The sequence below is a fragment of the Lonchura striata genome, chromosome 7 (genome assembly GCF_046129695.1).
Source record: "Lonchura striata isolate bLonStr1 chromosome 7, bLonStr1.mat, whole genome shotgun sequence".
Classification (NCBI taxonomy): Eukaryota; Metazoa; Chordata; class Aves; order Passeriformes; family Estrildidae; genus Lonchura; species Lonchura striata.
Genome location: NC_134609.1, coordinates 15308637 through 15452815, shown reverse-complemented (window position 1 = coordinate 15452815; position 144179 = coordinate 15308637). Strand labels below are relative to the sequence as shown.

The 144179-nt window shown below is 41.1% G+C and overlaps 3 protein-coding genes across 4 annotated transcripts; all 3 read left to right on the top strand.

The window, feature by feature from the left end:
• The first annotated feature begins 64283 nt into the window (after positions 1 to 64283).
• On the top strand, positions 64284 to 108429 carry ERCC6 (ERCC excision repair 6, chromatin remodeling factor). 2 transcript variants are annotated; one of them, XM_021539296.2, is made up of 21 exons: positions 64284 to 64410; positions 65177 to 65610; positions 67574 to 67694; positions 69630 to 69738; positions 71392 to 72118; positions 78948 to 79073; positions 82798 to 82956; positions 86874 to 87009; positions 93614 to 93784; positions 94219 to 94395; positions 95731 to 95847; positions 97331 to 97426; positions 99204 to 99422; positions 100137 to 100247; positions 100683 to 100802; positions 101818 to 101912; positions 103446 to 103591; positions 103677 to 104375; positions 105005 to 105206; positions 105528 to 105606; positions 106040 to 108429. In XM_021539296.2, exons 2-21 carry the CDS (start codon positions 65180 to 65182, stop codon positions 106466 to 106468), a joined length of 4470 nt encoding a protein of 1489 aa, XP_021394971.2. In that variant the 5' UTR covers positions 64284 to 64410; positions 65177 to 65179; the 3' UTR covers positions 106469 to 108429. The 2 variants fall into 2 exon arrangements, with proteins under 2 accessions (XP_021394971.2, XP_021394962.2); XM_021539287.2 differs by lacking the exon at positions 64284 to 64410 and having other exon boundaries at positions 65026 to 65610.
• A 5661-nt stretch (positions 108430 to 114090) lies between these two features.
• LOC110475579 (bone morphogenetic protein 7) lies at positions 114091 to 118025 on the top strand. The gene is made up of 5 exons (XM_021539849.1): positions 114091 to 114379; positions 114482 to 114621; positions 115343 to 115459; positions 116603 to 116804; positions 117580 to 118025. Exons 1-5 carry the CDS (start codon positions 114091 to 114093, stop codon positions 118023 to 118025), a joined length of 1194 nt encoding a protein of 397 aa, XP_021395524.1.
• Positions 118026 to 127991: 9966 nt separating this feature from the next.
• Positions 127992 to 143591, top strand: DRGX (dorsal root ganglia homeobox). The gene is made up of 6 exons (XM_021540073.1): positions 127992 to 128025; positions 130622 to 130719; positions 130962 to 131063; positions 133500 to 133672; positions 133982 to 134094; positions 143326 to 143591. The coding sequence occupies exons 1-6, from the start codon at positions 127992 to 127994 to the stop codon at positions 143589 to 143591; spliced, it is 786 nt and encodes a 261-aa protein (XP_021395748.1).
• Positions 143592 to 144179: the final 588 nt, after the last annotated feature.

Here is a 144179-nt window from a genome sequence, read left to right as displayed (position 1 = left end):
AATTTAAGACACAACCAAGATGCCAACTTTCAGAAAGTGCTGAGAAGTGATGCCCCAGAAATCAGTCTCATTGCAGTTTTCCCATTCAGAAACTCAAACACCAAGGCATTCAAAATCACCACCACATGGATTCCTTGCAGTCCTAAAAACTCAATGCCTAATTAGGCTGATGCACAAAAAAACTGGTCATTTTTTGCTATTTTTAGAAACCATTTTCTAAATACTAATTCAATTAATCACCTAACCAGGTAGTGAGAAATCACTTTCCTCTTAGTTAGTCATCTAAAACACTGATAAAAACAACTGTACAGGAACTTGTCTCAGTCATTCTGGGAACTTTCAACACTATTTCATGGAAATCAGCCCCAGTGCTACCACCTTCACCCTGCATCATATATGCAAGTGTGTGCGTGTATTCATGCACAGACATATACACATACATGGTGCTTCAAAGAGCCAAAATATGCCAAAATGCCATGCTGGCATTACAAAAGGTCTTAGAGGTGTATGAAATAACTGCAAAACAGGAGAATTTTTCCTCCCAGCATATCTCAGTACCTATATCTGCACTTGAATTCTATTTCAAGCACTGACGATGCCTGTTTGTGTGTGCATATATTGTGCTTTGTTTTCTTTTCTGTCTTGATCATTAACTGAAGTAAGTCAGCTCATGTGCAAAACATCTGTTTTTCAGTAAAGTCCTGCTTTTCCTCAGCTCAACAGCTGCATTGATTGAAGCATAAAGCTGTTGCTGAATTGATCACAAGTGGTGTGACACAGGCAGAACAACAACCTAGGCTCCTTCCTTAGTTGCTTTATTTCTGATGCCAACTCTGAAAAATTAGCATTATGAATGATTGATAGCATACAATCAACAGCTTCCAGAACTATTACCATCTCTAATTTTCAGTGAGGGAGGAGGTGACTTAGTCTTGTTTATACTGTTGGAATCTGGCTGGAGGGCTTTGGCCATGCTGTGAAGGCTCAGTTCAGTTCATCTGGGGATTTATGTCAGCATTTCACACATTCAGGGAAACTTCACTCACCCTATATACAGTGCCTCTAGCTCTAGAAGTTAACCTGGGCCGTAGAGGATCTGTAACAACCATATCATTATCCAAGGTGGCTTCCATCTCCACTCTAGTTAATGACTGGTGTTTATTATTTCTAGTGCACATAGGGGTGCACAGCATGTTTTGTGCACAGCATGTTTTATGTACAGCATAGAACCTAGGGCCCAACTCCTGCACTCAGGTCCACTGTTAGGAGCTCTAGTGGCCACGCTTTGGCTGGAAGGCTCTGATGGAGAATCAGCATGTGGCCTGTGCATCCAGAAGCAGGACAGGGAGAGCACTGATGGGGATACACAGAGAAGTGTGGCTCACAGTACAGGGAGATGTGAAATCCTGGAGCACAAAACACCTTGGTTACAGATAGTGCCAGATATTATTCTTCACTCTATTAGGTTCTAGTTGCACTAGTGCCATTTGGGTCAACTAACATATAGACTAATTTTGTTTATAACTGTCTCCCACCATGAATGGAAAAAAAGACATGAGGCAATATAGATCCTAATTTCAGTGTCTCAGTCAAGTGTCTTTATTTGGGCTGAATGGATGTGGAATGTAGTATTGAGAAGCCTGGAAAAGACTAGTTTCCTTTGAGAAAGATCAGTACAATTACAAATGACCCCAGTGCAAATAGAAAGATAGGGTCTGGCACAGACAGGGAACTCCCAGGACCTGTATCATACAGAGATGTCATCACACCAGTATTTATTCTTGCCATTCAGTCAACTCACATCAACCAAACCTGGCCACTGCAATCAAGGGCTTCTTGATGCAATGACATTATTGCAGAGGATTTTTGCTCAGCTGAATCAGACTAACCAGCATCTCTGCTTAGGATGAATTTAAACCACACTGTTCCCCTCAATGCAAATACGAGCTAGCTGTCCTCTAACAGCAGAGCCTTTAACCTTTCAGGAAGTGTGAGGAAGCTGCCATCTGGCTGGCCATCTGTCTTTCCAAAGGTGAGGAAGCAGGAAGGCTGAGTGACGTATGACAATGCTGAATTCCCAAAGTATTGGTGACCTCAGTGCTTTACAGTCTGGTTTTGCCCCACATGGATTCTGTCACTCTCCCTTGCTCATGGGGTTAGCAGCCACAAACACAATTACTGCTGGGCTGGGGGTCCTCCCCTGCTTCCTTTGACATTAATGAAATTGCAAGCAGCTATGACTGTACTCGCTGCCCTGCTTTGGCAATGTTTACAAAGCTGTTACCTTGCTGGGCTGCCCTTTCAGTGCCAAGTGCAAGAAAAGCATTCGAGGTTGCATCTACTATTTTACCTCCTTGGATGTTGTTATGTCTTCTGGCTGGGAGCTGGATACCAGTGCAGACAGAACCAATTATCCAAGCCCCTCCACATCTGGCACACAAGTATCTGCATGCTGCCATAGCTAAATGGCATTTGACCTGGGAGCCTGATCTACCATAGACAGCAACTTTATTAACAACAGCTCAAGGAAATCCCCCATCCCCTCCGCCCTAATCTGTGCTGTGCTAAATTGCCCTCTGCTCAGTCACTCCTGAAAAATACTGGTTTGCTTACGAGGCCTTGGGGCACACACACAGAGCCACTACAATGGATTTTACTGGCACACCCAGCCTCCTCTGCTGCTGCCTATTGCCATCTTTCATCACAGTGTCGTGGAATGTTTGCGTAGAGGGCTTAAATATTCATTTCTCTGGAGGTTCATTTGCACTGTAGCATCTCAGACTTGGACTCTACCTTTTTTAATAGAGTCTGTGGGACTTGCACTGTAAAAACCAACACAGAGTGGTTTATGAGAACTTTGCTCCAGCAGCATGTACAGCCAAAGTTTCTTGGACCATGGGAGTTTGTGCATAGGGTGCGAGTTTTGCTTCTTGAAGAGGTTTTTGTTGTTCATAGACTCCTTGGCTCAGATGTACATGGCATTTTACACCTGAGTGAAATGAAATGTCCAAGATGAAACAAGACAGTTTTGTGGGGGGAGGAAAAATCCAACTATGTAGTTTTGATGTAATTGCTAAGCATGACTTTAGCAGAAGCCTCAGGAACTACACATCCAATTCCTGTTTAAAAATACCTAAATACACTTGACTGTGCTCTTAAGGATTAACTACTGTCATCTTCTCAGCCAAGACACCTTTCCAGATTACCCAGCCATAAATGGCACACAGAAAACATGATCTTTTAAGAGATACCCATTCTAATCACTTATAAAGCTCTACTGTAACACATGGAAGTCTATCATGTTATAACTCCCAGTCTGTTCTGCTCAGATGACAAGCGCGAACTGGGACATATGAAAAGAAAAATGATGCAGCCAAAGCCTCCCAGATTATTCAGGACAGAAGATTGAACTTCAAGGCTTGAAGCACTGTTCTAGCCTCCTTTGCACTGCAATGGATGTTGTCTCAAGAAGCTCTACCTGCAGATAAGGGCATGCATTATCTCTCTTTAACAGATGATAGGTTTGCTGTACCACAATAAAGAACAAGAGAGACACTGTTAAAAGTCACTTGAGGCTGGATGCTAAAGGATTCAAGATCTGGTGCTAAATCTCAACTGCAAGGCCTGAAGTGAAAAGCCACCTGTCTTTTATATGTTGCTTGGTCTACTAGGCTGCTCCAATCCAATCAGTCACCCATTTCCCAGCCCATCTTTGTCTGCAAGTTCATGTAATTCTCCCTACAAAAAGTGAATTCGCTTTCTAAGAAGACAGGAGAAGGTGTACCATCCTCCAAACAATCCTGTTTCAGTTTTTTCCTTCTGTGGGTAGACTAACTTAGAAATACAGCAGTAAGAACTATTCATCATGAACAGTCATGCAGCTGAAGTAAAGATTCATGATTTATATCAAATTTCTCAGTTTGTGGGCATTTCCAAGGGATGCCCCCCTCCTCCAAACCAGAGCTGAGTAAAACTGGATCAATTTATTGCTCCAGGTGAGAACCAGAAGCAATTCTTTCTTTTTACCTCAAAGCAGTTGATTTTGTGTGCACTTAACTCTCAGACCATGGATATGCAGATCAAAACCAAAGAAAGGCCTTACAACAGAAACCCTCTCACCATGAATCTGCATAGCTTTCCTTGGGAACTGAAGGAAAGAAAGCTGCTGTTCCTTAAGCTTTGAAGTAAGAGCACAAATTGGTTGAGATCAACAGTGTTAGAGGAGCAGGGTGATGCAGTGGTTTATTAATCACCCTGGGATCCCAGACATGTGCCTTCACTTCCCACTTGTAGAACTAAACAATGGGATTTTCAAATAGCTCTTTAGATAAAACAGAGATTATAAGAGTGGTGTACTCAGGATACAAAATTTGCTACTGGTGAAGGGACATTTTAACTTTGCTTAAAATCTGTAAGTGCTACAAGAGCAGAAATGGAAACAAGAAAAAAGGGACAAGAATAATACATGAAAGTGTCATAAACTGTGTCTTCATTCTTTCAAATTTTTCAATTTAGAATAGTAAATCTAGGAAAAAAAAAAAAGAAGATGCAGAGGCTAATAAAAAGACTAAGGATACATATCTGATGCCCAGAAGAAAGACAATCACAGCATACAGGTGTTTTTTCCACACATTTATATGACTTTGACTGTGTTTTGTACTCTGTTGTCTGTTGCTAATTGATTACAATATTTACATCAGCTAGAAATTCAAAATGCAGGTACATTTACTGAGCTCACATTTCAGCGAGATATAAAAATAACAAAATTAAACTGTCAGAGAAGCAGCAGCATCCAGAGACATCCAGACATCCACCTTGGGGTTACTCTAATCTTACCTGGCATTGTCTGCTCTGGTTCAGGGCAGAGAGGACTGAGAGAGGGGCTCAGGCATCATTTTGACAGTCGCCTTTGGAATTCAAGTCACACACATGTCCCAGTATTAATTTCCCAGGACTTTAAAGTTCCCAGGACATTTAGAATCTAATATTCAAGAGAATATGACCCTAAGTCACAACAAAAAACATCATTATGAAGGTTTTCTGCCTTCAGACCTAAGAACCATAACTCCTGGGAATCTTTGTCCCACCAGGTTTTCAGCAGCTCTCAGAAGCCTAGGAACAGAAGATCTCTCTAGCCACCACCCCAGACAGAAAGATCTTCTCCTTTCAAGCCTACAGCTTCCATGTGAGAGAAATAGTTTGAAGTGGGACCCACAACTTGAAGAAGCCTCAACCTTCCAGACAGCCCTTTTAGGTCAATAGAAACATGGATGCAAGCAGTGGGAACCTGACCCTGTGTCATGGGAGCATCCTGTTATCCCTGGCAACACTGGTAGAGAAATCAGGCTACCCTGGGTATCTGACAGCCCACAGAGGGAGCCTGCTTACTTTGTGGGCTGCCTAACATCCTCTGAAAACCCAGTACCTGTGGTCCTAAGAATCAGCCTTCCATCCAGCCTCTGCTGTGTGGGAGAGAAGTCACCTCCAGATCTTGTACCCCTGACAGACTAAACAAAGGGAGATGGAAGACTCAATAGGTTTGAATATATTTTTAATAAAATTAAAAACAAAACCAAAACCAAAAAACAACCAAGCTACAAAATTCAAGTGTTGGATTTGAAAAGTAGGTAAACTCTATTTTACCCAATCCAGAACTATATGAAACCTTTGGCAGCTTCTTTAAAAGGAGAGAGGCTATTCACTGGCATTTCCTGCAATTTCTGCACCTAGGAAATAGGAAAGGATCATTGGGCTTCTCTACCTATCCAGCTTCCTTTGAGCTGTAAGAGAAATATAAGAACTAAGCTCTTTCTCTTCCTGAAAACCACGTATTTATCTGTGCTTTGTAACTGACACTGGCTAAACGACTGGGAATGATGAAATATTGAGTGGGTTAAATCTGTTTCCCCAGCTTGATTGAAAGGGCATTATTTTAAATGTTAATGACTGCAGGAAAACAACCTGGCTTGATTAGCTCTGATTGGGCAGAAAGGTCAGCTGGGTCTTCTGACTGGTGGATACAAATTCTGCATATGCTGATTATTCATGGAGAGCAATATATTCATTTGCAGGTGGTTCACACAAGCCGATGCCAGTGAAAATTGTCCGATTAAAAGCTCCTTGAAAGCTGAAAGCACCCAGCTGCTATCAGATGTCAAGCAGAATTTAGCAAAAGCCTGTAAAATGACTGGTACAATCAACATCCCAAACAATTGCCTAGCAGCATCCAGTTTGGAGAAGAGCCACTCATGCCAAGCATGCTCAATACAGTGCAAAAAGAAACAGTTCCTGACTCAGAAATATTATCTTCAGTTGTGCTTCCAGTCTTCCTCTTACCCTGCTGTGGCTCTTAAACTTCCTTGATTGAAAGAGCTGATTGAATTCTGTTTCTCAGTGAAAAAGCTAGTTTTGGATGGAAAATTTAAGAGACATTGCTCTTCCTTTTCTTTTTTTCATAACTGGACACCATTCAGAATCACAGTGTTAACATACAAAGACTTAAATATTCAAACCCAGTGTGGTTTCTGTGGGAACACCATAACATTTGTGTGGTATTTCCCATAAAATATTGCTTGAAAATGTGGGATCAAAAAGCTGAGTTAAAAATCAGGCAAGATGTCTGAGAATGATGGCAAAATGTCTCCTCCAAATCACACTTTTTGGCCACTTTGCCCCAGTGTTGTATCACCCCCATAGCTCCACACCTGTAAAATCCACCATCACAGACAGCTCAGTTGTCACTGAAGTCAGCAGGGTCTTCTACAGCCCCTCAGAGCCAGGATGTGCCCATCACCCATCCCTCCCTGCCCTCCACCAGGTGCACCATGCAGGGCACCCCTTGAAGTGAACAGTTTTGCCAAATTAAGATCTGCAGGTTCAAGCCCTGCATGCTGTAAATAATTAGCCTTAAAAACATCCCCACAAAAAAATTCCCTGCCTGAGGACTTGTAAATGCACACAGTAAAAACAATTCCCTTGCTGTCTGTAAAATGTGTTCCTTATTAGAGATCACTCCTGACCCCAAGAGTGCCCACACTGTATTTCTCCCTCTGCCTCTCACTCTTACACGCATGTGTGCATGTAAGCATGCACTCTGTTCTTTTCTAAAGCTGGAAGCTGTAGCAGCAACAGCAGTTGTAGACATTTTGAGTATTTATTCATCCCCCATATGTTGGGAAAGCCTTTGGGGATTCAAAATAAGATCCTTTGCCCTCGTAGAAAGAAGAACAAATATATTGAAAAGAATGTTACAAATTTGGCAAACATCACATCTCAACATCAATCCAGACCCTCATCAGAGTGAAGCAAATAACAATGTGCAGATTTTATTAAAAGCACAAGAATGAAAAATCTGTTTCCCACAACTGAGGAACTTGAAGTCAAAAATAAGCAAGCCTGGGTTCTAGCTCAGTAATGAGCTGTTCCTCCCCCAGTGGAGTGCAGAAGAGTGTTTGCATCACCCTGCACTGCACTCCTTTCTCTGAGAGTTGTCAGTTGAAAAACAGATTGTGCTGAACAAAAAAGAAAACATTTCCTTCAGTAGCCAAGAATCCTGAACCTCCTTCTGCCCTGGCTTTACATGTTCTCTAAAGAAAAACAACGTTTTTCTGGATGAATGCTTTTCCATGCAAGGTGCCTTCTGTTCAGTTTCCCACCACACAATGGCTGCTCAGTCTCCACGAAGATGCAACATCACTTGATTGTAATGATTCCTGATCAGAACTAAAGGCAATTTATCAGCACAATTGGACACATAACAAACATATGTAAGGGACCACATTCTGGGTGCAGTGAAAACCACAGCCATCAGCACCACAACTCAAAGCATTTTTTGAGGGCAAAGCAAATTGATTTTGGTGTCATTGGGATTGTAATCACTGAGATCAGGCATAAGAGGGAGACGTGGTCACGTAACAGAGCAATCCAGAGTTTAGTTCAATTATTTCTGCTCTTAAATTTCTCCAAATGAAAATATGGAGTAACTACTGGTTCCACTGAGGATGCTCTGATTTATGCCGAAGGAAACAAAACACTGTCTGGCCTTAGGGGCTTTAACTTTTAAAAGGGGCTTATTAGAATTCAGCCACAAGAGATAAAAAACATAGAGTCAAATTCCCTGCTCTTCCAAAACCAAGAAATTCTTTGATTGGAACTGAATGCACAGCATGAACATTAAGACTGAAAGAGTCATATTAGGTGACAACAGTGATTCCTTCTCATCTTAAAACATCTAACATATATGACAAAAGTAGAGAAACCAAGGGAAACATTTTAGAAATTATCTTTTCCATAGTTCCTATGTATTCCTTTCTATTTTCTATTGGTTCACTTCATCACTGCTATACTTTGAATGGAATTAAATGTTCTGCAGCTCATGAAATAAATGTCACTGAAGTATGGCTCTTGCTAATAATTACCAACAGAACCCCTAGGTATACTATGTTTATTTATTGAATTTGACATTGATTTGCATTTTCAACACTTGCAGTAATCTGATCTATGCAGAAACTGGCACCTCTGCATTATCTTTGGAGATGGAGAGTGTTTAGAATCATTCTTCAGACCCTATAAACCAATATCCTTATCCCACAAGAGAATTTCACACAGAACTTTGACTGCATATTTGAATCAGTTATGTTAAATCTGAACAATTTTCAAGCAGTCAGACAAGTTTAAATTCCAGTGGAGCCAAAACATTTTCAGCCATATAACAACCAGGTTTTAGTGCTAATAAATGTCCTTTCCTCCTGTCTACAGGATGTAGAAATGAAACTGCTCCTAAAGAATGTTAACAGAGACACACAATACATCTTACCTCCTTGGACTCCTACAGCTGTGCAGCAAGGGTAATTCAGGGCTACAGGGCTACATTCCAGTCCCTGGTGCTTATAAAGTAATTTTCTTTTGTCCTGAAGACCACACTTTTCTCTAATGAGGTCAAAGACATGACCAGGATGGAGGGACTTACGAGAGCAGATCTCATTTCCACCATAGATGGAACTAGTAATTCTAGGCAGGTTTTGTCTCCTGAGGGCCAAAATCAAAGTGAGAGTAGCAACTATATTGCACAGCTTCTTTCAGCCCTTTCTGTCATTCCGAGCACAGTTCCTCCAACTTTGTTTAAACTTGGGCACAATTCCTGCCATGGAAACACAATTCACCTTTACAGAAGGTTGTTTGCTAGCACCCTTTCCCCTACTTGTGTGTCTGGGCTCCCACAAACCAACAGCTCACACAACTCACAGGGCAAAATCCAAGATGATGTAGAAAGTTGCAAATTAGGAGGCCTATTCAGATCAATTTGCACCAAAGTAGATTTTCATCTGTATTTGCTGGGGATAAACAGATGTACAAACAGGAAACTAAACCAGAACCTGTCACTTACCTACCAAATGTAGCCAAAATTTATTTCCCCGTTTATTGCCTGTAGCCTGATGTAGTAAGAGAATATTACCTCAGAGTGAATTAATTAGTTTGGCTGAGCTTAGTTTGGTGTGCTGTCAAGAGTGTTGCCCCAGACGTATTACTCTTTGTAACCCTACATATGGAGAGTAAACAGAGTAATTGTATTGTCTCATAACAAGGCTCTAAATGCAAATGAAAAATCTCCTTGCACCCACCAAAAGCAAGCAAATTCTACTGATAAGACTATATAAACTTCCATGTGTAAATTCCTACTAAACTATGCCACAGGTTCTGTAACATTAATTTTAATGACTGAAATCTTTCAGACTCAGTCATTTTCCCAAAATGATTTGAAAGTTTGACCAAAATGGTTAAGCTTCTTCTAGAGCAATAGGATAATAAAAACTTTATGCAAAGGTATTTTCATTATTGAAATAGGGGAAGAAGAGAAGATTTTTTTTTAATTAAATCCAAATGCAGTAAAAATTTGCATCAAAATAACAAATGGAAATAATTAAAACTCTTCATTGGACATGTGTGTTACAGATCCTACATTTGTTGTAATCTCTTACAGTCAGGCCTTGAGACACATGGGAAAAACAAAGTTAAAACAGTCATATTAATAAAGCTATGAAGTATAATTGTTTATACTTATAATTGTTTATAAGCATGTAACCAATGTCCACCTGCCATAACCCGAACTACACTATGCCCCCAGATAAGAATGTGAACCTTGATCAAGTCCAATGAAGGTCACAGACAGCTTTGGGGGAAAAAGGAAATCCAGCATTTTTCCTCCTGTTTGAATCTTCAAATTAAATAAAACCATAAACTAGAAGGGTGGCTCTTTTCTCTGGCAGTGAAAGGGATTGCTGAGGTCACTGTGGAATTCATGACCATGTGAGGGTAACAGATAGCATGAACAATCCTGGGACTCTGGCTGCATGCAGATCCCTCAGCAAAGATGGTCCACAGAGCCTAGAAGCAGCAGGGAAGAAGAGGAAGCAATATAAATAGATTACAAAACACTCAGACATTCTACATACTTAGCCAGAGGATGGAAGTTATATTAACCCTGATACCATGAAGTTCTAATTAGCTGTTTTGTGTGTCTCAGTAAGAGCTGGAGATTCAGGCAGACACATGTTCTCAGCAATAGTTTTTTTACTCATTTTATGATTTTGCTCTCAGCAGGAAAAGAACTTGACAGTAACTTCAGGCTCAGAATTTAGAGTGCTTGCATACGTAACAGGAAGCTGCCTTTGTGTCAGCCCCTGTTGTATCACCTTGCTGCTGATGGGGGAAGCTCCTTTTAGGAACCACAACAGCCATACTAAGACACAGGCAAGAGTTAAGATGAACATGTGCTGGGAGCAATTAGACAGTGCAGTCAAAAGTGGTTCTTAAAGGTGGTCCATGGGCCATTTTAGCCCTTGACCAAAAACTTCTAAGTATGCAGAAGTCTCAGACCATTTCCTACTGAATTTATATATCAGATTTCTCCAAGTGCTTTAATGGTCTTGCTGTTGACACTTAAGTAGGCAGAGGCTAAAATTCCAGTTCAGATTTATAACATGTGAAATGTGAGTTTTGCAACACAGACACAGAAAGATCTTCAATTCAAGAGTTCTGCATCCTAGTCCCCTAAAGTTGTCTTGTTTTCTTTCTAACATTCCCTTAAGGAAGAGAGCTCTAAACAAGTATAGCACAACAGCTCTTACTGTAGGTTACTTACATAAAAATTTTTTTCTTGGAAGTCAAACAATATTTTTAGAAAATGTTTATATTTTAATTTTTTTTTCTTCAAAACTTTGTAATTTAAAAAATTTAAAGTATTTGCCAAAATATATTGTTTGAAGAAGTTGGTAGAAAGTGGCATGTATGAGGGAAGCACATAGTAATTTACTAATGTCTAGGGGAAGGGATCTGTCTTCCTGCCAAAAACTGTTTAACTTCCAGAAACAAAGGCACTCCAGGTTGTCAGAGTTTGAGACAGATTTCTGAAAGCAAAGGTTTCCATGTTGGGAAAGAGACATAATTTTTTTACTAGATGCACAGGATTCACCATTCAGTTGTGTGTTACATGAACCAGCAGCCTGAAGTTCACTGTGCTATTAGTTAGCCAGAGTAAGGGGGGAAGGCTGACCTAAACAAAACAGCAACTTGTATAACAATATATTTATGAAGGCCAAACACTGTATATGGGCAGGGTGTAATAGCAGAAGGAAAGGTCACTGAGAAGTGATCTTCCGCTTGGCAGAATAACAAGGTGTTATCAGACAGACCTCATGGCAGTGGATTGGGTAGACAGGTAACTCACCAGAAGCTCATGCAGCACCCACACAAGCCAGTCAATCCTGCCAACAGTCTGCACAACCATTAGCTCAGGGGCAGCCCCTGAAGTCACTTTGCCTGCTTACAGGCAGAGCTGGACAGAGTGGACAGTATCTCTGAGCCTGCTGAAATCACCCCAGTGTTATCCAAAGTACGTCCCCATTCTTGGAAGCACCTAACTTTTCCTCTCTTCCCTTTTTGTCAAGGTGAAAAACCTTCCTTAACACATTCTGATCCCTTGAATAAACAAGCAGCTAATACAAGCATGTTTGACTGAAATTCTTGCTGGTCCATTTTGAGTCAGTTGAATGAAAGAATTGCAGTGGGAAAAGGTTCCTTAGTCAGGTCTGGAATTAAATATATCCTAAGAGAAGATGGGATCCAGAATGTTAATCTGAATCTCTGACATCCTACAAACAAAACTCTATTCTCTAGGAAAAAGATAATTTCCAAGAAAATTTCATTCCAGATTTCCCCGTCAAGAAATAATGGCTTCCCTGTAGGAAAATTAGAAAAAAATATGGGCACAGGCAGGGGAAGGATGAGAAAACAAAGACTTGCTTTGTTCCCCATCCTCTAACTGTCCTTAAACTCTAGTCAGTTGGAAACCAGATAATTTTTTTATTCTAACTTTGCCAGTTGGAACAAAGCGGTGGAACTATGTGCAAGCATTCATTACTTTCTAAGCAGAAGTAACACTTCAACATGGAAATGAAATTATTTTTTAAAGAGCTGTTTGAGAGAAACAAAACCTGCAATTACACCCTATTTCATTCTGGTGAAAAATATTCATTTTTGACAGAAAGCTTTTACTTTCTTTTAAAAGGTTTTCTAACCAGCTCTGCCTACAGAAGATAATTTAAAGATCTGTTTCACAAATCAGCATGAGCCTTTCTAGGGCCCATCAGTGAGGCACACATTATTTTGTCCAAAGCTATTACCCTTGTCCAAAGCGATTATCCTTATCCAGAGCTTTCTGCCTCAGCTCTCAAGCTGATCAGCTTGCAACTGCCTCATTTTATACTTGAATGCCTCATTTACACCAACGAAAACATGTGAGAGCCATTTGTGTTGGCTCGCATCATATTCTGCTCAGCACAAAAGAACCAAGGGCAATTTCACTACAGGCACAACAATGGCCACTGTGCCTGTGAACCCCATGGCAGCTCCAGCCTGCTTTATTTACAGCCCCACACACACTCCACCACTGCTCTGGCAGGGAAAACCAGCCCTTCCCAGTGGGGCTGTTTGGGTCTCTCCAGCAGGAGAGCAGCAGCAAAGCAAACACACAGGATCCTCAGCTAAAGAGAGAAAGGGCGGCAATCACCACAAAGTCACTCTTCTGCTATGTCTGGGGTGGGAAATAGGCTCGGGATATTTTCTCTGCAGTTATAAAAAGTCGCAAACACAAGACATAAGGATATAAATGGAGCAGTTCATGTGACAGCAGACAGAGTTTAAGTGACAAATTCCCAGGGCAGCAAAAATATCAGTTTTTTACTTCCCTAGCCTAAGACCAGATGCCACCCAAAGAAAGTAATGGCAGCCCTCTAGCAGTGTAAATCTGGCCCCAAAGTGTTAAATGTGTTAACTACCTTGGAGTCAATAGCACGGCGGGGAGGTCCTGCCTTCCATCCCTGAATTAATCCACCTATACCCACAGGCTACGCAAAAAGCTCAGCTTTAAAGATCTCAGTTTCAAGCCATGTTGGAGAAGAGCCATGGGCTGGAAGCAGGGGATAGGAAGAATGTGAAAGCAGATGGAGTTTCCTAGGAATAGCTGCTGTTCATATCTCTGCTTGAACGGATGGATCAATAGATTTTTTTTTCAGCTAAAAAAAATTGTTCCTCAGCCAAGATGAGGATTGTAAACTTTAGTTAATTTGGCTCCTGCACAAGGTCATGCAACAATTCACCACTTCCCTACTCTCTCTGCTCTGATATTTGCAAGCCCTCAAGCCTTCCTCTGTGGCAGGGCTAGAAAGGAGGACACTACACTGTAGCCTGAAACAGCTCCACACACCAGGCTTTGTCCTTCTTGGTTTGCTCTTTGGTACAAAATGTCATGTTACAAATGTCTTCTAGTTGTGAGAAATACACAGGAAACACCTAAGGGAAATATCTGATTCTTTTCTTTCTTTTCTTTTCTTTTCTTTTCTTTTCTTTTCTTTTCTTTTCTTTTCTTTTCTTTTCTTTTCTTTTCTTTTCTTTTTTTTCTTTCTTCCCTTCCCTTCCCTTCCCTTCCCTTCCCTTCCCTTCCCTTCCCTTCCCTTCCCTTCCCTTCCCTTCCCTTCCCTTCCCTTCCCTTCCCTTCCCTTCCCTTCCCTTCCCTTCCCTTCCCTTCCCTTCCCTTCCCTTCCCTTCCCTTCCCTTCCCTTCCCTTCCCTTCCCTTCCCTTCCCTTCCCTTCCCTTCCCTTCCCTTCCCTTCCCTTCCCTTCCCTTCCCTTCCCTTCCCTTCCCTTCCCTTCCCTTCCCTTCCCTTCCCTTCCCTTCCCTTCCCTTCCCTTCCCTTCCCTTCCCTTCCCTTCCCTTCCCCTTTTCTTTCTTTTCCTGAGGGGTGCAAGGAGGAGGAGGATTATGAAATTGGCCATTTGCAATGAATACTTTCTGAAATGTTTTATCTATAATGTACCTCCTTTCATAGCTGATCTGCCAAGAAACTCTCACAGGAATGCACATTCCTGAGCTCAAGAATCTGCAGTTGATACCTGTGTTGAGACTTATTTTTGGAGGAAACTAAATGGCAGGAACATCCTGGATGGATGCACCAGTGACCTGATTTCATTTCTTCCCAGTGGTGTAAATCTCATTACTAAACACATCATTACCCTCTGGAACTAATTTCCACAGGAGCCTCAGGAGTGGAAGTCAGGAGCTCACTACACACACACGCAAATGATGGGAGCCACCACAGTCAGACTAGTTGGAAATCACTTCAAAATGCAGAAAATATATGACTGACACTATCTTGGGGAATTAGTCAAGCACCATGTAATAGAAATTAGGATAATGATGTATCCTCTGGTAAAAAAGATCATTTTTAAGACAGGAATCCATATGTACAGAGGAATGCAATGAACAGCATATCAGCTGATTTCAGAGCTGATGTAGAAAGGGATGTCATCTTTGGGGGGCTGCTGAGGAGGCAAAGACAAGCAAGATCTCTGTTTGGTGTTTGACAGGAGTCAGGAAAAGTTAGAAGAGCAAAGGCTGTCTCCACAGAGGGAAGATAGTGGTGACATCCAATTGAACTGAGCATTTACACTCATGCCTGAATCAAACCTCCAGATCTAAATATTGCCAAGTTTTACAGGGTATCTCACAAAATCTGTGCTTCTCAAACACGCAGTCTTAAGATGGCAAACCAAAACTTAGATCTGACTTTCCCATGCTATGTGGTGGTCATATAGAAATGCCAGACTCAGATTCTAAGCTTGATCCTTTTACACAGATTAGATCCCTTAGGGAAAACCAAAGTTTCAGCTTTGTTGCTTACTTTGCACAGAGACCTAGAAATAACAGCAAGCTTGGCTCCCCCTTGGCACTGCAAGATTTCTGCTCGAGCTAACACTGGAACACACCCAGAAATGGCCACAAACAAAAACCACTAAAGGGCTGCCACAAGTCTCACAAACCCTGGGTCTGCACTGAGCTAATAGCATCAACATCGCTAAAGTTATGCATGATTTGTAGTCTGTAAGTGAGAACAGAAGCTGGCTGTCTGCACAGAGAAGCTAAATCCCCTTAATTATTAAAACATATCCTACTGCTGTTGAAAATCCCATTGCCATTGGAGAAAATACACTAGTAATATGCTATACATCAAAGGCCTCTTTTGTAAACACAGTATTCAATTTTTTTTCATTTTTCTAAAAAAAAAAAATTGGCCTAGGGACCAAATTAATGTTCGATATGTTATCTTAGAAACATTTTGGAGTGGCAGATTTATCTGCTGTTTACATTTTTCCTCCTAATACAGCAATGAATAATTCCTGTTGATAATGGGAAATTGTTTAATATAAATGGTTGAAGAGTCCTCTTCTGAAACCAGTGGGAAATTTGTCTGGGCAGGAAAGACATCATTGGAGAGGAGAGCAGAAAAACTCAGACAGTCATTCATGCAGTCCCAAATGTATTTGAGAGTGTGCCCATGCAAATTGCACCATCCTGGTCCTCAGAGGTGATATTTCCAACATGTGCAGCCTTCTGGTTGTAAAACAGCAAATGTGCAGTTAATTCTTACAAATATATGTTAGGAATTCCTGGCTCATTTCCAAAGGAGCCAATGTCCCATACCAGGATAAACACCAGAGCTAAGAATTTGCTCTTACTCTGGTGAAAACGTGCCTTGGCTTCGATCTGCACAGAGGACTAGGCACAGGCAGCTGGGGTTCCCAGCTCCCTCCCAGCCAGTCATGTAGGCAGCATTTCTGGCACACAAATCACAGCCACCTCTCCTGGCCCCAAAGTCCAGTTTGGTCTGCTGGATGGACACAATTTGGCTGCAGAGACTGAAGAGTTGGTGAGTCTGCAGCAGTAGGGCTATTGCCTTCCAAACGGCACAAATAATCTGGACTGAAGGGGAAACACGATAAGAAAGGTGCCACTTTCATGAGCTGTGTCTGTCTTACCATGCCCTTGAAATCCTCTGCAGGCATCAGGCAGGCAGGTTTTGTCCCCATGTTCCACCATGGATTTGCACACTCCATGCCATCGCTTCCTCTGCTGAAAGCAGGCTCCATTCCTGCACTGCCCATTCTACTCAGGGCTGCTGGCACAGCAGGATGGAGCCACTGGCACGACCCACAGCCCCTGCTGCCTCTGTGTGCTGCACCTCCCCACTCCATCCCTGCAGCCCCAGGCACAGAGCCAGGGTCCCACTTTCCCATCTGCACCTCACCACGGAGCCCTGGCTAGTGCTGCTTTCGTGTAATGCTCCATAAGAAAGGCTGTCTAAATAAGCAGTGTGAGCACAACATCTGCTACCCAGCCCTACCCTTTGTTTTCATTGTTTTCAATCAGCAGTTCCCTCCACCCAAATTCAAATTAATGCAATGATATTGAGTGCACATTTCTGCTTGGACTATGTTTTACACTGCAAAGTTGCAGGGCAGAAATTACAGACAAGCAGGAGTAGAGGAGAAATATGTTCTTGGACATCCCTCAGGCCTTAAGCTCTGCCCCTCCTTGCTGGCTTCCAGCCCATCCAGCTCCTCTCAGCACATGTGACATGGCCTTTTTCCAGAGGGTCCAAAGGGAAAATGCCATCCTCTTCCACCCTCCCAAACCAGTGATGATACTCCAGGGCACCAGGGACTTCTAGACTGCTGTGAGTTTTAATCACATGTACTCTGCTCCCTCTACACTTGTAGGACATGTCCATGATGCATTTTTTCAGCAAGGTTTACAAGGAAGATCTCTAGCCATCATAAAATGCTTGGCTGTGTCCTTGTCTGCTCCATCCCTTTGCCATGCTAGACTGGCACCAAGGGTCAGAGAACTCACCCCCAGTTTGAGTATTGCCTGACCCTCACCCCACCTGAGATGGATGAACTTGAAAAAACTATGTGTGTGAACTGTGTGACCACATAGCCTATAAAAAACCATGGAGAAATGATAAATTAATTCTCCAAATGGTACATCTCCCATCTAGGTCCATCAGGCAGTGATGTAGCTTTAAGGTAGGGCAGGAATTCTCCTTAAGTAAGACACTCAAAACCAAAATATCATACCTGAAACATGTATCAAGGGTCTTCAAGATTCAGAGGAGGGCACTAATGCTTCCTCTGCAGTCTATGCAGATAATTGATAGCTGGACACCTCTGACAGGATCTTTCTGAAGGTGCTGGTCTCACAGACTTAATGACTGCTTTAGATTGGATGTCAGCACCAATGTTGGGGGGAAAAAAAGGAAACAAATATTGCAGCATGAGCCTTGCTAAACAAAGCTACCAGCTGCAGAGAGGAGAAACCTGCAAAGAAAACCTGTATCAGGTTTCAGGCATCATGAAATCATATTCCTTCAAACCAATATCCCTCCAGCTATAAATGTTGCCCACTCAGGCTTTTCCACTTCACACTACACTTGTTACTCACAAAAATCTACTACTCCCTGCCTGATCAGATCTGCAGATGAGGAAACCCTCCTATGTGTCTTTGCCAAGTGTTTGTACAGTTCCTGTCCCTGAATTTCCAAGTCATTCAGGCAACTCTTAAATCAATCTATAATAAATCCAGTTTTGGTTGGTGGGGCTTTGAAAGTACTCTGCAAGCTTTCCTGATACTCATGGGGCTGAACTGAAAGAAACCCCACAATCTGAGGAGAAGAAACAAATTCAGAGATTGCTTTTGGGTAGCTGAGAGAGCAGGATCTATTTTGGGAGTAACTCAATGAGAAATTTGTTTATGAGACCCTGGGGAGGAATAGAAGCTATGTGTTATAAACCAAAATAGGTCCTTTACCCTCTTCCTAAATACAGAGTACTTGAAGACGGCTTTAGGTTGGAAAGACATGCAATCTTTGAAGGATTGGGACAAACCACAGGAATGAGAGCACAAAGAAAAACAGAGCTCTGCCCACCCACCCCTGTAGCAATGTCCCTCTGTGGATTCCTGGTGGCACAGGGCAATGGTTAGAAGATTGCCCAAAGAGACTTTGGGTGAGGGAAGGACCTTGGCAGTGCAGATACTGCTGTGGGTTGAAATTCAGACCTACAGGGTGAAGATCCAAGCAGAGGCAGTTGGGGCCCTTGCTCCCAGCTTCCGTGACTCGGTGGTGGCTGGGGCCAGCTGCTCCCAGCCCTCCAAGAGATGTGTGCAGGGACAGGACAGCTGCAGATCCACCTCCGCCCCAGCAGGCTCTGAGCCATTTTGGCAGGCAGGCTCTGCCAGATTTATGATGCCAAATATTCACCACAGAGAATACAGTGAGGTCTTTGTGAGAGAACCACTGGCTGAAAGTTTCACGGTGGTTTCCACAACTCCTGGGTCCTTAGCTTTGTTATTGCATTTGAAGCCTTGCACAAAGCAACAAACTGGGAATCCAGTATTCTACCACACGGGGTCTGTACACATTTACATATTCTGCTTCATATTATTGAGAGTAAAGAGACTTCAATGCTAAACTCTTTTGTTATAGGCCAGGCCATATCCTTAAAGGAGCTTCACAGATACTGGAAAGTAGGTTGGACCCAGAAAAAGTTAATGTTTTCTTTAAATATTCTAATGATGATGTTTAAAATTAACATTTAATGTTGACTGTTTTAATTATATTCAGGTCAGAGTTTGTTTTCAAAATGGAAATTTTCATTTAAAATAACCTACACTTGTAATTAAATAAAAAGGTGAAAATGTTTTCATATGGGCAAATTAAGTCAAGAGCAATTCTGTTGCAGATAGATCTAAATTTTGATGTAATTAAAATATATTCTTTTTTTTCCCCCAATGTGTCTATTTACTACACTCAATAACTGCTTAGCTAAGTAATGGCATCAAAAAAACCACTTGCTGCTCCAGCCCTAGGGGATATTAATCCTGCAGCTTCATTCTCTAAAGAAGTCACAGATGCTTCACAGAGTGAGGTCACAGCAGGGCCTTGTGAAGACCTGAGGATGTCCCAGCTCACTGCTCTCACAATATACTGTACAAAAACTCTGTTTTTTCCACCCCTGCTTTCCCCAAGGGTAAGCACAGCTATGGAAGGAAAATACTGTAGATATGCAGAATACTGTGAAGGCCCTGATGGAATACTGGAATGGCCCCCAGTTGTACCAAGGTTTCCTTTCCATTGCACTAGTTATATCAATGACTCCAGCTCAGGAAGAGCAGGAGCTGGACACTCTCCAAGTCTGCTGAACAGAGCACCAAGATGCTGATTACAGTGGAAAGGGCTCCTCATGGCCTCTCCTTCAGCAGGACAGAGGCATCTGTGTGAAGGATCACACAGAAGGGTCTTACAGTCCCAGAAATGGATGAGTTTGCACTCTGAGGTCCCTCTTCAGGCCCATCAATTACCCTTCATTAAAGGGGTGATGATTCTCCACAAAATCCAATCTGCCTCTCAGGAAAAGCAGAGCTGCAGCAGTTCTCTCCAGAATGCATTTTTACTCTGCTGTTTCATTTAGCCCTACACAACCAAACATGTAAAATTAAGGATTTAGCTAGCCCAGTAGCAAGGAATCTGGAGACTGTTCTGCCTAGGCACTGGTACATCTGTCTGTTTAGATGAAGGCACTCATCTTGATCCTCAGGTTCCAGCTGGATTCATAGGGCAGGTAGGCATCTTCCCAGTAAGGGGGATTCATGTGCATTTGGCTTTCTGTGCAGTAGTAACCAAGGCACAGTTTCGCTATGTCATTTTTCAAAGCAGAACCACACTTAACCAGCAGATATTCAAGTGTGGGAGCAGGAAAGTAACTGAAAGCAGCCCTGATATCCTAATTATGGCTGCTGGCTTTCCCAGTTGGAGTAGCCACAAAGGCCCTGCAGGGAGAGCAGGCACCCCACACACAGGGAGCTTGTCAGAAAGGGCCAGCTGGTCCCGGGCCTGCCAGTCCTGCTGTCATTCCTCGGCTCTGTTACAGAAGGCACTCTCTGTCTGCTCCTCTGTGCACGCTCTGTGCCGGGCTTCTGGCAAGTTACCAGTTGAAGTCATGGTGGGAAAGCCTGAAATTCTTCCTTTCCATCTACATTTCCTTTTCACTTTCTCATGCTCTCCAGACAGTCACTCCTACAGCTTTCCTTCCCTCTTGCCCCGACCTGCTCAACACCCCGGCGAGGTGGTGACGGCGTTCTGCCAGATATGCTGAACCTGAGAGCGTCCCCATCTTGCCCAGTAATCACCCGGGGAGGGAAGCAGCATTTATCACCACTCCATCGTCTGCTGCCAGACACTCTTGCTATTAAGATGTCAAAACAGGTTTCTCTCTGGAAATGCAGCAGCCCTGCAGACTTACCCTTGCCAGCAGCAGCCCCAGTTGGACATCTGTTCCCTTTCAACCTCACACGTGCACTTAAAATGCCGGTACTGTCCACTTCTTTGGAGGATTAGGCTCCTATTAAAGCTGCGTTCCACATGATTCATTGCTATCTCCTCGTGTTGATCTGATTTATGGATTGGCCTGTGTTAATTAAGGTCATAAAATTGGGAGTGGGAAAAGGCTTCCAGCAACTGTGATGCTGTTTAATGTTGGGTCATTTTCCAGTGCCTATGTTATTTTTCAGGAGATGGGAGAGAGTACTTCTGATGTCCTGTGGTCAGAAATGAGATTTTACTGGGATGAGCCTTTGCTGTTCTCTCAGTTTTGGGAGAGGAGACAAGTCAGTGGAAGGGTGAAAGCACCTCTGTTCAGCACTGATTCACAGACTCCAATGAACTCATAGTCCAGGCTGTTATTACCCAGATGAGGTTTGTGTCTACAGCCCCATCTGAGCCCCATTCTGCTAGGCACAACACAGCATTTTGTAAAGACATCCCTGACCCACGAAATCTTGCTGAGAACTCTGCCATGGGCACATGGCACTCTTCTCTGTGGCTTCAGCTAAACAAAGACAGACCTGAGCCCACCTTGTTCAGCTCAGGAATCACCAGCAACATAACTCTGGCCAAACACTGCTCTCTGCAGGTTGTTGCTGTCTCCCAGGTCACTCAGAGCTCCAAGCCACTGTGGCAGGTCTGTGACTCCTTTGTGAGCCACACGGGCTCAAGCTGGCTCTAGCACCTAAGTCAGTGTATGGATCAGAAGATTCTCTGCCACCAAAGCAGCACCTTTTGTGCAGAACTGGCCAGCTTGTCTGAGGTCACACCATGAGTTGACAGAAAAGCCAGAACCCAGGTGGCTGCAGCCACCATGGTCCTCCAGGCTTTGGCCACCTCCCTCAGGGAGCTGCAGCTCAAGGGGTGTTGTCCTGTCATTTCAACCTACAACATCTTTTCACATATAATGCTGGGGGTTTTGTTTGGGATTAGGTTTTTGGGTTTGGAGAGTTTTGCTGACAAAATCTTCAAAGTCCAGAGACTGTTGTCAGTATAAAAATTACTGATGAGAATTATCTCTGATACAGTAGTCCAGACCTGGTCGATGCACATTTGGCCTCATGCTATAAAACAGGTAGATAAACAAACACAAAACCAGTGCTACACATTTATCTTTGCAAGTCGCTACGCTTTTTTCAGGAATTTGTTACAACTTGTGATTTTGTAGTTCCACAACCTTTACTTATTTTACAACACCCTTACACCCATTGGTAGTGGAAGATTTACCTTTTGCATGTGAACCTGACTTGTCCAGAAAGGACAATTTCTTTCTTTGCTTCACTTTCCTTTTCCAGCCAATTGCATTACAAGATTCCCACAAATTGGCGCAGTAATTCACTTCTTGTAGCCATTTTAACAATCAAGGACTTTATAAGTATATGCTTATTACACATTTATTTTAACATCAGTGTTGGTCACTGTAAATCTGCTATGGCTCCACCATCAACAACAGCAAAAAAGTTTTTGCTTGATGCAAACATGATGATATATTTTTTTTTTTTTCAGTGCTAGTCAAAAATATTTTATGTCCTATAAATAAAAGTAAGAGACAGGGCTAAATATTTCTATCTGAAAGTTTAATTTAAATTTAAAATATCAAAAGCAACATAAAAATAAACTTAGTTACTCTGTTAAGAATTTGCAGACTTTAGTATTATGCAAGTAGGAAAAAACTAAACATCATAAATTCTTCATCACAGAAAGTCCTTGCTTAAAGACTGCATATCTTTAAGGTCTTTTAAAAAAGGAAGAAAAGGTACAATTTATAGCCTGGTTGAAGGAATTTCTGGGCGAGCTTCTGTGACCTTTATTACGTATGAGGTCAGATCAATTATCATAATGGTCCCTTCTGGCAATGAGCTATGAATCTGTTAATTTTAGCTCAATATCCTCTTTCTCTAGGGGAGTAAGCTAACTGAAATTGTATCACATTTTCCACTTAGGACTAAAGACACACACACAGTCCCTGCAGTTGAGCTGGCACATACTGCTGTGCCATCACACACTAACTTCTGTGTGCATGTGAACATTCATTCACACAGTTGATAAGCCACATTGTTCTCCTTGGATCATGAATTATTACTGATATCCCCATGATCAAAATCAGACTGAGATAGCCTTTCTGCTCCACCCTCCAAAAACTGGAACATTTTAAAACAATTCCAATATTCATCTTCCTTCTGACACAAATGTTTAAGTTCCTGTTTTGGAGTTCCCCTTGTATATTTTATATGTTATCATGGCTCATTTACGTGTTTTAAGAGGACCTGAAATTCTCTCAGTCCCCCCATTCCCAGAGGTGGGACTTTACACCAGAGGAAACAGATCTTGTGATACTTTGCCGTGATGCAAAGAGCTCTGCAGTTGTAGGTTATCAGAAGACAAAATGAGCAATTTCACAGTTAAGCAAGCCCGTGTGTTTTATAGCACCAAGGTTTCTTGGTGGCCAAGGAAAAGCCACAAATTTCATTTCCAGATCCAGCTGTTCACATGATACAATGTTTTAAAAAGGTTCTTTTTCAACATCGATAATCCACCCACAGTTAACTGAGAGCTGACTATTCCACTTTGGGCTGCTTAAATTGAAATGAAAACATTTTGTCCTGGCCAGCTGAGCAGCACCATTCTGCTCCAGGTCAGTTCAGTGCTCCTTTGCCCTTGGCCCTGGTGCCTCCCAGCCACTGCAGAAAGTGTGCAGAAAGCACACCTAAATGATTTGCAGAGTGCACCCGTCATCTGCTTTGAAACTTTTCATTCCACATTTTTCCTAACATTCTATGGAAAACAAATTAGTTATCTGGTCTCTTTCTCCCAGCTTGGAATAAAAACTAATAGTGATATATTCAGATTTCCCTTGAGAAAAAACATCCAATTTTTACACAGTGTCTATCCAAGATGTTGAACTTGGATAGAGGAAAGTTTTGGTGAAAGCAGAGAGGAGGTTTTTAGCCCAGGAAAAATTAAAATTATATAATATTTTATCCTGAACAGTTCTCCAATCCACTCCTCCATGGGGACATCCAAATGGCACTGTTGGTACAGGAAAGGGAGAAGGAAGAAATATTTGGGACAGAAAACAGTGGCACACAGCCAGAGCAACTTAATCCAGCTCTCAGGAAACTACAGCCTCAGAAAGGAAAGGTCAAAATGGGGTTTACAGCAGAAATGCAGACACAATATGATGATGGGGAGACAATCTGCTCTCCATAATATTCCTGTTATCCTAAGCAAACAGTAGAGGAGAATGAAAAGTACCACGGGGCTGTTCTGTTGTGTTTGTGTAAGAATGCCATTTTAATTCATTTTCAGCAGTGCCTCTAAGTCAATACTTCTTTAGAGCTACATTCTCACGTGAAATCTATATCCCAGCAATTGGAATCAAGATTGCCCCAGGTCAGACACCTGTAAAGCTGAACTGCAACAGGAAAAAGTGGCACTTTGTATTAATAGGCAAAAGACAATCCAGAGTCATAGTTTTCCTACTGGACCTTCAGAAGGCAGAAAGACTCATCATAGGATCACAAATGCCCTCATTATTACAGTTTCTCTTGAACCTTGCCCCTCCACTTATCTTCATACCCGCTTGTAGAGAGGCAACTCAAGGAGCCAGATTCCAGGGAAAATGGGAATACAACAGATCCATGCCAAATCTGCCTGCAAACAAACACTTCCATAGATTTAGTTAGTTTTTAAAGACTTGGACCTCAGATTCTTTACCTCTCCCAGACTTTGGTCTCCTGGATTTGTCGAGTGAGATTCTTGTGACTTAGTCATTGAACTCTACACTCAGACAGGAGATTGGGAGAAAGAGAAAGCCTGATCATTGCAGTTTATGCTAATATAGAACCTGTAGATGTCCTCAACTACAAGTAAAACTTGTAAATAAAAAAATACACAGCTGTTGTTTTTTGAAATGCAAATTATGCTGTGAGTACCTAACCCCCTTCATCCCAGCCCAGCAATAAACCCTTAGAGGATGCTTTTCTATGTACCCACAATCCCTGGATGCTTTGCCAGCTGAAGATAAAAGTGCAGAGAATACTAAACTTCGTGAGGTGTCTGTAAATTCTCCACCACCCTGATGCCTGTGGTGAGAGCTGGAAGACTCAGAAGCAACTGCTCATGGGTTGGGCTGACTTATTTTGTCCTCACCTCTCCCTTCACTGTTCTCTCAGAGGCTGCTGCCACTGCAGCCTGGGTGGCTTAACTCCTTGTAAAACTGTGCCTGCCTGGTGTCTTAAAGGCTTCACCAGATGTGCTGGAAACAGCCTCCAAGAGAGGGCTGACACAAACAGCTGCATCCATGGGTGCCTGGGACTCAACACCCTCAAGCTCTTCAGCTTTGCTCAGAAGCCACGGTGTCCCAGCAGACAGCTCAGCAGTGTGTGACTTGGAAGAAAATCCAGCACCAGCAGGCCAGGCCTCAAGAATGCCTTCAGGAAGGGCAGCCCAGGGACGTGCCAGGGACACCCTCCTTGTCCTGTAGGCTCCAGCAAACAGCTAATTCTGTGCAGGAGGCAGCTGCAGGGGAAGGACATGTTGATGCTCTGTATGTCTCTGCTGCTGCTGCAGCCTTGAGGGTGTCTTCTCCTGCAGCCAGCCACTAGGAATTTTCAAGCAATTCTGCTCTGATTTACAAGAGACCTACTAATTGTCTGGAAATGCTAAAGAATTATAGATCCTGAAGCGTAAAATATCTACCGACCTTAACTCAAACAAAATTGCTGTATATTAAATAAACTGAAGATCTATTATTTTCCTCATTCTAAGTGCCTCTTAATTGAAATCCCTGATTGTTTTTTCCAGGCCCTTGTCCAGCCCATGACCCAAAGATTAGTGATGCATGTAGGAAAGTGTTGTTAACATGAAACGTTGTGTGGTAGGGAATGCCCATGATTATTTCACCAATTGCCTCTGTGGTCTGGTCTTTTTATTGAAGCAAAAGGGTCTTGCCAGACTTAGTTGAAGTTAAATAAGATGAAATTTTTCCAGGGGCCTTTCTCCACAAATTAGAAATCATATATATGACACTCAATTTTGCAGCCCATAATCACATTAGCAATGCCACTGAAGTGAACAGAACTCCTTGGGTGAGTAAGAGTCACTTGCACAAAAACTTATTTGAGATATGGTTACAGCCTAAATTGGATTCACTCCAAACTGGAAGTTTCATATGCCCTAGTCTTGTTCATGATTTTGGGGCAAAGTTCATCCTTTTAAGAAATAATGCCAACTGCACATCAGATGAGTATGGGGTTTTCTATTTAAGGAGTGGAGTGTTTCTAAAGTTTAATTCCACTGATGCTTTATGACTATAATCCCAGATACTGCTCTTGCAGCTGGCTGCTTAGAAGTGAAATAAACCCAAAGCACCATTAACAGTAAGCATTTTAAGGTGCACTGAATGGCAGGAGGGCACACCTCTGTAAAACACTCCAGGAGACATATATGCTGAAGAGGACAGGACAGAGCCAGTCTGGCATCAAATCCTATTTAATGTAGTTCAAATACATAGAAATGACTGTAATAGGATGTTCAAGGTGAGCAGAAAGTTGAGTACCTTGTTTCCAATGCAAATTTTGGAAAGCAGTGTGTCTTAGGACCACAGGTGAAAAGCTTCAAGCAGAAGCTGTACCTCCTGTTGGCAGGACAGAGCCCGTGGCACACTTTGGGTGACACAGAGGGGCCATTCACACCCCCAGCAGACAAGGCACAGCATTTCAGTTGCTCATGGATGAACTCGTGGGCTCTGCTGATCTGCTGAGCTCCTCTCAGGCTCTGGCAGCCCCAGCAGCCCCAGCAGCCCCAGCAGCCTCACCACTGCACAGTCACACAAGCAGGGCTCCACTGGGAGCCATCAACCAGTTTCCTTGGGGTCCTTTTGTTCCCAGACAATGCTGAAATCACTTCAGCCATTGTGGCCAATACCAGTGACTGTATAGCTCTCCAGAAACAAACCCACAAGGTTTCAGACTGACTTGAGCCACAGAGCTGCACAATGAATGTCTGCACCACACATATCCACAACACGTCAGAGCTACAGGGCTCCCAGAGACACATAAAGCTGTCCCCTCATCACACAGACATTTGACTTTTGATCTTAATTCACATTCTCCTGGGATGGAGCTGATTGCTCTCTGAGGGAGAACCCCAGCACCAGCACTCTGAACCAGGCTCCCATAGTGTGGTCTCTTTCAGCATGAATTACACGTTATGCTACAATTTTGAAATTCCCAGTTGTTTTTCCATGACATTTTATCTGGGGTGCCCTGGCTTCAAAAGAAAAGGGCTTTCTCCACTACAGAGGTGTCCAAAATGGTTAGGTGGAGCTTCCAGAAAATGTACTACCAGCAATGTCTTTCCCACACCCCAAATACCCTCCATAATACTGCAGGCAATAAGTAAAAGTTTGCTTCCTATGAAAGATCTTTGAAACTCCTCTGGGACTACAGTACAGATCAGGACAATATAAGTCTTTAGGATCACAAGGGCAGGAAACAATGAAACAATGTTATATTTTTTTATTATTTTTAATAAAATGTATTCCATATTGTATTTCAATACTTCTATGAGACTTCTCTTCAGTCACTCATGGCCCTTAGAACACCCCTCACCTTCCCTGGGGCCACCTGACATTTTTAACATCAGCAAATTTGAATGTGATTTATACAGCTTCTTAAATATAGCCCTTACCTAGTTATAAAATGGTGCCCCAATTCTTTTATATACAATAACCATTGTGCTTACAATGACTTAAGCCATGTGTATTATTTTTTAAAAGAATTATATTTACATGGAATGTTTAAGAAAAGAATTTTCCAGATTCCGGAAGTAGAACCTCCTTCAGAACAGGAAGGAAATAATTAATTTTTACCTTAAAACTCAACCAGTGTAATGGTTCGTTATCCAGTGGGAAAAGTGTGAGAGAGTTTCTTTTCAGCTTAATGAGGTGGATGTTTATATTAAGAGATTGTTCTGAAACTCTGGTGCCACCAGCAAGTGAATAACAATACTCAGATCATACTCCAATCTCAAAACATTTTAGAGATGAAGTCATTAACATTTTGGGACAGGGACATGAGGCACAATGAAAGACAGGTGACTTGCCCAGAGGTCTGTAACAAAGCTGATCTCTGAGCACTGAACTCCCGTCCCTCTCTTCTGTTGGTCTCCATGACTCCTTCTTTACTTCTAAAGCCTCAGCCTCAAAGTCTTTTTCTGTACTGGTTAGTTCCTCTTCAGCAGGCAGGACCTTAGGGAGGCACTATGCCACACTGTCAAGTTCTAGAATGCCCTGTCTTGGATTTTCCAGCTCAATACAAGGAGATTTGAGAATTGACAATAAAAAAATCTGCAGCTTTGCTGGATCGGGCACTGCATATTCACATCTATTCATGTCTTCCACATGACTCCATTTCTGGAAATATCCAACATGGATGTGCAGGGATTTGAAGAGATCTGAGCAGCAAGTGTGTTTTCTCAAATAATTTCTGAATAACTCTCCTTGCAAAGCTAAAATGCCCCAACTCTATCACAAACCAACAGCAAAACCCCATTCCTCTTCAAATCTATAGGGTCCTGCTTAACATTTGGGGATTTGTACCTCCTCAAGCATCTTCTTTGGACAATAAAGTCTTAAGTACTTATTTTGACACATGCAAGTAGCATGACACCAACACTGATATCCTGGTCATGTAATGATTAGGGAAGTGCTGTCTAGTCCATTCCACATCCCTGCTGGTGATTCAGTTCCCTTTGTACCCTGCTTTGCTGCACAACCTTGATAATAAATAGGCTGCCCTGCTGTGTCCCAGTGGTGGGGCTGCCTTTCAACAATAAAAGTAATGTGAAAGTAATTCCTGAACATAACAGTTTTCTGTTATTTTCAGGCTTCAAAGCACTTTGAGATCCCTCAGAAGCTGGGGAGATATTACTACTTCTATAGAATATTACTCCTCCTACGGATATGCATGTACCCCTAGGACCCAAAGGCAAACACGGGGGAACTTAAGTCCTCGAGCTAAACTCCAGCTGCATTCATCAACTCATGTGTAATTTGATGGACTTTTGCCAGTGGGCATTGTCAACAGGAAAAAAAAATAGAGGGAGAAAAACCTGAACAACTTTCCACCTAGTATTTTAAGGCTGTGAGTAACACACTATTTCCAAGAAAGGAGAAATATAGATATTTTGAGCACATGTTCTGTCTTTAATGGCTATGGGGAAAGTATGCTACTGTATGACTGGTCTTCCAGGATGAGCATTGCATTAATAAATCAGGACAGCTGGGAGAGGGGAGAGCTGCAGCCACTTGAGCCACCTCTTCGCCTTTGACAAATCCACCATTCATAAGAATACAGGAAAAAGATAACTAGTAGGAGAGAAGATTTGATATTGGGGTCTTCATCACATCCACCGGTCAATGACTTCAGAGGATCTCCTGATAACCTGTGAGTGAAAGCAAGCTCCATGCTGGCAGTGACCCAGCCCTGTGGGGCACTGTGTGTGCCTCCACTAACCCCCATTCACCTTGCAGAAATGGTCTGCACAGCCCTGGTCCCTAATTTCAACTCTCATACGTCACTTTTAGCAAAGTCTCTCCTTGTCTTAAGAGCAAAACTACCACTAAAACCCAAACACATTCCTGAATGCTTGTATTCATTAAAACAGCACCTTCTCAACCTTTTCTATCCCTCACTTGCTTTATTTGCTCACACTTTGTCCCTCCATGACAGGGAACATTTGTGTTGAATCTGGTGGCTGGCAATGTGTGTATGCAGTGAGGCACAGTTAGGTGCATATATCCTGATCTGCAAGAGATCAGGACTGCAAAACTGTGTGTCTGGGACCTTCTGGACCTCAAAGGATGTATAAGGCCTTGGGATTTGTACTTCTGAAGGAAATACATTTATTTTTCTGGTTTCTGTAAAATAAGATGTCGGTACTGGGTGTGTAGCCAAATTAGATACTGGAAGGCCATATCCTTGTTACAATTCCTCTGTGGAATAACAGCACTCAGACCTGGACCCCAGCATGCCACAGGCCAGCAGCTGTGGAGGTTAGCTAACCTGTATCCTGCATACTTCTAACATCTGTCATTCAGTGCCCAGAAGGAACAGACAGAATTTGCACATTCACCAATGCTTACTGTTGGGCTTCAAGAGGCAAAGCACTTCCAGCATTTGCTCCTTGAAAGACCAGAGCTGCAGATCCTCTTGCAGTGATTCAGAGCAATTTCAACCATCTCAGCCTGAAGCTCTGCAAAACATTAGCACAAGACATACCAGTGCATGACTGGACACTGATTCAGAGTTTTTGTCTGATCTCATTGTTAATTCTTAGGAAAAAGGAGGAAAGGGGGAAGAGAGAGTTGGATTCAAGTCAAAGTCATTAATATCCTTCTACTTGAAGAATGAGCCCAGGGAGAAGAAGCAAGGTCAAATGTACATTGAAGTAGTGAGATACAATAGCCACCAGGCACAGCTCAAATCACAGAGCAATACTTTTGCCTTCTTTTCCCCCCCTCTGAACTCAAAAATTCTTGCCTAAGCAAAATTAAATATCGGGGCAGAAACAAATCCATATTCATGATCCTTGATTCTGAGGCAGAATGAAGCAAAATGCAGTGTGGAACTGGCTGAAAAAGAGCTGTTCTGGGCCTCAGAGATGTCATCAATCCTGTGCCACAGAGTGTGTGCACTCTGTTAGAGCTCCATGAGTGCTGCTGCAGGTGTGGTCACCTCTGGGCAACTTGTGAGTTGCAGAGCATCCTTAAGCAGTAGAAAGTGAGATGTTCAAGATCGCTGAAGCTTGTGGTACTTGTACCAAATTTGGGAGAGAGGGTGCTTGATAAATGGAGATGGTTCAAAAGGAGGAATTCTCCTAAAAGCTGCTCCTTATAACCCGTTACTAAACCACAAACCCCTTTCCCATACCATTGTTTAGATCTGACTTGTTGTGAAACCACTGGGAAGAATGTCTGCACTTCCCCTGGCAGGTCCTTGGGAAACCAGTGTGAAATGTATTTTCATGAACACCTGCATTTTCCCAGATCCGGGAAGGACATCTCCATCTGGTGGCCAGGCCAGGGAAGAGAGGCTTACAGACCATACCCGGCTTCTCCAGATCTGAGCACGCCTGCTCTGCTTCAGGGCCTTTGGCTTCTCCAGCTGCGCATCAATACAGCAACATTTCCCAAACTTCCAGGGGGTCCTGTTATGTCAGAGAAAGGCCTGGAGATTCTTGGCTGGACACTCTGCTGTGAGCTACAGCCCAGATTCCACCCACTCAGCTCAACCAGAGCAGGAGGGGATCAAATTGTCATCTCAACATCTGGTTTGAATCCAGCAAGAGAGATGCTGTGGTGTCACACACACGCACACACAGACACACACACTCAAGGGCTTACAAGTATCAGGTTGTGGTGACATCCCAGTGGTTTCAGAAGGTGGAGGTGTGAGTGAAGAGAAAATCTGGCTGTCCATCAACTCCCAACTACTATTTCCTTGGCTTTCCTTAATAGTAAGCATAGAAAGTAACAGCAAGCAATGCCAGCATTAATGCCTTTATCAATTCAGCATCCCTAAGAGGCAGGGTAGTGTTGTCAGTCTCGCTCTACAGCTGGAAAACCAAAGGCCAAGGACAGCCAAAACGAGTCAACCCAAATCCTGGGCAGGTCAGAGGCAGAGTGAGGAGGCATATGTAGGTCCTCAACCATTCGGCACAGCCTTGCTGGCTCCACAACTTACTGACTCTGGAGCCTGGCAGTGATCAGAGCAAAGCTACAGCCCAGTATAAATGCTGTAACACAGCTTAATTCCCCAAGCTTTGTGTAAAGAGGTGTCTCAGCCAGGGGACACACTCAGATGCCTCAACAGGAGAGCTTTGTGTTGTCACCAAGTACAATGATGAATTACCTGCTAGGAGGCAGATTTCATCCTACATGGCAGATGGGGAACAAGCCATAAAGAAAGCTCACAGGAGTATGGAGCAGAGCAGGGCTGGCTCCTCCTGCTGAGCAGGCACATTGCATCACCTGCCACAAGGTCCTGGCCCCAAACTGAACATTTTGAGGGCAAGCCAAAAGAGGAGAGTGGAAGTGGATGGGAAGGTACAAAAAATGGCAGGACTTCATGCAATATAATCAAACACATTTGGAATCAAAAAAGCAGCTCTAATCAAATGGAACTCTGAATTTCTCTCTAGACATAGGATATTAAAAATAATCCCAGCTGAATTTTAGCCACCTATCTCACAGTATCTCCCAGCTGCTTCAAAAAAAACCAGCTCTGTATGGGTGGAACTGCAGCCATGCATGATTTTGGGTTCCTAACCTGAGTGCAGGAGTGGTGAATAGAATTTCCCTGTCCGTCTGTCCAGGAGGGTCTGTCACATACAGTTTGTGACAGCAATGTCATCTGCCAGGTGGATTAGACACAGTGAAAGGAAGCACAAGGAGAAGGGCTCTCTCATGTTTTAAGAAGATTTAGCATAAATTATGTGCATTCCAGTGCCTGTGGGACTAATTTTACCCTCAAGCTCTCCAAACCTGGGATAAAAGTTTAGCAGGAGACCATGGTTTTCTCATGGAGCCATAGAGAGCACAGGCTGCAGGCTCACTGGAAGACCCAAGACATCTCAATGACCATATTTAACTACAAACAGAATCTTCACCTCTCCTCTGGTGGAGGAGAGCCACAAGTCTGGAAGCACAGGAGTTAGGGAACACAAAACCGAGGCTTTACGGCTGCCAGGGAATAGGACACAGTTTTGGGTGCGAAACAGTTCCTGACTGGCTCTCGGGTTTTAAGTGATTTATGTTCCAACTTCCACATTTTTAAGTTATCTGAAGTTGGTCAGGCAAAATCTCCTGCACCAGGCTCCACTGATCTTCAGACACCAGAAAGCTTTTCATTTTTTAACAAATTTTCTCCCAGGGACTGTAAGATCTAATAGGAACCTGGCAGATGACAAATGAGCCCATCCCTGGCTGGAATGCTGCTCTTTGTCAGTTGTCTTTGTCCCCCTCTCAGTCTAAAGAGCAGGATTCCTTCCAACTTTGAACCCTGCCAACTCCTAACACTGTGCAGAAATCCCCAGGAGAGGTGGAAACCACTCTCTCCAGCAGACTCCAAGTCTCTAGCAAGTTCCGAATTTTTGAAGGTGTTAACCTTATTTGAAAGGGGAAGCAAGAAACAGGGCTAGTCCATGGCAAAAATAATCAGGCTGGGTGGGAATTGCAGCTCCTTTTGACGGGGCCACACAATCCGCTCAGCAACAAAGCCTTTGTTAATCTCCCACCTATTTCCTGCTGCAGAATTAATTGTCGGGTGCTACTTGAGGGAGGCAGCGGCCAGAGGCAGGCTTTCCCTTCCCAGCCAGCAAGGACCACAGCACATCACGCTGCTCTGGAAAGCTCCTTTCTGAGGGACTTGGCCAAAGGACAGTTTCCAGCTCTGCTAGCTTTATTTCAGGCAGAGCACGTACACCCACCCCGGGCTCACTGCCTCATTGCAGGCTTGCCTTTTTGCTTCCCTCAGATTCTGTTGAGGCAAATTCTCGTTGACCTCCATCTTCTGGTACATCATCCTTGGAGAGCAGCTGATGTGCTCAGCTGTGATGACACAGTGCAGCCTGTGCCCTGCTCAGACCCTGACAGTGTCCCAGGCAGCCTCTGCCAGAGATGCAGCCCCGTGCCCCCACCAACCCCACCTGCTGCGGGCTCGGGGGGAGCCTCTCAGCAGGGCAACCCTCCAGAGGAAGCTGCAGCTCCTTCCCAAGCTGCCTGTGTGTGTGCTGGGGGCAATAGGAGCATGGCTGGGCTCCTTCCTGCTCCCAGGAGAGGTTTGCCAGCACGGACATGGTGAGAACTCAATGCGGGGAGCAAGGCTTGCCCAGCAAGGCTCGCCCAGCAAAGCTCGCCCAGCAAAGCTCACCCAGCAAGGCTCACCCAGCAAGGCTCACCCAGCAAGGCTCACATGTGTGCATAGAAGTACCCGCCTGGCACAATTCCTCCTTGGTAATTTTAGAAATGCCTTTCTGGCACGAGGGAGAAACTTTTCATAGAGGACACACAGGGCATGGGAATAAAGAAGGCATGCACAAGAGAGAGCCTCAGGCAGTGCTAGACAAGGGGCTCAGAGAATGTGACAGAAATTCAAAATCTCACGCTGGAGACTTCGCAAAGCAGCAGCAAACCATCACTAACAATCAGGTCCTTCCAGTCCAAGGCCTCACACATGCTCCTGAGCCTGTCACTTCTGCCAGCTGTATTCTGGTGTGACAAATCCAAATTTTTAACATACCAGCGTGCTTTCCCCACCTTTCCTATACGGATTGCCCATTGTTCTCTCACTCCTCACGGCTGGCAATTGCTTCTTGCAATGTAGATGTTAAAGAGTCACAGGTTTCCTGAAAACTGTAGCACAGGCTGTGAAACTAAACAACACGTGCTGTACAACAAGTCATAAAGTATGTGTGAAAAATAGTTGACACAGAATCTGTCATGGAAACCAGTGCTACTATAGCACACACAGCCACAGGGCTCCCATTAAAGGCAGCAAAGTTGAACACAAATGCTAATCACTAAGGCAGAATATATTAAATTTACCATCATGCATGATTCAGTCTTTACAGCAAGCCAGTTGAACACTAAAACCATTTCCGCTGGCAGTGCTGGATGGTAGTTAGTAGTAATTAAATTAACAGAAATCTTCTTACAGAGAAATTCTTTTCATCTTGTTTTTACTGACTAGGGACTGATTTTCTCCTGGGGAATAAGTCTATTTAAAATAGACTATACACATTTCTCTAGCTTGGTTTTTATTCTCCTACCAACCCCCCTGAGCAACAATACCCTGCAAGCAAGAAAAAGCTCAGGCTGGAAAAAGAAACATGGTGAAACCAGATTAAGCTGTTCAAGCAAGATAAAGAGAGACAGACTGAAAACTACACAATACCCTGAAAGTATTACAGGCATATCCCACACCATGGTCAAACCTGTGGTTTTTAGATACCAGCTAGAAGGAAGCTATTGACCTAAAAATATTCACATATATAGGTGCCTTTTGACTGCTCACAGGTAGGGAAGGACTGGAGGAACCTTGCCCTCTGTTGTGGAGAAAGAACTGTACAGCCTTTCCTCATTCTGGCATACTTCTCAGGTGGCCTCACTGGCTGGGCTTCAGATGAGGATGTTGGTTTGCTGTGATGGGGATACACCACAACTCATCCCTGGCAGCAGCATTTACAGCCAAGAGCAATGCTGAGCTGCCTGGTGTGCTCAGGATGGAGGTGGAGGATTCAATTTTTTTTCCTCTACAACTTTGTTAAAAATATTTTGATATATCCAAAGGCCAGAGCTATGCATATAAGTGTATTTTTCGTGCTCTCTCTCAGGGCCTGGTCTTTATCTCAGTGACTTCAGAAAGGTTCATGATTGCACTGGTTCAGGCTATGAGGAAAGCCAGCTTTTTCTGCTGACTCTACAAACATATAACAAGGCTTTTACTGACCTATAAAGGAAGCGTCTAGGCCAGAGTTGTCAAAAATAGGGCACCGGCAAACTTATTTCACCTTATTTTTAATCCACTCAAATACCATAGGTTGGAAAGTTCATCTAGTGCTTAAATGTTTATAGGGATTTTATTTTGCTCAAGAGGCTGTAGAAAGAGAAATGGTGGAAGAGAAAATAAAATCCTTATGAAGAAAAATAAGGACTGGTTGAAAATTCCTAATGAAGAAAAATTAGATATTGTTGAAAAAAAATTGTCAGAATTCTTTTTCTGGACAGAAGTCAGGTCCTTGAGTAAGCGAAGTTTTTAGAACATATGAAAAATGTTTACTTTCTGTAGAAAATAGAGAGTTTATCATAACCTTTTAACTGAAAAGTATGTGATTCTTCCAGATGCTCCTGGTTAACTCTTCTTGGTTTATAGGTGAAAAGTTGCCTGGTTTCATAGGGAGATGCAAGAGGAAGAGGTAGGGTCAGGTAGGAAAGGTCCAGTTACAGTTCTACAAAAAGATATTTTAAAATAAACTAGAGAATGACCACTAAATGAGAGAGAAAAAAGAATCTTGAAAAGTGGATGAGACAAGAAAGGGTAAAATAAAAGCATATATTCAGATTTAATAATATACATGAGAAGGACAAAGTCAGTGCTCTTCTAATGGAGTCAGAATGAGGTCTTTGGCCAAGACTGGGGCCTTTTCCACTGCTTTCTTTACTGACAAGATCACAACACATTTTTCCTACAGTTTTGTTCACTGCACATACCTTTTTATTATGCTCCAGCATATCAAACTACAATATGCACGTTTTTTATGACACATAAAAGGTGCAAGCCTAGCTAACACAGATGGCTACATGACAGTCATGATGGGAACAGAACAATATTTGCCATTAAACAAAGAACCTTCAGTACATAAATATTGAAGTGTGACACAAGATCAAGTTGTAGCTCATCAGACTGAGTGTAGCTTTCCCTCAGACTCACCAAAATCCAAAGTTCTGCTGCTGACCCTATGTCAACCTAGGCTTGTTTCTTCAAATGAAGGATGTCAATGCACTGCCTCCAAAGAAGGCATTATCTTGCTCCTTCCCCATATGGCAAGATGGAGAGGTGACTGTATTTCTTACATTTCCCATTTAAAGTTAAAATTCTTCTACTGATGCTGCCAGGAGTACACAGAGGAAATCACACTAGCTCTACTATGTCAATACAATGGGATAAATTTACACCTATGGAACTTGTGACCCAAACTGACACACACCTTAGCATTTTTTGCTATGAGACAGACCCCAGAAATGCCAGTTTTATCTCCCAAGCTTGACAAAAGCAGCTTAAAGGCTTTCCCATCACACTCAAAGTGAGAGCTGATAAGGCTGAAAATCCAGAAATTGCTTACTTTACAACCCTGCGTCCCTTTCAAGCTGACCTTCTGCCCTAAAAGCCTAAAACTCCTCACCAACAGCTATATTTAGGCAACTAAAGGGCTGGAACATCTGGGAATAATAACAGCAGTCACACTTGGAAATGGCATTTATATACCACTGTCTAAAAAACACCACCATGCTACAAAAGTTTTCCAAAGTCCACTTAGTAGATTTCAGATTTTTTTTTTCACTAAAATTACCTGCTAGACAATCTGTGCATCACCAGATGTGATGAGTGATAATCACATGTAAGAATAGCCCAGTTATTTAAAAAAAATCTTAAAGCTCAGTAGTGTGATCTGGAAATTTTTTAAAAAAACATAATAAAAAATTCTTTAAAAAGTGTCCCAAACTTTCTTCAACCAGAATGTTTATCATGACCTCTTAGAGGTGTATTTCAACATTGCTCTTCAACATCATTGAAAATGCAAAGCCATCAAGAATCAAGACATCTCTGACCAATGTCTGAGAAAGAGGAAATCAAACTGATGGGTATTTTCACCTCCCAAGCTGAGCAGCATGTGAAAAAACAAACAAGCAGCCTTCAGGATCTCACAGTGATTCCTTTTGATTGCTTCCTTTTAAAGGGGGTTGCAAAGCTAAATGGAGCTCTGGGTCAATATTAGCAGCATTAGTTGTTTGTCCAGCCTGCCCTTCATCACAGCTCGCCTAGGGCTATTCATGTTCAACACATAAGTAAGGAAAATAACTAATCTCAGGTAAAAGTTCCTTGCAGATATCCAGTATTCTGCTGGTTAACCCTGAGTCCTTGAAAATCCCTAAATGCTTTGGTAGTGTAGAAAAATAACTAACAAGCCCACTTCATACATCCACTAGAGCAGGAGCAAATGTGGAATCTTGCTTGTCCTGACACAGAACTGTGAGTGGGATGCAGACATTAGCTGCTGTAAAGTCCTCATTTCTAAACTGTCCCGTACCAGGAATGGGTGATGGCTTGTTGGAGCCAGTGGCTAAGCTGGCAGTGAAGGGCAAAAACAGCAGGCTGCAGTAACTCACATGGGGGTGAGCAGCTGTACCTGGAAACACAGCCAGGACAACCCAGGCAGCTTTAGTATGATGGACTGAGCCTAGCAAATATCTTCATGCTGTGGCCAAGAAGTGAAGTACAGACAGGCAAGAACTCATTTGCATCCAGACACATCCATACGTTGAGAATTTAAAAGCATTTGATGTGTCACACTGATACATGAGGCAAATAACTGCCCGTGGATGAGATACTCATTCACATTTACATCTCTGCTTCTGCCTGCTTACAGTCATAGCAGTTCCATGTGACAACAAAGTGCCTGTCACACCAGTACTAATTCCTGGAGTAGTAGGAGCATCCTAAATTTGGCAGCACACCATCAGCACAAGCAGCACACTGTAAGGCTATGGGATTTGCTAGCATTTGCAAAAGTCAACATGCAGGCATGTACCAACCCCTACCACAGCTGAGAGCACAGGCTGGGCTACTAAGTCATGATCCCCACACTGAGTGCTGGGATCAATGTCAAGGGCACTGTGAAGCTGTGATCCAGTGATACTCTGAGTTGCAAACCCCCTTATCCTTTGTTACCATCATCCAATGCAGTTTTGCTGAACCCTCACACATGAAGTCAACACCATCCTGTCTTCATCCTCTCTGCTGGGTATTTGGTTAGCAATAAAGGCTGTCATTCCAAGAAAATACCATGTAATTCCCACTCTCCTTCCATCACACCTAGTCTTCAACTTCCACTTGCAAGTCTGCAAGGAATGTTTTAGGTAAGATTGTTTCTCTGAAGGGAGCTCTGAAAGGAGTCTGAAATATTTTTATTTACATGGAGCTTAAAAAATTGCCAGAAAAGTGGCACCCTTGGGACACTTTTGGGGCACACTGCAAGCTGCACAGCCTGCAGAGGAAGGGCGCATCACACATTACTGAGCTGGCAGATCCAGGTCCACCCAGCAGCCTTTGGCCATCTGCAATGTCACTCTGCCTCTTCAGCTCACCTGGGTGACTGTACAGTGTGTCTGTGCTTGCTCCATGATTGCAAGTGCTGAGGTCAAACTGAATTCCCACTGCCTCTCTAATTTCAGCTCTAGGCTCACTTAAAAACCTAAAGTTGTATCATGTAGCATGTATTCTTTAATTTTAAAATTAACTTCTGAGGGGACAAAAGGTGAAATAAAGTAGTGAAGTAGGACAGGGAAAGGCAAAGGAAATTGCTTTAAAGAAACACATTTTATTAATTTTGGTACTGTCTCCTTTTCAGCTGGCCAAATAATTGTTAAGGCTGTTTCAATTCCTGCAGAGGAGTTTGTGGAGACTGGAGTGATATGCACTTGTCACGACTCAGTCAGTCAATTTAAAGTTCCCATGCATCAGCCTCCGAGTCAGCAGGACACTTCATGACTCCACTAACAAAACCAATAATTAGAATTACAGAGAGTGACAGCTATGGAAAATAAACAGCAACAAAGATTAAAGACTCCAAAGCTGCCCAACCAATGGGAGTTAAGGTTTATGTACTCAGTTTAAGAAAGACCTTGTAGAGCTCCCCTGTGGTCTTTTGGCAATTTGATTTAATTTAGTCTGTTCCTCCAACAAATAATTTTTAAATTAAAAGAGAGGGAGAAAAAAGAAACCAACCCAAACACTGCAGTGCATTTGTCCAGTGCTCAGACTTGGTTGATTACAGCTCTATAGCTTCCAGGAAATCTTGGAAAGCTTTAAAAGCCAGATAACTGTTACTGGATCCACAAAATCTTTTTTGCTATGTTTCTCCCTTTACTTGACCCCAGTAGGGCTCAGCACATCAGGCAGGGAGGCAGGAGCCCCCTGTCTCTGCAGGAGTGGCCATAACCATACACACAGCCAAGGTGTGGTACACAAGGCTCCATACAGGGAGGGCAGCAGGAGCTCTCCCTGGTAGAGCCCCTGCAACACTAAAGAAGTAAGAGAAGGATTTAAACACACACTTTCAACCCAAACAGTAGAGCCATTATTACTGTTAGCATCTGCAACACACAGAAGTTGTTAATTAATTGCACTGTTTTCTTCTGGACCACTTCTTTGGGCACTTGGGCTTGCCTTCCTCTGGTCTACACAGCCTCTGATCAGGCAAGTCATCAGACACTTCCAAGGACACACCTCTTCCTTTTCTTGCCTGATTTTCACAGCCTGAAACCTTCACCTCCTCCTCTGCAGAGGTGTGTGTGTGTGTCATTGCCCCATCCTCTGACATCTCTCTCCAGTTCTGGTCATGCTAAGGACATCTGCAAAGCCAGCCATGCAAACATCAGCTTTCCTCTGCTGCCCCTGAGGATACAGCCCTAACTCACCTTTTTCCAGCCTGAGACTGCAGCAATTTTAACACGGAGATATACACTGCAATGTGCCAAAAGGGAACGAAAGTCAAAGAGGCAGAAGGAGCCAGAAAAGCAGATCTTATTCTGACACACATACGAATCTCTGCAGCTCAACATCACACATTGCAGTAAGAAATGACATATCTCCAGACACCTTCTCCGCCTGGAGGGTTACACTGCCAGAGTGCTGTTCCTCTTCTGAATCACAGAGCACTGTCATAGCAGTGTGCCAAAATCAAAAAGAAAACACATGAGAAAAGTTAGCAAAGCTTATTTGGCAAGGATGTACAAACAAACAATGCTACGCTTTAAAAAACATTGTTTCCTTTTACCAGAAAAGCAAGACTTCGGTGTTTCAACCACCACCAAGCAACTTCAGTAATACAGTGACTGTAGAACTTTGCTGGGACATTGATTTAAAATAAAATATCTCAATAAACCAACACCATTTCAAGAAACACCTGTTCTCGTCTGCTTCCTATGCAAGTTTTGGCATGATTGACTCTTGCTTAGCATTGAAATCAGATGAAATCATAGCCCAAAGCGTTACACTGAGAATTAAAGGGATGAGTTAACCAACACCATCAGAAGCCCTAAATTCTCATTCAAGTCAACTCTGGTGGGCTACATGTCCTTTGGAAGAAATTACTGTGTATTTGTCACAAAGCACTTAAGAAATCTTTTTTTTTTTTTGTCCTTCAATTCATTTTTATCAGGAAAATAACCAGACAATGAATGAGTTTCAGGTTTCAGTTGTTCCAAGTCACTTATCTTTTCCTATATTAAAATGGAATAAAAAGGGAAGCAGTCATTTTTGCAGTATTTCAAAGGCTGCTTCATGCAGAAAAACCAATGCCAACATTTTGAGTCAATATTACAACAATCAAGTCTCTCACTATACTAATGATCTGCAAGCAAGTATCACTTTACATCCTCCTTCACATATTATCTCCCTTACACTTAATCAATCCCATTGTGATCTCAATATGATTTGCAGACTCCCTTGCTATTTGGCAGTGGGAGGGAAGGGCCAGAGTCTTCGGGGACTCCTCTGTGAGCCAAAAGAATACACATCAATTGGTACATTTTGAGCCTCTGCAATCACTCTTTACAAATTCCACTCTAATTGCCAGGCTGCCATGGGCCATGCTGTGTGCCAGCATTCCCAGTAATAGGCTTCTTCACATGAGGGGAGAAAGAGATCTGGCAGTAAGTGGTAGGTAGTGTCAGTGGCTTTCCCGAGTAATTTCCTGAGTTCCTACAGAAAATGAACCTGTAAGACAGCTGCCTTAGAGTTCAAGAGGCATAATCAGACACAGATGTGAAACAAGGGCAGCTCTTTGAGCTCAGTGAGAGGAATACATAATTTTGAACACACTGCTGCATTGGTGGCTAATTAGTTCCAATAAAATTGGGTGTGTGCTGTTTGTCAGGGCTCTGAAGTCATTAACTCCATTAACTCCCAGAACACAGATAACAAAACAATCTGCCTGACCCACCTGTGCTGTCATCAAGACAAAACTGGTCATGTTGAGATTATTTTTTTAAAGGTGTCTTATCAAAACAACTTTACTCACCAGAAGTGCTTCCGCCACCCTTCCTAACTACAAGTCCCTCTCTGACCCCTAGGTACAGCCCTGTCCTGCTCCTAAGATCTGTCTGGAGGTGCAAAGGCCAGTCACAGCTGAAATATCCAAGCCTAAGTCCAGGTTTTCTGAAAAGTCACCTCCCTCCTCTTCCAGTGGTGGAGCTCTGGAGGGACAACTCTAAAAGCCCTGGAAGATGGAGCACAACTGAAGGCCAAGGAGTATTAACTTTTGTGGAAGTTGGCTGTTCTCCAGTGAAGGCCATCCTTCAGAAGAGCAGTAGAGGACTGGCTCAGACAGACAGAACATGCACCTGGAATACTGCTGCTTCAGACAGAACACTGTTTATGACTTCAGATGGAATCTCTTCAAGCAATTCAAGGGGCTGAGATGTGCTACTACAGTGTTGTAGTTTTCCACCAAGTTAATTGCTTCCAATGAGGTGTTTCTTATCTTATTTTCGCCTCCACTCTTAATTAAAAGAGCTAAGATATTGTCTAAGCCTTGTTCAATCACAAGGGAGAATCCCCTTGGCCACAAAGAATGGTGCATCAGTCTGTTTACAAGGACACATCATTGCCTTGACTACAGCAGCATAAGCAGATTGAAGTTACTTACATAATATTTACAGATTGGTTTATTCATAGGAAAATCCTGAATGCATCCCATAACACCTCTCCTTTTCTGTGACTCTTAAAGACAATTTCTTTGATGTAATTTAATAAAAATGGCTCTTTCTTACTAAAATAAGCATATATTTGAATGAATACCACAAATTTGTATTTGGAGAAGTGACAGATCTTACATGTCTTGCTCTTGTTCAGTGAGTACATTTTTCTACAGCATTCCTTCACCCTCCCTACAAGATCAAACTTGTAAGTGCAGGGTGGGAATATTTTTGCCAAGCTTTTTATTCACCAAGCCAAGACACTTCTTAGCTCCAGTATCCTGACTATCTGATCTTCTCACCATAAGGATAAATAAGAAAATAATGGGCGGGGCTTCTCTTTAATCAGCACTGCACTCCCTGAGAAGGCCAGAAGGCAGGCAGGATCACAACAGAGAAGCTGTGGTCATTGCAGGTCACGGCTGTATTTGCTTTCTGGCTTCCTTCCAAAGCAATACCTTCTCTTGGACCAGAGTTTATTTTGCATTCTGAGAATATTCTCAACAACACCGTTTCCTTTTTCAAGTTATTTTTTGCTCAGCCCTTTGGGAACCTCTGCTGCATGCTGGCCAGCGTGTGTGCGTGAGCACATGCATGCCTGGCTCCCACAGCACCACCCAGGCAGCTCAGAGCCTTTCCAACAGCTTCTAGCCTCTGCAACCTCCAGCAGGTCTGGAGTGGTTACTCCACACCAGGCAGCTGCAAACATGTGGCAATAGAAACAACTACTGAGCTAATAAACCTAAGTCTAAAGCGTGTCTAGCTCTGTCACTCAAAACTGTATCTTTTGTCTGAACATCACATACAGCTCAGCCATGGCAACATCACATTGTGAAGTTAAATCATGCAGGACATCTCTCCAAGTGATTGAGACAGAAGCCACCCTACTACCAACACTGGCAACACTTCAGCCAGGCCTGCCTGGCCCTTCTGATACTGTTTGGAGTTCACAGACACCTTGTACATATTAGCCAAGGTCCTCTCCCAGAGCTCAGACTGCAGATACCATGAAGGCAGCTGCAGAGAAGAGCTACATTCCTATCTGGCATCCTCTGATTTTGGATCTCCAGTTCAGCTGTCTTCTAATTCTGCTCTTGCTAAAGACAAAGATCCAGTTTGCATAGTATCCCTTCCACTTCCAGTTCAGACACCAGACAAACAGTCTCAAATCTTCCATATGACAGTAACAGCTGACCACTTCTCCATGTAGGAAATGGAAGATTAAACAGCTCTCTGGTTCCCCCAGCAACAAAAACTCAGGGCATTTCCTTCAGCCCCATGCTTTAGTTTCTCAGAGGATGTTTACCCACATGCTGCCAGAGCTGGTGATGTACTGCAGGTTTGGAGACTTGTCATGAACCAGCCACAGGATGGATTGAGGGGCAGATTGCAACTGCATGGTGTTTCTGAAGGTGAAGAATGGCTCAGTGAGTAGGAGCAAAGGACATTGATTAATCTTACTTTAAAATTATACAGCTTACTTGTCCCCACAGAGTATTTCTGTTGCACCAGAAAAACTGCAGCTTGAAACATATGAGACACCACATTCTGTATTTAAAAAAGACTCTATTTTTTCATCCACCATGAAACTAAGTCAGGCAATGCTTTCCATGGATGCTAGACTCAATATAAAAAGACAAGGCTGGTGACTTAGTTGCTGCCTCCTGAACAATGACCTGTTCCCCTTTTAGAAAAGAAGAGAAAAGTTGAGCTTGAGCCAAAACATTTACAGTGATACAGTAAACTCTGACTCTGTTACTGGGTAAAGTTGCAGAGGCAGCCAGGCCACTGTAGCACCTATTCAGTATCCGACTGTTGGAGGGACAGTGAATTCCTTTTGTTTGATACCTATTTCTTGAGATACCGCTTCAAGTATACAGTAGAAGGTGGCCTTACTGTAAAAGTTCTTTTCCCATGGCATTCCTAATGCTCCTCTACCTAGATTTATGTTCCTCCTGTTAAATAAATACAATAGCCTGTACTGCTAATGGTGAATAAGCCATGGTTGATTTGTGTTTCAGTAGAAGTTTAGTTCTTGACAAATAGAGATGGTCATATTATTATATATATGATGTGAACTGGAGAGTAATGCAATGTTACATGGTTTAATGAGTTGGAAGAAAGAAATTGTTTTTGCAGGCCTACTAATATCTATAATTCATCCAAATAATTGGCAAATGGAAGATCCATAGCAGCCAAGTAATCCTGGCCATTCCCACCTGTCAAGCAGAATAAACTGATGATTAAACAAAATGTCTGAATCTGTTGATAGCAATAAAACCTTGTGAGTTGAGACAGGATCTGAGCTAGCAGAATCCATGGAGACCAGGAATGTTCTATGCTGGCTAGATCCCACCAGGACAGATTGTGGTTGGGCTGGCAAAACAAGCAGCTACATTACCCTCAATGGAGATGCAGTGGCAGAAAATAAAATTGCTGGATTTAAATTGTCTGCTGCTATTGCTTATACACAGCTTTCAGGAAGGCAGTTTTGTATCCTTCTTGGGCAGTCTGTGTCAGCCATCATGTGAATTTCTGTCAAGACTGAGGCTCATGAGAAGATGGATGTGCCCTCATGCCTCCCAAGCCATATTCCAGCAAGAGGAGCTTTTAGACTGTTGAATTAGGCATGAGAAATAAGTATGTCAGAAAAACAAAAAACCACCCTCATTTCAGTGAAGCCTCTTTCTTAAGTCTACCACCCACTCAGCTTCACAGAAATAAACATTGCAAAGTGGACACACAGCCTCCAGTACCCAGACACTGATGGGGTGCTCTGGGATGTATTAAACTTTCTGACACAGAACAGCAGCACCAGTGAACTTGTGAGGTAACAGCAAATATACACAGAGCTAAGCACTGGTCTCATGTGCTGCTAAGACAAGCAGAGCTGGGGTTCCCTTTCTGGCATCGATCCAATACTTTAGAAAAATTCTGCTGTTAGATGCAACCCCAAGTCAGCTGTCAACACCCTCTGGCTTCTGGACTACACGCTGCTGTTAGCATCTGCCTCTGAACAGATGATCTGAGCCTCCCAGATTCTCGTGATTCTAGGTAGTGACCAGCCTCGTGCCTCAGGCCAATGCACAGCTGCAGTTAATGGAAGCTCTGATGTGCAACTGCACCAAGAGCAGGCTTTGACATTAGCAAGGATCCATGTCTCAGTTTCTTCCAGGATATGTTACTGATGCTCCCTAACATGGAAACCATAGCACAAGCAAGACTTGACAGTGTAGAATATTTTCCCTCTTCACCTCAATAAACTCATATTCTTGGTCCTTGAATCATTCAAATTACTTCTAGGACATCACCAAGTAATCAGGTGGATGCAAACATTCTGGCCATGAAAACAAGTAGTCAACATCATGGAGAAAAAAAAATCAAGAATTAACTATTGGACTTCCTCGTGATCTATTACTTTTGCAAACATATGTAAACTATGGTATAAATCTATGTGCTTCACCTGAGTTCATAATTTAACACAGGCTACAAGAACCAGAAAGAGTCTTGCAAAACCCAAGATTGGTTTTTGACTATTTCTTTATTGACTCTTGAGTTGGGGAGGGGGGCAGAAAGCCGAAGTGTGTGTTTATCTGGTTTATAACAGCCACTGAAAAGCCCATTCCAGAAATATAATACTGCAGTCCAACTGTCTCCACGTGCTCCCACACATGTTGTTCAAAGCAAGGCTTTTCCCTGTTCTCAGCAGTGCATAACTGTGCTTTCACAGTGGAAGAAGAAAGCACCATGGATTTGAAGAGCACTCTCAACATACATTAGTTTTTAAGAAAAATCAGCACAAGAAACCCCAAGCAATTCTTCAATAATTTGTAACTCTGTTCTCTCTGCATCTGGTTTAATCTTGCTTTCATTCCAACTTATTTCAAGTTAAGCTTCCTGGTTATTAACTGGAACAAATTGCTGTCATGTTCCCTTCAGTTCAGTAATCAGGGGAAGATTTTATATCCATAAAATCACATTAGATGGTTGTGATAACACTTTTGAGGGAAGGCGAGTTAATATGAAACTCCTGCCAGATTGAACACATTGAATACTTTCTCCTGAGGTACCACAGCAGGATATGCTCCACACCTCCAAAAGAGTGACTCAAGTGAGTGCTGTCCACATAAACCACCAGCAATGCATAAAGAAATGTCCTGCCACACTTCCTAGGTTTGCATTAAATGGGTCCTTCTGACAAGGAAGAGCAAAAGAAGGAAGTTGCAGCTCACATGCCCTTGATTATAAGTAAATCAAGAGATGGCTGGGAAGTTAATCTCAGATGTAGCATTTGCAGAGCATTGTCTTTGAAGCAATGCATCACTCCCTTGTGATATACTGCCCTCCCATAAGCAGCTGTGAGTCGTTCAAAATATTCCTTTCCTAAGGGTGACATACACAGAAAACAGTTATCTGTTCGGAGCACATATTGGTATACTTAGCATCAAGGAGGCACAAAACCTACACCTGGGCTGTGTCACACAACCATGTGCAAAACTGGAATCCAGGGACTGCTCCAATGGTCTCCATGTCAGGTGGAATTCTGCTGTGGATCTCACTGTGAACATCACTCCTGAAGGTTCTTGACAGCAGTTCCCTCAGCAAACTAAACTGATTCCTGGGCTCATTGTTGCTGAAAGAGTGAAAGGATCCTGCTGACTCTCCACTGATAATTTTCACCAACATTAGTGAACTGAATCAGGTCACGTATGGACCAAACAAACAGCAGAGCTGGCAGAAGTAAAGAGAGGGGATGACACAACCAGGATCAAGAGCAAGAGACACACAGTTCTCAACAAAATTTTGTTAAACAAAATACTGTCAAAGAAAACTTTAAAAAATAAGGTAAAACTGAGAAGGTAAAACTGCAAACACCCACTCAGCAGCAGAGGGGTGCACAACAGCACCCTGTTCACCCACAGCACAGCTGCCAGGCAGCTTAAATCAGCTGTGAAACTCTGTCTCCAATACAAGGGTCCCAGGTGCCAGGAGGGAGCTATCCTGCTCTGACCTACCCACCACCTGCCTGTATCAGCTTGTCACAATGCAATTGTTCAAAGCTTCAGGCAGTTTAAAATCATGCTGTGTTCCTAGTTGATAGCATGTTTGTGAACATGCACTGTTCCTATTTGGCACTGGGTCATCACTGTATAATTTAGGAGTCATAAGCTGTCAGGCTGCCAGCAGCACACTGTACATGCAGCACGGTGTGTTTTGTTGTTTCACCATTGTTTAAGTTTATATAAAATCTTAATTGCAAATGGAAAAAAATCTGCCTAGTCAATCAGGCTTGTTCTGAAGAGTTTCCAAAAGCCTGCTCTGAGTTTCATAATTGGGAAGTTCAACCCAGCCCAGAAAAGATTTACTGGAGTTAACAATAAGAAAGAACTTGCTTGAAACTGTTGCCAAACTCCAACTCAAGAGAGAAAATCAGCTGGAGAGCACCATCTATTGGCCAGAAGAGTGGCTGGATTGCCGATCTTTCGCTTTTTCCCGTCACACCGAAGGCAGCTCCCGGCCCTGCGCCGCAGCGGTGCCCGGCGCACACAGCCCGGCAGCGAGAGGGACGCTCCGAGCAGGGCGCACACAGAGACCCGCCCGGCACAGCTCTTCCACCGCCCCACAGAAATTTTGGCCTGAACGAATGCCAACTGCTAAGGGGAGGACAGTGCAACAGTCCAGTTCTTTATTTCAATGCCATTTTCCTCCCCACCACCACCTCTTGGTCTGGTCATTTCACAGCACAACCAAGCTACCAGTGTTTCCTGACCCCCCCACCCAAAGGTCCATCCCACAATGAGCAGCATCCACACTGGTGAAACCAGTGTTAACCTGGCACCTGGTGGTTGTCTGCACGTGGCACAGAGTAAATTCATCAGCCCATCAGTCTCTTTCTCTCCAAGCACACAGCAGCATTGTCCTGGGTGTCTCTGCACAGAAGGGACAGGAGAGGGTTAGCTCACATCTGTGCCTTATTTCTGTGACATTCTGTCAGCAGCCCCATAGATGATTGGTTTATCTAGGAAGTATTTTTGACTGCAGAATTATGTTTCTGAGGATTCCTACTCCAAGATGGTCTTATCTTTAGGCTATCTCTGTTTAGATGCCCAAGTTTAGATTTCAAGGACTGGCCAATGAATCCTACTTTTTAACTGCAAAACACATCTCCCTGGGGAACACTTCCATTAGAGCTGGCTAACATTTTTGTTAGCTGGCTAACAAACAGGAAAGAAATCTTAAATACCTTTCACTACCTTTTGTCTAATTACTAGTTGTGTTTATTAGAAACACTACAAGCACACAGAAATCAAATTAATGTCGTCCTTTTGCCCAGAGAGGTGACCCAGGCCACTAGCAAACTCTGTGGCATTGACACTCCCCTGGAAAAACTCATTAGCAGTCAAATAGGTTGAAAGGTCTCGCTCAGTGTCCACCCCCAGCAAAGTCAGAGGGACCTGGCTGTGGTACAAACATAAGAGAGACTCACAACCCCACAGCAAAACACTGCTGCAGGTAACCAAGATAAGTTTCCCAGAGCAAAGCCAGTGATTTAGGTCCTGACTGGACATGAGAAAGGCTCTGAACTGCCCGAGCAGCTCCTCCTGCGAGTCACAGGAGAACCACTTCTATCACATGTGGTCTCTGGAGCATTTCCAGCTCCAGTAGTTTTCCAAAGACTTTTTGCAGAAGCTGTACAAAGTTGTAAAAATATAACTTATTGGCCATAATTGTTAATTAACTATCTGTGATTACAAGGAATTAAATAACCAGTATGGACTGTGTTTTGGTTTTAGCTAAAATGGAATTTTCCAGAGAAACAGAAAACATAATCAATCATAAATATTAAGTATATCTTTTTTCTATAAAGAAATCTGTTAATAGTTGTGTTTGGAGTTTTTAATTTTTTTATTTTTTCAGGAGGCGTGCTAATTTTGGAGTGGGTACAAATGTCAAACTTCAGAGCAACCAAAAACCAACCAATTGGAACATCTCAGCTCAAATCAAACACTGGGTGAGAAAGTAAATCTGACAGTGGCAACAATTGCAGCCCCAAATTTCATAGGAGAGAGAGGTCCTCTTTTGTCAGGGCTCTTCCTATGATCCCCACGGAAACTGGCACAGAACACAGTAGGGGATGTGGCAGTGCAGGAATGGAAAGGCAAGCCATGGTAAATTGCAACAAGGGTTAAAATAAATCAGCACAAACAAAGCAAACTCTATGGCAAATTTCTGCTATGGGGTAGAGAGAAGCAAAAGTTAACGGCTGCAAATAACTTGACACAATTAGGAGAAAAATAAATCAGACTGTAAGTTACTCCAAAAGAGGCAGGCAAGGAAAAGACCAGCAAAAAGCGCCCTGTCTGAACTGCCTAAGTGGAATTCCACTGGGAGAAGGCCAGCAGGTCTGAGGTCTCAGAGCCCAGAGCACAAATTGGAAAATAATGAAGCTGGTCCATTGCAATTGCCAGAGAGGTGACAGAGCTGCAAAACAAAGGGATTCTGGAGTTAGGGCAGTGGGAGAGATCAGCTTGCACACACAGCAAGGGGTTGGGTTACATGTAATTGCTCCTGTGAAGAGTGGGTGGTTTGCAAGTGTTATGACAGCTGCAGAGCAGAGGATGTCTCTGCTATGAGAAACACAAAGCTAGACCAGAAAACAGGGAGGCAAAAGTCACCAAACTTTCTAACCCAGGGCAAGTACTCTGTCCCAAGGCACTTGCACTATGCAGGGACTCGAGGAGCAGGTAAGTTTATCAGCACTCACACTCATCCATTTGTTCCCTACATGCAGCACAGAGTGGTTCTACAAAGACTAAGGAATAAACTTCAGGGTATCTAACAGGTCCCTTCACTGCACAAATCCACGTGTTAACCATACGAGTGACACTTTCTTCTCACAACTTGGCTGGGCAGGCCTGGGCAATGGTGATTTTTCAATCCTGACCTACCATATTTATCATGTTTTCATCCTCATTACTAGAAGACAAAAAAGCTTTAACTGCATGTTCTTAACATTACAGGTTGTCTTGCCAATATAATGTGTATTTGGAAATTCCTGGAACTGCATAGCCAACAACAGTGAGATTTTAACCTTTAAATGACTGATACACAACCTCACCTTTAACTTCATCTTTACATCTTTTATCTAGCAATGCATTTGGCAGCCAGTCCCTCTTGTCTGCATTTTCTACTTAAAATATTTAATATGAATAAGTGAGCAGCAGACAGCTAGCACATGCCTACATCAACAGCTCACACACACATAAGAGCTCACCTTAAGGCTTGCTGCTTTTATAAAGCTCTCTATCTGCATGCCAGTTTGGGTGCAGTGCTCACAAAGCATCCCCTTGTATCCAAACAAACTGGGCACTGGTGCCTTGTAAATGCACGTGCAGGGAGCAAGCCTGGCACTCTGCCACAGCCAAATCATGCATGAGCAGGCTCCCAGGCCCAGGCTGGCCAGCTGGCTGGGGCTGCTCAGCCTGCTGGCACTACCACTGGCTCATCTGCCAGCCCTGCTGCACTTTCCAGCTCTTCCCCATCTTGTAGGACCATGTGGATGATGGTTTCTTTCTTACTGGCATCAGAATCCAAAACCCTTTAGAAATGCTTCAGACGATGAGTCTGTGGTGCAAGCAGTGTATGCTTTTCCTTATTTTATTCCACTGAATCCTGTTTTGCCTGTGCAATTGTTGATCCCTAAACTGTATTAGGGTACTGTGGGACTCAGATTCAGTCAAAGAAAGAAACTGAAAGTTTCTAGCCAGGCAAAAAGCCTGGGAAAAAGCTGAAAAAGAATGTAAATAATTCTTTATCTCTCTTGTTTTCCACATTGTTTATAGTTAAGGTCTATCACTGTGCATCAAGCACTTTGCACCAATGCTGTGGGTTGTTTTCACTTCAGAACCAATGGATGTGGTTCTCATGAAGCTCTGTATAAAAGAGCGATGTATTTTGAATAAAGCTGAATCTTACTTTCACAGCCTTCTGAGTCAAGTCTATTCATTCCCCTCCTGCCTCGACAGCGACAGGGTACCACTTTGCTTTCTTGTTCTGGGGAAACTAGCAAGTGAAAAATGTATTTGAACAAAAAGGGAAAATGTACTGAAATGTTTGACTTCCCTCTGCCAGAGAGGAAGAGATCAACATTATAGTCACAGAGAGCAAGACAAAAGTCCATCTTAACAGCTTGTTTATGATACTGCAGCAACAGATGTTCTTCCACAGACCTTTACATATCATATAAATGAAATAGGGACCCCTATCCACCCACCCTGCTGCCCTGGTGCCCACCATTCTCAACACTTAATACCTGCATGGCCACTTCAACTGCTTGGCCAGCCTTTGTTCATCCATGTCTTGAACCCTGTGATCTTTTCCCCAAGGATATAAGCGTTTACAAACTTTAATGGCAGAGCCCACTGTAGCTCAATCTGGACAGACCCAAGTGTTTTCAGCACAGGCTTCTCGTTTCAGTCCTGGGGGAATCTGCTTAGACAACCACTGCCACAAAACCAATAGAGCCAGATTGTGCCTTGAAGGCTTGGGCCCATATGGGAGCACCACTGAGCTGCATGATCCGGGCAGAAGCTCAAAATGTGATTCTCCAGGAGGAAATGCAGTCCTTCCATTGACTGACAGTCATCTCTTCTATGTTGAAAGCATTGCCCCCTTTCTTATTACCAGTGAGGGTGGCTTGTGCCTGACAATTTCCCTAAGCTCTGAAAGTAAGACCCAGTAAACTGAAGGGGAAGGAACTAGTGAGAAAAAAAAAAAGCAGTAAACAAATGAAGACCTTGTATCTATGCCATTCAACATAAACTTTTAAAAAAGCAAGACTAGACATCTCAGTCTCATATGATGAAAGAATTCTTCTGGACCTGGTTGAGAAGAATCAACCAGGTTCTGCATCATCTGTGTCCTTTATGCAGAGCAAAAACATGTCTAGTCCATGACAAAGTTTGACTGTGCCAGGAAATCTAGGAGTGAAACAGAGAACAATTCTTCAGAAACCCTTTTCTGTCCTTCACACCTCCCTGTCCTTGCAGAAAGGGCAGACAGTTAGCAGAGTGGTTTGCTGCAAGGGAAGGCAAAGCAGCACAAACTGCTCTCAGTGCACACAAAAGAAGGCACTTCTCCATCAGGTCACTTATGCACATTATAGAGGAAGGAGAGGGGACCTTGGAATCTGCAGTCTGGGGACCACAACTGCACACTCAGGCACACTCTGCTTCTTTCTCCCCAGCCCCTCATTATTCAGTCACACAACAGTGGCTCACAAAAGCCTATTTGACCTTCACTGAGGAAAAATTCTCTTGTCCCTGATTTAACAGATCTAGCATTTTCAGCAGAGAGAGGATCTTTGGCCTGTTGTCATTCCTTCTGAGAGTTTACCTAAGAAAAGGCTGAGAAATTCTGCCCTTTCACTGTAACCCAGTACATACAAACCATGTGCAGGACCTGGCCCTGTAAAAGCACTGTCAGTGATTTTACGTGGCCATGATTTCACACTTATTTTTCTATTGAAAGAGGAAAGAGAAGTCCCCACTCCTTCCCCTATCCCCATTCTCTCTGGTGCTTCCCAGTTATCCAAATCTACAGCACAATTTGCACAAGAGATTCTTTGTTATTTTCCTTTCCTGTAGTAGCACAAATTTACATGCAACAACCTTGGCCTTTTTTATGTCAGATATGACTCGTGAGATAGATGCTGGCTTTACTGATTAATCTTACTTATGCACATCTTATTCCTCCCCTATGACTTGCCAAGAGCATTTATTTCTGCTACACTAGGAACAAAATCTCGGCTATGTCTCTGGAGCATTACATATTGCAGACTCTGTCTCTTTGGCCCCCTGCATTAATTTTCTTCAAATGACACCAAGGGGCCAATATGTTAAGTCTGCACTATTGATCTGACAAAATTTTGGCTTCTATTTATAATCATTTGTATAAAAAGCATCAGTTTGGGTTAGCTTAGGCCTGTTGTGGAGGGAATCACTCTAACACGGATCATTCCAAAAGTGCTTTCGCTTTCTGTACTTGCTGAGGTTTGTGTTTTTGAGGCAGTGGAAATTGTATCAGGGATACTGACAGCTCTCTGACATGCAATTGGAGGTGTACACTGGAAGACTCTATTAATCCCAGCTTTGGTCTCCTGCCCTATTTAAGAGGATTTCTTTATGGAATTAGGTATTGATCCTACTCTAGTTATTGGCGTTCATTCACAGCTGCATGACTCCACGGCCTGCTGGCATAAAGAGTCTAAAAACAGATTAATACTATAAGCAGCAACACACAAGGTGCAACAAGGGCAATTCCAATTACGTGCTAAGGATGGAGATACCTGAACTCCTCTGGACCTTTGCCCCAGTGCTTTACTTTCCTTACCGTTCTTTATCTTTCAGAAACAAGAATCCAAGTTTATTCCTCACATGTTATTCTCTCAGGTTTGGGTAATCGTGGTTGTATGTAACCCATGCTACAGGGCTTCTCATGTTTCTTCGGGCTGACTTAACTGTAATAAATATAGCTGTCATTATGTTCTTTGATGTTTAGCATAAATTTTGGGGTTTGACATTCTCATAATACTTCCAGTTATAAATGAATGTTGTTCCCAGCAACTTTACAGAGAGGACTGTAAACCAGCACATCTTTAGCCAAAATATTCAGAGAACACCAAGATTTCCCTAACAGTGATGGGTGGATCCCACACGATCAAAGGAATTCTCTCTTGTTCATTCCATGGTTGTTCATGTATATGCTGCAAAAATTCTTGCAAGTTTCCTTCTGATGCTGGAGCTGTGAGTTCCTAGATCTGTTCTCTCAGCCTGCTCATCTGGAAGGCATGGCAAGGCTGTATTGTGTCAGCAGCCTGCCCCCAGGCATCTTCTCTCCAGCCTGACAATGCACTGCCTGGTGCAGCCATCTACCCTCACCCAGCAGTTCTGGGAGGACCATGTTCCCTACACTGACACTGAAACAAGCAATACAGACATTTCCAGGAGTATCACACATCCTACATGACCATGAGGGAAAAGCTGCACCATGCCAACATTCCCGTACATGGAAAGAATCTAAACTTTCCCCCCTCCAAATAAAAAACTTGAAGTCTGTGAACCAATTCTTGATCTACTTTTATACTTTAATACTTTTGTCTTATTCTTGTAGCATGATATGGGAATGGGGAAGAAGTGTGCCAACATACTGAATAGATTGAGCAAGGACATATATTTTAATGCAGAACTTATTGGCTCACAATTCCTACTGTGTCCTGAAGGAAAGCATAGCAATTCCTTTTGTAGATACTTAAACAAAGGTATTGCTGTCCAACCATGTGGAAAAATATAAGCCAGCACTCCTACATTCTAAAAGCATACACTGTATACCCTACACTGCAGCAAGCATTAAACTCAACAAACCTAAGTTAAAGTTAAAAACAGAGGACTATTCATTGAGGAATCTTGATTTGAAGTTCTGCCTTTTGAGCACTTGAAAACTAAGAAAATAAACCAATAAGGTAACAGATAAAAATTTGTTTGTTATAGCCAGCAAGAGAATACAGCCTATTAGAACTATCCCTTGCAAAAACAGACCAGTATGGACAGGGTCCCAAACAACTAATCTGCCTGTTTCTAGCTACATTCTGATCATATTTGTCAGCTTCTGGAATTTAGGAAATACAAGTTTTTACATGTGTTCTTCTGAAAAGCCCGACAAACATTTGCAACCTTAAATTCATATTGTCATAATGAAAAGCATCTTAGCAGTGGCTCTGTAGAGCCTGGATCTGCTCTAGTGTAGTCCAGGGAAGGTTGCTTATGGATTTCAACCTTTTAGACTCAAATCTAAAAACGTTCATTCACACAAAGCAGCTCAGTGAAGCCAAATAACAAGGCTTAGCCTAGGCTGCCCTGAGATATTTTATTACAGATGAAACCAATTCCCTTTGAAGATAAGGGAATGCTTTAGCTGATGGACTCTATTTTGCTTTTTGCAAGATCTATATAAATCTGGAGTAATGCCATTAACTTTATAAAAACCTCACCCCAGATTTACAGTGATGTCACCAGGAGCAGGATCCAAGGCCTGGTTGATTGAAAAATAGTACCAAACACTTTAATTGAAACTGAATCTTAAAGTAACCAGTGGGAAGATATTTTCTCAATTGCACTTGTGATTATTGTTAATTTGTAGTGAGTTATTAATGTAACCATTAAAGTTGAAGAACTCACATAAATCAGTATAATTTATGAGAGGAATTGAGCATACCTAATTAGCTCAAATTGTTGGTTATTAATTTTTATTTTTTTAAACCAAGTAACCAAGGCTCTTAATGCTGTAGCCTGAGCCATAAAATAAAATCTTGTCTGTTTTGACAATGTACAGATATTTGGGGTTTAGAGCATAATTGAAAGGCCCGCATTTTCTTTAGTGCAATTTCCCTCAACTCAAACACATTCAAAGTGATTGCAGAGAGAATTATATTCTTTCTTAGTCACTCAATACTCTGCTTCCAAAACATTTGAATTTTGGACCAAAATAGCCCAAAAACATATACAGGAAAAGAAAACTTTTAAGTAAAAAACCCACCATATTCTTCTTATGATTTGTGAGATTCCTTAGTTCATATGACTCTTAATGCATTAAGGTAATGGTGAACAGGTTAGAGTCATGCCATCCTTTCAAATGATATTTCATATAACATTAGGAAATCACTTGAGTTCCTGGCAAAGTCTACTTCTTTCTTTATAAATGCTTAAGGCTCGGGGCGACTATTGCCATAATCTGGTTTGGTCTTCTGCTAAACAGGCAGCCAATTGAGAAGGAATATATTGTGTATATTGTTAGTAGTGAGGCTTTGTATACCCAGTCTGGACATGGAAGACTCCATAGTGCCACTTGGAAGCTTGCACTGTTCTTGTCTTCTTGACCAGGCTTAATTGATGGAAATTCTCTATATTTATTCAGCCATCATAAGAAATTTCATGATACAGAGCTATGATTATACAACACCACAGATACCTCATGGATGTTTTTTATGTTTTCACCCCAGTCTAATTTACATCTAGTACTACCTACCATTAGATCACAGCCCCTAGAGGCATTTGATGGAGGTATGGTACTGTTTAGACCTCCCAAAAGACACAGTTACAGCCCTACACTGAGTAAGGTCCCTCACTGATGCTCACCTTGGGTCATTCTGACACAGAAAGCAGGCTGCAGAGGCATTACTATTTCATCAGTGATGTCAGCAGCCAGAACATTTATCCAGATTCTATTTCATGTTCCAACAGGCTCCTTGCCTCAGAAGATGTCATAGGGTCAGCAAAATAGATCTGGGGAAAAGTCCAGAGATGCGAAGAACACCGACCTCAGACTAAGTCAGAGAGGGGTGGTAAAGCACATCACACCATAGGCAACAGTAATCCACTGTAAAGCAGAAAGATGAAAGATGTTTTCATACTATTCTGAGAATTTATACTCAGGGTCTAGTATGTAATCCCAAGCTTTACAACAGTCTGATCAGCTTCTTCTGATTCAATCTTTCTTTCAATTCTCACCTCATATGCCCTGGATCTATTTAAAACAGTCCAGTTAAAATCATTTTCTTGGCCTGGTATTTGACCACGTCATGTAAACCAAATCTGAGCCAGAGGCAAATCCAGCTCAGCCTGTGGTTCAAGTTTGGGTTTAAATCAAAAGAATGTTTGTGATTTGAGTAGATGGAACATTAACAAGTAACAACAATATAATAGCCTGTAATAATAAGTTTACTTTGCAAGAATAGAGTCACATATGAGTCAAAAGAGGAAACTAATCCCCTGGGTGATATGGTTGTAGGATTAATATGGTATGAACATAGTTAGATCTTCAGAGACATGCAAACCTATCCAAAATGCAGTAGGATTTGTTTGGCACCAAGCTTCCAACTTTGACTCCATCCTAATAAAAACCAGAGTTGTATATATATTTTTATTTTCCCCTATCTTATATAAACGTATTTCAGCAATTTAAAGAGCAAAACCTTCCCAAACTACCAAACTACCAAAGTCTGGGGGCCTCTATTTTTGTAGGTCTAACAATTTTACTAAGACATCTCCTACTCTGTGACATTTTAATTATTCACAGCACCAGTGCACTACAAGTGAAACACGCTGTGTATTCTCCATTCACTCATTCATTAGTTTTAATTAAACCCTCTAATTTTATTTATGTTGTCATGGACTGATTAACAATTTGCAGCACAAACCAGGAAGTTTTAAACAGCACCTTGAGAAATCTTCCTTGCTCTAAACAGGGATCTGCTATAATAACTACAAATCTGCTGGATTATGTTCTGAAAGGCAAAAGGAACTACATCAGCAGCTTCTGCAATGCAATTTTCTTTTAACTGTATAACAAACCATATTTCAAGGCCTTTGGTGAGAAACACAGATGATGAGGTATCCAAGGGATTCAACAGAATGAAACTGCAGACAGACACAGTGAAAGTTCCTTTATTAGAAGCAGTCTAGGACTGAGATGGAGCAGCATGATGCAATAGGAACAGAGTACCAAGTCCCACTCCAGCAGAGACTCAGGACACTTCAAGTGTTGCCAAAAGTATGGGAGTCACTGCCTGGAACTTTTTAAAGGATAAATTCATGGAACAGCTAAAGTAACTCTAAACAGAGTCTTTATGACTGTAATTTACACATTTTATATTCTTTCAAATTCCCGTCATTCATTTGAAGTGTCTCTAACTTGCACCTTCTGACAATAGACCTGTCTCTCAAGAGCTCCATCTCACTGATATTTGAGCACCTGAACTCACCAGCATGTGTGATACACATCAAAATGCAAAGATTTAAGATCACTCAAAATAGCCAACCCCATATCTCAGTGCAGTGTCCTGCTCAGCAATTAATTCTGGTCCCCAGACTTCAAAACAGGCCTTCCCTCACTTTTCATATCTGTTGCTTCCTCTCTGGTCCCCATCTACACATCTTTTTACATTTGTTTCTGTCCCCACCCGCACACCTCAGCTCTGCCTCTCTTGCTACTTCAGCAATGTTTCATTCCCTCCAACCTGTTGGAAAAGACTACCTCAGACCACTTCTTCCACCTGTGCCTGTTAGGTGTAGTTGAGCTTACTGAGTCAAGGGAGATAAAATTCTAGGTGAATAAATAAGCATCTCCACTGAGCAGGACACACTGAAAGATTTGGGGAGGATACACCAAATTCTGGGCCCTTTCTTTTACCCTACTTTCCTTCTCAGCTCTCTGCTCAATACAATATATGCTTTATACAACTCTGAGTTACTGCCAACTGCTGTGGAGCCCACAAATAAAAATTCCCATTCTTCTGTGGTCTTTTTGTGCAGCTTAAAAAAATGCAGTTTACAGGCACTGAAGTCTATAATGAATCAGGGAGCTGTGCACTACCTCCCATTTTTATGGCACAGGATCCATGCTGCAACAGGACAAGCTAATAGAGTAAAGAGAGAGAGGAAAAACCTCTTCAGGGACAGCAACCATTCCTACAGCAGCCACCACCATTAAGTCAATCCCTATTACTTTGCTTATAGGCTTGAAATTAGGGAGAAATGAATACAGAGCAAAGAACCAACATTTCACCTTCCTGACCTCTGCCCTGAGTACAAACCGAGGCCAGACAGCAAAATCGGCTTGAGTGTGTCAGTTTGAACTAAAACAATACAATCCTTTGGCACACCCTTTAAAATTTGGTCACAGAACAATTGAGCAAAGGGCTATTTATAGAGGCTGCACTACCTCCAGGCCTGGAGCAAAGTGCTGTCCCAGGAGACCCCAGCTACGACCAAGCACAGCAGCGCAGGCTGAATCTGCCTGCCTCATCAGCAGGGTTGGATTTCACTCTGGCCAAGAGCGTTCTCAGCAACAAATGAGGCCTCCCATAATGTATTCCAATAAAAACAGAGGCTTTAAAAAGAAACCAGTGTTTCGTTCCCTTCCAAGACATATAAATCATTTAAAATTGTGCTATTTTGGAAGCATTTGTGATTTCTTTTAGGCGATGCCTCCCTCTAGTGTTAAAGCCAGCAGGTGGCCACCACTGGGTCTCTGACAGCCCGGTTTTTGAGGTGAAAGATTTTCAAGTACTCAAATATTTACTATGCTTCTCTTCCTGGCACCATTGACAGTTCAAGCACGTGCTGAGCAGGACTCTGCCAGCGAGCACTGGGGAGCATCACAGGTGCTTGTGCAATAGTCATTGCAAGGAGACCTACACCCGGGAAGACAGCAGTAGAAGATCCCTGTTCTGTGATGCAAGAGCCAGAGCCTTGTCCCAAGCTTTTCAGTGAACAACTATGAAGTATGCAAAATGTGAAAGGCTGGTTTGGAAAGACAATAAACACCCAGGTTTGTCTTCCCTCTGCCTGCAGAAGATTGATGCCAACAGCCAATTACATGCTTACTCAGTTCTTAAAACTTCTGCAATTTTTTCCTCCTTTTTATACAGGACCTTAAAAACGTTGTGCACACACACCTGTGAAAGACATGCAGCAAAGACACATGAGAAGCAATGATCTGGCTGCAAGCTCAGAAAAAGGCCTCTAACAAGTCACCTTTTAATTACTTTGGAGAAAAATACAGTCCAAATAACCACAAACATGGAGCTTTTCTAAAAGATTGGTATTATCATGATCTTCCTTATATGTGAGTTGATGTCAAGTAATATTTTTTGGAAATAAAAAAGGTGAGCAATCTAACCAGAGAAAAGCAGTGGAAGAAACCTTCATTTCTGGAATTTGTTCCCATTTGCAGTCATTAGTTTTCTAACCTAGTAGTGCATTAGGAGTCGATTTCTGCATTTAATTTCTTAAATGCACCACAGCAGGGAGAGTGAAGGAAGAAAAAAATATTAATTTTATTTCTCTGCAATATAAAGAGTAGCAGTTATTGCTTGCCAAGTACACAATTATTTTCAAAGAGTTTAGCATCTCTCTTATGTTGATATATTAGCTTTATTACACTGCCATGGCTCTGAGAGATACTTGCCACTAGACTCGTTGGTACAAAGAGATACAGATGCTTTATTACTGTGGATGGAATTCCCATTTCTGCCAATGCTGCTGGCAATTCTGTGCCCTCCAGAGAAGTAATGCAGCCCTTAAATCATTCATTATCTATTTTCATCACAACTTCACAGTTCTGGCATTTTGTTTTAAAAGTATCAGTGATCCTCAGTGTATAGCATTTTCACCACCAGCACAGAAATCTCCTAGGGTGTTGGCTCAGACCCACAGTTGATGCTTCATCAGGAAAGAACTGAAAAATAGAGAAACTAAACTGATATGCATTAAAATCTGCTACTGTCGTCTCTTTTTCAGCAGAACAGTGCTGTCTGTGGGCACTAGGACACTCCATACCTGACTAACTGACCCCTCCAAAACAGTGTTGGGATTTTCAGCCTCTAAGTTGTCCTCAGGCAGGACAAGCATAGCCAGCTGATCAGCTCAGCCACAAAAGCAAAATTTCTAGGAACAGCTATAGCACAGGGGAGTACATACTGCTTAGGGAACTTTTAGGTGAAACCTCTGGTGTCCATGCCATTTCAGAAGTCTAAGCAGGTAAGGGAAAGTTTATTCTTCTGAAATTCAACCTCAAGATTTTACAAAGTTGTGCCTTATTCTGAAATTACATTCAAGTTATTCCTTCCTCCATGTTTAACAGACCAGCCTCTCTTTTAAGCACTTGACTTTTTTTTTAAAGCTAGTGTGTTTCAGGCTACATGAAAGATAGCTGGAAGGATCAACCCCTGAAACAATCTGCCAAGTCATGTAGGTGGCTTGTAGATGAACAGATTTTCTATTGTTAGTGAATTTAAATCAAAATGTGATATCCTGGCAAGCCATCTGTGCCACCTCATCTCCAACACTCAGACCTGATGTAGAAGTTACTGAGTATTTTTAGTGTCACATAGGAGGTCAGAAAGAATGATCTAATGGTCCTGTCTGGGCTTAAGCTCTATGAATAAATGAAAATCTTAGGCCTAAGCACTTTGGGACAAAGAAACATCTTTAAATATTTAGCAAAGCACTGCATCCACTGGGACTGCTCCACAAAGAAAAGTGGCAGTCGTACGCCTGAGGCTCAGCCATCTCAGGTCACCTTAATGCATGTAAACACACTGGTGTGATGAGAGCTCAAAGATGCTCAAATCCCACGGTCACTTAACTCTGAAAATGTACTGGTTTGGATTAGCTTTTTCTTAGACAGTTAGTCCAAGCCATTCTGTGTGCTTGATCCACTGTGATCACAGTATTTCCTCAGAACAAAATCCATAAATATATTCTGTCACAAAGACCTTCCTTAGCCTCCAGTTTGGCAAAATACATACCAAAATCTGTGGATGAAAGGCCTACTTGAAAAGCAAGAAAGAATGTTTGGCCAACTGACAGCAGGTCACAGCCTTAGCAGCACAACCAGGCTGTCAAGGGCTTGAGAGGATCAACTCCTGCTAAGAACCAGCACTTAGACATGGAAGGTTGTTACTGGTTATGCTGGGTGCATCCCTTGGATGTGTTTATTATAGTTATAGGGATAACTTTAGAGCAGGAAACTAAAAAAATTATGGACTAAAAATTAAATCACTTCCCCTTTCCCCTTCATCACTGACTATATTTGACAGAACCTAATTTTTCATTACCCTATTCAGAGTAACAGAAACAAATTGCTTCCTTTCCAAGTTGTTGAGCTTGCTTGGGCTCTGTTTGAGTTTTTTCACATCCCTCCAGATCCAACAGCTGAGCTCTGAGCTGCTGCTTCACATGGTCTGCCAGGATCCTTCCCAGAAACCCCACAAGGCTGATTGTAAGGGAAGACACAGTGTAACTTCCCAGTCTTGCTAGTTCAAGTAAAAGAGCATAATATCTGCATATCAAAATTTCCCAAAACCAGCTCCAGCAACAGTTGTCATCACTAATGCTTGCATAAGGGAGGTGAAGACTGTGGCTATGTTACAACATGAAGAAAAACCTAATCAAACAAGCAGAACTTGACCTGCCCATGAAACCACACTGCCAACAGTTTAGCAGACTAGCTGCACTGTGGCAAGCAGCTATCTACATGTAGAAAAATTTTAAAAAAGGAGAACAAAATGCACATAAATGCAATTAAATACTTCAGCAATATATAAACATACATGCATACATGCTATGTGAAAATACCAGAAGCCATATGTGTATGTAGCCAAAACCAGAACGGAACTTTTGGTTCATTAGAAATCAATTTTCTGTGTGAAAATGACTGAACTGAAAATATAACTTCAAGAAATTCTGTGTTATAATACGGATTTTGTATTTTTACAGCCTTTACAATAGACTGTTCCAGGCAATAGGTGAGGCTGGAAACAGAGGGAAATGACAGATCTCCCCTGCTTGGGTAAAACTGTGTGTCAAGGTTGAAAATTTTAAAAAAGGCATAGTGTTGCAAATGCACCAAGGATGGGCAACCACGGAACAAGCTTTAAAGGCCTATGGGATCTCTGTGCTCCGACTTTAATGGAGCCATGCAGCTTTTCAGCTGCTGGAGGATCTGGTTCAGCAGACTTCAGCTGAACAGCCTCCTGTGTGTGTCACACACGACCTGTGAGCCTCACCCAGTTTGCCCAGACTTGTACAATTCCCAGACTCTGTGGTGTTTCATGGACAGATGTCATTCATGAGCTACCAAAAGGAACTCCCACATTTTTACATCATGGTTTCAGAACGCTCACAGAAAGACCATTTTCAGTCCCATATATGCCCTTATATACAGAGCACAATAGGGATCTTTATCAGCCAGCTCTGCCAGGAATCCTTGGAGTCAAAGTCAGGATACAGCATAACTGCTTTGATGCAATAATATATCATGTTGGATTAAAGCCCTTCTTCTGATCTTAGTAGTGACCATCTCTGACATTAGTGATCTCTTAACACATAGAAGTCTGCTAACAGGTATAAAAATCTTCCATTTCCTCCTTTAGGAAAAAAGCAGCCTGTCACTTGAAAACTTCCCTCCTAGCTAATAATACAAAGCCCTTTTTTCTGCTTCCAGGAAAACTTATTTTTTGACTTTCAGTAATCAGTTTCTGGAAAACTGAGCCTACCCCTCCATGCTGTAGTTTAGTTTTGACAGCAGCTTGACATTGCTCTGTCCTTAAATAACCCTGGTTGTTGTCTTAGTCTGCTGAAAGACTTAGCACTTCACATTTTAAATTGTTTCTGCAGTTACAAAACACCATTCCTTCTACTTAGAACATGGCAATGAAGATTCAGAAGTTTCCTCATTGTAGTCATTAAATACTAAAGGATATTTGCAGTAATAGTGTATTTCAGAGCAAAGGAAACAAAGAGTTTATCAATATAGCATTGCTTTATTTGTATGATGACATCTCAGGTCTAGGTCTTTATAGGTATTAGAAAATGCATTTTATGTTTTCCCCAAGACTCAAAGCCATTTCAAGGCAGTAACAAACTAATGGAAAAGAAGCAATGTCAAGGACCTGAAACTGTTCAGAATAAAGCCGGGGAAAAAGCCATCAACATTTCTGAGAATTATTTATTAATATCTATGTGTTCTGCTATACATTTATCGTCTGACAGCTGGACCAAGGCTGCCAGCAAGTAAACCCAGCTCTGCTGCCCGAAGGAGGGGGAGCTGGATGCGGGAGAGTCACGACGCTAAATGGGGAGGCAGAAGGGGCAAACAGGCAGAGAGAGCGGCGGGACAGATTCGTGTCTGCCCCCGCCACCAGCCCATCCCCAGGGGGCCCGGACCGGGGCCGAGCCCTGAGGGGACGGGGCCGAGCCGCGCACGCGCAGTCCCGCCGCTGCGGAAGTGACGCGCGGCGCGGGCCCGCGCAGGCGCAGAGCCGGAGCCGTGCCGGGGCAGCAGCGCGGCCCGGCCCGGCCCGGCCCGGCGGTGCCGCTGTGCCGTGCCGAGCCGAGCCGAGCCGTGCCGAGCCGAGCCGAGCCGAGCCAAGCCGAGCCGAGCCGTGGGGCACAGCCCGGCGGAGCCGGAGCCCCGCGCTGCCCGCCCCAGCGGCAGCCCCGTCCCAGCGCAGCGCTCGCTCGCTCGCAGGCAGAGGTGGGTGCAGCGCCGCTCCTGCCCAGCACCGCTGGGTGCCGGCGGGCGGAGGCCCCGCGGTTCCGCGGAGGGCCGGCCGTGGTGTGGTGCCTGCTGTGTGAATGAATGCAGGGCCAGGCCCTGTGCGGGCTTGTTCCGAGCGGGGCGAGAAAACCGTGAGCTGGGACTGGGATCCATGGGCTGCCGCGCTCGGAGAGGTCGCTGAACTATACCAGCTCCAGGTTTGCCTTAGTATGGCAGTCCTGCATTAATTTCCTGAGAAATTAGGTGCTTTATGCTCCACTTTAAAGCTGAATTGTCAAACTAAAGCTTACGGCCTCCTACATCACTGGTGCTTTCAGTGGCAAGTCTTAACCTGTTTCTGAAAGTTGTATTTTTGGGGTTTGGGTATATTAAGTTGCATATGTTTTTGTTATGTCACAGTCTTCTGGAGCATGACCATTTACACACAAGACTGAGTTCACTGTCTGGCAAGGAAAGTAATTTTTACACGTTGTCTTATTTGTCTTCATATCAGTGTTTCCCAGGAGGGTTAAACATTATTGTCTCTGAGAGGGTTTGGCAATTTTTTGATTGTGGAGATTGATGTGAAGATGCCTCTGCAGGGCAGACTGATGGAGAAGTAGACTACCAGATGCTTTGAAACAATTTATTATAAATGTGCTTATTGGTTTGCTTACTTTTGGGGGGGGGCACAGTCTTCATAAGGAGCTTTGCGTGTGTGGATGTTCTTATGATAATGTCCTTCTTTGTTGCCTTTGAGCAGAGGATGACAACACACAAGAGCCACCTGCCCAACAGCATTCAAGAACAAGAGTCTGCCACTACTTCAAGCAGTGATTGCCTGCATAATGATGAGGACTTGGGAGCTGAACAGGAAAATGGCATTTGTGACAATGATATGGGTAATAGTATCGGAGTTCCCAGCTCTGACTGCCAGGCTTCCACTTCCATGGCTGTTCCTTTGGAGGTGCCCAGAAGAGGACATCCCCTTTTACAGATCAACAGGCAGCAGATTCAGTCTGTCTCATGTAGTGCACATGCTGCTGAGCTCAAAGATTTAGGAGTTGATGTCTATGACCAGGATGTGTTGGAGCAAGGAGTTCTTCAGCAAGTAGATAATGCAATTAATGAAGCGACTAAAGCAGCAAAAATAGCTAATGCATCAAAAGAGTATGAGTCAGTGCTGGAGGATTTAAGGTAAATTGTGTTTTTTCTTACTGTTTTTTTCTGCTACTGACAATCTAATGAGACTTGGTGTCTCATGTTTTTAAAATCTTAAAGAAAAAAATATGTTTTGCAAGTGCATGATCACACGTACTCTTTGGAGTTGCCTTTTAAAAATGAAGAAAATATTTTTCACATTAGACAATGCTTCATTGCTCTTATTTGAGTAATCTAGTCATGCATCAAAGCAGCAAGGTAGAGTGCACCTCCTTTTTGTGCTTTGTCTCCTACCTGACCAAGATACATCTGTTTTCTGGGCAGTTATTGAAAGTTACAGTCAGAAGTGTCACTTCCTCAATTCTGTATGTTTTGTGGGGTCGTCCACTTCGAGTTACATTCCTTCTGTAACATGGATGACTCCATGTCATGAATGTCCTACTACCAAAACAGCCTTATCACAAATGTTTTTGTAAGAAGTACTTAATGATACCTTAAAAGAACAAATGCTTAACTAACATTGATACTATTGATAGTAGAAGACTTTGAGGAATAGGACCCAGTAATCTTTCCAATTTGATCTCCCTTTCTGTTTCCTGTCTCATTGTGGAGTTACTGTGTGAACTATTGCAGGTAAATTATTCTACCTGTTTACATTTCACTGTATTGCATTAATGGTATTTTTTTTTAGTGCTCAAGAGTGCTGTAGGCCTCAATTATATGTACTTCATTAACTTTCCACCTTGGGTGTGGAGATGTGAAGTTAAATAAGTTTGCAGTACTGAAATCTAATTTTGAGTGTTGTGGAGCAGAAGAACATAATGAGTAAGGTGTTACTGAGAGAAATAATAGAGCAGCATAACCATTACAATTAGAGTATGTGATTATTGAAAGAGTGATGTGCAGCACTGTTAATTAGCTTATGTTTTCCCATTTTTCTTTCACAAGCATCCTCTGATTTTTTCTTATCCCTCTATTTTCACCTTTCACTCCAAGTCCTAAAACAAGATTTACATGATGGACTGCAAATGGTTTATGCAGATTTGCAGAATCTTGTCTGCATAAAATGTAATGTGAGAATCTGAAAGTTGACTTTTGAGAAAATTGACAGGTGTAGCTGCCTTTGAGCAGAGGAACTAAAAAAACTTAGACATGAGTAAAGGATGATGGAATTGCTTATTATCCTGTAGCACAGCAAATGTATGACTAGAGAAAAAATCAGGCAAGAAGTGGTTTTTAGCTGGCAGAGTTTGTGTTAGAAGCTGCACGATTCTATAATATACACACAAATTTAAGCAGAAAAAGGAGAATAAAATTGTTTGAAGTTAATCCAGTTGAAATTCCAAAGTCCTGTTAAAGTTTTGTTGAATTCATTTGCAAGGAAGAAGGAAGTGCCCAATCATCAAAAGCAACAAACCTAGGTTTGTTAATTCATATATCAGAATACTTCATAAGGATAGACAAATTAGAATCTCAGAGCATTATAAAAAAAGCCTTAATTCTTTGAAGTAGTCTGTCTAGTAAAATTGCATTTTTGTCTTGTAATCTACTTTTTGCATAAAAGATACAAAATACAGGTCTCCTTATATAATGGCATTAAAGCATTCAAACCGTTTTAGAAAATTAAAACATGGGCTCCCCCATTTAGATTTTTGGGTTGTTTTGTTTACCTTGAATAATAAAAATAACCACTCTTGCTTGTCATCATCAGACTTGTAACTTTTGAGTACTAAATACTACAGTGGTTGTTCAGTTTAAGTACTTCTGGAATTTTACTATTACCAACATTTAGTTTAAAAATACTTTATGATGTACAACTTCTTTAAGTGTTAGCATTTCCAGTGTTATTTAAATATATTATGCATATTAAGAACCTTACATTTAGAGATTTTTAAGCCTTACGTTAAGTCTCCTGGAATTTTTAAATTGTCAGAATTGAGAGTATGCTATTTTTCTTTCTAGAATTTACCAGTTCATTGCAATCTTATTATTTTTCCAGATCATGTACAACATCTCTGAGACATATAAATAAAATTATTGAGGAACTTTCACCTCAGGCTGCTGACAACAAAAATATTAACAGAAAACTAGATTCTGTAAAACGGCAAAAATATAACAAGGTAATTGGATTACAGTAATTTCTAATTAACACTACTTAGTTTGTACTTTGTCTTAAGGTTTGGCTTTTGTTATATAATTCTTAATTATATAGTTCAGAGTCAGTCTAGAATTGCTGTTCCTTTCCTTTAAAATGGTTTCATATAATTTAAAAATTTAAAGTGCTGATTTTTTTTTTTTTTTTAATTCTGTGTTTTGGAACAAGATACAAAGCTGAAGTTCCAGTCTTCCAGTTCAGAAGATCGATTTGGATTAATTTAATTAAAACCCTCATAGTAGTATTTGGAGAATTGACTAAGGCTTGTTAGGGCATGATTCAGTAGTTTAACTGGATCTCAGGTCTCATGGTTATTCCTTCCCTTGTTCTTGTCTTTCATTACCTGTATCTTGTCAGTACACATAGTTTCTCTCTGTGAGCCCCTTTATCTCATTGCTTTGTCAGAAACTGCTGCAGCTTTTTTCTGCCAGAGCAGAGAGTTAAGGGAGTTGTAAAACGATCCAGCTGGCATCAGGGTAATGTAGGCAATGGACCTTTACAGCTGTGAATAGGAAAGAGATTTGAGAAAAGAGGAACTTACTCAGGAACATAGCACTTTGATCAGCTTCTTGTCTGCTGGAAATTCACCCTAGTACTTTCTCTAATGACAAACCTGACTGTGAAACTTACTGTCCTTTGTCCTCAGAAGGCCATTCTTAGGTCATATGTCACTGACTCATTCACTTGTAGTTTTTTAACTTTGATAATTTCAGAAAACCCGGATAATACAGTGCTCATAATTTAGCCAATTAAGAAAGTGATGGGACAGTACAGAGCAGTGGCAAAGGGCTAGAAAAAAGTAGCTGGAGGTAGTAGGAAGAAATGCGTTAAACAAGACTTGCTGTTAAAGAATGATCACTATTGTGCATGTTTTCATACTGCTTGAAGAGATTTGCACACATGTACAGGGGAAGTTCAGACCTCCTTGCAAGTTGGTTGTTAACCATCTTTGAAGTGAAATAAAATCTCCTTTTGAAAATCACAAGCCACAAAAATGGTCCTAATAACCTGAATTTTGCAATGGATTTGATTTTTATTGAAGTATGTGCCTTTCTGGTTAAGGAAATACTTCCAAAGCATGGAGTTACAAATGTGAAGGTTACATTGCCTGTATCTTTGTTTTACTGGTTGGAATGTTTTGTTTCATAAAGGAAAGTTAGCAAAATCAAGGAATCATACCATCACAGTTAGATACCCTGTTGGGGATATTACAATCAGAAAAAAGGTATAACAGAAGAATTATTAGCTAAGAATGATTTTCATAGCAGTAATAAACTATATTTCTTACATAATCTGTAACATTGGTCTTTTGAAGTAATTTCACTTTTTATTTTTTGCTGCTAAATTAACCATGACCACTCCTGAACTAACCATGTACAAACACCTATCAGGATGTTGGGCTGATTTACAATTTCATTTCCTTTGTAACAAAACTCTCCAAAACTTCTGGGATGATGAATAAATCTTAGTAAATCTTATAGCTGTTATTTGTGGCTTGGTAGTCATTATCCCAGTCCTGCAGTCATTAATAAATCTCATGGTATTCTCTGTGCATCTCAGCAGTCTGCTTTGATGGGCTTCCTTCACTAGAATCAATACATAAAATGGCCTTAAGAAATTTACATAAAAATGCAGTGTGCACATGAATTTTATATGTGTAAACCTGATACTAGTATACACATATGGTAAGATAATCATCACCCAAAATTGTGTCTCCTGTGGGTTGAAGCCCTACAGTATTATGGTGACACTTTTTTTGCACTTTTTTTTTCTCAAGTGTGATACTGTAAGTATTTAAATACGAGATTCTGGTTGAAAATACTGCAGATAAATTGATTTCAGTATTGTTTAAAAGGTTAGCAGATTAAGAATTAAGTTACTTATATAATTCTCATTGAAGGAGCAACAGCTGAAGAAGATAAAAGCAAAACAAAAACGTCTCCAAGGAATACTTGGTTTAACAGACTTTGCAGATGAAGCAAATGAGTTTGAATATGAGAAAGATGAAGGTATGTATAGGAAAAGGCTGAAAGTTCTGTTCTACTTTGATGTAATGCCTTTTTCTTTTTTGTTTGAAGCTATTTTGTAAGATTTTTGCCAGTAAGGAAATAAATTTCGGTGGTTGGCTTTCAAAGATACTTAAGAACACTTGCTCTGTACACCTGCAGATTTGCGAATCTTGGCATATTCATATGGGAAGTTTTAAAAAATGGATGTTAATCCATGTTCAGCTGTGTGGGGATGGCTGAGGCACATTAGAGTATTGGGCTTAATAAATTGGAAATCCTAACATTTTTTTCACAGCTAATTTGATAAAGATGACTAACATCATGACTGAATTACATTTTATATGCTGGATGCTATCAATCAGCATTAACAAAATTGGTTTTTCTTACTGTTGGGAAGTATCACTAGAAATGAAGGGGGGAGTGCTTCTTCTTTTCAGGCTGCAGTGTGATTTTTAAAATGAAAAGTAAGTTTTCTTCCAGAATATATGTATATGTTGCCTCAGTGTTTTACTAGGTGTTATTTCTCTCTGCAAACTAAGCTTGGCCACAGTCAATAACTTGCAGTATTCTGCAGGGCAAGTTTGGGTCCCATTGGTGTCTAGACATCACCTTTGGGTTATATTGATATTTGCAGTGATGGAAAAACTCTTTATGCTGTTTGACCCTTGCACGTGTTGCTGCAGTAGAATCCCATCTTGCACATCTCATGCTTCTCTCCTTATTCAACAATGCTTAAAGGAGTCAAAGCCTCAGTTAACTTTTCTCAGTAGAAAAGCATCCTAAATCCTGTTTTCTTTGGAGGGCTCATGCAGCAAAACTCAGGCACCCAGTGTGTTGAAATGTAGCTAAAAAGTGAGTGGAGCCCAACAGAAGAAATGGAGCAGTTCCAGTCGGAAGGGGTGGAGATGGAGGGGTTTTCATGCCTGGTGCACTGTCGTTACTCATTAAACATATGATACAAACAATGCTTTAAAATGGGGCATTTAAACTGTGCTGGTAATCCTCACAGCCTTATGTTGAAATTCTCAATCCCAGTAAGAGATTTCAGGGCAGAGTTCCCCTTCAGCTTCCTGAATTCAAGAGCTTTTCTTTCTCTTTGGTTTCAAACACCAGTTACCATTTGTGTATAGTAAGTGCACCTAAAAGTGCTCTTTCATGGCAGAGTGCTGTGCAGCTAATCTGACTTTAAAAGTCATCATCTTCATATTAGTATTGTAGGCTAGGAAGACAGGTTTTGGGTTTTTTGGTTTTCTTATTCGTTGTTTTTTCGTTGGGTTTTTTTGAAGCGTATGGTAGGACAATCTGTGTTTTGTGGGATTTTTGTCTGTTGTAGTGTGGTAATCAAAATGTCAAATTTCAAGCTTTTGAGTAGGACTGAAAAATCAATAATAAAATTGAAATGGGCAGTGTTGCTGCAGATGGGAACACAGTGGTTTCTTGTTCTGAACGTGGTGAAATGCTGACAATTGACAATGTAGGTGGTACATTAGATTTCACGTATCATTGGGAATTGTAATTTTATGGTACTTCTTGCTGCTGTGTGTTGTTTCAGAGGTATTTGCATTTTGATAGTATGTGTAACACCCTTGTTGCTGTGTTTTAGCTACACAGAAGGTGTTAAAGGCATGCTGTATGTTCTGACTTTTGTTGTAGAACCTGGTCCATCATCCCTTGGCAGTATGCTTATGCCTGCTCAGGAAACAGAGTGGGCAGAGCTCATCCGAACTGGTCAGATGACTCCATTTGGAACTAAAATACCTCAGAAGCCAGAGAAGAAGGCACGACAGTTAAGGCTAAATGAAGCATCTGATTTTGAGAAGTACTTAGCAGACCAGGCTAAATTGTCATCTGAAAGAAAGAAGTTATCCCGTCACAAAGGAGTGAAGAAGAAGGCGCAAGCCAAAAGTGTTCAGCCTGTGGCTCCTGCAGCTGCCACAAAGGAAAAAAGTGGTAAGGCCCTCTCAAAAACAGATAAGCGTTTAAAAAAACACTTGAGAGATCTTCAGAAGCATGCCCTTCAGATTCATTCAAAGGCCAGGATTCCAAAGGAACAGAAATATCTTGAGGCCAAGAAGTGCAGGCATGAACAAGAGGATGATAGTGGGGAGTCTGAGTATGTACCTGATGAGGAGGTCTTTGATCCAGAGGCAGCAGAAGAGGAAGAAGAACAGGCATCTTCGCTTGCTGAGAATGATTCTGATTATGAACTGAAGAGTTTATCAAGAAAAAGAAAACATTTGGTGAATAAGGGTTTTAAGGAAGCTGAAAATGATGATGACTTTGTTCCAAGCTCTGAGGAAGAAGAGCATACACCAGGGAATCACAAAGTGAGACGATGGAGAGATGATGGAGATGTGGACTATTATAAACAGAGACTAAGGTTAGTCCTAGACATTTTTATTAATAATAATAAAAAATTAGTATGTTGAACATGCAAATGACAATAACTGTAATAAACTGCTAGGGAGTGTGTTGAAGTAAGGGAAGTGAGGTAGTCAGAAGGATCATAGATAATCTTCCAGAAGAGTTCAAATGTGGAGTTTAATTACAAGAACTTAGCTGTTGAATTTTTCTTGTTATAGGTCCTTATTTGTGAATCACCTGTGCTAATCTGTGGTTTATGAAATTTGTATAATCTATGTGTTGGTGATCACAGGCATGTTGTCTCTTTTCTACTATAAGCGTTGAGCTTCATAAACTTCAGCTTGTTGGTGGCATGTGTACTTCTAATTAGATACTTTTATTGAATATCCTTCAGGTAGTTACACAGTCCTCTAGAAAATCATGGAACTTGAAAACAGCTTCTTTAGAGTGAAGAGCATGTATTAGGACAGTCAGTGAAGGGTGATTGATGTAGTGATAAAGCCAGCATAGGAACTTGATTAATGCTTGGGAAGCTCAAATTTTACACTTTTGTGGAAATATAAAATCTTATGGATTTAAATGGTGCTGTGTCAGAGAAGGAATCAAGAAGAGGTATAAACACCACCATCTCTCCTATGGTGAGAGACTGGGTTGCTGCAGAGGAAGAGGTATCTTCTGGTAGCAGAAGTGCTCTCAGTTGTAGAAAATCTCATGTAGGAAGATCCCAACTTCACTTTCACATCCCAGGTTACAAAGGCAGATTAGGAACTGATATAGGCAATAGGTTTGCAAATCCAGGCTGTTGCTTTTCAAAAGTAAGGCATAGTTTATTGCTCTTGAATAGAAATTTTGGCAAGAGGTCAAAAAAAATATTTTCTCTTGAATTCATTAACAAATCTAATTGTTCTTAATCAGTAAAATATTTACTGGTTTATTGAATAAAACTGTATTCTTCACATTTAAAGTAGACAAATATTAAATCATTTTTAATTCAGTGTTTTCATCAAGAGTAATTTATTTTGATTGAAAGTTTTAATATGACTCACAGTTTAAATTCATTCAAAAAGGTTTTTTAATAACGTTAAGATTGTGACAATTTATCCTTAGCAAAGTCATATCATAGACTACATTTCTTTTGGTTACTGAAGTTACAATAAAAGCTTAAATGAATTTTAGAAATATCAATAACTGTAATTGCTACCAAAACACTACATCTCTTAAAAATTTCATAGCTACAGTTATTGTGGCTGTTAAGCTGCAGCTGTCCACATTGATGTTTTTATGCTGACACCCCCAGGTAATCTTCATTATGGGAAATGCCATGAGAAAATAAAATGTAGTGAATTAAGAAACATATTAAGAATGCTATAGAAATGCTGTCATTTGCTTACATTTATATCTTGTTTCATGTCAGTTTTACTTTTGAATGCGAACGAATGGGTGAGATTATGGTATATTTTACCCGTGAGAGAGGCAGAGGAAAATCCTTCAGGATTACTTTATTCTTCTGAACATCTAGTCTTGTGCTTGGCAATGAATTCAGTCCTATACTCTTAGAGACTGAAAATGAGTTTCTTTAACATTAAAACTTTTCGGAGATGGGACTTCAAGAGATTGGTCTGTGTCAAGGGGAAACTACACTGATGTTGTTAAAGCAGGATAATTAGCTAACTGCATGACTGCAGAGCATCTCTAGAACAAGAGACTGTTGTCAGAATAGGAGCTGCTGTCGGTAGGAAATGTCAGGCAGGAGAGCAGCCTGTCCTTCTAAAGGCTGCTTTCAGAGGTTGGCCTGGTCACTCAAAGCAAGGTGTGAGCAATGAAACATGAAAAAGTAAAATTTAGCTACTCAGAATCAGCTTAAGCTATCAGGAATTTCAGGTGTTTTCCCTTGTGTGGGTCTTGCCTTTCTCTCATTACTGTTACTGGAGCCCTGTTGTTGTGTAGACATGCAGATGAAAAAAATCTTCTGTTCTGAAAGGTCAATGCCTAAGGTGAATTCATAGCTTGCTAGAATAGTGAACAGTACCAGGGAACATCAGGGTTATGGAGAGTGAGGTAAATAGGATACTGTCATGCACCTATAGGTAATTCAAATAGTCACTGAAAATTAGTGTATTGTTGTTCCCAGCTATCCATACTGGCTGAACCCAAAGGCTTAGGTAGTCAGTCTCTAGGATGGTACTGGAGTGTCTCAGAGACTTGATCCCCATCAATAGGTATATTACTAGTGCCTGTGTCATACTCAACAGTGGCCATCTTCATCTAGAAATGTTCAAAATTGGAGCTGGTGGGATCAAAACCTGTTCCCCCCCTGCCTAGTGGAATGCTCAGATGTCATGGTTTAGCCCCAGCCAGCAGCCAGGCCCCACTCAGCCACTCACTCACTCCTGCACCAGGGGAGAATCAGAAGGGTAAAAGCTGGAAAACTCCTGGGCTGAGATAAAGACAGCTTAGTAGGGAAGGCAAAAGCCCCAAACACAGGCAAAGCAAACCAAGGAATTATTTCAGTACTTCCCATGGGCAGGCAGGTGTTCAGCCATCCCCAGGAGAGCAGGGCCCCATCTTAGATAAGTAACTTGGGAAGACAAACTCCATCACTACAAACATCCCCCACTTATCTCCTCCTTGTTCCCCCACTTTGTGTACTGAGCACGATGGCATCTGCTCTGGAATAGCCCTTGGGTCAGTTGGGGTCCCCTGTCCTGGCTGTGTCTCCCCCCAGCCTCCTGGCCAGGGTGGCAGCACGAAAAGGCCTTGGCTCTGTGTGAGCCCTGCTCAACAATAACATCAACAGCAGCACAAATGTGTGTGCAGCACAAATCCAAAACAGCCCCACACCAGCCACTGTAAAGAAAATAGACTTGCTTCATCCAAAACCAGCGTGTCAGTTTAATGGCACAGTCAGTTTATTTGAAGACTATGAAAAGGATGAAAATGAACCTGTTTTTCAGCTTCTTTTACCAAGAAGCACAAAACAATAGTAACCTTGAATGCCTATTAAATGTGTAGTAAATAAAACTTTTTTTTTTCTAAACAAAAAAAACTACTTTTTTATTTGTATTAAACTTTGAGGATATGAAAACCCCAAAGTATCAAGATTTTGTTTATATTACTTAAAATTTTCCTTTACATATATTAAAATGCCAAGCACAAGTATAAAGTAATTTTTTTCTGCTTATATGTAGTTAATACATTGCATTATTGACATCAGGATGGTGTTAGTATAAGGTAATAGCTTGGAGTCATAATAAACCTTAGCAGTCTTAAGTACATTCTTCCCATACCAGGTGTCAGTATGTATCTGCCTGCTGCTTCAAGGAAGGAATTACAAGTTATATTATGGGAGATCAGTGCTGTATCTATGTTTTCTTGTGTATTCTGTATAGCTTCTTAAGTACAGTGTTTGACTTCTATTGCTGTCAAGTACACAAAGGCAAGGCTCAGAAAGCTGCTTCTTTTCTTGTCTCTCAAGTGATATCCAGACAGTTGAGTAGCAGGAAGTTTTGACTGTCAGTACACAAAGCAGTTGATTCAGAAATAAAAAAATTGTGTTAAATTAAATTGGTTTTCATGGATCAGTTTTCATGTGCTAGCTTTCTTTGATATATCTGAGTTACTAAATCTCTCTGTGTTTCAAAGTGATAAGTTAAAAAAGGATTAAATACTATCTTGCCTGAAAGATACTTTCTAAAAGCATCCTTACTGCTCTTTAAAGTGACAAAGACAGGACACAAATGAAGACAGATTTTCTCTCACTCACTGGGTACACCTTTCATTCTAAACTCAAGTGTGTAATTGTCTACATCAGTCTTCATTTACTTATGGAGGCTTGTGGTACTAACTGTATGTATTTCATCTGTTAGGACATACCAATTAAATCCACCCATATAGACCATAAAAAGTTAGATCAAAAAAGCAATACTGAATGCGTCAGTTTAGCAAATTAGAATAATCTGTAAGGGATTCTTAGCTATATAAAATATAAAACATATTGTTGTTATTGTGCTTCACAAATGCAAACTATATTAAATACTCAGCTTGGTTCCTGACTGCATTTTTAAAAAAAAAAAAGTCAAATTGTGCTCATTACTGTTTTGGATGCAGAATTTCTTTCTAGGGTATTGCAATAAGTGTGAAATGGGCTTAGTATCTGAATACATTCTTATATTAAGAAGAAATTTAATTGTATGATATATGGCTTTCATACTTTACTTTCAGGGATAAAATTATATTTATGTCAGTGACAATGGACAATATAAGACAGATTTCTCAAAGGTCATGCTTCTGTTTTAAAGAGACTTCGGTAATACAGTAAAACCTTTATTTTCTGATTGTTTAGGCATACTAATGACATTTAACTGATGTGTGTAAGGAATATATTGACCAAATGAGCAGTAAGTTACTGCGTATTTAAGTCAAAGATGATGACCACTATTTCTCCCTCCAAAGTCTGACTTCCAGGGAAAGGTACAAGACCAGATTAGCCAACAGACTGACCTGGCCTTGGAAATAGTGTTTGTTCTCCTGTGACTTCAGGCATTTGAATATTTACACTTTTCTAAATAAAATAATGACATTTCAGTGTAGAATATCTTAATGGTGTGTGTTACATTAAGTTCACAGCCTTTCAGAAACTGAATAGCTTCTTCAAATTTTCAAAGTTGTTTGTGATAGCAAGTTGCTTCTATTTCTTTAAACTGATAATTGATGGCTGAAAACCTCTAGACTTTGGGAAGAGATGTTACTGTACCTCAGTAAAGTAACAGAGCATGTAAAAAGGAAATGGTTTTTAGGAAAATTAAGTACAGGGTTTATTAGTTCAAGTTCAAATTCTGTATATTTTCCATGTATAAGTTTAGGTGAAATCCCAATATAGGTCACACTTCTTGAAGAAAATGTTCTAGCTATATGGAGGTGAAATGTCTAAATTCCTGGACAGCTTCGAGTTAAGCTTGGAGTTTCCTCTTGGTTGTTTCTGGATCACTTTTCCCAATGCACACTAGAGGGCAATCTGCTCCTTCCCAGGGGAGGCTGCCACTCCTGTGCTGTCTGCTGGTTATTCTGTTGGAGTACAAAATTAATGGCAAATTCTTGTACAAATTATTGCTCTGCTTGGATTTAGCATGGATTGGTTACCTACATGTCTCTTTAGAAGTTTTGTAATCTGTAGTTGTTTTGATTTTAGTGTGGTAAGTAGGAGTTTCCTTCCTCGGTTTGAGTCCTGTCATAGCCCAGTCAGATGAAGTAATTAAGTTGTAGCATGTCTCAGTTCCAGCAGTGATGCAGTCTGAAGCAATGGCTATCATCATTTGTCGATTTTAATTTTTTGTTTTGGAACTCAGAAAAGTAAGACCCTCTGTGCCTGATAGCATAACATTGCAGTACTGCAGAAATGTAAAGGCATTCTTATGCTATGACTCTGGAATGTATCATGTAATGAAATAAGAAGAATCCTATATAAGCATTAGCAAATAATCAGTTTTAAACAGCAAACTGAAGACTGTCTTTGTTCATCTAGTTTTTTTCCCTTTATATGCTCTTTTTTCCCTCCATCATTATTTTTGCTTCTGAAGATAACTTAAGAGATAAAAATATGCTTCAGTGAAACTGGCTCTCTAAACCTGATCAGTATTGTGTTGTCTTAGTTTTTCAGTGCTTTCATTCTTGGCAGTGATTGTAACTTGTGTGTATTTGGAGATTGTGGTGTTTATTTTGAGTTAATAGAGCAATACCAAGTTTGTGACGAGTTCCATAAAGTAAGACTTAAAGTATTTTCTCAATAGGTACTGCTGAAAAGTCCATCTAGAAACCTCAAGCAATCAGCTTTCTTTCATGAGAAAGAGTGTATGATTGTATTGCTTGGATGTGAAGTGTTGAACTTCTTCCCTGCTCTCTTGTTTCTAATACAAGTGTTCTTAAACAAAATTGTCAGATATGCAGAGACCATTAAGTCAACATTTGCTTGTGCACTGCATTCAGAACAGCAGCTTATGGGTGTTTTTAATCTGGGGTGTGCCTTGCCAGTTTCTGTAGGGTTTTTGTCAGTTTGTCCACCACATTCAGTGTGCCTGCCGTAAATGGCACTTTCAGGAGAGAGAATTCCAGCAAACACCAGTGAAGTGCTGTTGGTTGAGTAGTACATAGCCAGCTAGAGTACACTTTACCATTAGAGGCAGGTGGGTTTGGGTCACTGAAACACAAGTTCATCATTTCATGGGAATGTTGAAGATTTCTCAGCAGAGGGGGAATGATGGGACAGGAAGGTAATTCTCTAAGCTGCCCGGAGTCCAAATAAGTTGAGGCTGCAAACCACAAATCACACTGTAATTCCAAAACCTCATAAAACTCATTCTCTTAATAATGGCTGCATTACAAATTTAGAGCATGTTTCCAGCTGAGTCTTTTCTGTAAGATTATACACTGCTTCACTTTTCTCTACAGGAAGGAAGTTAAATTTAAGTGTTCGATTAAATTAATAAAATAGCTTTAGAACACCTAAACTTTATCAATTTTTTGGCAGAGGGGGGTTTAAGGGGAGGGAGATTTAGGAGTTTAGAGTTGCCAGGTTTTTTGGTGCTATTAGCTGTTGATTCCATTATATTAGTATTTTTGTCTATAGAAAATTAGAAAACCGTAACTAGCTATAAAACATGTACCTTTTGTAATATACCTTAATATATCAGACATTTCAAGCATTTACTTGCATAATTCTCTCCTCCGAAGGATTGCTATTTTAAATAATGACATCAGAGCATGTGGTTTTTTGGGGGGTTTTTTACTTGATCAAAATTCAGTGTCATTTCCATGCTATAATTGGATGTTGATTCCTTGTGTTACTCTAGGAAGTGGCAAAAAGAACGTTTGAAGGATAAAGAACATCAAACAGCTGAGGAACTTTCTGAAGAAAGTGATGTTGAATTTGAAGAGGGTTTCAAAGTACCCGGATTTCTCTTCAAAAAGCTTTTTAAGTATGTATTGTGTACTTTATTTCAATATTATGCCATAGTATGCTGTTAATAATATTAGTAGTAATAGTCATGGTGACTTCTAGATGACCTTTGCTGTAACTTTTACTTCAGTGAATGATGCCTCAACTTTTGCTTCAATTATTTCAGTAGGATTCTTTCTTTAAAAAAGATTTCAGAATCAAACTTCAAAGAAATAAACTTATTGTGAGCACAAAGTGTAATTATGTGAAGGTGATAACTGGCTGATGTGAATATTGTAAATGTGTATTAGCTAAACTATGAATTGGGAAGCTTTCCTTTTCTATTTGTATAAATGCATTCTTTTATTGATATATGCTTGCTCCTAATTCAGGTGTGGAGTGGTAGAGTAATTTTACTTTGAAACATAAGATGATGGCACGATGTGATAAAACAAAACAAAAAATAGGGTGTTTCTCTGATTAAGTGGAGTGAAATTTTCTGCCAGTAAAAAATATGGAGAACTTTTTCATTAAGTAACTACTGAAAGTCTTTTCAAAATAACTATTTGTAACTCATATTATAAAATAATCTTGAACATTTTGCCAGGTAAAATTCTAAAATATAGAGAGTGAATTCTTAATTCCTCTGGTATTTGAAAAACACTCTACAACTCATTATTTAGTTATTTAATGCTTAATTACAAATTTCAACATAAGTGTTTTCTTTTTCACTTTTTGAAAATGTAGTGCCCAGTGATGCTTTCATGTCAAAAAAAACCCAAAAAAACCCACCAAAACTACAAGTTAGCAGCTAACCAGTTAATTTTAGCCATAATCTCTCCCTTATATTTCAGGCATAATGGGCTTGAATTCAGTTTTGTTGGCAACATTTCACACAGCAGGAAAATCTTCTCTTCTCTTGAAAGCAAACTCTCTTGAAATCTTACTGTAGTAGAAAGCCCTGTTTTATAATGGGTGTGTGTGGTATCCTTTCCAAGAGAACCACTTAGTCTTGACCTCAGAGAAATTATTTCTGTTGTCCTGTAGTCCTCAGAAGGAAAGCTGTAGCTCTGAAATGGGATTGAATTAATGACTTGGTTGCTTGGACCATACTGAGCCAATATGTGGTCTCCAGTTGTTTATGCGAAGATACTGCACAAGAATTCATCTTGAGGACGGATGTGTGGTCTGGGCAACCCGAAGGGAAATGAAATAGAGCAGTCACTAAAAATTAATCTTGAAGATGCAAGCCTCACTAATGAAGGGTATCCCTGCAAGCATGAGTCAGTTGGCAAAACTTCTTAAGTGGTTAGAAAGATCAATTGCGATGAATGATTTGTCTGACTTGTAACTTAAATGCTGAAATCTCCAGTGTAGGAAAGCCCATGGTCAATAGACATTAAACTGTGGAGTTCTGAGCAAGTTTAGTACAAAACAGGGAAGTATATTGACGCAAGGACGTGTATAGCATGTATTTTAAGTGACCTTCCTGCATAGTTAAATTCCAAAGAAGTTAGCTCATGCTGGAAATAGGGGACCCTTGGGTTTGTTCTTTGGTAGGCCTGTTAAGGTGGACAGTCTCTTTCTTCCATGCATACTTGTCTGCTTTGCTAAACATTTGAGCAGGAGTAACATTGATGCTGCTGTGGAACAAAACTGATCAGACCTGCAAAGATTGCCTTATTCCATCTGCACTAAGCCTGCGAGAGTGCTCTCTCTATGAAAAAGAAAACAACCTTCATCAGTGTTTGCTTCCAGTGTGTGACTTCCCTGAGAAATCTGAAACACAATTTTGTCTCTGCAACAATGCAGCTGAACTCAGGCATCTACAGTGGTGAATTTTGAATGCATCACAGCATGATTGCTTATGTGGAATACAATACAATGGAACTATTTTGGAAGGCCAGCAGCACTTCCAGAATATTTTTGGAATTAAAAAAAAAAAAAAAAAACCACATAAAAATTGGTGCAATAAAAGTGTAAAGTTGAAAAGAATTAATTATCTTTCCAAATATTACCACAAAAATTGAGGCGTATGTGTTCCTTTATCTTCTGAATAGTTACATTGCATGTTTATATGATTATACGAAGACAGCAACCTGCATCTTTCATGTTTTTATATAACCATGGAGCACAATTTTTCACAAGCTTAATTATCTACTGTGAAGCTTTCTCAGAAGAAGGAAGGTGAGGGAGAAATATGCTTATAAATTAATCTAAATTTAAAGCTCTGTATGTCATCCTAAAAAATAATACAAATTTATATTAGGAAGTTATTGAATGATTGTCTTCTGAAGAGATATGCTGAACATTTGTCTGGGGGAGCACCTTCTGACTGGAATTAGGGTTATCTTCAGTTCTTTAATGTTTGTCAGAAGATGTTTTGTCTTCATAAAATGTAGTAAAGATAGCATCTTAATCCAATTATAGCTAATCCTGCAAGCCATTTCATAGTTGTTTTATAGATTGCTGCATTTTAAGGTGAATTAATTTCTAATAAAAGGGTTTCTTAAGGGCTTCGTGGCATAATGCTTTTGAGACACTAGCAGATAGTGTGATGTCTGAACCATTAGATGTGTTCTTTGATCATCTTTTTTTAACTACTCAAGCCATTTGTTTGTCTCCATTTAGCATTCTCTAAATCCATACCAAACTCATCACAAATTGATTTTTAATAGTACTTTGTAGACACTAGTGTCATTAGCTGTCAGTAGTCCTAAATATTATTTGTTCAAGGATAGAAACAGGATTTTGAAATGCACACAAGAAATCACCTAAAATGATTGACCCCTATTTAAAAAAAGGCATTTTGTTCTTTGCTGTGCTCTGCACTCCAGAAATGCATGCCATCAAGAACATTATCAGTAACCTTTTTTTTCCTGTAAGTTACAAGGCACTGAGGTGCTGAAGCATTTTTTTAATGTGATTTAACGGTGCGATTTTCCATTTATTTCTTTTGCTTTCAATTTAACCCCCACACATGGTATGTTATTCCTACTGGTCTCACTATTTCATATCATTATAAAAAGGTATGTCCTAAAGTGATTCTCAGCCCAGCATCTTATCTTAACCTTTTTAGCTTGCTGTCATAAATCTTGCTTTCTAGTCCACTTCTTTTAAGTGGAATGTATTCTACGTTGTTGTTTGTATGATTTCCAGTGAAGGACTGGGAGCCGAAACTGCCCTGATGCTCTCACGTAAGGCTTTGCTGTATCCCCTGCACTGCAGTAGTTTCTGTTGCTTAGCCTTTGTTTTTTTCTTCATTGAAAGAGATTAAATGTTATTAAATACATTTGTGTTTAAAAAAAGCATGATTTGGCAGATGTGATCAGTTTTTGTAGTAGAATATGAAGTCTGTACCCCTTACAAGTCAACCTTTTCCTTCAGTTCACGGAATATGTTCCAAATAATACTATTTACTAGACCCTTGCACATTGTCGTATCTGAAAAGATAATGCTTCATAAGAGTAACTTTCAAAGTTACTTTTAGCACTTAAAATATATATGAAATAAAATACCCTCTAATTACGATGACTGCCGGTTTAATTAGAAATGTTTTAGTGTTGCATAAAGAACAAAAGTCACATGTAATGTCTGAGTGCATCAAAAATGTATGACCTAGTAAATACAGCATTCATGTAAAACACACATCCAGCATGTTACAGTAACTGGTATGAGAACCTTGCCAAATGATTAATTCATGAGTACTTTCTGTTATGATCTGTATTATCAAACATTTGCCATCTTCTTTTTCCTTGTTTTAGGTACCAGCAGACAGGTGTTAGGTGGCTTTGGGAATTGCACTGCCAGCAGGCAGGAGGAATTCTGGGAGATGAGATGGGATTGGGCAAGACCATTCAGATAATTGCCTTCTTGGCAGGTCTGAGCTACAGCAATATGAGGACTCGTGGTTCAAATTACAGGCAAGTGCTTCTCTGCAGACTGTCAGTCTGTGGAGCTCAATTAATATTTCATCAGATGTATTACTGGTGGAGGAGGGTCCTGTGAATTATTAATGATATTTCAATTACAATATTCCTTTAATTCTTTTAGTGGGGGACATCAAAGGAAAAATTTTACGAGACAATGGAGCTGTAGGGCAGGAAAAATTAAACATGTAACACTTTTAATGAATTCCAGGCATTGATGCTTCATTTTGCAGATGAGCCACACTAGATATTTTGGGTCAATACAGTGTCTAAGGTTACCTTCCACAAATGGATTGTTTACAAACTCAATTACATTAATATCAATAGTTTACACAATATGGAATTTTAAATTAGATGTAATACCTTTAGTTCCATTTATTAAATTTTACATTAAAATATTTGTTCTGGCAAGCCACCAGGTAAATGTTTTACAGGAAGTAGCAAGCTGATTTGCAATGAAAGTTAGAGTTTCTGATGGGCAGGGAATTATCCATGCCAAAAATTAGTAAGAGTAAAAACCAGTAACTTATGTGGAGGAATTTCCGTCTGCTTTTATTTTATTTGTTGTTGCTGCTTTTAAAAACATATGCTAGTATGACTGGCCTTTTTAATAAGGTATTTTATGTTTTTTTGTTACTGAGCAATGCTTTAAAATTTCTCCTTCATAGGTGGAATTACTAGCAAGGTACTTGTTTGTGTCCTCAGATTTGCAAATGCACAAATAATTAGTACTTGATTTTTCTACTTCTGTTGGCCTTCTTACCTGATGTAAATAGCTACATGAAATTTAGCAACTATCACAGTACTATACTAAACAAAACTAATTCCTTTATATAGAGGTACATTTAAATTATGTTTAGCTTGTACATGAGTTGTGAAATAATGTTTTAAAGAGAAAATATCCCTGTTTTGTCTCTGGTTGCTTCCTACTATAATCTTAATATAAAAATAAACTCCATAGATCCTTCACTCAGGCCAGCTGTTTTACTTTAATATGGCTGCCTGGTTAAGGATGCTATTGTACAGATTATTTTATATTCCCTGCCCCACTTGGGAGACCACTGAGTTGATGGAAATCCTTCAGGGACGTTCTTGACACTGTTAAATAGCGCAAAACTACAGTAAAAGTTTGAAAAGGCCAAAATCAATTTGCCCATCTAAATTGCTGTGCTCTTTCTGCATTTAAGATGATGTGTTGAGTTTCATGTTTTGGCTGGTGCATGTCAGTGAGTCTATCATTACAGTAATTCCATGGGAGGAAACAAGGTTTAATATATTGGTGAAGCTTGCTCTGATTTTGTGTGTATGATGCTGTAAGGCAGACAGTCTAAACAGCTTCATCTTTCATAGTCCAGTGTTTTCCTCCCCTGGGCTGAGAAGGCAGTAACACTGGTTACCAGTAGTATGGTTAACTTATTTCTACTTGAAAGAGTGTAGTCTGACAGGCAGGAGACTTTCCTCTCTGCAAAGCCAGCACTAAGAGGGGACAAAGCTGTGTCTTCAGCACTGTCAGTGTCTTCCAGCCTAGCTTGGGTTTCCTTACCTTAATGTGTAACAAAAACCTTTCACTGCAGACTTGCCTTCATTTATTTGAAACATCAGATGAGAAACTGATAAGAAAGTTAAACGCTGGTTGTTTACCCATCTGTGCTCTTCAGGATACTGAGGCATAAATATAAACAGCTCAATCTCTACTTTGAGTGGCAGAGATTAATTTCCATGGTGCTTAGGTAAATAAAAATCCATTGCCCCAGAAAAAGTGTGTTGCTCTTGCTGCCCCTTTCTCTTATTTTCACTATGCTTTAGTTACTGTTTCAGCTTGAAAACATGATTTGCCAGTCCTTGGAAACATTCTGTTATAATGAAACATGTTTTCCTGTGCCGACTTTTTGAGTGTTTAAAGATTATAAATACAGCATTAATACAGTTTGGTTTTTCTTGGTAGTAAATTGCAGGAATTGGAACTTACATGCAATTCCAGTTGCATCCAAATAAATAACAACAAATAAAGGATACTTGTGAATTTCGGCTTTATAAACCAGAAGCAACAGAAGAAGAAAGAGATTTTTATATATTGACCAAATATGACATTGACCATAAGCTATTAGTACAATGCAGCTGTGAAAAAGGGACAGAACACAATATGGCAATATATGTGAAGTAGGAACAGGGCAGTGTTATTATCTTAGTAAGACTTCGGTTTTGAATGTTTTAAGTGTCACCTTTGTTCAAGGAAAGCAAATATAAATTGGATAGGCAGCAGAGCAGATCTTGCAGTCTTGCAGTGATTAGGAGAATGAAGGATGCCTCCTAAGTGTAGCAAGCAGAAGTATATGATTTGTTTTGTTTTGTGGAACAGCTCAGACTGGAAGAAGCTAGATGACTCTTTTATATAAATAAATAAAAGCTCTCAGGAGAATAATAAAATGTTGGCTAGTGGAAAGTGGGTAGAGTCAGACTAGACAGAAGAGTTTTCACACAGCCAAGTAGGGAGGGAATGGAGTTTCTGAAAATTGATCCAACGAGGTGTGAACTCTTTGTGTAAGCTGAGAGGGGGGAAATCTGGATAAACCTTATGTGTGAGCTTGTGTGAATACAGACCAGGGGAATAAACAGATGTATTTTGTTACTACCCATGAAGAGTGAGAAACTAGTATGTTCTGAGAAAGCTGGCTTTTTTGCTGTGGGTATTTTTAAGAGCAGTAGCAGTGATTATTTGGGTTGGTAGCATAGTTGAAGTTATTTTTCATGCCTCCAAGTTCTTACTTCCCTTTGGATTGCAAAGATTTTTTTAATTAGACCACGTAAGGTTGTGTTACAGTATTTGTTCATAATAATCAATATCCAGGTTTGTTGTTCTGCATATGTATAAGCTTTTAATAAAGAGTATTATTTCTTCATGTCAGCAGTTTCTGAAGATGTTAATGAGTTTAGGTTTTTTTTAAGCAAGGTGTTGCTGGTGTCTGAGAAATCCTTTATTGCTATCAGTGTATGATCTTGAATGTATACTGTCATCTTTTGCATTGTTTATTTAGTGTCCCTTGGATAGTACATAGACACAGATCAGTGTATGATAACTGAAGTGATGGCCTTTGTTTGCAGAGTAATTTTTCTCCAGTTTTTAAAGAGCAAATATATTTGAAAAATAACAGCTAGTAACCACTACTTAATATATTTATTACAGGATTGTTGATGCTTATTTGTGGCAGTAGTATTTTTTTATTTGGATGGTGTGCAAGGATTTTTCCCTTCTTAATCTTAAGAGCAGCTCTGAACTTCATATACAGATAGACTTTGTTTCAGACTTCTTCAGTAATTCTCAGAAACAGTAATATAATTATGAATAAGAAAATTATGAGAGTTTGAGGCAAGCTCAGATCTCAACATGCATGGATGATATAGTCTGCACTTTAGAGTCCTTGTTTTATCAATAAACTATGGTGATGAAAGTACAGTATATTACCGACATGAAGCAGAACACCTGTGTGTAAGTTCATTTGTGAGACTCCAGCTACACATTCTGCACATTCTGTATAATAGAAGTAATAAAATAATTGCTTGTTAATGATTTCTTTTTGCTTATAGAAACAGCAGTCACTGAAACCTGATTTGTAATATCACAGGAGGAAGTTCCCTTATGCCTTATTGTTTGGAGCTTTTCTATTCCTGTTTAGTTTGATAGATGCATCCATTAACTGTTCAATGAGTGGATTCTTTTAGCAGTAACCTCTTCATCTTCCTCTAAAAAACAGACTTCCAGGAAAACAAATTGCCAATTAATTTCCATAGCTCTCATATTCCACTTAAACCATAAAGTATGTCATTTTAATATGTGTGTATTATAATGAGCCACTTAATACAGATTATTTATTTCACATTAAGGGTTTTTTTCCTTGAATATTCTATTTTAGGTATCAGGGATTGGGTCCAACAGTGATTGTTTGTCCAGCTACTGTGTTGCATCAGTGGGTAAAAGAATTCCATACTTGGTGGCCTCCATTTAGAGTTGCTGTGCTTCATGAAACTGGCTCTTATACAAAGAGTAAGGTAATGATTGACATTCATTTTGAAATTCTTGAGGCTTTTTTTTTTTTTTTTTTTTTTTCCTAGCCAAAAAAATGTCCCCTGCTGCTTAATTGCTTAATGCTTCTGTGTAGGAAAGGGCTTCTTGTGCCCTTTCTCTGAATGTATTAAAAGAACAAAAAGTCCCTTGTCTTGTATAGATTTCATAGTAAACTGGACTAAAAGGGGGTTGACATAGAATACATGTTTATTATGATGAAGACTTGTATTGCCTGAACCAGTTAAACATAGTAACAGGTTTCTTGCTTGAGTTTTCCTTGTGCTGTAGTCCATGCTAGGAATTAAACTACACTGCTTGTACATCAAATAAATGCTTATAACACATGTGAATTCTCTTCTTGCATTTCTTTGCATCACTATGTCATTGATCCAATATCTAATGTGTTTTGCATGCATGGGTAATTTCTCTGCAGTTGGTTGCTGTCACTTGGTATCACTCACCAGTTGTTTTAAGGAGTGCCCTTTCTGTCTTTCAGTTTTCTTTGGCAGTCTCTTCATATGCATGTTCTTAGTCTGTTTCTTAAGTTGGAAAGCCTGACTTATCTGAAGTTTGAAACTTTGCAGGAACAAAACAAGGAAAACTTAGATTTTTATTTTCCCTTAGTCTTATATTTCAAATGTTTAAATGAGTTTTCAGGATTCAGCAAAGCATTTTAAAATTTCTCTTTAAATATTTATTGAATTTCTTGTAATAACATTAAGATTATATGGTGCTTAATTGCACTTGATTAAACGTATTCTGAAGTAATTGATGCAGTTACAGTACATAGCAAAAAAGGAGTAGCACACTCTAATGTGCTAATAGCTTCCTGTTGTTCAATTAATTTGGTGTGTTTTCAAGCCCTAAAAATCTGTTGACCTCAATAACATGGTTGCATGTCTTCCTAAATTAAATAATGTGTGCTTATTTTGGGATATTTCTTAATAAATGGACTTGACAGATTGACTCAAATTTTTCCATCTGCAGGAATAGTAAGGTTTTTGAGATTTCACCTTCCCACTGTCATCCTTCAAATGCCTATTCAAAACTTAAAGATGCAAGTACTTTTGGACAGATTTAGAGAACTGAACCTAATGCCTCATCTTCTAAGAGCTACAGTAGTGCTTTAAACAGGTGTCCCTGATAAGGTCTTAACCACATGCACATTTTTTTCCTAGATGCCTCTTAATCAGAAAAGAGCAAGCTAAAGTAAGGAAAAAACCCAAATTTCCTGTTTCACTCCCCCCTATGCCTACAGTAAAAGTTTGCTGCTAATAAATTAGCATAAGTAACACTTGTGCACTGAAAATATATCACATAAAATACAGGACAGGTGATTTACTCCTGCCGAGGATTTATTTTCAAAATACATTATGAATAATTTAGTTCTGATCTTACAACAATTCTGTTTGCTGATAATATCTGGCATTGCAGAAGACCACTTTTGCATATCTTAACTTTGTAATACTCATCCAGGGACCATTCTGCCCTTAAGTCCTGGCATAAGACATAAAAGAATAATTAAGTTAAATAAATATAAAAAAAGTGCATAAGTTCTTTGAGATTAATTTTACTTAGCCAAAAGCTAACTCCCTGTTCACCTGTAATCTCAATGTGGCACAAGCTTGTTTGGAATTAACTGACAATTCCAGGGTTCACCTGTTCTATTTGTGTATCCTAGTTCATCATAAAGTAAATGAGAAGAGTTTTTTGTTGGACAGCTCCAAGAGAGAATTGGGGAATTAAACTTTGTTACCAACTTTGGAGTGAGAAAGGTCATTTCAGCCTCTGAAGAGGCTACAGTTTTCTGAACCAGTGGAGGAACATTACTGTCCTCCAGACTAAATGGACATCAGACAGTGAAAATCTTAATGGATTTTGAGGGCTACCTTATCCTGTAGTGGCTGGCCAGCAGGTTGTGGTATTGCAGCTTATTATGTACAAGTGTATAGAAGAGGCATAGGTGATTTCTAAGGACAAAGATTAATTGTAAAACTATTGGATGAGAATTTTGGAGAAAAAGGGTTAAGGGTTAAGCAATGACAGATGTCCCATAAGGTAAGACAGTATTTCATAGCAGAAACACACAATAGCTGAAGTTTCATTTGATTAAATTTGATGTTTTAGGTGAGATAGATTTATGTAATTTTTCCCATATCATTGTCAGGAATCCTGTTAGCAAATACTAAATCTTTCAACATTGGTGAAATCATATGGTTTTATGAATAGGCATTTTCTGGTGTACCTTCTAAGATGCACAAGCATTGATGCAACAGCCTGTCTCCCAGTTCTTCAAAGTTGCCCACAGAGGTATTTCACTTGACAGTGAAGAGTAGGGAAAACATCTGTTCTGATTGTTGCATCAGTTGATTCTAGGCAATACTTCCCACATCTGTTCAGTTAGTGACACTTCTTTAGTGTTACAAATGGACTTTGAGCAGCGTGGTAAGTGAAAGACTCTCTGATTTTTACCATTTTACCAGTCTGTTTTGGTTTTCTTTGCAAGCAGTTACAGGATTTTCACAATAATAGTATGAAATGACAGTGTGAATTGTGAGCACCAGATTGGCAAATTTTGTCAGCCTGTTTCAGCTCAGTCATTGAGGCATCTCACTGCTAAAATATTTGTGGAGTTTTTAGCATATGCAAAGCTTCAAAAGAGACATATGTTATTCTTTTCCTAAAATAACAATGGTAGAAAAGTATGACAGTAGAGGAGGGAAGTATAAATTTCCCATTTCACCCCTTGAAGATTAAAGGTCTTTATCTATAAGAGAAGGCAGATTGGTATTTTAGATGATGGAAGGAAAACACAGTAGCAAGTGGGAGGGGTTTCCAAGACTTTTGAGCTTGTTGAAGGCATTTGGATGAAATGTAAAACTTGCTCTTCTTTTTAAATTATCATTATTTGTGATTACAGAATATTATTTAGCTCTTCTAGAATGATAAATGTGCTTAAGTTGGAGCAGTAGGTGGAACCAGATGTAAGTAATAATCTTTCCCTATGAAGTCAGCTTTCAGTTTGAACAAGGTATAGCATTTGTGGCTAAATGTCCTGTGGTGCCATCTTATGCTATTAAGCTCCTACTGTGGTTTATACTCAAATCTGATCTGTAAGCATCAAGTGCTCTGAGACCTCTAGGCCTGAGAGAAAAAAAAGAAGTAAATCTAATGTAGTGTATCACAAGTGCTTTTTATTTATGGTATAGAACAGAAGGTAAGGAGAAAAATTTTTAACAGTGTTTGGAAAAAAGCCTTCTGAGCAGAGAGCTTGTCCTGTTGTTTTAAAACTTCTGTTGGCACATGAGCATTTGTAAACCCTAGAATATAAGAGGCAACATAAACTTTGGTTATCTTGTTTAACATATGATGTATGGAAGGAGGCTGTATTTTTTAAGTTCAAGGCTGAACTTTTAATTTCTTAATCTTCAGAAGCTGTATCACTGAGGTTAACAATTCCTTCTGATGTCACATACTGTTTGTAAATGTGTAGCTTTGCATTCCCTTATTCTGATCAAATGCAGGACACACAATTCAGCCCTAGAAAGTAATTGTTAAGTTCATCTACTTAAAGATGATTTCACATATGGAAAATTTTAGACTTTCTAGCCTCACAGTAGAGTACATAGTCTACATGTAAAAACGTCAGTTTCAGAGGTTACAGTTACTGGCATGATTGCATATGGAACCTGTGCTTTAGCCAAAGGCTCTATTTCTGAGTTAAGGACCAAACTCAGATAAAATTAGTATCATGCTCCAAGAAGTAGCATTCTTGTTAAATATGTAATAAGTGTTTTAGCTCTTTTTATTGCAACTTTTACATTATTAAACATTATAATATTTTTTTTGAAGCCTCTTCGTGGTGCCATTTAGTTTTTTGTTGGGACAGGGCAATAATAAAGAGGTTTTATATGTTGAATTTATGGATCCCCAGGCCTAATGGTTGGTTATGAGATGGTGATAAACCTGCTGAAGCATGTACTTTTTGATTCACAAATAATATATTATTAGATAAGTGACTAGATACTATCTCTGACTTGCCTCAAAGATATCTGAATGTTTCTTGAATTTTGTATTCTTGTTAGTCTATGTCTTTAAGTTCCATTTTAACATGCACATTTCTGTCTAAGAAAATTACCATTTTTAATACACAATACATGGGAGTTCAGATTTCAGGTCCTCTTAAATATTTTTAAAAGACCATAAAAAAAAAAAAATCTTATTTCTGTAAGCATCAGTCCAAAAAATTGTTCTGTTTTTGTACCTTCAGAAACAAACTTGTAGTTACATTGAGGTACCAACAGGGAAAAAAAAGTATTTGCTTGGAGATATGTCCTTAGAATAAATCATGAACCTTTTAGATGCAAGAAATGGTGCTTGCCAAAATTCATCCTATCTTTGTACATCTCATGTGCTCCAGTGAAGACAAGGCAACTCCATCAATTTATCACCCCAGGCTGGGAGAAAATACTGTCCCTGAACTGTAAAGGCCTGAAGTACTGTGCTGAATAAAAATGCAAGTTCATAATTACTCAGTGTACTCACATGTTCCTCTATTCATTAGCATCAGATAAAGGCCAGAGTGCAGAATTTCAAAATTAGGTAACTGTTGTGTAATCTGGCATTAGTAGGATTTGTCTCTTTCAAGCACACTTTTTTAAATTTAGTGTTGCAGTGCATGACCTGAAATATTTCCTTGAAGTGTATTTCCAGAGAAAAAATAAAATTTAGACATGCCTTAATCTAATTAAACAAGAAAACTGTGGATTAAAGAAATAAAATTATATTTTAATATATATTATATATATATTTATATATTTTTATATATACAAAATATTGTAAAATAGCTTAAATTATAAAATACCACACCCTCAAGACTTTGTATCCAATATTAGATCTGTCAGCATGTTTTAAAATATTTAGAATTATTCCAAGAACTGGACTTAAAGTGAAGGCAACCTTGAAAAGGTACCAAATGCAGTAAAATGAGATTTAGTAATTGTTGTAGTGTGAGTTGATAAAATTGTGTTGTTCTGTTTCTTCATTGTCAGCACAAATCCTTGTTTATTAAAAATTTAGCTTGAAGGAAACTTTAATTAATTACAGGTTCAGTAAATCCTGACTAGGATTCTGCCTTGGTGTGTTTACAATGAATGGCCTTCATGTGCCTGTGTTTCACTTCTGTTCTCCCTGCTACCTGACAGCGTGATTTATGGCTGTTGTTTTCTACGAGTCCACTGTTTGCCCTCTAGGAGGGATTGGTCTCTTGAGCCTCCATAATAACAGCAGCACTTTCACAAAACATCTTTTAATGACAAGAGTGTAGCATTCTGTAAGTCAGGCTAATTGCAGACATACCCTATTAATTGCAAAAATTAGGAGAGGTTACATATTTTACAAGCTTTTAATTTTAAATCACCCGAGATGATTTGTCTTAAGTGTTTGGGTAGTGATGTCTACAATATTCTATGACAGACCATTGCTGAGACTCGAGAAAAGTTGCAGACTATGGATAATGTACCAGGTAGAATTAAGCTTTGGATGTCCACACCTGCAGAGAAATCCTACTCTGTCTGTAATACAAATTATTCTAAAGATCACATATTCTCTTGAGAGTCGTGATACCAACATTAATAATGTGTTGTGGTTTTATCAGGAGATGATAATCAGAAAGCAGATATTCTTGAACAGTTAAACTCAAAAGAGTATTTTGAATCTTGGGGTGTGGGTGAGCAAGTAGTTTTACAGTAAAAGATCATGGATATTGACACCATCTGAGTTTTTGACATGGGTTTTTCCCTTTTGTTTGGTTTTTTAATTGGTTTTTGTGGGTTGTGTTTTGATTAGAGGTACTTCTAGTAATAAGGCATTTGTCTTTACTTTAGTAAACTTGGTGGTTGTACTTTGTTTTTCCCTTCTCATCACCTGCTGTTTAAGTCTTCTAGATTTATACATGGAGGATAAATGCACTAAAGATTAGTCCTGAACACTGTCAAAAATTATATAGACTGTGCCTGCCCTACATAACTTGCAGCTATAAAGGCAAATAAAAACTTGGGGAAAAGCTAAAGGTTACAAGAGAACCACAAAATTTGAGGATTGATAGCAACTATCTTACTCTTATAATGGAAAGGTTAGACAGAATTTAGGATTAAACAAATAGATTTTTGTTTTTGTTTTTCAGTATTTCACTTGTTTAATTTTTCTCTAATATTATTGCTTGCAGTACACAAAGCTGGGTTTGTGAAGTGAATACAGGAGAACTTGAAGAAACTCATTACCTTAATCAAATCCAATGTTTGTTTTTTCAGACACTGCCTTTAAAAATTTGAAAATAAAAAACACTGTTTCCTTCTGACCAGGCTTTTAGTAAATTCTGATTTCCTGTAACACGGTATTCAAGTGCTTCATTCTTACACATATGAGCTAAGAATCATATAATCAAAATCTTGCATATACTTATTTTCTTTGCAAAGTAAACTATAGATCTGTTTTTATAATGCTTTTTATACATACCTTGGATAGCAAATCTCTGTGTATAGATCTGAGGATTCTGTCCCACTGACAACATGCACCTTTTGTTTTTAGGTGAAACTAATTCATGAAATTGCTTCATGCCATGGAATTTTAATTACATCTTACTCGTACATCCGTCTGATGCAGGACGACATCCACACGTATGATTGGCATTATGTCATTCTGGATGAGGGTCACAAAATCCGAAATCCAAATGCTGCAGTCACACTTGCATGCAAGCAGGTACTTTATAAAAAATAAATTTAGGTGCTCTGGAGGGAGGTTCCAATATCTAATAGCCTATCATAAAAATGTATGTTTGACCATTAATAAAAAATAAAAGCATACATCACAATGGTCTGTATTTGACTATTTAACTTATTTAACATTTTCAATGCATTTACATGGGTAAATTTATACAAGTATGGTAGAGGGAAAAAATTGGAAATTTGATATTGCATAGTAATTTACCAGTACTGATAAATGTCAGATTGCTGGTGTGCATTTTCTGCTAACAGTCTATTGCAGAAATCTGGTTTTTTTCATGAGTGTGAGGCCACATATTTTGACATGAGAATTTATTGATGGTGAAGTTTAATATCCTCTGAGGTAGAAGGCAGGATACACCAGGAACCATGAAAATAACTTTCTTTTGGTTTTGTGGTTTTTATTAATAGTTCCGTACACCCCATCGAATCATCTTGTCTGGCTCCCCTATGCAAAATAACCTAAAGGAGCTCTGGTCCCTCTTTGACTTTATATTCCCAGGAAAATTGGGAACACTCCCTGTGTTCATGGAGCAGTTTTCTGTCCCCATAACCATGGGAGGATACTGCAATGCCTCTCCTGTCCAGGTAAATGCATCCAAAATATAATTTTGTTTGAAGGGAACTGTTCCAACTCTTGCTGTTGTTTTTTAAACCAACTTCTGAATGTACTTAATGCTGTATGTTCTAGACACTAACCAAAAAGAGTTGTGTGTATGCATTACTGCTGGTTGTGTAAAAAACATCATTCAACTGAGACAGTTTCTTTTATACAGGAGTGCAGCTTATACACAAAGTTTTCTTGCCAAAAGCCCTAAAGTTTAGGTCATTAGAAGTATTCTTTGGTATGAAGATAAACAAATTGGAGTAGGTGGTGGCTGATCCCACATTTTGATGCATTTAAATAGAACTTCTCCTGTTTGCTGTCAAGCTTTGGCAAATTATGCAGTAAGAGGAATCCTTAAATCCAGTCTAGAAACAGTTTTTATTTTAGAAAGCTACATTAGGTGTTGGAAGTCTGGAAGTAGATAAACTAATTTAGAAAGCAAAAAATTACTTGGGAATTTATTTTGAATGTCTGTTAATCTTTGTAGTTGTGGTTCTCAGTATTGATGACAGCTTAAATATTTTTCCATTTTTAACTAGATAGTAAATAAATTGTCTGCATCATAATCTGCAAACTAGGTTTCAAATAAATGCTATTAAATTTGTATCCTTTTAACTGCTGTTCGTAATGTTTTCCATGCATGCATTGCTGAAGTTTTATTTTCTTTTCAAGTTTAAGTACTTCTCTTGTATATGTATTAGTAATTTACTAAGTTGGCCTTTCAATTGTTTCTGTATATCAATAATTTATATTGTTTGCCTTGTTTTAAGACAAATTAAGGTATTTTTAGCCATTATTACAGCTAATACCCATCTCACACATCCATTACCCCTTAGAGAACTATATACTCCGTTTAGGGCCAGAATGGCCTTTAGTTTCTGTGACCATGGGGATTTTCTTGTATCAATTTTTTTTTAATTCTCAAGTGAGCACTAATCTTCACTTATTGTCTGGTAACCACCATTGCTGCAGGCTTCTTTTTTGATCTTCAGTATATGTATTAGCACTTTTTCGTGAGGATCTTGGTTTTGTACAGATTTATACTCACTTCTTTCTTTGCTTTCTAAATTAAATCTCTTACTTTTGTTCTCTTTTAAAGAGAAATCTGAAGTATCTGAGGAAGCCTTACTTATTCAGTTTTATTGTTGCTAACATGAATTTCATTGCAATTCTTGTTGTATTGAACATGTAACTATAAATCCATGTAAAATAAGACATCTAATTTTATTAGGATTTTCCTGTTGCTAATTTTGTTAGTTGCTAGAATTAATGTCAAGAGCCAAAATACAACTTGTGCCTTTTCTTCCTTTTTTCAGGTAAAAACTGCATACAAATGTGCCTGTGTGTTACGGGACACCATAAACCCCTACTTGCTACGAAGAATGAAGGCTGATGTAAAAATGAGCCTTTCACTTCCAGATAAAAATGAACAGGTTTGCTTATTTTCACTACTAGATCTGAGTCCTTTCCCTCCCCAAAACACAATCTTTCATGAAAATTTGGAAATAATTTGTGCTAGTATCAGATAAAATGGTGGTTTAACTAAAGATAAGGTGTAGAGCTTTCAAGATTCATAGTCGTTCAGCATTGTACTGAGTATTAAATTACTGCTGTCGTGCAGGGTCTGTATGAGTTCACTTATCTAAAAAGTAAAGGATAGATGAAGTGTAGTCAGGGCTACTTAATACTGTCCCCTTGGGTCTCAAGTGCATTGAAATGAGTTGTCTGTCTGTTTCCTTTTCTACAGCAGGAAACAATTCCGCATTGTTTCCTGTCCTAGAAAGATTAATTTGGGCTGCAAATAATACAGAAATACCTGTCGGCAGTTGTTCATATTGCAAGCTAGCTGGCCTATACATTATAATAAATTTTCAAAATACTAGCCTTGTGGTCTGAAATTTGTTTGCTTTATTTACTACTAGGTGGTATGTTTCTTTAGGGAACATTTTCATTCAAAGTAGAGGAGGTTGAAAGTATTGGTTAAATGAAATTCCTACTAATAGTCAGTTGAAATTATTAGCTTCTTCTCTTCAGATTTCATTGCTTCAGGCATTTATGTTCTGTCTTGACTCCTTTCCTGTCATCTCACTTTAAAAGAGAAGTAGACATGTTAGTTTTTGTAAGACAGTGCTGAAAGGTACATAATAAAGAAGTAGGCTGTGTATATGCAGTCTAATGATCATTTTTTTAGCCACTTTTTAATTTTTATATACTATATACTATTATAATATAATAATATACTATTATAATATAATATTTATATACTATATACTATTATATACTATTTTAAGCCAACTCTTTAATGTCTAGATATTAAAGAGTCTGGGCTCCTTAATCTAAAGAATGTGATCATAGACAGTATAAACAAATGTGATTTTTGCTCTTGCCAGTCACAGGGCACTACATGAGTTTGATTTACAGCATAATGTTGGGTGCCTTGCAGAATGCAGAAAAGTGATTTTGTTCAATTTTAGCCCATCAGAGCACCTGAGAAATCATTATATTTCATGCTTAAGGTCTAAAGACAGGACAGACCACATCTGCTAAACTTCTGAGAATTTGCAAGTTATAAGGGATGTGACAGACACAAAGTGGAAAGAGTTTACTATAAACACAGCTTTGAGAAAATGCTAACATTGCACAGTTACCTCATTAAAAGTAGAAAAAAGCAGCACTTCCAAAGCTAAAGTGATTTGAGGGGAAAATCTAACTACTGGGAAAGAGCACATAAAACCTCATCAAACTCATCTTAATGATCATTCTCTAAACATTTTTTTTTTATTTCTAGTGATTTCTATGCAGTAACTTTTACCTTAGTATTTTAGTATGTCAGACATCTGTGAAGCTTCATTGTAGCACATGGTGAAATTCTAAAATTCACACAGGTTGGGCTTGAGTGGTTGGTTTGTTTTGTAGGTCCTCTTTTGCCGTTTGACAGAGGAGCAGCGTCAAATCTATCAAAATTACATCAACTCTAAAGAAGTTTACCAGATTCTCAATGGAGACATGCAGGTGGGCATTAATAAGCATAGTGATGGGTAGGGTTTGATGGATAAAATCATGGACTGGCCCTTGCACTCTTCTTGCTGGATTCTGAGCAGTAAGGGGAACAAACACACTGATCTCTATTCAGTTTTTGTAGTCGTCTATTTTATTTCTCAAAAATGTTAGATGAAATATATTTGAGTTAGTATGTAGTGACATGACCAGATAAAAGTAAGAATGAAATGAGCTTCACAATATGTTTGTGATCTTGGAAATAAATTGTGGCTTTTTGGATGACCTGTTATAGGTAACTGTATTCATGCTTTTAACTAATTGCCCAAGGAAAGCAAAGGAAAAGCATAGTTAGTCCTGAGAGTACAATTCAGGTGTGATAACTTTGTTATGCAATAGTTGATGATTTCACAGTATTAACAGAAAGTAGAGCAAATAAGCAAATATCCTTATTACTGTTATAGCAGTCACTTCTCAACATCTTCTGCCTCCATTCTCACAGTGTAAGTGTTGAAATTGCTGTGGCCTAGTGAAAGGCATCATTGGGATACATTTTCAGTTGCTGGCTGCTGCTGCCTGTGTAGAATCTGCTATTCCCTATAACTCCTCCGTTGTACACATCTGGTTCATTTGACATTTTTATGCATGCAGTGGATGTGTCTCCCTTCCATTTTAGCCCTTGTTTGTAGGAGGAGGGGTATTATGTGTTGGCTATAATGTGTCATTTGTCATATTTTCTTGTCTTGTGAACTGTGAAATCCGTCCTTGCTGCATATCCAGTGGCTCCAGTCAGTTGTATGGTCAGCATGGCCAATATGTATTGCAGTCCCATGCACAGAGCACATTGACTTTATTACTGTTTTGTTTTTATTTTTTAATTTTGCAGATCTCACAAAGGTATAGTGGGCAAGTTTTTCAAGTGCATAGCCATTTTAGTTATACCAGTGAACAGTTCTTTAAGGAGCTTGTTCTTTTAGAGATGGCTTGTACAAGACTAGCTGCAGAAATTTACCAAAGATGTTACAAAATGGGTTATATTTACTAGGGGTCTGAAAATTTTGAGTAGTAAATGTCAATGCTTTTATTAGGTATTCTGTGATGACAACAGCAAATCCCAGCTGAAAAATAACATTGTAAAGAAACCATAAATTATGGGCAGGCTCATCCAGCTTCTAGTGCTAAAAGATTGAGCGATTCACTGTTTCCAGCTAGTTCATTTTTCAGAATATTCAGAAGTATAAATAACACTTGTAATATAGTAATGAATGAATAACTGAATAGAACCCTCCTAACATGGCGTCAAAAGTGGTAATTTCAGTTTTGAATGTTTGTTCAAATATGTTAATTCATTTATTCTTTGTTATCAGGCACTCTGGTGGGTATACTGACTATCCTCAAGGTCTGTCTTAAGTTACCTACTAATATGGTACGAGTTGGAAGGAAAGACATGATCATTTCAAGAAACAAATTAGTGGCATTTTTCCTTTTGAGTGAGAAAAAACATGGCTTCACAGCTAGGAAAGGACTGTTTTACTAGTGTGGATATTGTTACAGAATTCCCTTACCATTGTCACCAGAATAGGCTCACAAGTACATAAAATTTCAGTCACTTTCTTTTGTACTGATTTTTCCTAAAACTTTCCCTTAAACAAGTATTAGCATCAAAACATTATTAAAAATAAACATCAGTGATGAGTGGATTAATCTATTGCTGTTTATTTTTTTTCCATAAGCCATATAGATATAAGTACTTGTCATGAAAATAGAAATATTTTTCTCTTGTATTCTTTAGATTCTCTTAGGACTATCAACTTTGAGAAAGATTTGCAATCACCCTGACTTCGTTGCTGATAGTCCCAGAATTTTAAAGAGTGTGCCAAATGCTGAAGCGGAGGATCCAAATCAGTTTGGATATTGGAAACGTTCTGGAAAAATGATAGTGGTAGAATCCCTGCTGAAAATATGGCACAAGCAAGGTCACAGAGTGCTGTTTTTCACTCAGTCGAGACAGGTAAGATGAGCTAATTATTTTTAGTTTTATCTGTTACTATTACTTAAAACGTGTGTGAGAGTTCCAAAAAACCTCTAAGTAGAACCACCTTTTGTAGTGTCTTTCTCATAAAATCAATATCTTACTGAAAATGTTACTGAAATGACTGAAGTCTCTGGAATAATCAGAGACCAGTTTCCAAACTCAGTGGGCTTTACTGGAATGACACAGCATTGTGGCAGTGGCCCGGTTTCAATACACTGGCCAAAGCTGTACCAGCTGTACCATGTGGTCCCAGGCTGTCCCTGCTGTGTAGTTTCAGCACACAGTTGGTGGTCACTTTGCATGCTCTGTGTAGTGCCTATGCACAGCTGGTCCTCAGAATCGCTCCCTTTGGGACAGTGGCACAGGCAGTGACCTTTGTTTTCCCTGTGTACTCACAATTTTGTCTTCCTTTTGTGGATTTCCTTGGGATGTTTAATTATCTTAAAGCAGCTATGGCCCTGGACTTCCAAACCAAACTCAAATATTCTACTGCATTCAGCTGTGGTTTTTTTGGTTTTTTTTCCATTTACATAAGTCTGTTTTCTGTCATTTAAGGAAGTGTTTCCAGTTTTTTGTTGTCATTGTTTGTTTGATTGATACAGCAGTTAGTACCAGAAATTCTTATAGGTTCATCATACAGATGCTGAGTCTTCATGACTGGATTTCATTAAATCTTTTCCATCACCACAGATGATGCAGATACTTGAAGTCTTTGTGAGATACAGAAACTATTCCTACCTCAGGATGGATGGCACCACAGCAGTAGCTTCCAGACAGCCTCTTGTAACAAAATACAATGAGGTGAGATGTTCCATCCCACACATGAATACATATTAATGACTATGATTAAGTTCTTCCAATCCTTTTTGTTCTGTTTTTAAATATACTACTTCAGGTTGGAGACACTAAACTGGGGAGTTCAGTGAAATGAAACCCCTGTCTTTCTGAGAGAGGGGAAAAAAGTAATCTCTTATTTCATACGTAAGTTGGATTTTCTGATAAGAAAATATTTGAGAAAGGGGAAAAGCAATTTTTTGGATAACAGTAAATGAAATTTAGATCAGACTACTTTTATTTGTCAAAAGAAATACTAGATGAGCAAGGAAATGTGTTCCTTCTCTTGGCTTCCTTTGCATCTTTGCATATATGCTGATAAAATAATCCAGGAAAATTTATTTTTTTTTAATGTTACATTTTGCTAATTCTTGCTTTAGTAAATTCTCTCTTGTGTCACAGGACAAATCCATATTTCTTTTTCTTCTAACAACTCGTGTTGGTGGCATTGGAGTTAACTTGGTTGGTGCTGACCGGGTTATTATTTATGATCCTGACTGGAATCCCAGTGTAGACACACAGGTGAGTTTGATTTATTACATTCCATTTACCAGCTAAGTTGAAATAAAACTGAAGACAAAATGACAGTTATCTCCTCAAGTACTGTTAAAGCACTATGTTGCTCTTTCCTAAGTTGCTGTTCCCAGCAATGGTCACTTAGGGTGCAGCTCCACGTTATGATTGCTCTTGTGGCAAAGCCAATTTAAGTGGTTCCCACCACATCCCCTATATGCTGTTATACCTTACCACTCTTCAGTATTGTTGATTCATGTAGTCAGTTACAGTGCAGTCATACAAACAGTTCAAATGGCCTGTGTTTTTAAAATAAATGAACCAGATGTTTCTGAAGGGAAAGTACAGCTGTGCAAGCTCTTGAACAGGCAGGAGTGTTGGTGATGACAATGCAGGGTGAGAAAAGGAGAAGAGATGCTGCTCCCATTGGCTTTCTCACTAGATAATGATATGTAGCTGTGACCTTGGAGAGCTGCTCTAAGTAGCTAGAAGTTTTTCTAGCTAATTTTTCTTATCTCATGGTGTGGAAAGACTGATTTATCAAATCACATAGCAGTTATATGGTGCTTACAAGTTTGAGAGGAAAAAGCCTTTTTGTAGAAATCCGATGTAGCTCTGAGATCTGCAAGTGTCTGACTTAGAGTTCTGTCTAATGTGGTTGGTTCAAGATGTTTGTAGGAAAGATTTCAGTTAAGTTAAAGAAGACAAATTCAAAGGAGAGGTGTGTTTTAACATTCTACTGTGAAATTTCCTTCTGGAATAAGTCTATATAAAGTACATATTCTAGGTAAAAGTTCTGATTTTAACATAATCTATTGATAATTTTTGCATTGATTTCTTGGTACAAATGCAGACTTTCTAGATCTTTTTCCTCTCCTGCTGAGTTAATTATCCTATGTTCTAGATATGCCACTTCTTAAAGTATTTGTTAAATATCCAAACTAAGTTTGAAAGAGTATTATCATTAGGTCTCTGTCAGACACGAGGAGAGACTCATCTGGTAACCAAACCTTTTGTGTTCCAGGCTCGGGAACGTGCTTGGAGAATAGGCCAGAAGAAAGAGGTGACTGTGTATAGGCTGCTCACTGCAGGGACTATAGAGGAGAAGATATACCACAGGTCAGTCAGAATGATTTCTTGGATACAGCTGCATGAAGAAAATGCTTTGAGCAAATCCAGGGTGGTGTAACAGTGACATAACTGTGCATATGCACACACTGCTTGTAATTCCCAACCTTGGTGATGATGGGCAAATCATAGAAAACTTTCAAAGTTTTTACTGAGAAATGGAGAACCTTTTTCTCATACTAGACTTCCAGGTGTACTGCTCCATCCCTAGCAGCAAGACCCATGTGCTAAATATACATTATCAGTCTGTTCCAGCAGCTGTGTCCAGCACATCCAGGATTCACTGTAAAACATAGTATGACTCATAGACAGAAAACAGTGAGCACCTTATTCAAAACATGAGACTCAACTAGTCTGAAATGCAAATTTAAATCATCAAGTTCTTTATATTCTCCTTGGGATGTATCAAGATGTATGTGGTACATAGATGTGTTTACTACTGTGCAAACCCAATTTGATTTTATTCCCAATTCATTCCAAAGTGAAAGAATTAAATCCCAATAACTACCAGTCATATTCATGTTATTTATTCCAAAGTGTAGCTAAAACCTTTGAAGTGCTTGTATTTCAAAATCAATGAAATCTTTTTGGTTTGCTTTCCCATTCAGCTTTCTCAGTAGTTAGCTTCACTCACGTGAATTCCAGACGACTGAAATACCCTCTTGGAAAATTTAGAAGAACAAAAAATTCTAAATAATGAAATGCCCACACTTACTGTTTTCCTGTGTTTTCTTGCCTGTAAATGAAAGCTTGGTTTTTTGACCACTGAATTTAAAAATAGTTTCCCTGCTTAATCTCAGCAGAACCAAAAGTGTGATAAAACTGTTTGAGAGAACTGATTTCCAGTTCGATTTAGGGATGTACTTTTTGTACAGAATAAAACAGATACTGCTTTAGGCACTATGTAGTACAAATATGGCATAGAAGCAGTTTTACCAATACTAGAAGATTATTTGCAGCTTTGTTCTCCTACAGACTTGTTCCTTTTGGTCATCTGCGGATGGGCTCTTTTCTCCTCAGCCACAAGTCTGATTCTCCTTTTCAGTGTCTGTCATCCAGTCATCACCATCAGACTGAGCTACTCTGCTGCTTTTGATTCCTCCAATCAATTGAACCCATAAAATGTTGTCATTTTAACAAGCTTTTTTTCTTTCAGGAGCTTTCTGATTGTTTTATTGCTACATAGGCAAGCTTTTCAATTTTAATGGACAAAAAAGTTCTAGCTGTGAAGTTATTTATTGCTTAGTTAGGGGATGCCCCATAAGACATCTCAGGATAGTGGTTACCTATTGTGTTATGAGGTTGTTGAAAAATAATAAATCCCTGTGTTTAGCAAATTACTTGGTTGTTTGAAAGTTACTAACTCAAGATGGTCTTTTGGAAACTAACATCATCTTCCCACTGCTTAATTGTTCTGCAGGGTAATGTTTGTGCTTATAGTTTTCTCTTTAAGTACTGTACTCAGTACTTAAACATAGCTAGACATTGTTTCACGCACAAAATATTTTTTTTATTCTTTTTTAGGCAAATCTTCAAACAATTTTTAACAAACAGAGTGCTGAAAGACCCTAAGCAGAATCGCTTCTTCAAATCCAATGACCTTTATGAACTATTTACTCTGAACAGCCCAGATGTGTCTCAGGGGACGGAAACAAGTGCAATTTTTGCAGGTACATGGGGTTTTTTTCTATTTGTTTGGAAGAAAAAATGTCTTAATTGTTTGTTGAATGGATACTAATTTTATTCATCCTTCAGGTACTGGTTCAGATGTTCAAGTCCCAAAGCCACCTGCTAATGGCACTTCTAAATGTGATGTCCATGTTGCAGAAAGCAGCTCACACAAGAAGAAGAAATCCTTCAATTCCTGTTCCACCACACACATGAAAGATTCTTCTTCTAAAGCAATAGAGACGAGTGAGGAAACCAAGGGAACTTTGGAAGCCTTTGACCAAAATAGCTACGGAAAAGATAATGCACAAGCTGCTGCTGATACAAGTTCATTCAATAAAAGCAAGGAGGAATGCTTGGAAAGTGATGACAAATGCATGTCCCAGTCGGTGCCATGCAGTGCAGGGTCTGCAGCAAATGCAGAAGGTCTGATTGCCGTGGTGGCTGGTGAGGGACATGGAGCGACTAATGCAGATGTCAGGACAGATCTTAGCCTCACTTGTGATGCACCTATCTCTTGGGAAAAGCAAGATGCTAAAACTGAAGATGAGCAGTTTGATAGTAATCACTTGAAGTGTATCTCAAAAACAAAGCACAAGGTGGATACGCTGTCACATGAGAGCCACAGAGATAAGTCTAAGAAGAAACATCACAAAGATGCCAGATTTGAAGGAAAACGCATTCCTCATCTAGTGAAACAAAAGCAATACAGAAGGGAGAACAGTGAAGAGCAAGACTCAAAGAAAAATGATGACTATGTCTTGCAGAAACTTTTCAAAAAATCAGGTAACAGTTGTTTGGCTGCTGACTAAACAGAGGTATATAAAACCTAAGCAAATGAGAGAAAGAGCAGATCTTTTACTCTAATGGTTAGAGTACTCTGATGGTTAGAGCTACAATAAAAAACAAGTTAGTTCTGTTACTTTAGTGAAACTTAAAATGGTCATGGTTTAGATTTAAGTTAAATTTAATTCCAGTTGACTTTAAGTCCAGTTAAAAAATGGCTATTACCTTGGCACAAACTGTTCAGAGAGATCCTCATTTCTGGATATGGAAGTATATGCAGCGTTTCTCCTGGATATTTTCAGGGTGTAATCAACCTTCATTTACACAAGGGTTTCACTTCTGTCTGTCCTGTCCATAACAATAGAAATGATCAATTTGCCCACATAATTGCCAGGTCTGTTGTGAATAATGACCTCATCAGCACACCAGAAGTGATTTGCTGGTCAGATTGATTACTTAACTGATAAAGAAGGGGGTTCTCTCATTAGAAATTACTATACTGATGTGCTTAATATAATTACCCTGAAGAAGGAAAAATGCAATTGTGGCATTCACTTAAAAAGTGAATATTTGATTTTCACATAAATTAAGATATGTCCTCCTTCACCTTTTTTATCCTCTGGTTTTAGGGGTACACAGTGTTATGAAGCATGATGCCATTATGGATGCTTCCAGTGCAGATCATGTGCTGGAGGAAGCAGAAGCAAGCAGAGTGGCCCAGGATGCCTTGAGAGCCCTAAGACACTCTCGTCAGCAATGTTTAGGAGCTGCTTCTGGTGTGCCAACCTGGACAGGCACAAGTGGTCTTTCAGGTGCACCATCAGGAATAAAGTGAGTTCAGTTCTCACTCTGCTTTCCCAAAGATAGAGGAATTGCTTAGGATGTTAGATACACATTTTTTGTCTTAGTTTTTGTAGTAACATGCATCAGTTGTGTGCATATTTTATATTTAATATAGGCATGAAAGCGTATTACAAGCGTAGGTAGTCTGCTCTGAAGTACAAAGAAAGCATTATTGTTGCACAGTAGAAGAGAGCTTAGCAGAGGGCTCTTGAGAACCCTAAAACACAAATCCAGTCTGTCTTTGAAAAAATTATCATTGTCCTTTTGAGAAGGATGTTTCATGAAGTTAATTCTTTCATGGGTTTTTAGGAGTCGGTTTGGTCAAAAAAGAAACTCCATGCTGCTTTCTTCACATTCCAGTTGTGCATCACCTGCAAAGAAGCACAAGGTGAGAAACACAAGCTAACCTTTCTGTTTTAATAGCTGACATATGTGAATTGTTACAATTTATATGATAAATCCAACTTACACTGTAGATGTGTCATATGCATTTGTTATGTGATTATGTAGAATTCTAGAAGTTTTAGTTACCTATGACTTTGATTTTTTGTTTCGATGAAGGCTAGTTAGATACAGCAGTCACAAATTACACAATGGTTTGCATATCTATCTGGAAAAAAAAACTAGCAAAGCTTTTCTTTTGCTTCTTAAGTTCCAAAGTTGAGACCAGAATATATCACCTCTTTATGGTCTATTTCAGATGACCAAGTTCTGAGTGGTGGTGTTTGTTATTCAAGTCTAAACAACAGGCAGATTTTCTTTAATAGATTCTGTGGGTCTCAAAATGCAACTTTCCCCTTAGCTTGTGTATTTATTTGCAGGATGGAGATACAATAAAGAAACAAAATATAAGGAAGTGTAGTTCCAGTGAGCACTTCAATGGAAAATCTGGAGAATCATCATCCAGTGCTCTGGACTCTTCATCTTTATTAGCTCGTATGAGGGCAAGAAACCACTTTGTTTTACCGCAACAGACAAGGAGTGAGGGTGATGAGAATGATCAGCCAGCACCTGCCCCAGTCCAGGGCTCGACAGAATACGATGAGCTGCTGGTGGATCTGCGGAACTTCCTGGCGTTCCAGGCCCGCGAGGACGGCGAGGCCAGCACTCGGGAGCTGCTGCAGGAGTTTGAGTCCAAGCTGCCTGCAGAGCACTCCTGTGTCTTTAGAGAACTGCTCCGCAATATCTGCACCTTCCACAGGAGCCCAAACGGGGAAGGAGTCTGGAGGCTAAAGCCAGAATTCCGATGACCCTTGATCAGTGAAGGCACCTCTGTGTCTAGCTGACCACCCTTCTCCTCTCAAAGGAGGAACACTGTGTGACTTTGAACAGTTTGAAGTATTTCGTATTCCTGAATTAATTAATGCCTTGAACAGTCAGTGGTGCAGGACTTGTTGCAGGCTTAAAGCTAACTTAATTTGTGATTTACACTATTTATATAAAAGTGCCATCTACCTCACAGATGAAACAATACAAACTGTCAGCACCTTTTCTTCAAAAGAAATCTTAATGTAAATGGGGTGAAGAACATATACTGACCTTTTATTACAGTAAGAACCATGGATATTGCCATGGGTTGTAAGACTTTGATTTCTGTGAAATTGCAGAAAACTACTTCCTTGATTTCCTGTTCATTACTTGAATGGTCATAGGGTACACAGTGTGCCATCAAAAAAAGAAAAAGGGGCGGAGGGGAGATGATTGTAGTTAGCATGAGAGATTTACTGGTACTGACAAGTGCATCAGAATCATTTTCTGTAATTTGCATCAGCAGTGAGAATTTTGTTGTAATCTTTAACTTGGGAAAGAGTTCTAATACCATGAAGGTTCAACTACAAAAAATGGAAAGTGTAGCAGGATACTGAGTTTACTGACAACTGAAAATTACGGAAAACTTGCTAAATTACAGAGCACCCATTAACACCATAATCAGCAATCCAGTTACAATGTCATACGCCACTGGAAGTGCTTGCTCTACAGTATTTCTTAAAACTGAGGCAACAATAACTGTTACAGGTTTGTCACAGGTTGTGGACATAAAATTGAAATCTCACTAAATGTTCATATGTTTCACTGTGATTTATGACCAGTTACCTCCTACCACTTAAAATTTTATACCTTGATAAAGACTGGGGTGTTAGCTGGTCAGAGGGGAAAGGGTGTCACTGTATTTTTCTCACCATAATGATTTTTGGGCATAGTTGGAGCATATATCGAAGTTACATGTCATTCATCTTCTATAGGTTGGGAAAACTCAAAGTTTCTTGACAGTTGGCTAAGTTCTAATAGCAGTTATTTGTAGCAAATCCAAATACAACATTGGGTCTGTCTACAAGGTCCTAGTGTGCTGCACAAGGAAATTTTAAGGTGGAAAATATGGACATATTTTGAGAAGAAAACCACATTGTTGTAGCAGCATTAAATTACTGTATGGTTTAAGCTAGGAATAATTATGTATGCCTAATGTCCTTCCTATCCCTATGGAAAGCTGAGCTAGTTTTAGCTTTTTTGTTCACTGTGAAATTATCTTGTTTACCTTAAGTGGAAGTACAAATATTAAAAGATGAATGGTGGAACAATAATACAGACTTACTTTTTGTAAAAAAAAAAAAAATGTTTAGAGACTTCCAATGGCTGTTCCTCTTGTTTTTTGCTCAGTGATAGAGGTTCTGTAGAGATTTGCCAGAAGTGGTGCTTCTTGGCTTTTCAGAGGCTGGAATTAGGCAGGGCAGACAATTCAAAAATCTTTATTTTCCTACTAGCATTTGAAGATGGGACTTCTCCTAACATCTTTCTGTGATCCCATTTATATTCACTTACATTCCCTCTTTCAAAAAATGGTGAAACAAGGAACTTGGGCTGCAACTGCCCAAGTTGGCTTGAAGTGGGTCAGAAAAAAAGTAAAAACAAACCAATTTTCTTTTTCCTTCAGATCTGTATGGAATATGGATTGGTTTGTGTGTCATGTTCTCATGCATCTCTACTTATCCCAGCAACAAACCAGGAATTCAGCAGTCAGCAAAGCTGCTGTTGTCACCTTAGCTGTTAGTTTTGGTGTCCTGTTTTATTTAAACTCACAATTTTAAAAACATTGTTTCTGTATACTATGGAAAGTTTGCAGCTTCTTGATCTGTTAATGTAAATAGACTTGCATGTACTTTTTATAAATTCTTGGCTTTTATGGACTTATTAAAAAAAAAGAAAAACAAAAGTTTGTTCCAGAAGTCATTGGGCACTGGGAAGAGTGGGCAGGGAGGTATCTTCTCCTGTATGCTGTGCATACAACCAAATGATTCATATTATCTTTATATTTCCATTATCCATACAATTTCAAATTATGCATTCTAACTAGCTTTTTCTCCAGTACTTGCATTTGTTGAAAATCTTTCAGGACTGAAAAAGTATTAACATAATACTCAAAAAATATTTGTAAGTAGTTGATCTCAAAAGCATATGTGATTGAAGATTTACTGATTTATAGGTAAAAGTTTTACTTGAATGTAATATAGCTACTATGCATTTTAATGTAGTAGTGGTATTTCAGAAAAATTCTACTTTCATTCCATAAAACATCTGATTTTTGTTTGTTTTATTTTACCTTTATGAAGTGAATTCCTTTCACATCTTCACAGAATATCTGAAGTAGTTCCTCACTAGCATTAGTGTTGCATAGTCAATCAAATCTTGCATTTTAGCTGTCTCAGTTTCCAAGTACTCAGTGCTGTAGTTGGTAGTTGCTACTTTATCTGTGCATGATTCCAAAAATCACTCATGTGGAATGCGTGTGTTCTTATATTTTGTTTCTTACCTTAGTCAAAAAAAGGGCATAAAGAAAAATCAAAATATAGATGTTAATTTAGGGATAAAGCTGGGAAAAGAACCACTAAATCTTACTAAGGAAAGACATGTCAGCATGGAACAGTGATTGTGACATTTAAATTTTAAAAAAACATACCACAGGGAGCTACTGAAAATTTCTTTCCTGTAAAGATGCTAAAAGCTAAGCACCATGCTGCTGTGGGATGTGACTACCATTTGAGCAGACAAATGCAGTTGAATAAAAATCTAGAAAGCTAAATAGCAGAAACTTTGGTTGCTTGGTAAGCAGTTGTGGGAACTGTATACACTGTTTAGGTAAAACATGCTGAATTGATACTTTCAACAGCAGAAATTAAAACATCGTAATTGTTCCTTCTGGTTTCAAACCATATTTGTAAAGTGGGAGGTAAGAAAACCTTCTTGCTTATGAAGATGTTTTCCATTGTCCTCCCATCCCATCCTCCTTTTACATTATTCCAGGTGTTTACTCTCCTGTATTCACCCTTTTGTTGAAGATGTGTAGCTAACCAAAACATGTCTGTTACAGAACTAAATTTTGACATAGAGAAAAAAAGACTTAACTAAAAGTTGTAGGCCTTTAACTTTTCTGGGCTATAGTGACCCACCACAAAAGAAATTCAAGTTGCTGAATGGATGGATTGATTAGAAATGGTAATTAAATCCGGTATTTTAGGATGTCTAGGTTCTGTCTGTGGCTCAGCCTGTTCTCAAAGGTCTGCACCATTTGGAGACTTGAGGCTGTTGCAGATAATGTCATCCTCCTAAATAAAGCTATAAAGAAGTGGGGTTTTACATCTGCAAGTTTTGGCTTCAGGTGACAGTCGCCAATAGACAGTTGTATTCAAGTCATAAGGTTAGCTTTGTGTTTGATTCCAAGATTGCTAAACTTAGCTAAATGTTGCTGTCTTCTACTGCTGCAATTCTCTGCCTTTCAATAAGCTACAACAGCAGGGATAAACTTGATTATTATTTTCTTCTAAAATAATTTTATTTATAAAATAAGGAACTGGGTAGATGAATAATTAAACTGATGGGATAATAACTAACTTGAATTCCTTTTGCATACTGCTGTGATTCATATATAAAATCCAGTCATTACAGTTTAAGCAGTTTTCTCTCTTGAAGGGAGGAGGTGTTAAAGAGCAGTGGAACAGCTGTGTCAGTGATTCAGCAAGGAAAAATGATGCAATGCCTCTCGTGCTGCTGCTGGCTCTGCCTTCTCAAAAGATATATAAAGATGGTGAAAAATTTAAATATGAAGACACTCTGTAGCAATTTTATCCAAATTTGGCATATTCACAATGTGTGGGCTAAGAAATTACTAAATTTCTTCCTAATTTTTCCTGTTTCCATATTTTATATTTGGTAACATAGTCACTGAGGTTGATTTAAAATGTGGAGTAATCTACCTGCTTGGTCTTTTAGGAGCAAGAGTATCTGGAATTTCTGCTATAAACTTCTGGGTAAGTTTGGATGCAATGCTGTAATTCTGCATTGGTTTCTCCATCTGATGGATACAGTCTTTCGAGGGAAACAATGCATCTTTCAGATCCTTCAAAAGTGCTTCAAGAAATGATAGCATAGTACAAAGACAACATGGATGGAAAAACAGATAATATAGTATTTTATGGTCTAGATCATTAATTCAGCAACTCTTAAGTTACACAAAACTATCATAGAAAATTGCAGTGAGTGCAGTTTTTGAAGGGCTTGTATAGGGCACATGTCTAGGAGTCAGGATGTGCTGGCGAGTCTGCACTTGGGAGTTTTTCTCCTCTGGGAGACGTATTTATATATTAGATACATGGTAAAAACACTCTGCTACTTAGGGCCATTTATAACTCTGTGTTCCAACATTGAGACTAAATGCTGAATATACTAAATGCTTACTAACTCAGTGGCTCTCTCCATCTACCCAGCCCTCACGGGATTGCTATTCTAGGCTCTGGGGTGATGTCACCACTCCTACTTCATGCAGTATTGCTGATGTGGTACAGTCCTGTGCCTTCAGCTGAAACTTAGAGAATGAAGCTTTCCTTAGTAATTCTTAACCTGTTCTGGTGAGCATGGTTTTGCTACCTCTCCTACCACTAAGAGTGAACAAGAGTCTGACACCTTTCATGCAAGGGCCATTCCTCTTTTCTTTTTTTAAATGTGCCTAAACTGTTACGGAACTGAGTGAAGCGCCTCGTGTTCTTGCTCCCTGCCTGAAAAACCCGGAGGAGACTGCAGAGGATCATTGTTTCATTCACAGAGCAGAAAAGTAATGTTCTTTTCCCCAGGAAGAATGGACCTGTTGTGAGTCATTAAATTAGGAACTACAGAACCAGCACAGGAATCATAGGAAGTGTCAGGCAGCTGTATTAAGAAGCAGCTTCCAGCCTGCTCTACCCACAGGTCTTACTGTTCATGCTAATGTGACAAAAAATGAGAGAAGGGATGGTGTGTTCTGACCTGAGCTCTTCCTTTCTGAATAGCAGGATTGGACTTGCCCTTCAGTCCAAACTTGATAAAGTTCCTGAAATGTACAATGAAGGCTCTCAAGTTTGCTCTGCCCACTAATGATACCATGCAATAACCATGCTTTTTCAATATTGCTATGCTATATTCTCCACCATGGCATCAAAGACCATGTGGCAGGCCATACAATAAATACCCCCATTCTTACCCATACGCTGTACCTGAGAGCCAGATGATTGTGAACTCTTCAGACCCAACAAACTGTTTATCCAGTCATTTGAGAAAGAAGGGGAAGCAGTGCCAATGCTGAACTCCAGAGAATCCACCTAAAATTATAAGTTAACTACCTATCATAGTTCCCTACAGATGCACAGCTTTTCCTGGGCTCCCAAAGCCACACTACTCACAACACGTAAGTTGAGAGAACCTATTTTTATTGTACAGAACAGGGAGGTTGAAGCTTTGCACTAATTGCAAACCAGGACTAAGAATCATCAGAGGAGCTATGACCAACTCCTGCATAAGGCTTACATAAGTGGTGAGTCATGCAGTCTTACAGAAGAATGGGGAGAGAGGCTTTCATTATGTTGTTTGCCTAATCAGAAATATGAAAATAAAAGAACACAGCACTCAGTGGGTTATGTTTGGCTAACTGTAGGCTGAAATCTCTGCAGTTGCACTACGATAGAGACATTTCGTTGTTTGTGGTCCCAGCTTATATTAAACAGAGAGGATTTTTTTTCATAAATCTTTGCCTCTGGGGCAGAGTTAAGGTTCTTTGGGAACCCTAGCTATGTGTTCCCAGACATTAATGTCTGGAAGCAGCATCATGAGAGTAAAACTGAAGGTATATGCCTAGAGAGGATACTGGGAGTAAATGAAGAGACCCAAGGGCAGGGTAGGGTTTGTGAGGATAAGCATGTGAAGAAGCAGTGGAGTGGAAGCAAAGCTTTTTAGGTTGACTGAACAACAGTGTAGTGATGATTTCTCCTGTCTTACTACTCTTTTTCCAAGCTCTCAGGCAGGTAGCTGAATGGGTAGTATTTTTTCCAGCACTGTTGTTAGGCATGAGCTGAAATACCTGTGGCCCTTACAAAACAACTGGAGAATTTTGAGGATCAAAGTTAGCTGAAGCTTTATTTTCTGCAACATTGCTCTTTACATTGGTCTGATTAACCCATCACTGCTTCTCATTTTCCTCCACTAGTCTTTTGCAGTTCATAGAACAAAAATTTGTGACTGTGCAGAGCTGTGGCCTCTTTGTCCCCGTCTTACTTTCCTATAGATCCATCTAGTTGCTCAATGCAAATACTCCTGTCTAACATCATGTGGCTAAGCAGAGGAGCCAGTAGACATTTTTATCTGCCCCACAAAATACCTCCCAATACTGTCCTGCCTGGAAAGAGAGTACAGCACAATGTGGCACAAGAAGAACAGGCACTGCTGCATGAACCATCAGGAAGGTCTATTTGCTCCTCTATAAATTGCCAAACTGCCTTGAAAAGGACAACTATGCAGGATCCGTAGGGCTGGGGTTGGTTCATTTGGGTTGGTTTTCCATTTTAGTATGTCCTTGCAGATGGGGGATATGGAATCCCCTTCATCAACCAATGGGTGGGGAACAAAAAGGCAAATTATTGAAAACTAATTAACTCTGGGAAATAGGCCTTAAAATAGCTCGTCAGAATGTGTATTCCCGTCCCTATCCCTGAATACTTCAAAACCTGTCTGTTCTTGCTGCACTGCACTAGCAGAACCCCGGACTCTGTCCTTAAAACCTCCTCCCCCTGGGCAGCTCCAGACTTAGAGCCTGAGGAGCTGCAGCCTCCATCCTGCAGCCCGGCGATTCCGCAGCCTGCGGGACGGGAAGGTGCCAGGATCCCGGGCGTTCCTGGGGCTGCGGGACGGGAAAGTGCCGGGATCCCGGGCATTCCTGGGGCTGCGGGACGGGAAAGTGCCGGGATCCCGGGCGTTCCTGGGGCTGCGGGACGGGAAAGTGCCGGGATCCCGGGCGTTCCTGGGTCTGTGGGACGGGAAGGTGCCGGGATCCCGGGCGTTCCTGGGGCTGCGGGACGGGAAGGTGCCGGGATCCCGGGCGTTCCTGGGTCTGTGGGACGGGAAGGTGCCGGGATCCCGGGCGTTCCTGGGGCTGTGGGACGGGAAAGTGCCGGGATCCCGGGCATTTCGGTGGCAGGGAAGTACAGAAGCTCTCGCCTAAGTCCCAGTATACTTTTTATTGCTACGGCAACGACGGGAAACATCAGCTGGGCTCTGCAATCTCCAACTCGTAGCCTTTTTCGGCTGAAGAAAGACGGTCGATTGAAAGGAGAGAGGTTTCGCAAGCGCGGTGCTCTTGGCTGACACCTGCGCTTCCCGCGGCAGCCCGAGCCCCCGGGGCGGCCCGGCGGCCGCTCGGTGCCCGGGAGCGCCCGGGCCGCCCCTTTGAGTCCTTAAGCGCCGCTGATGGCGCGGCCGCCCCCGCCCGCGGCCCTCGGCCCTCAGGGCTGCGCGCCCTGCCCGGCCGGGCCCCGCTAGGGCCGCTGCCCTCACGCTGCGGTCGCGGCCGCCGTCCATGGCCACCCGCCCGCCGTGCCTGTGGCTGTGCCTGGCCGGGCTGCTGAGCCTGCGGGCGGCCAGGGCCCTGCCCCTGCGCCCCGGCCCGCGGGACGCCGTGCTGGCCGCGGCCCTGCAGCGCCTGCGGGAGCTCTTCGACATCGAGGAGCTGCCGCCCGACGTGCTGCCCCGCAAGAAGCCGCCCCGGTTCATGGTGGATCTCTTCGACAAGGTGGCCGACGCCAACGGCATCACCCGCGCCCCGGGGCTGCTGCAGGGCGACGTGGTGCGCAGCTTCGAGGACCGAGGTGGGCGCGGGGCGGCGCGGCCGAGCCCGCGGAGCGTCCCCGCGGAGCCCCGCGGCGGGCGGGCCCGGCCCGGCGCTGCTCCTAAAGAAGGGTCTTTTCCAGTTCACGCGGACCACCACCACTTCTCCTTCGACATCAGCGCGATGGAGAAGGGCGAGCAGATGCTGAAAGCCGAGTTCAGGGTCTTCAAGCTTAAGAGGACACACCGGTCCAGAAGGTCCGACACGCAGCACTTCTGCAAAGTAAGTGGGAAAATAGTTAAGCACTGAATTCTGCTATCTTTGTTACTAGTATTGAAAATATGGAGTGCAACTACGTGTCACACGAACCTGCTTTGTTGTTATTTTTGTTTTGTCATCCTCAATTTTTCTTTACCTCCAGCATGCAAAGTAGTAATGCAAAGTTTGACTTTGGCTTTACGCTGACCTTTGTGTTATGGCGGTGAGTTTTTCCTAAAGATACCAATGTCAGAACAATCCCAAATATACTTTTATGGGATTTGAGATGTTTCAAAATTCGAATTGAAATTTATCTCATGGAGCTGCTCCGAAAAATAGTAGAAGCAGCCAGGGATTACTGGGAAAACAGGGCGGACAAGGAAATTGAGTGTATCTAGTTCTCTGGCAAAGGGCAGGATTGGACTTTTTGCAGACCTGAACACAAGTATGTGGAGGATCAGAAGACTTTGATGGTGTTCAAAACGGGATAGGGATGGTTAGGGTATTTTTCTATAGTATCTGTATCTGGTATCCTGCCTCTGAACACATCTAGAAGTAGATGTATGTAGCGATAACTGTTCTTCTCTTAAACTGTCCAAAATCTGCTTTTTACCCCTTTTAGAATGACGGTGCAGTTTACAGCTGTGGTGTAGCAGAAACCTGCATTATCTTCATCCTCCTAGTTTGCTGTAAGAACAATCAAATTAATTTCTTCTTGTTTTTGTTGTATATTGCTGTTATTTAGGTGGAAGTGTATGAGCTCTTGGAGAGTGAAAATAAGCCACATAGAAAACATCTCATTGCATCAAGACTATTGTCCCTCTACACGGAAGGCTGGGAAGTCTTCAATGTCACACAGACAGTAAGCAATGAAATCTAACTTAATGTTTTTTCTTAAACTTTTGAGATGACACTTTATAAATCCAGCATAGCCATTAAGCTGTGTTTTGAGGTCAAATTCAATTCAAACAGAACGACAGCAGCAGAGTGAGAAGCTTTCTCTCTACCCTTAAAAGTACACCTGATGCTACCTGAATTAAAGAAGTGTTTATGAGCTGCTAAGATAACAAGCATGGTGAGAACTGAGTAACCCAAACCTAGTCGATGGAGGGACATCAGGTCGTTGTGATTAAAACCTTGTATTAGTCCTTAGCCTGACAAAGCAATTGGCAATGGTTGCCAACTAAGAGTAGGTTTTCATTTCTCCTTTTTATTCTGGCAGCATTTCTGTAGAGCAGTATTGCTTCAACGTTGTGTTTCCAGAGTTTATCGTAGTTGGATTGCCTGTCATTCAACTTCCCGCATAGACTATATTTGTGAGCTTCAAGATTTGTTTTGTAGCTATCCATAAATTGTAACAGGTGAATGCCTTTCTGTAGCAAAAGACCCACACGTGGTTTAAAGGGGTACTCTGGAAGAGGGTTTTTCATTGCCTATGCTTTATGATCAGACTGAACAGCGTATTTAGATGATTGGTTGAGTTCCATCTTAAGTCATTATATTCCTGCTAGAGAATGAGCTAGCCTAATCGATCAGTGTGCAATAATAACAATTAGATAAGTAAATTTGCTTGATTGTGAATGTCTTCAAATGCCATGTTTTTTACATTTACATAAGTCAGCATGAAAAGTCTGGATACTTAATATTACTGTGTTCAGTTTACTACGAAAAAAAATTCTGCTGAAAGTCAGAGAGAGCTTATTTTAATATTAACTTCTACACTCAAGTGTTCACTGGTAAATTCTCTGAAATTAATGATATTCCTGTAAATGTAGCTTTGGGGAATGCATATGCTATTTTGTATTTTTAAGTGTTGAATTACTGGTTTAAATATTCAAGTCAATGGAGTCTCAGCTATACAGTTATCTCACTTCTGTTGTAATATATGTCCTTATGCTCTCATAGCTTGTTGCCTATTCTCTTTTCCTAATATAAACGTTGCTTAATTATAATGCTCTAATGAGAATACTGAAACAATATTTTTTCTTTTCCCTATCTTCACCAGGTTTCCAAGTGGCTTGGAAACAGCAGCTCCAACCATGGCTTTTGGATAACTGCGACACATGTTTCCAACAATGAAATGGAGCACGACGTGGTTACATTTGCCAAGAGCCAGAGTGCTCTGCAGGAGAGCAGAAATGCCCTCCTGGTCCTCTTCACGAACAGTAACAAACGGAGGTCTCACAGCTTTGTACCCTCTGCTACAAGTAAGTGCTCTTTTAGAATATGAAATGTGTGTTCATCTTCTGTCACCTTCTGCTACCTCATGTAGACCTAACCTCAGTTATTTACTTGCAGTATTGAACAGGTTCGAAGTTCAGCTTGTCAGTGATCGAAATTTGATTTGATAGTCCCTTCTAGTAGGTCACCAGCTAAATTGTCCCTCCCCTCACAAAAACTCTGTGTGCCAGAAGTATTCATTTATCCTAAAGAGAATCTGGTTTATTTAGTTTGTAAAGGGGTGGAAGTTCTATTTTTTAAGTACTGCTTATATTATTTTTGTGGTGGTAAAATTTGCATGAAAATTTTATGTTGGGTTTATATTGAAGAAAAGTCAGTGACCTGGAATGCTTTTTCAAAATTCTGGTAAAGTATCTGTAAGTAGAGTCATTAAGTGTGATTTTAAGAGTGAAAGAGGTTGTTAAACAAGCAATTTGAACTTCTCTGTCCTTGTCTTGGTTTTTAAGCACCTATTTAACTTCAATGACTAATTAGTGTTGTGACTAAAAGCTGCTTTCATCAAAGATGGTGTTTTTCTCTATTTCTGCTGAACTGGGGCTTTTCCAGGACACAAGATTTGACAGATTTGGAAGTATGGCTGAAAAGGCAATTGAACACACACATTTTTGGTATATTCACAGGTTAGGTGCTGTTTTAAAATCTCTGAAAACTTCAATGTAGATTTACTTAATAGACTTTCATGCAGATTACTGTACTTTGTAAATAAACTTTGTGAAATATTAACATACAGCTTCCTTTCAGAATCGGAAACAACCCCTGCCAAATCTGATGCTTCTCGTGTTTCTCATGACACTGCTGTCATGGAAAGCAGCAGCGCTAGCATGAGCAGGAGACCCCGAGCCGCCGCAGCCGCTGATGGAAGCACATTAGCAGCTTGTCACCGAAGGGAGCTCTATGTAGACTTCCATGCTATTGGCTGGTCAGGGTGGATCATTTACCCAAGTGGATACAATGCATTTTATTGCAGAGGATCCTGCATCTTCCCTTTGGGGGAAAGTCTAAATGCAACAAACCATGCTACAGTTCAGTCCATTGTTTATACACTGAAATTGTCTCAAGATGTCAGCATGCCCTGCTGTGTACCAGATGAATTGAAGTCCCTCAATCTTCTCTACTTTGATGACAAACAGAATGTCATCCTTAAAAATTATGAAGATATGGTGGCAACAAGGTGTGGTTGTCATTAGCAAGACTTTTTTTTCTCTGCACTTGGTGTGCACCTGGATTCAGCTCCCCATTTGCCACTGAAGATACCAAAGGAGATGGCATTTCACTTTACAGGGCAGGAGAGACAGAAACTGGTCTGTGCTTCAAATTCTTCTCCTCTCACCATGGCTGTAGAAAGGTAGCTGGCTTGTGAAGCACTGCCGACTTCAAGATCTCCATGGAGAACTCTTTGAGTGCCTGTACACCAAGGAAACTATTAAAATCAGGAACTTGCTATATGAAGGAGCTGAAACTCATTAAGTTGACTGTTCAAATTAATGTCTTGTTCTGTATACCAAGGCTCAGAATTTCTAGTGATTTAACAGGCATAGCATCCTGCCTCAATCCAGGATGGGATGCTGGTGTCAGTAGCACAGCCTTAATCAGTTTTGGCTGCATGATCCAGTGGGGATGTGCAGTCTTACTTTGAGCTTTCAGGGTAAGTATTTGCCCAGAGCTAATTTCAGAGGTTTCTACCACTTGTAGATCATGCATTACCAGGAAATGGACTTCTCCTGAGTTTTATGCAGTTCTACAAATGCAGAGAACCCCTCATAAGTCCCCATGGGACTTGCTAGCCAGTCTGAAGGAGGCCATAGGTCAGTATTTGTCTGGGAGTCAGCGTATTTGGCTTCTAACTCAGGGCTGCAACTCTGTATGGTGAGGCCAGTGCCTGTCTCTTTAATGGCTGTCAGGGTGTGTGGCACCAGAGATTGCCTTTGTGTATTTGCTGTACTGTGGGATTCTAAGCTTGAGTCAGAATCCTCGTGGTTTAGCAAGAAGAAAGAAAACCCTGAAGATTTGGAGGCCCATGAGAATGCTAGATATGGCCTGGTCTGGTGTCTGAGGCAAGTTTTACTAGAATGTACTTGCTGATTCCCTTCCCTTCTTTGAAGAATAGGAGGACAGGCTTGGATGGGGTCCCTTGAGATCTTTCAATCTTGCTACAATTTCATGCAGGTAATCAGCCCATTGCCATTCCTCAGTCAATTCATTGAGGTATATCTTAAGCCTGGTTGGTTTCTTGTCTCAATTAACCCTTGAAAGAGGCTGACCTCTCACAGAATGTGGCATCTCCCATGACCAGAATCTTAGTGGAGAATTTTTTTACTCCATTGAGACTTAAAAAAATGCATTGTTTTTCTTTCTGTAAATACTGATGTTTATAATAAATTTATTTTATTTAAAACCCAAACACTTGGGGTATAGTAAATTAATCTGTAATATAAAATGCTAATTTTTAAATAAATGTAAAGTAACATTGGTATGGTTCATGTGTTGTATTTGAACCTTTCCTAGAGTCATGAATCAAGTAATTTTTCAGAAGAGAAGACATTCTCAGTGGCTTCAGTGCAGACAGTTTCAAGTCCTTTGTGCGGAGTATAACAGATAAGGAGAACAGACATACTTCCCTTCAGGGATGATCCAGTAGTTATTCCTCAAGTGAAAGTGTTTTGATCTTGTGATATGGTTGCCCTGGTAAAGTGGAATGTAAATCTGGTAACAGGGTGGTTCTAACTGCTTCATCAGCCACACCCAGCCATGGGATTCAGTGCCATTGCCAAAGGGACCTTGGGAAGCATAGGGCCATAATGGATCTTTCTTTAACTGTTATATTTCCCAGGCTGCTCTTATGCACTTTTCCTTTTCACTGCAGAAGTACCTGCAGTGTTTTGATGCTGTAGGAACACACCTTGGGAGTGGAAAGATGCATCTACAGTGAGAGTCTGGACGAGGTTGTTTCTGAATGGTGACTTCAGCTGGTATTTATCTTTGCTTGTGGTAGAGGCCCTAAGAACTGAAGCCAGAAGTTTTTACTGGCAGCATTTGGAGTGGATTGGCAGAGGCAGGATCTGTGTCCAACATTGCATCTTCTGCCCATGCATGACAAATGCTTCCAGCACCATCAGCTGTATTTCAGCTTCATCCTTCACTGCTCAACCCAGAGAACTGCCCATTGTTTTTCTAGGATATCTTAATGTGTTTCTGCTTGTTTCAGGTGCCAGGAAAAAAAATTCTACTGAAAAGCAAGTATGATTAATAAATAAATGATGGGCACACTGAATATTAGCTAACATAGTGCTGCCCTACAATAGGTGAAATATGCACAGGCAAACTAGGGGCACTAGGTAGTTTTGCACACATTAAATTATTTTTTTTTCTGCACCACTCAACTTAGTCTTATTATGCCCCATTAAACCCTGATAATTAAAACAAAATATATTGGAATTGTTTATCCTGGACTTCATAAGGAAATGAGGTTCATAATAATGCCAAGGGAAAAAATTTACACTACACCACAACTTGTAATTAGAATAACAATTAAGCACAAGTAGGCTCTTTATTTTTGTTGCCTTTTTTGTTTTGTTTTGTTTTCCTTTAGATTAAAGGTGGATTTTCTTCTTATTTGTTAATTGAAATATGTAAAAATGACAAAATAAGAAGAAAATTCTATTCATGGTAGAGCTGATGGGTTATGCTCAGCCGCATGACAAAGCATTAGGTCCAAGTTTGGAACTAAAGTGGTCCAGGCATGTGAGGTATGTGCAGTCACACTCTGCTCCTTAAGGTGGGGAGAGCACTAAGCCTTGTCCTGACACCACTGCAGTGGGGTCTGAGCATGTTGTGGGAGACAGCCAACCATAAAGAGTACACATTCACTAGAGTGGTCCCTTGTTTGTAGACATGTTTGTTTTAAGGGATTTTTGTGGTGCTTCTTTCACAAGGTATAAATGATGGGCAGGTGCTTCTCAGCACTGGAGCAGGAGAAAGGATATGCTGGGGGTAAGGCAGGAACAGGTAAGGCAGGAGGGATGGGCTTGGGGGAATTGATCTGAGGTGGTTTCCTTTTTTTGGGCGGGTGGAGGTGGGGAGGGGAGGGTGGGGTGAGCTGGGGAGGAAGAGAAAACTTCTGTGTGCCTGCCCTGAGGAAGCTGGAGCACAGCTGTGCTGTAAGCTCTCTTCTATCCACTCTGCAGGCCTGAAAATGCTGTTTGGTATGAGGCAACCTTCTAGGAATGCTCGGTGTTTCCTCCAGACTGCCAAGGGTAATTACTATGGTTCCTGTTCTTCGAGTAGGAAATGTGGCAATTATTTGAAAGATCCAAGGAGGATAGTATTTATTCATAGTCCTGGAGCTTGTTCTGGGAAAGAGGAGTGACTGGGTGTCTATGGTAAATTCTAGGGCTTTCCCATAGATACCATACCCTCCAGACTACCATCAGTCCCTTTCAGATTGCACATGCAAATGCGTTTATATGTGTGGGTTCATTCTTATGTACACCCACGTGCACATGCATTCATGGTCGGAGGCAGCTTCACCCCTGGTTCATCCCAAAGGATGGTGCAATGAGAACTGAGATGGAGTGCTTGGGCTAATGTGAAAACATTGCCACATCCAAAGGGTGCATTTCAATGGCTTTGTGCAAAAGTATGTCACACCTAGGCCACTTCTCTGCTGGCCTGGAGTGCAGCTCACCTCCAAGGAGAGTAGTTAGTAGGTGTGAATTTGCCTTACCTTTGGTGAATGAGACAATTGTGCATTAAAGCAGCTAGTAAAATGTTTTATTTCTTCCTATAGGGTTTATAGCTAGAAGCCATTCTCAGAATAAGGGGGACTGCTAACTTTCCTTGTAACAGAATGTGTGCAGTTTTAGATTCTTGCATATACTAATTGCCTTTATTCAGAGCTAGATCATGGTCTGCCTTATTGTGGAAACAAAAGTTGCAGATTTTCCCTGAGAAAATGACCTGATACTGAGTAGTGACTAAACTTTAACTGAAACCATGATTTGGGGATGCTGTAAATTCAGGCCTTGTGATACAAAGTGATGTTATTGCATAAAGCCCAGTATGCAGATTCAGATCTGTTCACAGAAACTTTGCTTAATTAACCATCAGGTTACATGGTATTGTCACACAAAACTGGTGTGTGTATTTAAAAATATGTGTAGGCTTTCTACTGTGATCCACATTGTAATCAACACTTCATCTGCATCATATTTTCTGCTAGATGTGCTGAGCCAGTGTTTGTGGCTAAGCAATTGTGTCCTCAAAAGCCATAGAATCTAAGACTTCCCTTGGAAGTCTTTATTCACAACTCTTGGTTAGATTTGTTTTATCTGGGAAGGAGCACCTTTGTATGATATCTTTTTATGTGATCTTCACTAAAAACCCAGATAAATCCCCCTGAGAACCAGTGTTGTTTTGCCTCATCCTGGCATAGGCCCTGCTTGTGCTAAGCATAGGTTTGGTAAAGGCACAACTCCAGGCAGAGAGTGGCAGATAGGAAGTCTGGCAGACTAATCTTGTGTGCCACTAGAGTTACGACAAGGTACCTTCTTTTTTTCCATCAAAAGGGAAGACAAGAGTGAATTATGGACTGTTCATAGGGTGTTCACAGGGTCCTGGCCAGCTCTGAAGGGAAACATATGGCACTAAGGGAATCATATGGAGGGCGGTGGTAAAGGTCTGTGTGTACCTACATGAAGCTTTTTGCGACTTGGATTGAATGAGTACAACACTTGCCAGGACATAAACAAGACAAGAAATCATGGCATACTGAAAGACTTCTTGGTGGCATGTAATTTAAGCTAATATCCCTTTCTGTCTCATGCACTTCCTTTGCCATGTCATGAAATTTCTATCCAATTAAATTGATTGCTTAGCCATTGTCTAGGCTCTGATTAGGGACTTTCCTCTGTGATGTTGCATGTTCCTTTATTCAACAGTCATGTCATTTCTGTCAACAACAGCTCTCAAACAAGAAGAAAATATATACCAATATATGCATACTAGTATATGAAGTCTCCATTAAAGGCAGAGGAAGAAAGAGGAGGAAGGCTTACTATAAATGGGACCAGGAATGTAGAAGTTCAATTACCAGAATTCATTTTCTTTGTACACGTTAAACCTGTTGTAGCTGCTGTAACTAGCACATGCAGTTGGGTCTAATTGCTGCCTTCCAGCTTGACCTAATTGACGCTCTGATTTGCAGTCACCTTACCTCTATGAGTCCATATTTCATTACATTTTACCCTAGCTCCTGAAATCCTACAATTTCCGTGGGTAAAAAATAGACTACAGCAATCCAGAGCTTTTGTGTATGAACTGTCAATCATTTATCCCCCGTAAATTTCTTCATCTATTCATGAACAGTGGAAATACAGTAAGTTGACCAAGAGGTTTATTAATCACCCCCAAATACTCCTTATTTAGGCTGACATAACTCCTTATAACTCACTGGGAGTCTTACTTAAACTCTGACTGAAAACTGCAGTGATATAAAAGCTTAGAGATAATTTCATAACCTAATTGGGGTGTTTATATTACAGGACTATGCTATTCTCAGTCCCTGCCCATAATTACAAAGAAAGAGTTCTCTGATGAAGAATGTGTCAGTATTTTCCCTGGAAAATTATTTAAAGAAAAGCTTTTGAAATATGAAAACATCATGGTTTTAGCTTTAAATAAGCAATTCAGTCATCATTAAAAAAAAAAAACAAAAACCTCTAATGTCTCCTGCAGCTTTGATTTCAAACACGTCACATTCTTCATTAAAGCAATCATTGTTAAAACAGAGGGACATAAAGCAACATAGGATTTATTCCTTCATTAAACTGATGATCCGTATATGAAGCCAATTAACATTATGAGTCTGGTGAACATCAAGTGTAAAGAGGTTACAGAAAATTAAAAGCAGTCACCTTGGTCTTTAGATAAAGAAAGAACACTTTTACATTATAAATTATAAGAGTGTCCAAGCGGGACAAATCGGCAAATTTGGTTAATTGGAAAATACATTTTACTGCACATGAATTAGGGTAAAATAACCTTTTAGCTACTAGCCTTTTTCTGTGGTCAGGTATTGAGAATCACAGGAAAGGAAGCATTTGGACATGGAGAGACAAGAGAGCCATTTCATCAAACTGAGCTGTTCCCTGAGTTTTACAAATGATCCCCTCAAAGCTCCGTGTTTCCAAGGAAAACATCCATTCAGTGATTTTGCTCAGCAGTTCAGATCTAGGTTTTGTTTTCATGGGTGAAATATAAGAAGTGGTGTGTTTGTGTGTGCAGCACAGGAACAGTCCTGCTCTAAGACAGATATGATCAGCAAAGTGTCTATCCTGAATTATACTTATTTGGACTTTTTCTTGCAGACCTAGTAAATAATATTGATATTACAATATTGATATTACAATTACAGTAATGACAACAGTAATAATATTAGTAATGAAAATTAAGTTTATGCAGGCGACTTAAAGAACTTTACATTAAATGGTAATTTTTTTTCCTGAAATATTGTAGCTCTGTATGCTATTTCATTCTTGTTTTCAGTGCTTGTCTTTGATAGCTGGATCGGAGGAACTCCCGGAGAAATACTAGAATGATCCCAAACAATTTACTGTATATTTTTTTCCACTGTAGTCCCAGATTGGCAGGAAAGCGTCTGAAGCAGGGGGACACGGAGGGACGCAGGAGCAGCTCTGCCGGCAGCCTTTCCCCGGGGAGGGCCGGGCGGAGCGGGGCCGGGGCCGGGGCCGGGGCCGGGGCGCGGAGCGGGGCCGGGGCCGGGGCGCGGAGCGGGGCCGGGGCCGGGGCCGGGGCGCGGAGCGGGGCCGGGGCGCGGAGCGGGGCCGGGGCCGGGGCCGGGCGGAGCGGGGCCGGGGCCGGGGCGCGGAGCGGGGCCGGGGCCGGGGCGCGGAGCGGGGCCGGGGCCGGGCGGAGCGGGGCCGGGGCGCGGAGCGGGGCCGGGGCGCGGAGCTGCGGGCGCTCTCCGCGGTGCTGAAGCGCCGCCGCCCCGGGGCTCCGTCCGCCCGAGAGCAGCACGCAGGACTCCTCAGCGCTAACTTTTAATTATGTCAGCCCCGCGTTTCGAGCATTAAAATTAAACAGACACTGAGCTGGCGAGGGGTGGGGGATTATATATTGCTTAGTTATCTCCTTGTTTTGCAGCTGCTGGTCCTTGGGAGAAAGTTGAGTCTCGACCGACTCAGGGTTCTTTAGCTTCTATTTAAAAAGCAACGACTTGGAGCACTTCCCCGTGCTCCATTCCGCCTTCTTCTCCTCCTGTAATACGCTGAACTTGCAGGCTTCAAACTGCTGGGAAAGTGAGTCTTGGAGCCAAAACAGCAATGCAGCCCCCTGACTAGAGCAAGGCCTGAGAGCACCATAATGAAGTTATTATTATTTTATTAGGGGTTCTTATGATAAAACACTATCTCACTCATCTCTTCCCGACGTCAGAGAAAAAGGAAAAGGCACATCTGTCTCTGTGGAAAGGGATCCTACAGTACTGGCCCTGTGTGGATTTTAAAGCTCAAGAGGGAGAGACTGGCAGGAGAGATGCAGGCAGCACCTCTGGGTTATGGCCTTCTTTTTAAGGTTACTTGACCCAAAGCTTGTGCTTCTATTTTATCAAGTGCAGTCAGATTCAGAGCATTGGTCTTTGATCTTGCATGGTGCTGTAAAAGCCATCTCAATTTGTAGTATACTTTACTGCTCAGAGACTTGCCTGCATGGTGAGCAAATGTCTGTTGTCAAACAAAGATATTCCTAAAAGTGTGTGTGTAGACATATAAACATATATAAAACACCTGAAGACAGCCTTCTACATCTGTTACTCCTATGCTAAAATTATATTTGAATGGATAAGATAGGATCAGATCTAATCAATTTGTATCTCAAATAAAATTAATTTTTGCCTTGCCTTGCTTTCACAGGATGGAAACATAACTCCAACTTCAATATACATTAGGGGAATTTCCACATCTATGCCTAATGTAAAAGACAGAGCAGGTGATATTTCTAAGGCTTATTAGTGTTTATTTAATGAGATCATATGTACTGAATCAACTTTCCAAAGACATCATCTCTTCAGTATCACTATTTCTGCACCTGTATTGCCTGTATCCATCTCCTTTGCTATGGTATGAATGTGCTGTCTTTAAACTCCCATCAGATCTAAGAGAGCCTGTGTAGATTTGCTCGCCCTTCCTGCACAGAACATTATAATCTTTATAAAATATTAAATTTGTGTAGTCTGCCGGAGAAGCAATTGTTCCAAAATAAAATCAGCAGTCTAGACGAAACATAGACACCAGAACTTATCAACAGTTGTCTGACTTACATCTTCTGATGCATCTTGAGTGGGTCATAATACCAACTTTATTTTCAGTGGTGCATAAATTAATTACACGCATTTAATAACTAAAATATCATTATATTCCCCCTTTAATATCATAAAGGCTTTACGCCAGGGAAGCACTTAATGTGCAGGGGGCCATAACAGGCTATTATCCTTGTGTAATGCTATTACAGAACCAATTATGCGCCATTATACTTGCTTTTTTTGCAGTTTATGTGATTTGATCCAATCCCGCGTCCCTGACTTGAAAATTTCATCTGGGTACTTTAAAGTCTAATTTTCACCCGGGCTGAGGCAAGGGCCATCTCTCTCCGCTGAGCCTATGTCTCGGATGCATTTTAAAAGTAATTGCGAAGGGTCCCGCCGCATATCATTTGCAGACGGGAAGCGAGCATAAATCCAGAGACCCCTCGCTGCGAACAAAATCAAACTTTGCCGTGGTACGATCGCTTGGAAAGGCGAGGCGTGTGCAGAGCGGCCCCCCAAAACCCATCCGGCGGCAATTACCGGCGCTCCGGCGGCGGCGGGCGCGGGCGGCGGGGCCCCCCCGGCCCGCACCCCGGGGCACCCCGGGCGGGGGACACGCAGGGGGCTGCGAGCCCCGGAGCGCAGAGCTCGGAAAATAATGGGATTGTGCTGCTGCCGTTCACATTCCTGGCGTTTGCTGAGAAATTACGTTTTTTTCTTTTCATCCTCTCCACCCCCCCCCCCCCCCCCCCCGCTCTGCACACCACGTGGGCCATTTGTAGGGCCCAATAGACCTATCCAAGTTACTCACTGTAGACAGCGCTGGAAATAATCAGATTAAGGCCAATTATGCGTGAGATTATAAAGGCAAGTGCTGAGAGGCAGAGCATGCTGTAGACAGATATAAAGACATCTGGCCACTTCCAGAACTCCACAGAGCCCTTCTGTCTCTGCAGCCAACAACTCACAGCGCCTTATTCTAAAGCAAAACACCCCCAAACCTTACCGGTGATTTTTACTTCTGTTCGGTTTAGGTATGGATTACTATATTAATACACCTTCTGGATTTTTTGTTAGTTTGCTTGTTTGTTTTTAGTATGACTTAATATAAATTTGAATAGTTGTTTGATTTTTTTTTTTTTTTTTTGCTTGCCGAGGACATTGGCTCCCAGTGTGTTGGATGCTTTAAAAAGAAGGCGGCTTTTAGGCTTTATTGCTGTTTCATTTAGGCAGAATAATTTAGATTTTCTTTTAAGCAGTTCAGTCTTACCTACAAGCATTTTGTTCCCTTATGTAACTATTTATTCCATAAGGAAATATTTTAGATAGATAGATAGATAGATGATAGATAGATAGATAGATAAACAGATCGAGAGAGAGGGAGAGAGAGAGAGAGAGGGAGAGAGAGAGATGGATGGATGGATAGAAGAACAAGAGAGGCACAATCTGCTATTCCAGACAGAAAAAAAACCCAACAAAGTTTTTTGCTGATTCTGATTACTGCACGCCAACCACGGAGTTTTCTGCCTTTGGCTTTTTAAATTCGTTGCATAGGGTCAGACGCTACTTTCTCTTCTGCCTCTGGGATGGGCTTCAGGGTTTTCAGTGGGTTTCTTCAGGTGTTTTGTTCTGGCTCTTCACCTGTTCTGTTCTTTCCCTCTGTGTGTTCAGATCTGCAGGAGGCACCTCGGCGGCGCGGTGCCGATTCGGGAGCTGGTGCCGGTCCGTCGGTGCGGGGCGTGCGCGGAGCCCCGCGCCCCGCGGGCTGGCCCCGGTCCCGGCCGCCGTCGGGCTCGCAGCTGCGAGCAGCGGGCGCCCACCCAGCCGCAGGGCCATGTTCTACTTCCACTGCCCCCCGCAGCTAGAGGGTGAGTGTTGTCGCACAGAGATGTCTAAATACAAGAGCTGAACTTCGAGGTGTCTGTGGGCGGGGGGTGCGCTGGGGACGGATGGAGAAACTGTGACCGAACTTGCGCCACGATTGTCGCGTACAAATGCGTGCTGGGATAAGATGCAAATTTATAGAGACAACTAAACAGCATCCTTTTCCTTAAAAAAATACAACCCTATCCCCCTCCCCCCTCCTAGCTTTCCCCTCTTGTCACAGGAAGGGAAGGAAAGAAGGATTGCATGACTTTTTTTTATTTTCTTTTTTTTTTTTTTTTTTTTTTAATTTGATTCCTGCTGGAAAGGGCTCGGTTTTACACCCCCACCCCCGTCATTTTGCCACCTGCCTCCCCTCTGTGGATAGCGATCCCGCAGTTGAGCCTCAGGCTAAGAGAGATGCTTTTCTCCCCTCCCAGCACAGATGTTGGTGTCATGGCTGTAATCGGGACACTTTCAGGACGTGGTCACGCCTCTTCCCTCCAGCCAAAGGGACCGCATAAATCTTTAATGCTATTTTGCAAACATTCTGTGGGAGGATGGGGAAAACTGAGGTACAACAGCAGAAAAAAAAATACGGGGGAAAATAAATATTTGGGAGCATGCTTTCCTTTGTGCTATTGGTTAGAGACTTAATTTTATTATTGTTGTTGTTGTTGTTGTAGTTGATTTCCTTTCCAAAAATTGGCAGCCTTCAGGATTTCCCCGTGTCACGCCCGCAGATGCCCAGGCCCCTCTGCCCCGCTCCCTCCGGCCGCTGCTCGCAGAGCGCGGAGCATCCCCGGGGCCGCGGCCGCGCAGCACCGGCCCCCGGCGGGCTGTCCCGCCGCCCCGAGCACTGCCGGCCCGTAAAGTCCCCTGGCGAGGATGCTCCTTGCACGGGCATCACCCCGCGAGAAAGGGGCTTTCCCTGCGGCGGCGCTGGCAGGAGGAAGTGGTCCAGCGGTTTCATCCCCCTTCGGGGGAGGGTCAGCCCCTCTTGAAGCACGGCTTCCCAGGGGCAGCGGACCCAAGCCGGTCTGTGCATCCCGGCTGGAATATTCTCTCTCCGAAGTTTTCTCCGAGCGGGACAGGGGAGCCGGACTGGGCAGGACAGTGCGAGGGTCCCTCCCGCCGGTGCCACCGAGCTCTGAGGCGGCTTTGTTTGCTAGTTTTTGGCAGATAGCTTTGGAAACACGTTTTTGTTTTTGCTTGTTTGTTTGCATTTTGTTTGTTTCTCCGGTGGCAGCGTGGGGCCGGTGCCTGTGTTTGGCGGCCCGAGACCAGGAGCGGCCCCACAGGCTGCAGCCTCTGCCGGCGCTGTCCGGGGCCGGCCCCTCGCTCTCCCGGCTTGGGCAGCAGCGGGGCGGGGGAAGGGCCATCTGTACTGCCAAAGGACGAAAACAGCGTTGGGCATCACAAGTAAAAAAGTTAAAAAAAAAAAAAAATACAACTCCGTCCAAACCCCCCTACCCACCCACCACCAAATCAAAGCAGCGGAAACAGAAAAGCTCTGTTAGGCCAGCCGGGGAGGCCCGGTGCCGCAGGGAAGAGACCGCTTTCTGGGGTCACCGGGACAGTATTTTATTCTCTGATGAGCCTCTCCCAGGCCCACCGGAGTGAGGTCTGTGAGAGGAGAGGGCTCGGGGCCGTGTTTATCTTCCAAATGATGCTGGAAGATGAGCGGTGACCTCCAGCCCATGTACCCCAGAGCACTCCCGGGACAGATCTGCAAGTAGGTTCATGGCAACACTCAGCAACGCTTCTGGGGGTTTGGGTAGATTTATGTTCTGTGAGGGTTTGTTTTGGTTTGGTTTTGTTTTTTGTTTGTGGGTTTTGGTTTGGGGTTCTTTTTGTTTTCTTTTTTTGGTTTGAGGTTGGCTCTTTTGGTTTTATTTTTTGCTTTGGTTTAAGTTCTGAGTGGTTTTTTGGTCTGTTTTGTTTTGTTTGTGGCTTTTTTAGCCTGTTTTGTCAGAGAACAGGAAGGGAGTGACCCATTTCAACACGGGCACGCAGGGATGATGTGTGACTGGTGGGAGCACAAGGCCGGGCTCCGCTCCACGGGATGTGGTTCGCATCCCGGTGGTCCATGTGCTCTCTCCCAACCTCCGTCTGGGGAAAAGCCCCGGTGCCCCAGCCGGGCCCTCGAGCGCCGGTCGGGGAAGGGCAGGGCGGCCTCCCCCAGCCCCGCTACCGACTCCCGGCGGTTCAGCCGCGGCCGAGCCGCCGGTGCTGGGCTGCACCACGTTCACGTTCTCCTCCAGCAGCCGGGGCGAGCAGGCGGGGCCGGTCCGGCCTCTCCCGCGGGGTGCGTTCCTACCTGCGAGCGGCCCCGCTGCCGCCTCGCCCGGGCACGGCTCCCTCGGCACACGGGCAGGGCCTTTGCCAGCTGCTCTCCACACGCCTATGTCAAAGCTTCGTCTCTTCGTCCTTCTAAAACACAAACGGCCCGAAAAATGCTCTTTGCCGGGCGCAGAATCCCGCAGTGCCCGCAGCAGCCCCGGCCCGCGGAGCTGGGGCAGCGCCGCCCGCCCGAGCGCTCCGTGCCCCGGCCCGGTGCCCCGGGGCGCGGCGGCCCCTGACGCGCCTCTCGGCCCGCAGGCGCTGCCCCCTTCGGAGGTCACTCCGCCGGCGACTTCGACGACGGCTTCCTGCGAAGGAAGCAGCGCCGCAACCGCACCACCTTCACCTTGCAGCAGGTAGGAGCCCGCTTCTCTGCGCCCCTGGCCCCTGCAGCCGCTGCCCCCCGCTTGCCGCCCCGCACTTGCTCCCGGCCAGCCCCCAGCCTCCTCCCGCACGCCCCGTGCCATGCCAGCCCGTCCCGCCTGCCCCTCTGCCTCGCTGGCCCCGCTTTCCTCATCCATGCCTGGCAGACACCCCCGTGGGGCAGCTGGATCCCTCAGGGTCCCTCACAGATCTCTGCTCTCCTTCCCTCCATCAGCTCGAGGCCCTGGAAGCTGTTTTTGCTCAAACCCACTACCCCGATGTGTTCACTAGGGAAGAGCTGGCTCTGAAAATCAACCTCACGGAGGCCAGGGTGCAGGTAAACATCCTGGGGAATTACTTAACTCGGATGTTCAAACTGGCAAACTTTTTTAAATTTTTTTTTTTTAAATTTGACATCATGACTGCAGAGTGCACATTTGGCCAAAGAACGCAAATGAAGACGATCTGTCATTTTCATGATGCACTTTAATAACATCAACATAATGTGGAATATTAGATTAGGTTGATTAATCGGTCATTCATAATTAACTAGTGATAATGTTCTACACTAATTTGTCCGCGTCTCCAAGGTACTAAATTACATCAATGCACATCCATTTCCTTGCTTTTGGAGGGGGGGCGTGGTGCAGAGAAAAGAGCTGAGACGTGATTCTCCAAAGCAACTATGACCACTGTCGAGCAGCGGGGTTAGTCAACTGCAGGGAGCCCAGCTGCCAGGAAGAAAGCTTCTGCACCTCTTCAACTTTTCTCCCTTTTGCCTTCTTTCTAAACACTTAATTTAGGCAGATAAATAGCCTGCAAAGCAATTCCCACACCTTTAATATGATCCAATAAATACCATTGGCCATGATTATTCTTTCCACAGCCACACTTTTTCAGCCCTTCCTTTCTGCCTTCTCCTTACCTTTTCCTTGTTTTTTTTCTTTTTTTTTTCTTTTCCATATGTTTGTTTTCCATATCCAGTCCATAAGTAGGTGTACATGCTTTGCTAAGAGAAGCAGTCCTGCAGTCATCAGGGATGGATCCCTGTAACTCTTCAGGCATCCACAACAAAGTTGCAATTTTTGAACATGATTATGCATTCATTTTTATTTATGGGGCTTTTCTGCACAGTGTTCTTCTATTTTTTTTTTTTTTTAATTTAGGTGCTTGGGGTTAAGACTATGCAAAGATCTAATTGTAGGAAATATAATAGCTTGCCTTTTGTTCCCTAGGGTCATGTTAGTATCTCTTAAAACCCAATGGCTGAAGAGAGATAATGGAATTCACCACAGTAAATTGGGGATTGTAAACAAATTATTTCTCCTATAATCAGATTATGTGATCCTGATTATTAAATCTGAACATGAATCATTGGTCATATGCGGGCAAATTAAACTGATTATTATTTGGAAATGAAAATCTCCTTTTACCACTGCATTGTAGGTATTGGCTTAAAAAAAATAATAAAAAATGCCATTTTGGCTATTGGTGCCTAAAGACTGAACTGCAAATTGAGATAAATGGGACAATTATTGAGCATTCAGAAGTGGAAGATCATAACTTCTTCCTGAAAGGTGCAAGGGTGAGATAGGGGTGGTGACAATTAGATTGCTGAGGACTGGTGTTTAGCCTTGTTGTTGGCTATTATGCAAACAGACAATAGATGCAAGCATTTGTTTAGCCTGCTTTCATGCAGGGACATGGGGAAACACAGAGGATGGGAGATATGTTTACATTATACCCCTTGCTCATTCAAATATGATTAATGTGCTATAAAGCAGAGTCTTAATCGAAGATGATGTTGTCAAACAATAACTAAATAGGGAAATAAACGACTTCATCATGCTCTTTCCTCAGAAGCAGGCGAACTGTCAGTGCAAAGTCATTAAAATATGATAATGAAAAATAGCTCAATTAAATATTGTTATAGCTGTGACCTTCATTCAATTAAGACACAAGAAAGTGTCTGCATTTTGCTTTGCATTTAACTGCTCTAAATTTAGAATATAGATAAAATCATTATTCAATGTTTGCTGATACATGCAATTAAAAGGCAGCTAACTAAAATGGAATTGGAGAAGGAGAAGAATAATAATAACAACAATCTCTCCTATACTTGAATTCATGTATTAAAATGTGGATTTCCTGACCTCTAAAGAGACTTGGCATTTGCCACCTCAAACATAGTTCTTTCAGCATATCAGGTCCAAGGTTAATAAAAAAAAAAGGTTTTAGACTAATAGTCAGGTGAAAAAAATCAAGAATATGAATATTTGTTTTGCATATGGGAAAAAAAAAGGTTTGGAAACTGGTGTTCTATTCTGAGGTCATACTGTGGCCTGAGGTGGGGACAGTTGCACAAAAATATTATTAAACTGCAGAATGATGTTCCAAAATTAGTACCTATCTGCTTCTGAGTCCTCTGGAAGCAGACTGGACATGAGAGGAAGAACAGCCAGAAAATGGGCTGGATAAGATGGCCAGATACACACCTTTTCACTTCTAACCTCTCTGATTCTAGCAACAACTGATTTAAAGAGTTATATATGTTTTCATCAGAGTGCTTAGGTATGTATTTAACCCTAAATTTTTGTTGTGGCATGCCTTTTGAATGTCTTTAGACATTTCTGGCTTGTTTTCCAGATGCAGAAATATTATTCAATGATACAAGTGTCATCCTAAGACTCAACTAGAATAGCAATGGGGATACAAAAAAAGAGGAATATTTAGCTAAACATGGTTTTCACCTAGGATTGCTCTCCCACTCCAGGTCTGGTTCCAAAATCGAAGGGCTAAATGGAGAAAAACAGAGAGGGGTGCTTCTGACCAAGAGGGCTCTAAGGAAACCATGGCTGAGGTGGCACCTCCTGCCAGGAATTTAAATTCCCCTTCTCCAACAGATCAAACCAGGAATAAAAAAGAGGGTCTGGAGATCCAGCAGAGGTAAGAGTAATACCTGATATCAGCTGCCTACCTGTCTGTGGGGCAAGAATGCCTCATATGTGTATATGTGCATACAGATTTGCTGCTATGCCTTGACCTAGGGGTATCATCTTTAGAGAATGAGGTGCTTCTTGTGCAATCCACTGTTCCCTGTGGAGATGCTGAGGAGCTGGTGGCTGTGGGAGACTGCTGTTGTCCAGCCTGGGTCACATCTAGTTGTGTGCTGAGGCACCAATGTGTTTGAGTGCATGAACAAATGGAATCAGCTGGTTCTGGTTTTGTAAGGAATTTGTCTCTTTTCTCCATCAGCCTGAGCCGAGCCGTGGGTCCTACAGGACCTTTCTTCCCTTCCTGCCTGCCGGGGACTCTTCTCAACACAGCCACCTATGCACAAGCCTTATCCCACGTCGCCTCTCTAAAAGGTAAATTACTTTACTTAACTTGGGAGTAAGCTCAAAGAGCATCCCTTTCAAGCCAAGTGGCATGGTCCCACTGCCCTCTGTGAGGAAACCTCTGGGAAATGGCAGACCCCTCTTTCTCTTTAGATTGGCAGTATTTGCACTGATCAGTGCTGCACATACCAAAGTGAGTCTCCTGTCGTATCTCGTAGCATAATTTGTGGCAAAACTTCAATTTACTCTCACAGCTACTTTTTGTGAGGTCAGGTTTTCTCTGAAGGAGTAAGATAGGTAGGGTTTTCTCCTTTAGAGTTTTTGTTGCATATGCTTTTTTTTTAAGAGTTAAATTTATTCTAATAAATTAGTTATACACATCCTTTTGCATTATGTAGTACCTGGCACCATTACTGATGCCTTATCTGCTCTTTGCATGTGGTTTCCTTTGCAGTGCATCTCTGCACAATCCAGACCTTTCTCTTCTTGGACAGTAGTCCCTTTTGAGAACTTGAATAAAGCATGTTCCCGGGGACAGGGGAGGATACAAAGTAATTCCTCATTACCTGGGACCCCGGCTTCAGGAAGGGTACATCCCGCATCTGTATACTTTTGGTTTCCAGCAGTGGTATGCAACTTTTAAAAATAAATCACCTACTCATCCATTAGCTGTTCTTAGTCTAACAATTTATAAGACTAAGAGTGTAAGCAGGATGAATTCAATTTATAGATTTATAGGATGCAAAGTCTCATAGCAGTGCCAAGCACAAAGAGGCAAATACATTTACTCTGTGTCCCAACGTGCTGCAAGAACTTGTGAGGAAAGTTTCTCAGATAAAGACCTCCCACTATAAAGACAAATGTCCTCCAATACATCTCATTGTATTTTGTGGCATACCTCATGCTCCTTGTATTTCCAGTTAAATCAGCACTGCCAAGGTATATTCCTGGAGCAAAAATATTTGGAGCTCCTGATTTGTGTGTTAAGTCCAGTGTCCTGCCCCCTGCACCCCCTTCCCTCCTGTCTTTCACAAAAAGCTGAAGCCAGACACATCACACAGTTACTGCTCTTTTGGTAGGTGTGGGACCTGGAATTTTGAATCAAGAAAGGACACACATGTGTGACCTGAACCCTCAAAGGCTAATTGTCACCTCTAAGTGGGCAGCAGCTGTTTAGGGTACCTGAGTCCTCTTGATCTCTGCCCTGTGAAGTCTTGGGGTTGCAAATTTTGACTTTTTCCATTGGGAAGGAACAGCCTCTCTGGAATAGATAAGCTGAAATTTTTCAGGAAAAAAAAAAATTGCTTATTGATAACTGTAGTCCCAGACAAGTTGAAAAGTGTGGAAATAAGGTTCAGTGAATAATTTTGATGACAGTAAAGGGGGCTTTTTCTTTAAAGTTTACATTCAAACATTTTCAAAATAAAATGCATCAATATGTGTTCTCACTTGTTTCATGTTAAAATGTAGTTCAATTTTATGAAAAAATTACCCAAATAAACAAAACCAAGCAAAATGAAAGAAAAAAGATTAAAAAATGTTGTGAGTGGCTGGTATTTTTAGCTAGTTGGTTTGTTTGTTTGTTTGTTTGTTTGTTTGTTTGTGATTGGATTTTGGTTGTTGTTATTTTTGTTTGTTTATTTGGAAAACTTCCTGATACTCTTTTCTTTGATTTTACAGCTTAGATAATAAATTGAGAAACTAATAATTTGCTCTTTCTTGCTTGATTGAAGTTTTACAGCCTAGGGGCAGAAAAAGTTCTATTCCTGAATCTTTTGTAGATATTAAATAGTCAGTTGCCCAGACTAAGAGACAGTGTCCTGAAGAAACTGCCCCAAATGTAGATAGAGATTTTTTTATTTATACAATTTGTACAGGAATGGTCAGTATCAGATGCCTGCATATTGTCTTGGTGAATGTTATCAGTCATACATGCAGTTCATTCCTGAAATGTCTGGAACAGGACAGGGAGAGACACAGGGCTCACAAAACCTCAATGTGACTGTCTTTGTCATATGCTCGGTTCAGTGTGCTTGACTCTCCCTTTTCATTTTCATTTGAGACAGGAGCTGTGTGCATGTGGGCAATAGTAAATGTCCTTATACATCTTAATTAAGGGACCTAAGCCTCTCCCTTGAAAATCTAGTTGCATTTTGCTGCAGAAATGATGCCAGAACCCTGCCACACTTAGTCTGGAGGCATAGGACTTTATGTCACACAAGTCCCATAAAACTAAACACGGGGCATAAAGTTATAAGCTCCTTGTTTTTTGGATTGTTTGGATAAGGGAATATCCATCAAATAGAAAGGTTTTTCAAAATTTTGCAAGTTTTATTGAAGAGTGAAATAGTTGAGAGGTCTTCCCAGTATTTGTCTTGTGCCAGCCATGCTTTGAAACTACGAGGAATTCTCTGTGCTTTTGAAAGCAAAATAGTTGCTCCAGAATCAAAGCATTATTTCACTAGGAAAGGATGCATGGCCCTGCTTTCTTCTATGCAAGTGTCAAACCAAATGCAGCTCCTCTATGTAGACCTTGTAAACAGATACATATTCCCACCACTGAGAGAATGATCTTGGCCAGTAAAGGGAATCACAGCCTTCAGTACAGCCATAAGAGCTGCCTGCAAAAAAATCAGCACTCTCAGCACATCAGGGTTTACTAGGAAATGTAGGTTGTTTTCTTATTCTTTTGAGGAAACAAGATGTTTTTTGTTGGACTTTTGAGCCAACACTTTGCTGGTGTCAGTGAATAATATTTGACTGATTCTTTAGAAGGAAACAAAATCAATATAGTGAATAACAAGTGATGATGGTGATGTAAGTAATTAATAATTATTTTATGCTCTCAGGGAACATTTTCATTCTGTCATCTGAGAGTTTTTCATCTTTAGTAAAACAACCCAATACCTCTCTTTCTCTGACTTTGCTTGGCTCCGGACCTAGCTTTCCAAAGCACATAAAGTGTTTAGGCCACAGGGTTCTGGGATTTTATTTGTAGTATAAGGATGTAATATTTGATGGTGAAGACTAATCTACAAGAGACAGGAAATCTTAAAACAGCCTAGTCTGGGGCAGGGACTAAGACTGCAACTTTGTTCTTGGAAAGACTGTGAAGTGCTTGTTAGGCTTGCCTCATGTTGCTTTGGATCCCCCATGTGCCATTTCTAGGATATGGGGATATTGTTGGAACATGAGACCAGGTCTGCTCTGATGAATGAGAAGAGAGCTAGAGCTATTTTCCCTGAGCACTATGCCCCATGAACTCCGCTGTCTCTGAAATCGAGATTTTTTTTCTCCATCAAAGTGAGGCTGTTGGCACCACAGGATGTTCTGCTAAAAAAATGGGATGGCTATACTATGCAAAGAAAACTGTTCTTCAGAATATAGACTTTTCCAGAGAAGAGTATATTATCACTGGACAGTTTTTCTTTATAAAATATTCACTGCTCAATAATACAACTGACCTTTTCCTGTCTTCTGTCTCTGTGAAGTTTAGCACGCTGGAGGCTGTACTAAATAGCAAACATCTGTTAACTACTGTATCATCTCCCTGTGTACTATTCTGTCAGGAAATATAATTCCTCATTTGAAAAATTAGCATAAGGTCATAATTTCTGGAGTATACAGTGTTTCCTGCTTCAGAGGTTTAGTACTTCACCACTGGCCATAATGAGGAAAAAGGTTGACTCACAGAGATGAAATTCTGATGTTCATTACTCTCTGAAATTGCCCTGATTTGACAACTTTGCTACTTCATTGTGGTAACTTCGACAGTTCCATGATCTTCTAAGATGAAACACTTACTGTAAGCCAGGCATCTGCAGTCCATTTAGTAGATTTAATTGCAGACCTCAAAGATGAAGGGAAAATACTTGTTTTATTTATGGGCTGTATAACTATAGAGTCATCTGAAGAAGCTAGTGTTCTGTGCAGAGAGAGACCTCAAAGTACCTTCTTAATGGATGACAGCATGAATGCAATTCATTAATGCAGAAGATGTTATTAATGGGTGTAAACAAGAATCTCCGCTTTTCAGCGGATGTGTTCTACCATCCTGGTGGCTGAGGCCAAGAGAGTGTCTGTTACATTCCGCTGAAATTTCCCCAGACTCATGATGAGTGAAGTGTATGAGGAGAGAAATAATTACACTTGCCAGGGAATTACTTTCATAATTCACCCACAGCTCTTCTCTGTGCAGGTTATAGCTCAGTTGGTTTTCATGGCACCCCCACACCACTGATGGAGAAGCACGATTGTATCACGCACACCCAAATGGTATTGCAGGCCTCTGTTGATTAGGCTCTTTTATGGTTTGCTGCTACTATGGTTGCTGTTCATATTAGGGAGGCTTAATTGCAATATCCAGGAAAAATACCTAAAACATAACTACAACTGCCCATCCATTACATTTCAATTTCTGTTATGGAAAGATGAAGGGAATTTGTTCAGTTCCATTGTACAATTCCCATTGCCAAGGCTATGAAAGAAGTGTTCAAGGGCCTAACTCACCCTTGAACTGGTGTTTACTGAACTGAAGCTCTGCTGTTTACTCTAAGACTGGGGGATGGGAATAAAACTCTTGGGATCTTTTATTTTCAGTGCCATTCTTGATTATGGATTTACTGACTTTTCTGATGTAACATAGCCAATATATTAAGTGGGTCTGTTTAGCATTTTTCTTAGTTTATCTGCCACTCTGACTTCAGAGAATCTAAAACATTTCTTTAGTTTGTTGCAGATACACACACATTGAGAAAATTATTTTGTTTCCCACTTCACAGGTCTCCAGCTCTAGCTTTGCCCTACCTCACAGGTAGACATTTTTGGTCTTTTCACAAATACTAAGAAATACACAGGTACTTGGAGCCCTAAGAGCCATGGGTAGGAAATAGGTGCTGTCTTGTTCCTCCAGGACAAATCTTGATTAGGTTAGTGAGCCTCAGCTGGGCAGGGGGTCCTGTTGATGAGGTTGCCAAAAAGACACTATTCAAAGGACTGGTTCTGTTCTCCCAGATTTTTTGTGGGCTTTGCTGCCAGCCTTCCTGCCTTAACAGGCAAATCTTGGCTTCTGATTTTTTGTTTTGTTTTGTTTTGTTTTTGGAGAGTATTTTTGGCACATATAATGGAGGATGAAATCCTCCAGTTCCAGTGTTGAGTTATTTCAACAAAAAGGCTCCGGATGATAGAGCATCTGAGCTGGAACATCAGCTCTTTGTTGTTTCCACTGGGCATAGAGGGATCACAGCCAAGGAGATGTGAAATTGTGACATGTGGATTCTGCTCTCACCTCTGAAGTGCACTTCCAGCCTCTGGGCAGTGCAGGGTACCTTCCACATTTAACCAGCTTCTCAGTAGAAGGAGAAACCATCTAGTATATTTCCAGCTGCCTTGAGGCTGCCCCAAATTAAACTGGGACCATCTGATGCTTCTCCATTTTAGGGTTGAGTTAATGCCTTTCTTGTTCTGAACTTCCTGATTCAGAGCTCAAGAGGACTTGGATAAAGCCACTTTTATGTCTCCTACTTTAGAATTCGTCTTTAATTGACAGAATGTTGTTGTCATCCGTGACGTGTAAGAGGGAGCTCCCATTGAATCAGCTCCCACTGTGGTAATCAACACTATAAACTTGAGATTGTTGTTGACCTTCCAATCCTTATAAAAGGGATTTGAACTGAAGAAACCAATGTGACTACTAGGAGAAGATAACAATAATTAAATCAAACATAATCTTTTCTCTGAAAACTAAACATTATGCATTGGTATATGAGGGGTTTAAATGGGATTTTTTCTCTCTTTCCCTCCATGTCAGGTTGTCATTCATCTGTCCATATCAAATACTGATATGTACAAATAATGAAAGAGGAAAGGAATGTGGAGTTTGCCTTTTGGAAAGACTACCTATTAAATTCTTTAAGCCCTGGACTTGAAACATAAAATGCTATTCAAAAATTTATATTAATATTTATGTATCAGCATGTGCCCCACTCCCATCCCTCCCTTCCTACCTTAAACTGACCCATGGAACTGCACAAAAGAATCCACAACGAAAAGTGTAGATCTGATATTGTTACAATTTAAATGTGATGTTGGCAGAGACAAGACAAAACTAATTTAATTTTTCCTGTCAGTCTCTGTAGTAGATCAATTAAACTGCCAAGTGGATCAAATATTTCAGACTGTATTTATTACATTAAGTATTTATGTTCAGGCTGAGCATTTAAAGTATGATCTCATATAGGAATAGAAGGAGGTTCGGATCAATCCAGCAGAATTTGCTGTAAGTTAATGGAAATCAAATTGTGTATTTTAATTTTGTGTGCAGAAGGCAGTAAGTTCCTGAAAGAAAGCAAACAGTACCCTGTCCATGTTGCAGCAACTTGATAGAAATCCTGTTAAACTAATCTCAGATTGTCATAGATGTCGGTGGGGGCTGGACCAAGATCTAGGGCTAACAGCTGAACCCTCACTGATTTTGATGGATGCCTGAAGTCCTCTGAAGATTTGAAATAAGTAGGAACAATTCCTTCCTTTCCCACTGTGGGCTCAGGGCTACTGCAATAAGATGTTAAAAACCACTGCTGCCTGCTATATATGGATGCCTCTTTCTTGGTCATTGTCACTTTCCTGGAGATTGTGGGCTGACTGATGGGAAGGTGGAGACCTTGGACTCCTGAATGTCCCATTGTTGGCCTTGGCTTTGTGCTGACAAATCCAGTACATTTCACTGGACTTATTATATTCAGATTCAGATTATTGTAAGGTAGACTCAACCTTCTTTACAACATAGGAATAAACAGGGCTAAATCCTTTTCTCCTCTATTCTATCTGGACCCTGGACAAATGATGCTTTTTACTTTCCTTTTTTTCATGTGTGAGCTGTTTGCAAGTATTTTCACCTCAGTGGAAATAAAAGGAATTGCTTATGGGTGAATTATTGCTAGAGATAGCTTTGTTTCCACCACAGGTAACTACACCCTCAGGTTGCAGAGCCACCAGGTAATATCAGGGAAAATTACTAAGCAAAGATCTTAGGCTGGTACTGAATACTGATAAATATTTTATTCCTCTAACAATGGAATGAAAATTATTCTTAGGGGATGGAGCTGATTCCTGCTTTTTTTTAAAAGGGGAAGACTGCTTTCCATTTCTCCCCACCTCCCACTTAGCAATGTCTGTGCCCAGTCCTGCATTGGACACTGCAGGCCAGCCCTCCCCTCAGCCTGGGAGCTGAACAGCTGTGTTTGAAAGCCCCATTCAGTTTGTGTTAGAAAGCAGCAGTGAAAGGCAGTTGATGCTCCTGCAGGCCTCCTGGCTCCCCCATCTCTGAGCAGAACCTGAAGATAGGGGGACATGGTGCGAAAGACCTGCTGCAAACTGCAGGGACTCTGAAGGGCCTCTCCTCCCTCTTGTTAAAACAGTGGCTGTGATTCAACAGGGCAAAAAATTACTTAATGATCATGGCTAGTGGTGGCAAAAACTTTAAGTTGTGTTACTGAGTAGATTTTATTATAAACCCTCCTTCTGACCTGCTCAAAACAGCCACAGAATTCAAGACTGAGCTTCCTAGAGCTAAAAGCAGAGGATTTTAGTAAAGTGCTGAAACTTGCTTGTGGTTAAATGCCTGGACCCATGGAATGTTGGTCTGCTGATCATATGCTTTATCAGAAAAGTATTACAAGAGAAAAAGGTTCTCTCCATTTATATTAATAAGCTGTCCTTTGTAGATGCCATTTTTTGAAATAAAAGGAATACTTTTTCCTGAATGTTACAGCAACAACAAATCTCTGACAATTGCTGTGGAGAAGTCTTGCCAACATCTTAAAAACAAACAATTGTCTGCCTTCATTCCTAGCAGATGGGTGCTGACCCGTTGCTACCAAGAACAGAAGTGTAAAACTCTGTAGGTTATTAGTTCCATCACTTAGTCATGAGCCATTTAACTCAAATATTAACTGCAGAAATTAAAGCAAGTCCTTGGCTTGGAAAGATCAGGGGAAGATACTGCATTGTGCCAGGATGTGTGTGGCTGGGCTGTTTCTTGTTGAAAGGTAGCATATCAGCAAAGACAGGCTTTTGCCAGGGGTGTACATGAGGATGTGGAGTTGGTGTGGCCTCTAGGAGCCCTGGAGACATGGTGACTAGTGGTGTCTGGTTTTTTAACCAGAGAGTAAATTCAAGAAGTATCTCAGCCCTCCCACACTTCCTCCCCATCTTACTCCTCTGTCACATTCTTCATCATTCAATAGATGCCTCTAAGCTGGGTACCAGAGTGGCTTTTTGGATGGGCTGCATGTCCTGCCCAGTGATCAACCTACACTTCCAGGTGTGCTTGTTTGTGAACTGGCCCAAGCTCAGCATTATCAAAGAGAAACCAGAGGAAGAGCCTCAGGAAGGCAGCTGGTAGAGTGAGGATGTCTCTGTCAGTGGGTTGCAGGGAAGGTTTTGGCTTCAAGAAAGAGTAATCACTTCTTCTGTGCTGCAGTATTTTCTTGCCTCCTTGGAGCAGCCACGTGTCCCAAATGACAAGGTAGAGATGCTTTTTCCTGTTGGGACTCTAAAGCTGTATCACAGCAGCAACTTTAGGTAGCTTTGGCTCACTTCTGGAGGCTGTTCTCTTTGAGGCAGCACAGACACTGAATGGGTAAAGCTAGAACAGACTCTTGCAGGTAGACATCATGCCAGTAGTAGGCTGGGGCCTGGCCAAGGGAAAGTATCTCATTTTACAGTGAGATAGGAGAAGGTCATCATAACAAGCAGAATATTTTCACCTTTCTCTCAGTTGTAATCTTTCAGTCAAAGATAAGTGACAGAACCCCTACACTCACTCACCAAATGCTGCTGCCTGCATTGATCAGGCTCAGTGTGCAGGTGGAGGGCAGGGGACATCTCCAGCATGGGGCTGATAGCAGCCACAGAACCGTAGCTTAATGTGAGAGGAGGAAATGAGCTGAGCCTTGCTTATCAGGAAATCTCATGTGTGATCTGAACTTCACTGCTCACCTCTGTCTTTACTTCCCTCTTGCACTCTGTTTGTCACCCCGGGTGACTCAGAGCGTAAGACCCTTCTCACGGAAGGATCAGCAGAACAGGATAGTGGTTTTCTAGCCCTCGTGATCCAGAGGACACCTATGTACACACTAAAGGTCAATGTACCCACTGAAGGTCAACCCCATCTGTCCTCTTCAGACTGCCCATGGAGGGAACAGGCCTTTTCCATGACCTTCCCCAGCAGTGACGGTGCCTTCTCTCCTTCCTCCCCAGGGAGCCCGCTGTGCTCGTGCTGCGTTCCAGACCCCATGGGCCTCTCCTTCCTGCCCACCTACGGCTGCCAAAGCAACCGCACGGCCAGCGTGGCCGCGCTGCGCATGAAGGCGCGCGAGCACTCGGAGGCCGTGCTGCAGTCTGCCAACCTCCTGCCCGCCGCCAGCAGCAGCCCCACGCCTCCTGCCGCAGCCGGCCCCGAGGGCAGCCAGGACAGGCAGCCCTCGCCAGCCAAGGAGCACGTGGAAGGCGAGAAGAGCGTATGAGGCCGGAGCGGCGCAGGGCAGGGAGGGCCGCCGCCCTGCCGTGGGCGAACTGCAGTGTGCCTGGGCCCAGTGGGACGTCCGGGCGCCACCAGGGACCCGCAGAGCTGAGCGGCCCCTTGGGCTGCCTTTCACGCACCCTCGCTTTTCTTGTGTCGCTGTAGGTTCATTTCCCTGATTTATCAGCACTATCTGTGTTTGGTGAAACTGTTTTTATTCCCCCCTTGCCCCATACATCCCAGGAATGCTGAAAGGTCCAGGATCCTGGCTTGCTCCTGCACATCTTGACTTCCCATCCTGTGTGAAATGGATGGTTGGAAGCAGCACGTCACTTCCAGATGAGAGTTCTGGGACAAGAGATGCAGCCAGGCACCAGTTACTCCACTGCTCACAACAGAGGGGAAGGAATATCCAGGTATATTCCAATTTGGCCTGCTGGCTTCTAAAGGTGCTTGACTTCAACCAAACCTATCCTGGGCAATCCAGGTGTAAGAGAAGAACAAAAATCTTCTTTATTTTTTCTTTTTTTTTTTTTTTTTTTTTTCTTTTCTCTGAAAGTGAAACTTCTCATGCAGTAGATTACTGGGAAAT

Coding starts and splice junctions, on each gene's coding strand:
- ERCC6 (XM_021539287.2), top strand. CDS start 65,069: ATGTGCTTATTGGTTTGCTTACTTTTGGGGGGGGGCACAGTCTTCATA. Junction 65,611..67,573: donor TCAGTGCTGGAGGATTTAAG/GTAAATTGTGTT, acceptor TTATTTTTCCAG/ATCATGTACAACATCTCTGA. Junction 100,248..100,682: donor TTGTAACAAAATACAATGAG/GTGAGATGTTCC, acceptor CTTGTGTCACAG/GACAAATCCATATTTCTTTT.
- LOC110475579 (XM_021539849.1), top strand. CDS start 114,091: ATGGCCACCCGCCCGCCGTGCCTGTGGCTGTGCCTGGCCGGGCTGCTG. Junction 114,380..114,481: donor GCGCAGCTTCGAGGACCGAG/GTGGGCGCGGGG, acceptor GGTCTTTTCCAG/TTCACGCGGACCACCACCAC. Junction 116,805..117,579: donor CTTTGTACCCTCTGCTACAA/GTAAGTGCTCTT, acceptor GCTTCCTTTCAG/AATCGGAAACAACCCCTGCC.
- DRGX (XM_021540073.1), top strand. CDS start 127,992: ATGTTCTACTTCCACTGCCCCCCGCAGCTAGAGG. Junction 133,673..133,981: donor GGTCTGGAGATCCAGCAGAG/GTAAGAGTAATA, acceptor TTTCTCCATCAG/CCTGAGCCGAGCCGTGGGTC. Junction 134,095..143,325: donor CCACGTCGCCTCTCTAAAAG/GTAAATTACTTT, acceptor CTTCCTCCCCAG/GGAGCCCGCTGTGCTCGTGC.